The sequence below is a fragment of the Ammodytes marinus genome (genome assembly GCF_949987685.1).
Source record: "Ammodytes marinus genome assembly, chromosome: 8".
In the NCBI taxonomy this organism is placed as follows: Eukaryota; Metazoa; Chordata; class Actinopteri; order Uranoscopiformes; family Ammodytidae; genus Ammodytes; species Ammodytes marinus.
The window spans coordinates 11,755,536-11,899,714 of NC_137212.1; the positions used below are offsets into that span (position 1 = coordinate 11,755,536).

Below are 144,179 nucleotides of genomic sequence, written 5' to 3' on the forward strand. Positions count from 1 at the left end.
GTTCACCTTTAAGCATCAATGAGTCGCATCACAGTACTTTTGCAGAAGATGAAAAGCCAAAAATTATATTTGATGTATTTCCATGTATGACCCCCTTTCTTAGCTATATCATATCAGAAGATACAGCTGCTTTGATACGTTCAAACTGCATTACAAACTATTATCATCTTGGCCCTGTTTCCATATCCGTTTCTTCCAACTGCCTCAAAACCATCTAATCTCATCTAAATTTAAGTCAATCTCAAAGATCCAAAGTTCTCAGTGGGTCTCTTTTAAACCGTTACCATCTGTTGAGGATTCCTCCCCAGGACTCCAGGATTTTCTCTGGACAGTCTTTGGAAACGTCCCCTGTACCACTGGAGATTTCACTGTCGCTATCTGCAGGGAGCACAAAGACACCAAGATATGAACATTGACAGCATACATGGATCAGTCCTGATATATGCAATCGTTGTCTACATGACAATACAGAAAAACCAACACCTTGATGACAAGGCCTCGTCTTCAATGAGGTTGTCAGAAGGCAGTCAAAGACAAAAGGACATGCCGTTTGGTTTTGCAGAGGTTTCTGTAGATTTTTAAATATAAATGTATCTCATGTGTCGGGAAACTTTATCACAGATTTAAAATGTGTTAATATTGACTCCACACATTAAGATGGAGGAAGGAGTTCTTATGCAGTGCCTACACTTTCCGTTAAAGCTATCCTTCTGTCTGACGGCTCTTGAGGCAGACAAGTGCTAATCAGCTCAGCCAACTACTTGTGTTTAGATGAAGAAGCACTAATTATCTGTCTGGTCTGCTCTGCTGCTAGAGAGATGAACTCATCCCCACACAGAGACCCGCCCACTAGAACAAAATCATATACAGTCCACACAGAGATCCACACCGTATGTCCAGCACAGATACTGTGAATACCTGCAGTTCAAAATATTGCACGTGTGTGTCTGTGTATGTTTTAACAGAAACAGGTGTATTATACCATAGTAAAAATGTATACACCTAGGGGAGAGAAAGGATTGGGTGGTTGGATTTACTGACACACACACAGACAGGGGTAAAACACTACACAACTACAAGACATGATATTGTCAATCCAGCTTAGTTTATCTTTCTTGAAAATGTTGATTAGATGGCCGTGAATCCGTGATTTCCTAAACAAATGTGAATATGATAATACGTCTTTTTCTTTTTGCCCTTGTATTTAGGGAGAGCTAAGGCTTACTTGATGAAATGATGTCATGAAATTCTTATGTCCTAAATGTAAGATATACTGCAGGTGTTTCCACTGTTTTCGAGTCCCTTATTAATGCGAGTGAGAATGAAATTGACATGAATATGAAAACACCACTTAAAAGGGTGGCATGGCAATAAAGAGCATGGAATTATGTTTCATTGATTTTTCAAAACAAAACCAAATGCATCATATACTCCCAACTGAAGCCTGCACTTAGGCCTTGGCATTAAATTGCCTCTAGAACAGTGGTTCTCAAAGTGCGGCCCGCGGGCCAATGGCGGCCCGCGGAAGCATATCTGGCGGCCCGCATTGAATTATGAATTATTAAAAAAAAAAAAAAAAAAAAAATTTGAAACGCACAACAGTAAAAACAGTACAGGGGTCGAAACACTTAAATATCCCTCCTAATTGTTTGTATTCATTCCCCACTTATTAAACTTGCGAAGTTCGGCTGGCCTCTGCCTCGTTGCAGACGGCTGGTCAGCCTCCCGCAGTGCAGCAGGCAGTGTAGTGGTCCCAATGTAAGTTGTTAGATAGTGAGCTTGTCAAGCCCAATACGATGCACTTTCTCACCTTCAAGGTGAATTAGATTAGGTCAAGTGTCTAAGGATGGATGCTAACATTATCTGGTTTCTAACTCTTTTGCCTAAAGTTTAGCTAACAAACTAACGTTAGCTAGCTGCTGATAGCCATGGAACTATCTGCCTAGTTGACTGCTGATAGCCCACCCTGTTTATTTCCAATGTATAGTGTCATAATAGTTAACACTGCTGCTGCATCATGAGTAGTGAGTCCTACAAAAAAACACTCCAAAAGGTGATACGTTTTCAATGTGTAGAAAGTTTTGAACAATAAAGTAGAATAAATATTTGAATGCAATACAGAATGCCTCAGTGCCTTGATTTATATTCCATTAGATGTGTGTCAATGGGAGCGAGTTGTCTTTTCCTTAACATTTCCACCATAAATAAATACAGAAGACACAAATTACTGCATAAAAATTAACCAAAATGCACAAAATGAAGTGTTCGAACCTCAAATTTTTCTGGGGGACAACCCCCAGACCCTCGCTTTTAATGTGTGTTCCCCAATGTTGAAATGAGACTTAGCCCTTTATTTATTACTTTAAATGTGTTAATTACACAGTATTGGATGCTGACCAATACATGTAAACCGTAAAGACGCTGGCCATTGAAATTATTTCAGTTTTATAATTTTTTTTCCTTCGGCGGCCAATGTTGGGTTCCTAAATTGGCCCTCAGCTATCAAAAGTTTGAGAACCCCTGCTCTAGAACATGCAGCCACTATGTTTAATGCACTTCTACTCCTATACATCCTTACAGCCTCAGCGGGAGCTTTTCAGGTCTTTATAAATGCTTGATGAGTCCTTAGTTCAGGCCCAGCACAAAGCTGCTGCCTCTGTCCTCAGATTGGCTAATGCCACGTGGCGGGAAAGCGTGAGTCCAATGCCACTGCCAACGTACCAGGAGATAAAAGAAACTGTGAGGAAGAGGGCCATTATGGTTACCTTTTAATCTGAAGAGGGGGTTGCACATTCACTGTAGGATTACTTTCAAATACAATCTCTCTGATGTTGGAGCCCCTTGTGAATTGGTTTGGTTTGTCTACATCTGAGTGAGCAGGAACTCCCTACTAGTGAAATGATCCTTTTTTTTTTTTTTTTTCTTTACTTTTTTTTTATATCCTTTACTACTTCCAGGTCCACTTTCATCTGTTTTGACAGCTGTATACTAAATCAATCAGGCTCTTCTCTTCTTATTATTGTGTGGTAATATGCACTTATAAAGGATAGAGCAAAATGATAGGGATATATGCAGGTGTAAGATCATTCTCTGTAAATGCATATGAAACTGTGAAACACAGTATTTGCGTCTGGGCGCTCAAATTGTTGTATAAAGAAGAAACACAATAAGTACTGATCACAAAGCAGGCTGTGAAAGATAAAGCAAAAAAAAATATATATATATAAACTGTATATATATATACAGTTTATATATATAAATATCAGGTTCAGGGCCATATTCCACATTGCAGTATCCAAGAAGTAAAAAAACATGAATTGAATGCTGCTGTGAGCTTACAGCTGTGGCAGCATCTGCACTTTTTATTTCTGTACACATTGAGACTGACCTCTAGCTTCACGGCCCTGAGTGCCTCCGATTTTCAGCCCTGGGGGAGTAGAGGGCGTTAAAGAAAAGCCCTCTGAATGTCTCCCACGGTGGCATTTGAAAGCCATCAGCTCTGGCCTTGGGAGGCTGACTTGTGACTTTAGGCAACTCGACAGCTTGACATAAAAGAGGCAATTTTTGCCCCCAACTCGGTTTATGTCCTTAAGTGTTTCAAGGAGAATAAAGTGGAAGAAGAAGATTGTTTTTTTTAATGCTAAAAAGTTAGGATTTCAATAAAAATGGAAATGTTTTCCAAAGTAAAGATTTTGTACATTCAGGTCAGTCAGTGAGGTCAGGTCAGTATTTCTCTGTAATGTGTTGAACACCTTCAGAGAAAATTGCAGGCTTTTGTATCCTGTTAAAGTGTCCTGTTGAAATGTGCACCTCCATCCAAACCAACAGCATGAAGCGTGCAGTCTGAATTGTGGCCGTGTCTAATCTGTGACACCTGCACAACCGAGTCAGCGGTCAGGTGGAAATGTCGGCTCCGTTTATATTAGTGGGCTGAAACTGGGTCATGTTTTGGAACCACTGGAGTCTAACGGCCAGTCCTGGTGCTATTAATGTTACGGCTGATTTGCCGCATCCCTTCTGGCATAGCCGCAATTATTGACTTAAAATATCCAATCTGCTTGGTCTCGTCACCTAAACTGCTCATGTTCAAATCGAATGGATTCGGTGTCTTAATCAGAACACTTAGGAAGTGATATCACAAGCAACATGATTTAAATATGTGACTATAATTTAATGGACGGTGGTTTGAGCCAAATGGAATTTTCAGAAATGCACTGATGCAGTGGTCAAACGCTGCATTTGGAATGAGGAAAAAACAACAATGACAACTCTCCATGCTCAGGTCTACTTGACTGAAGAAGCTGTTCGTTTCACCCGTGAAAGGCCTGTGGGGGATAGCAGTTTGACAGCGCAGTGCTACTTTGTTATAAGCTGACAACAAGATTGGGCCAGGCTCCACACAAAACTGCTCATGCTTGACACAGGAGCACAAATACACACATGCATAATCAAATAAATAGCTATCAAAACCCCTGAGATTCTACATCCAGTCATTGTCGTTGTTTATAACGTATTATGGTCTATCTTTCGCACATATATGCTAACACACACACACACACACACACACACACACAAAGACTCGTTCACACAACCTATCCACACTGCTGTTATCACATAGCTAGCCATGCTCACTTACACAGAGCAGACGTAAACACACAAGTACCTGCATTCCTGCCAATGTTGATGCAACTAGATTGCGCATCATCAATATGTGTGTGTATTTGGTGGAATCCTGTCATCTTATAAACAGTTGGCTTGTGAAAGATTAAATGATTTGCATTATTGGCAAGTTTGTACTGTGGTATTTAGTTAATTATTTTGAATACGATTACCTTAAAGCAGCTCCGAGTAACATTTAAATATCTTTTAAACAGCCTCATGTTTCCTCTCATAATCATAAATTACCTTTAACAGCAAACGAGACCATCAGTGCAAAGAAAGACGTTTTTATATAGTTTTTATTACTGCATTTGGTCTGGTCGCACACCCAGTCCAATTTTCGGTTCACGCGTGCATGCTCTATGGTCACATATCCATATTGGTCGCAGATGTCAGTGTGGCTCAGCAACGTGATTTGAGAAGCCTATCCCTCCAGGTGAGGGAAGGGGAGCGGGAGCCTTGTTTGAGACAGTTGTTTGTCGTCATAATGACTGATAACGGGGCTGAACCATCATAGAAAAAAAAGAAAATGCAATGAAGAAAAGCTAAAAAGGGAGAGATAGGCGGGTGGGAGGGCGTTGCCAAGCAACGTATACACGAATCTAGACTGCAGTGTTTACTCCTAAATGAATGAGCGGTAGCCTACTAAAACAAAGTTTACTTTGCCTCACCAGCATCATCAGATGACCATTATTCATCTGAAATAGTCATTATTTACAACAACATAAACACATTACCTCATCGTGATCCATACTAACTGCCGACTCTCGTTCATTCGCTTTCTGTGAGGACACGTAATTTTTCAGCTCCGTGAGAGGTGACACTGCATCAACTCAATGCAATCAGGTGTGTGTAGCACTGACTGGCATTAGTTGACGCTGTGTCACTAACCACTCTCACGGAGCCGAAAAGAGCCTGTGCCCTCACACTTTCAACACACGGACATGCACTATATTGCTTCCTGATCATTTGAATCTTGCACGCCCGGCACGAGCTAGAAAACAGCTTCACGACAGCTGGCGTCGTAAAAATACTACCGCTTTTGTCCAAAGGGGCCGCCAACGTGCCATGTTACTCGTAGTGGCTTTAAAGGGTTAAAAAGGGAAAACCAACCTCCTGAGGAGAATGCAACAGTGAAAAAAAATTATAGAAACATCCGTACCTTCATCAACCTCCTCTTCCTCAGCGGGTGAGGGCAGGGGTCCTTTTCCTTCATTGCTTCTCTCTGCCTCCCTCTGAAGACTCACCACCTCATACATAGCATCGCTCTGACCCATCTTCTCTGGTGCCTGCTGTACACACACACACATATCCACACCCACAATCAGTCTTTTTTCTTTTTATCCCAAGAGGAAATTAATAAATGTATTTGGAAGATTACAATTATGCTTATACACAGTATCAGCAAACCTACAGTTGCAAGTGAAAATGACATGTTGTTATGTTACATTTTGATTGACAGATATCTACAGGGCATTTTTATTATTTTTTTCCTGTTCATTTACATAGGGACAATGCCACACACCACAGCATTTGTAGCCTAGGCTAATTTGCAATCCCAAACTGAGCCTTTAGGAAAAGGCTTTAAGAAAAGGCTCTGCAACAAAACACATGAGATAATATAAACATTTATACATTTAAAATAAAATGCATGTATCAATAAATAGAAATGTGACACTGTCTCTTCGTAGGCATTCACATCAAGGGCTGCTTTTGTAAGGGAGCACACAGTGTGATCGAAATGATAAAACAAAAGTGGCCCCCCTATCAAATTTCAAAAACATTTAACCATTTACTTAAGTTGACATACTACCTTGGCTAGATAATTACTCATGAACAGGGAAGCTTATTTTCTGTAGTAATTTTGACTACCCAACAAGGTATAGAGATTCATAGACACATTGACCCAAACAGCTAGGGTTCAATCAGCACCAGGAGACAATAAGATGCCACAGGAGCTCACAAGGCTCAATTGCAATGATGCACTTTGAACACTGTTACACTCACTGATCCCTTCAGTCACAGGAAAGCTGGGAGTATCATCCAGTGTGAAAGTGTGTGCAGCGTTAAGGAGGACACCAACAATATAATGACAGCCAAAGCGTAGCATCTTTTTTTTTTTTTTTTTTTTGTCCAAGTCCGAAGGCCCAGCCCCAGAGTGAACCCGTGCAGGTATCCTTGGTTCACTATGAGATTGATAGCAAGGGTCAATCTCAACAAGGCAATCAACATGACCACCCTTAGACCTGACATTGATCAACTGACCTGCTATTTGGGACAGAGCTCACTGTCCCATCAGATGACACCAACAGAAAAAAAAGAGCTGCATGTGCAAAGTGAAGGGGCACTGCCATTAGCAGCAGAGAGCCGGCATCAAACCAGCTGAAATGAGATGACCATTCCTTAAGCCTTCCATCTAGCCGAAGCCACAGGGGTGAACGAGGAAAGCTATGCATTTAAAACTATTGATATTCACAGACATTCAACAAGGTCTCACAAGATGAATGCACTTTCTGGGTACGGGAAGAGTTTTGTTTTCTACCATGAAATGTGTTGTGCATTATGTGGTAATCAAATAGACAATGAAATCGTTATTTTCACTCCAGAGTTGGTTAACAGATAAGCCTTAGTGAATACTCAAGCCCATGTTGTTTAGTTTAGATTTAAGTGTTAGTTAAATTGTAAAGTCAAGAGTGTAAACATTGCTTCATACAACTTTGAACTATTCCTTAAATCCATCATAATGGACTAAATACATTCATAAGAGAACAAAGTCACAAGCAAGCTTGACCTTGAGTCTCAAGCTACTGATGTTAATGTCTGGCCTTTTCAATTACTATAGTGCTGTTGCCTCTGTCCTCTACCTGGTAAAATGGATCAATGGTCTGAATTGATTTGCCAACTCGCATAGCATCTAATGACTAACTCTAGTCAGTGGTGAGAGTACAAATTGGCAGAGAATATCAAGCATGGCCTTTTTTTCCCCTAGAGAACATCTTCGAGAAGGCTTAGGTAACGAATGAAATATTAACACTGATGATAAGAGGAAGAAAGAAGATAAAAAAGGGTTACCAACATTGTTTTTTGATGCATAATGAAAGAGCAATTCTCCCTGCTCAGTCAAATGAATACTACTGTACCTCACAAAATAACAGGACTGCCTCAACCCGTCATGATTAAGATCACCCACCAGTGTTTTTCTTTTAGAAAGCTATTCTTAATTGTTGTCGTCGTCTCACACAAGGGTGGTCTTTCTCTAAAGAAAAAACAACAACACTGGTTTGACTTTCTGCAGTTGGTTCCATCAACTCATACATCGTGGCTGATCCTTTAGTTTCTCACCTTGGATGCATTGCATACACAATGGTAACTGGTATGTCGTTGATTTCTTTTTCAGAATCAAAATGCCTTTTCAGCATCAAAAACAATATTCATTTTTCAGCACATTTTCTACCATCCTATTCTTGACTCTGGAGTGGAGGCTAGATATGGTCTTGACTACAACTTGACAGGACTTGGACTTGACACAAATGATCTAGCCTACAGCCCTGGCAGGTTTGTTTCCCCCCCAAAAAAGTAGACTAAATACATTTTCCTCTGAAGCAGATGCAGAAAAAACATTCTGAGAAGTTGGCACGGATAATGACTCCCCGGTACTCCAGCTGGCTAATGATAGTTTGTGGCAAAATAAGACAAGAGGACTAGATATTTGATACGTGTGTGTATCACCTCTGATTGCCATCTTCCGCAAAAACCTCTACACAATATTATCTTTTAATTAGCTCCTAACCACAGCACCAGTCCAACATTCTTCCATTTACAGAGGAGATAACTAGAGAGGCAATCAGGCGGACGAGTCAGACCGCCGCTGTTAATTACCCACATGCCAATAATGAGACAGAGCCTCCCCACACTCCACTGCTCTGCCAGCTCCCCACGGCCTTCTAAAGGAGATCTGCATTTGAACAGGGGAGACGAGGCTTACGGCTTAACTGTATTTCTTTAAGCACCTGCAGCAAGCGGCTGGGTCCTTGTGTCGGTGGGAGGAACCCAAATGTGCTTTTTCCCCTCCACTCTCAGCACTTTTTAAATCAGACAAGTTGTGAGTAGACATTTCAGGGAGTGTTATGTTTGTTGTTACACATTAAAGGTGGATTCAGCAGAAGGCTCGCTGTCAAAATCACTTTTTTTCAAAATCAGTAAACATCTCCTCATGATCCACAACCTGTCCGTACTGTGTGTGAGTGCTGAAAACAATCGGGTGCTTATACACAGCAATAGGCTCTGTAAACAGGTATGTAAACAAAAGAGGCCCATCTTAGCTAGAAATATGCCTGTTTACAGAGTGTAGGCTCTAACACTGGATTTTTTTTTCAGTACACACACAGTACGGACAGGTAGTGGATCGTGAGGAGATATTCACGGATTTTGACAAAAAGTGATTTTGACAACAAGCGTACTCCAGAATTGCTGACACCACCTTTAACAGTAAAACCCAGGAAGGATGCAGTTCATTAATGCCATCAACAAAACCCACCAACAACAGCAGCTGATTACCATAACTCGGCTGCCAGACATCAGCTCACAAGATACATCTTATAACTGCTTAGCACAGATGCCATTAATTTCTTTAGAGACAAGTACAATGTAGACCTGTGCAAAGCTGAGTATTTTAGCATACAGATACAAACATTACACATCCTCACATCCCACATTTAACAATGCGCAGAGATCTGACAGATACGTTGTGCTGTAGGAGGGAAAGGGAGGAACACCTCGAACATCAATGCACCGACTTGACAATGGGAGGCAGGCACAATACAAGAGTGAGAGATGCAAACGATGGAAAGAGAAAAATTGAAGATATTCTTGTGATATTCGGCTTTTTCAATAAACTTGAATAGACTTAATTAACCTTGTGAAGGCAATATGGCTGACACATCTCTGTGAAAAAAGCATCTACTCAGACTCCTACAGTTCATTTAGGAGTCAAAAAAGTAAATACATTTTTAACATACCTTTTATTTTTGACTATCTTTAGTTCGTATCACAGGAAGGGCAGAGGTTGCTTTCACAATAAATGGAATGTTTATGGTGATATCTATATATATGTATGATAGGATAAGAAGTTTTCTGTAAAGTTGATTGAGAAACTCTTTTTGAATAAAAAGGAACAAATGTACAGCTTTTTTTAGCTAACACTGCAAATCCAATACATAGGAAATATAATCAAAATTGTAGAAAGATCCAATGTGACTATTAAATAGTCCTGGCCAGTATTTTGAAATGGCCTTACAAGCCCTAGAGATATCAGAGTGAAAACTCCCATTGTATTAAACAGGATGGCGGGATAAACCCACCTAGAGCCAAATCCAACAACTATTTGGAAACCGTCACCAACAATAACGCCAGTTGGCAATACACTTATGAATCAGCCAAGACACAGAGAAACTTGAAGTGATAGTAAGTAGCAACTGGACTGGACTATTTCAAAGATGATTTCACAATGATCAATCAAGAAATTGAATGTGACAGGATAAATCCCTTGTACTGTATTGTCTCATTTTCAAGGGGATTCAAGGAGCTTTATTTGGGGCGACCGTGGCTCAGGTGGTTAAGCGGGTCGGCCAACGATCCAAGGGTTGGCGGTTCGATCCCCGCCCGGCCACCTGTGTCATGGTTGTTGTGTCCTTGGGCAAGACACTTCACCCACCTTGCCTTGTGTGAATGTGTATGATTGCTGTATGTTTGAGGTGGTGGTCGGAGGGGCCGTTGGCGCTGAATGGCAGCCACGCTTCCGTCAGTCTGCCCCTGGGCAGCTGTGGCTACTATAGTAGTTTACCACCACCGGTATGACTGTGTGTGAACGAATTGAACCAGGAACCCTGTAAAGCGTCTTTGAGTGCCTAGGCAATAAAGCGCTATATAAAACCTATCAATTATTATTATTATTAATTATTATTATTATTATTATTTATTGTTTTTATAGACTGGTGGGTGTTTTCAAACTCTGTATGTTATTCACAGCTTGATATCACATGCATATTGTTTCAGGAGCACAGCTGCTAATCAAATAGGCCATAAGCGTTGACGGAAATCATTCTACAACTGTTCTTATTCTGCCAATGAAATCCAGAAATCGTAAAAAAAAATGGCAAAGAGCCAACCAGGTTACAAAAACAGAAGCCAAAAAACATCAGAGGTGAGTCAAGCAGTTAGACTGTGGTCTAAAGAGAGATTGGAACACTTGAATATAGACATATATAATGCATTGAAAGGAGTGCAGGTTATGTGGGAGTTAAAATATTTGAAGAGCAGATACCTGTCTGAGTTTGAGGTAGAAGTTCTCACTGAAAGTCTTGCGGCTGAAGTACCAGAAGCGTTCGTTTGATGGATATATCCTGACCAGGGTTTCCAGCAGGAAACGAACTGGCTCCACCACCTCAGTGACGACCAGGTCCGCTGCCACTGTCATGTAGACCTGCTTATCTGGAGAGAAAAAAAAAAGCAAAACAATGAAACGTTACTATTGAGGGTTTATGTGGGAGTCCTTTGTTTCTCTAACTAATTGTGTCCTAGGGATTGGAATATATAAGATTTTATCACAAATCACAATAAAAAGAAACACTCAACACTATGTTGATCATGGTTGCTTTTGAATTGCAGTGGGCCCTGCATCTTTCCAGTCAGATCTCACCCAACCTTGTCTGCTCTATCAATCTCCCTGTACTCAACCTCCACCAATGCCCCTTTCCCCTCTCTGATCACAAACTTATACTGTTCACCATCCTCTCCCCCACCCCCTGCCCCCACCCCCTCAGAGAAATCACCTTCCGTAACCTCAAATCCATTGATCCCCACCATCTCTGTGACCTGCTCTCCTCCACCCTCCCCCTGGACTCAGCTCACCTGATGAGCTTACAAACCACCTTAATTCTACCCTGTCTTCCTCCCTCAACACCCTGGCCCCCCTAAAAACCAAAACTGTCTCATTTAATACTTCTTCACCCTGGTTCACACCTGCACTCCGCAAATTGAAACAGACTGGCCGCCAACTCGAACGACTCTCCAAAAAAACCTCACTCACAGTCCACCACCAAGCCTACAAACTCCACCTCACTGCCTACAAAGACGCCCTCACCGCTGCCAAGTCTGCCTACCTCTCCGCCATCTTCTCTGACCCCTGCCAAAACCCCAGAATCCTCTTCTCCACAGTGAGAAACCTCCTCAAACCCCGGACCAGCACCCTCTCCACCTCCACCCCAGATCTATGCAACTCATTCCTCCAGTTTTTCGCTGACAAAATCACCACCATCAACCATTCACTTTTCCCTGTACATGAACCCCCTGCACATTCAATGGCCCCTCCCACTCCCATTTCGCTGGAACTCCCAACCGCTCCTCCCCATTGCCGTCTCTCCCACTTCGACCTGGTTACCTCTCCTGCACTCTCCAAGCTTATAAGCTCCTCCAAACCTACTACCTGCTCCCTTGACCCCCTCCCCACTCCCCTGCTCAAGTCCTGCCTCCCCGTTCTCTGCCCCTACCTCACTAAACTCTTTAACTCTTCACTGTCCCATGGAATTGTCCCCTCTGCTTTCAAATCTGCTGCTGTCACCCCCACCCTCAAGAAACCTGGTGTCGACCCCGCCTCCCTCTGTAACTACCGCCCAATCTCCAACCTCCCCTTCCTCTCCAAAACCCTTGAACGCATAGTCACCAAACAACTCCAATCCCATCTCCATGCCAATAACCTCTTTGAATCCCTCCAATCTGGCTTCCGCCCCCTCCACAGCACAGAAACCGCTCTCCTCAAAGTCTTCAATGACCTCCTCACCTTTGCCGACGCTGGTTCCCTCAACTTCCTCATCCTCCTTGACCTGAGTGCCGCCTTTGATACTGTAAACCACACCATCCTGCTCACCAGACTCAGCAACCTCGGTATTGAAGGTACTGCACTCAGCTGGCTTCATTCATATCTCTCCGACAGATCTCACTTCATCTCCCTCCACAACCACACATCTGCCACAGTCACGTCACACAAGGCATTCCCCAAGGTTCTGTACTCGGCCCCCTCCTATTCATCATTTACCTCCTCCCCCTTGGTCAGTTACTTCGCCATTTCTCAATGGACTTCCACTGTTATGCTGATGACACCCACATTTACCTCAGTAACAAATCCCCCCACAACCCCCCCATCTCCCACATTGAATCCTGCCTGTCTTCACCAACACTATGGATGAAAAATAACTTCCTCAAACTCAACAGCAACACAACTGAACTCCTCCTAATTGGCTCCAAATCCACCCTCAGCAAACTCACAACCTCCCCCCCCCCCCCCCCCCCCACCCCACACACTCACTATCGATGGCACCACGGTCTCCCCCTCCCCCCAGGGAGGGGCGTAATCTTGGCGTAATTTTTGATCCCACCCTCTCCCTTTAACCCCACATCCGCCACACCGTCAAAACCTCCTTCTATCACCTCCGTAATATTGCAAAGATTAGATCCTCCCTCACACCCATCGCTGCTGAAAGACTCATCCATGCCTTCATCTCCTCCCGCCTTGACTATTGCAATTCACTCCTCGCCGGCATCAGCACCACCTCCATCAACAGACTCCAACGTGTCCAGAATGCAGCTACCCGTCTCCTCACTCACACCAACTCGTGGAACCACATCACCCCAGTCCTCAAAAAGCTCCACTGGCTCCCCATTTCATTCCGGATCGAGTCCTGGTCCTCACCTACAAAGCCCTCCACCATCTGGCCCCCCCATATCTCACTGACCTCCTCTCCCCCTATCAATCCCCCTGGGCCCTCAGATCCTCCTCAGCCAGTCTCCTCTCCACCCACACATCAAAACTCTGCAGCCTTGGCGACAGAGCTTTCTCCAGGTCAGCTCCCAGGCTCTGGAACAGCCTCCCCCAACATATCCGTGACTCTGAGTCCCTCACTATCTTCCAGTCCAAACTCAAGACCCATCTCTTCTCCTCCGCCTACCCCTAGTTCACCCACCAACCCAACTCTACATGTTCTTTTTGTTTGTTTATTGTTTTGTTTTTGTAAAGCGCTCTGAGTCATACTTTCATACTATGTAAATAAAATGTATTATTATAATTATTATTATATTAAACCCTACAGCTGTCACCTGGTGGGAACAGCCTGAACTCTAGAGCTTCACATTTGTATCACTCACACAAATCAGTCTGCCGGCATTTCTCCATTGAAAATAATGGTTTCTTGCTAAAAAAAAGACTGTAAAGTGTTCCCACCATTTTAAGAGTTTGAAGAATATTTTGATAATTTTCAGGAAAATATTGTAAAATGCAATTATTTTGGATAGGATAAATATGACAAGAAATGTTCATATTATCATACCATAAAAAGGTTGAATTACAGTGAGATGTACATACGATAACAGTTCTATGTGTTTTGCTGCTTTCAGAGCATTTGAGTCTAACCAGTTTAATAATAATAATAATAATAATAATAATAATATTATTATTATTATTATTAAGTCTTTACAAACCTCTGTTGCTGAAAATGGACAACTTGATTTATGATGGCAACGTTTTTGTCTTAGAACAAACTTGGAGCAAGTTAAAGAATCAAACCTTACAATAAACTATATTATATATCCATAAATGTAACAGATGAAGAGAAATCCCTTCTCATCTAAGTGACTTCTATTGGGAGAAAGCAAAAGCCATTCATCCTGTGGGGACGCCACACCCCCTAGTGGCTAAGGAATTTAATACATTTGTTGAATTCAGTTTTGAGGATGGAAACATTTAAAGGCCTATTTCACCGGTGGGAATATGAAGGTGTATTGAATTCTGAGATCCTATGTAGTATAAATGTGCAAAAAAAATTGAAATTGGTTCATCCTAGCCTGAGAAAAGGCAGAAAGAGTGTTTTATGGTCTCACTGTCTAACCCTACATTTCTCTTTCTGCACATTTATACTACATAGGATCTCAGAATGCAATACACCTTCATATTCCCACCGGTGAAATAGGCCTTTAATGTTGTTAGGTGAAAAAGTTAATCCTGCTATATGAGCCCTAGAATTGGAACTTTAAAAAATTGGTTTCGTAGAACAGCGCAGGTTTTGGTTTATTCAACAAGAAGAAGAAGAGATGGGAGCCCGCTCCTGCTCTCGGACAGTGCAATTATAAAGGAGGGATAAACAAACGGGCTGGAGAACAAATGTCACAGTAGGGAGGTTTAATCAATGTGTTGAAGGACAAAAAAACAACCAGCAATCTTAATGTAGATTGCAATTGAAAATGTCAAGCACACACCTGGTTTAAAGAATGTTTTTATTATTGCCAAGAGAGTGTGTGTGTGAGATTGCGTGTGTGCATGTGTGTGTTAGATTGATTTGACAGATATATTCCATCCACCTTAAAGTAAAACACTCAGAGCCTTCGATTCATGTCTTTTCTCAGGTACATGATGAATCCAATATGCACATCTGAGTCCTTCTGAGTTATGAAGACACATACATTTCAGGCAATCCATAGACGTTCATTGGTATTTTAATTTTGAATACAAAGTCAGTTTTGCTCAGTGAGATACCTTTAATGTTTCTACCCTAAATATGTATGAAAATGTCACCTCTGTGCCATTACTTTTTTTTGGGGGGGGATAACTAGCCTCACCTTTAGGTGTGTCTTCATTCAGTGGCTGGAAGACCGCCATGTTGGGGTTCCATTTTCCTGCGATCACATAGGCCTTCCCATCAGAGCTCTTTCCCATCGACTCCTGTGCAGGTATTAAAGCAGTGCTTATGTACCTTAGTATATAAATAGTAACTTTCAACTTTTGGTAACATTTTCATGTGAAAAATATAAATACAGGTGTTGCATTTTGAAAACAAGCATGAAAGACCAGTGAAGTAGACAGCCAACAGTAAGGGGGCAAAATAAATAATTAACATGCATGGATGTTAACTTTGAATATGCTAATTAAGGTCTAAATGAAAATAAAATAAATACTGGTATGTAATATGAAAATGCATTCTGTACATTACTCCCAACTAACACAAGTCAACGTAAACTTATCTCAGCTAATGTGGGTTCTGCTCACCATGTCTAGTAGATGCATGTCGCTGTTGCAGACTTTTTGCCCTGGACTCAGCAGCATCCCAAAACACCTAGAAGGAAGACAAAGGATGTAAAATATCAGATCAATAATTCCACTGCAGAACTTGAATGCATTCACCAGCAGAGTGAGTCAAATGAGTTGGGAGGGAAATGAAACTTAGACTCAATACATCAAGAGCCTGTATTGTGCATTGGACAATTTTGAAAAAAAGTCATAAATATATCATCTTGATCAGTATAACTGTCTTGATGAAATGTGCAGCTCCAACGACCGTAGCATAGCATGTATAATTGCCTTCAGGGTGATGAAGGCTCTTCCTATCACTGCTGGCTGTGGTTCACAGTCAGGAGCCAGGAGAAAACAGGGTTACAGTCTTATCCTTACACGGATGCCCCTTACACAATAAATGGCAAAAAGAACAAGAGAAAAAGGTTGTTTGGAAGAAAAAAAATCTATTAACAGGCAAACTAGAGTGTTGTTCAAACACATATCTAAATATTTTATAAACACATTCTTGGGTGGCTGGAGCTCGAGTAAGAACAGTTTAGGTCAAGTGTCTTGCAAAGCAACATTTTACCAGTATTTAAAAGCGTGGATCAAAAGACATCTGGCTAAAAGGTTTATTTTATTTTTTTCAGCTGCTCAAGATTAATACAGAACATAATGTACTCCAATACACACACAGCTACTAATGCAAAACCAGATTACAGAGGACTTAAGGGGAAGGAAGGGTAAAGGTTGTCAAACATTGGCAGAACACCTCATAAAAGGATCCGTTCTGAACACAATAGGGTTTCCCATTACACTTCAAATAAAAAGGAGAGGGCAGGTGTCGGTCTCCCTCTGATACCAACAGGAGGTGAGGAAGAGAAAAGGAGAGGGGGGGGTGATGAAGATGACCTAGTTATTTGGTGCAGCAGCATGTTAACATACAAGTGAGAAAGATAGCAGGTGGAAGCATTCCTCTTGTCGGGCATTACTCTCTATCTGGGTGGTTTAAATAATATATATATATATTTTTTTTAAATCTTCCAATTAGTTTCCCTTTAGTAATATTTCCATGCCATTTCAAGCAGTCTGCTGCTTTAATCTGAAAAGTCGCAGTATAAAAGTACCTTAATGTGGTTTATAATAACAAGGTTCTAGATTTGTTAGGCTGTGTGTACCACCCAGCATGTTTAGAGTAGCATTTTTCTTGAGCTCTACAGTATATCATTACCTCCATTAGTTTTACTTCATTTGTCCAGGTAAAACAGAGCAAAGACAATACATTTTTTTTTAAATATAATAAATGCAGTATAGCACCTGTAACACCAAAGCCCAAACCTCAACATACATCTTCCATACGTCATGAGAAGGTCACAAGGACCTTCTCATGACGTATGATTTCAATCCACAGTTATGTTCACCTCTCAATGCCCAGTTCCTTGTTGCACATTTGTTGAACCGAAACGATGACCTTCTTCTGAACGCCCTGCCGTAACTTGAAGTAGAACTTCTCTCTGTCCTTTGGCACTGGACTGCGGTGAGGAAAAAAGGCTGTTATTATTACAGGGGCCTTAGGAACTATGACGTGATTCCATTTGTCGTGTTTCTGTCTTGCTGTACTGTGATACTCTTTGGTGCAGTTTTTAATTAAGCTTGTTTTGTATATTGTTCTCTTTGTGTTAAAAGAGAAGTAAGCAGTAATATTTTTTGTTAATATACGTGTTAAATCACTCTATATTCATACAGCAATCACTTAAACAGTATGTGCAGTTCATAACACAGGTCTCCCAGTCATTCAGCTTTGTAGTTATTGCAAGATACAATTTCGAGTATCCTGCTCGTTTTAAACCAATCAGGAGAAGAGCGCTATAATGAAGCAGGTCTCTGTGCCGGTCGATGACTCGCTGCTCTCCATCGCGGCACTATCCGACGAAGACGGCTGCGCGTTCATGTGGTGATGACGTAGGGACGAGAGAGGGGGCTGTCAACTGCAGTCACTGACAGGAAGTTAGCTAAACGGACCATATCACTTACTTCTCCTTTAACTTCCAGTTAATTTTTTAAGATTTTTAAGAAAAAGATTCAATTATTATGAGGTATGTCTAAAAACTTAAGGATAAAATATGACATGCTTTTCTTCAAGGTCTTCTGAGTATATATATATATAAATATATATATATATATGTTAAGGGCATCTGCTGTGCTTTGAGAAGGGCTATACGGCCAGCTTTTTTTATTTCTCAGGAGAACAGAAAATCCCTCCACAAGTAATTCAATATGTGAAAGCATGTTCACTTCTGAATTCTTGCCTTTGTGTGGACCATGTACGGTACCTGTAGTTGCCCTTCCCATCGTCCTCTTTGATCTCCAGCGTGACAGTAAAGGTGTAGAGGTCGCCGTCGGGCGGACTGGACTGCGCCGCATCCCTGATGTCTGCCGGCCGCGAAGAACGCCGAAAGGCTGTTGAGAAACTGTACAGGACACGACTGACCTGGAGGGAAAGGGAAAAGACAAAACAGAAAAGATATACTGAATACTGACTAGGAAAGAATACTGACAGAAAAGAAGGATGGATTTGAAGGTGGAAAGTGGAACAAAAAATTGTTTTTAAAAAAATTAAATAATTATAATAATAAAATCTATATCAGAAAAGATAATTAAGTTAATAGAATCGATAAACCAAACAGAAAAGAACAGAATGTGGATACAAAAGTATAGTTAATAAAAATAAGAGTAGAATAATAATTGAGAAATAAAACAAAACAACAGCGCCCTCATATGGTTTATCAGTACTGTGGCAAGTCTACAACTTTCTCATTCAGGATACGGATATCAGACATTGTGCCTATGAGAGTTCAGAGGCTGGATTCAACAGGTTAACAAGTTTCAGCGTAACGTGACACGTGAAAACCAGGTTGCAGCTGCAGTTTGTAATATGCAATATGTCTATGTTACTCACAGCCTCTTGAATTTGGCAGGAGAAGACGTGAATCTGGAAGTCCTCAGAGCTCCGGTAACTCTCGGTGAAGGAGAAACAGTCGCTTTCCACTGAACCCTCGGCTCCGCGAGCACAGAACAACACTTTGTAGATGGGAAAGGAGGCGATCTCTGTACCCGAGGCCTGGTCCACAACCCTAAGGAGAGTGTGGAAATGATGCTTTGTTAAACAGTTTATTAAAGATAGGAAATGTTCATTTGTAAAGGCCTTCAAATAAATAAATAAAAAGCTTTTAAGGTGTTTTGTGTTACCATGTCAGATACTGTATTTTACTTTTGGCTGTACCATAATAATCTTCCTCAATAACTTAATATTTGATCAAGCTGCCTTTCCATTAAAAAAAGGTAAAACATCCATGTCACTGCACAAGAGCAGAAATGGAAATATTTTCAGTTTTGTCAATTTCTTTTCAAATCTGAAATCATCCTTCTTATCAAACTTATTTATTTCAAGTCATTTCATATTGAACCCTGGTCTTAATATACACAGTCTCTGTCTTTATTATTAGACTGACCTGACGGAGCCATCTGGTCCGCAGGGAACATGCAGGGTGATGGGGATGGGGATGGCACTCTCAGCCCTCAGGGTGACCATGGCCTGCTGTGCCTCGGCCTCGTTGCGAGGGGCTTTGACCCAGGTGCAGCCCAGGTAGGACAGCTTGTTGAACTGGACACTGTCCTCCTCCAGGACTGTGGGGCTGGACGGTGCTGGACATGTTTCTGGGGACAGAAAAGTATGGATATTATTGTATAATGTTTTCTGAAAACTGAAACTTGTCCCTAAAGTTTGAACCAAGAGGAAAAAAAAAACACTTGCTTCTTTAGCTTTCAACAACGAGACATCCCGTGAGCCTGGAATGCCATCACAAGAGCATGACATTTCATCCCGTAGTTTTAATAAGTGTACATTAAAAGACATAGAGACAAGAAGAAAAAAAAACTCACAAAAAAGGAGCAGTTAAGATACAGAGAGGGTGAGCTAGAAGCACAAAGGACGTGTTGCGGTCTTCTCTGAAATGACCTTTGACCTGCTACTTTCAAACTTTGCAAACAGGAAGCAGAACAATGAGAGCCGCAGCTGGACTTCCACTGCTGACTGGCTCTTATTCTGCACCACACTAACCGTTTCCTCTTAGTTCCCTCTGCAGTGGTGCAGCACAAACCACCGACATCACTCAAGATGTGAATTATTCAAGTAATGAATAAAGACATGCAGTCCTAATGTAAAACTTTGTAATGAATAAAACATTTTTTATAATGATTTGATATTTAATGGTCATCATTATTCTCAGGCACACAACATCTATATTTTGAGTTATTTTAGGTTGTAAAGGAAGTCGGACAGAGGTGAACATCCGTTTACCAACTTTATAAATGTACTTTCCTTTCCCTGTACCAGAATAACCAAACCTGTTAGAGAACATATCAATTATTTCTAGAATGAAATCTAGTTAAAAGCCCAAGTTCTGACACACTTTGTTTTGCAGTTGAACAGCGACAGACTCGATTGTTAATGATATTGTTAATCCCACTTTAGGCTTTGAGAAAGAAAGTCTTGCATTTGCTTCCTCACTCTGAGCTAGTGGTATCGCTAGCTGTTTCATTTCATGTGAAAGTGAACAGGTTTCACCGCAAAAGCACATCACACACCTACATCATATTCACACCTTATCCAAAAATACATACACATGCTTTTCTCTGGACTTTATCCACTCAGACTCTGGGCGAGACAGGTACATTTGTGTTGTGTTTGAATAGCTGAAACGTCTCGTCTTCAAAATGAAAAAATAATTCACATTCCAGACCCGGGGGTCCTAGATATTGTTTTACTTCAAAACTAGAACCAGGACTGAAACCAGAGCCCCCCCAAAGGGACTAGAAATTGTAACTTTGGTAGTGATACTGCCTTGCACCTGCCACTGAGTGCAATATATCTAACACTGCTAGTATGTGGTTTTGGCACTGATGTTTGTTGAACTGTCTGGCCCAACCTGTCCTTGCTGATATACAGAGCAATGTCAGATAATTCAGATACCAGCCGTACTAGCCCGATATGGAAAAACTAGATGTTGTTATATTAATGGCATGCTCAAAGCTACATGTTTCCAGGCACCTTTTATTAAATCATCCAAACCGCTTTGCATCTTATCATTTCCACTCTCTGATGTAAAAAAAAACATAATTTTTCCACTATTGCCTGAGCCTTTAGTTTTGACTGAACTTAACCATTACAGTAAGTATCATATGTGCTGTTGTTAGTTGTCCCACATGGTAAATGATAAGTGATCCAGGGTCACTTAAATATGAACAATACTGTCACAGTCAGTCACACTTGTATGTTGTGATTAAACTCGATATCAATAGAAATTCGGGGCATTTTCAGCCGCCGTGTGTACCATAGCACACAAAAGATTTTTCTAACTGGAAGAACATTTATTAGTACAAGTACAAAACAGTTGATATTTGAATTTGTTGCAAGGTTGAGTAAATAAAATAAAAACAGCTGACTTGCGTAGTGTTACTGCCTGCAAAGTGGACACAATGACTGTAACTGGACATGAAGAGTCTCTACCTGCAGCACAGGGCTCCAGGACTTGGCTCTCTGGGTCCGTGTGCTTTTCCATCTTTTCCACATTGCTCTTCTCCTCCTTCACCTCGTCCTCATCATCATCGTCGTCCAATACGTCCTCCATAGCTTTCTCCAGCTGCTCACTCCCATTCAAAGACATCTGAGGGAGAGAGGGAGAGAAAAAAAGGGGGGAGGGGGGAGGCCAAGGACAACCAAGACCACATACCAGTTAAGATGAAGACAGATAGAAAGGGGTTCCTGTGTTGTAATCATGAAATCCATTGATGATCTCTATAGCAGAGCTCTAGTGGTAGCCAGGGAAAGCTAGATTACCAAATCAAGGAGTATGGGTGTTTTAAGCTGCTTTGTTTGACTTTGTTGCAACTGCAAATCTGATCAGCAGCCTAGAAGTGACTTCACGTTGGATCTGTTGTTGTTGCAAAGGGGGATGGATATAATATGTCACTGTTCCAGTCAGGTATACGTCTGTGCATTGTGTAGTGATCCTGACCTTAAGTCTAGGTTTGCCCCCAGAGCCTTGCGGTGAGCCGGCAGCACCGGGTTGCACCAGAACAAACTCCTCGCTGGTGACGGTGGCCACGGACTCTGTAGAGCTGCTGACTTTTCCCAGTGAGGAGCGGTCATCCATGGCTGGCTGCTTTCACTACAGTCGGCTGGGGAGACCAGGGTTCAAGCTCTCCCCCTTCCCTCTCCTGTCCGCCCAGCTCTCCTGCACAAAACAAATAGAAAGAACTGGATTAGATTACCCAGGTGATTTTCTTGTATTTCACCGAACATTTTTAGGCACAATACTGAACACAAACAAACAAAGAAAAAATGATTTGCTTTAGAGTTCTTTGTATAACAGTACAGATGATGTGATGGGGAAAGTCCATTGGTCAAACTTAACAAGATTACCTAAGTGATTGAAAGTGGTTCCTTCTATGCACAAAGTAAGGGAATCTGTCTTAAGACCTACTAAAATAGGTCACTGTGTTCAGTGTTGTCACTTTGCAAGGCAATGCCAAACTAAAACTCACCCATTCCACACTCAGCCACGGCAAGGGTAGACACTGACCAAACAGCTTCCTGATTTTTTTTTTAAGGGATTTTTTTTAAGGTTGCAAGTCCGGGCCAAACTTATTCTAAGCGCCATATTTGAGTTAATGATAGTGGCTCAGAAATAAGCAAACCACAAATCTGCTGTTGCACGAGTCCTTAAACAGTTTTCTGTCGTTTAGGGGTGTGATGATTGTCTTCAAAATCACCCTGGACTTTGTCAGTTTCCTGAATTAATGAGTTTGATAAACAAAATAATATACCAAAAGCAGTTAATTAAATTAGGTATTGTTTTCAGTTTACCACTAATTGAGGTAGTAAATTAGTGGCTAATGTGTTGTCAACACACATTCTAAGTTAAAGGTGAAGTAAGCGGTTTATTTATGTTAATATACAGTAAGTGTAAAATCGCTCTTTATTCATACATTGATCACTTACATAATGTGCGCGTTTCATAAAGCCGATCTCTCAGTCAGCTGCTTTGCATGTAATCGGCAAATAAACTTATTGTAGTATCCCGAAATGTTTATCCAATCAGAAGAGAGAACGCTACAAACCGACACTCGTCTCACTCATATACACTCCATGGTCTCACTGCCGGTGCACGCCAGAGCAACAGATGGGTGAATGTGTATGCGCCTACAATGGCGGAGCAGGTAAAAATCCTTCCCAATGTCTGTTTTGATGGTTTTTATCATGTTTTATCACACTTGTGGATCTGAGATGATGCTAGATAACTTGCTGCTTGAAGACCGCAGTGCATTAATGTGGTGACGTAGGGACGAGCGAGGGGACTGCTAACTGCAGTAACTGACAGGAAGTTAGCTAAAAGAACCATTCCGCTTACAGCACCTTTAATTGAAAGTTTAATGGATAGATAAATGTGTTATACCCAAAGGCTAATGATATTGTTGAAGCAGAAATAACAATAGAAAGAATTTAGAAAGAAACAAAAATGTTAATTAAATAAAAAATGGGCACTGTCCACATCCACGGATTTTTGGAGTGTTTCTCCCGACACAGAAATGTTTCAATTCAAGTTAAGACAGTGTTAATTGACATCTATTTGACTATTGTGGCTTGTGGGACTGTTTACTAGCACAGCACTTAAAGGCAAGACCTGACAAAGTATGTCTGCATCAGCCTATTGTCTCTACATGTTACATCCTGCTGGCTGCTGCTGGCATCCTGATGGGCTGAACTGCTAAACAACACTAACAACCATCATGTGCACGCAAAGCTAGTTCAAATGTGTCATGAGGCATGATAAACACAAGGTATAAACCGTATAAACCCTATATATTTTCATGTGATGAAAAATATGTCAAATAAAGTGCATGTGCCCATCTTGTTCAACTGAGAAGTAGACTTATCTGGAAAAAGTCATTATCCAAAACAGGTGTTGCAAAAGGGGGAGTGGACTTCTTATCAGTTTTGTAAAGCCAAAGCAGCTTTCTGACACACAAGCATGGCTTTGAGTTATGCTTATGATGATGCTGTAGAGGAGCATTCACACACATACACACGCAGAACTGAAAAAAAACAAATATGTGAAGGGAGGGAGGGAGCATTCATTCACGCAAGTGACAAGTTTACATGCATACAAAAGGCATTGATACACACCGAACCCTGGCAAATTATAGTCCCACACGCATGAGCACACAGCACGTACATAGACATGAATGCGGAAAGCAACAGGGTCATGTGCTCCAATCACACTTATTCAATTAAACAGAGCCGCATGAAGCAGGAAAGAGAACACTCCCACTAATTCACTTATGAAAGTAGCTGTAATGAGGGAAATAAATAACAGGCCATGCTGGGAATTAAGAGCAAAAGCATGCATGTAAGATCTCATGTCTCCTCTTGTGAAAGTCATGACTGGATCTGAAGCATGTGATAAACACACTCTGGCCATACTTAACTGGAAGTAAATTATAATTACTTAACGTTGACGGTGTACGAATAGAACATGACATTATCTGCCTCTACCAAACACACATACACTGGTACAGATAGTTACACAGTGTATAAGAAAAATGTTAACAAAAACAACAACACATGATAACATGTAGTTATACCAGCAAATTAAAAAGACTGCCTGGATCCAAGGCTTTTGAAATATGATGTCGAAATGAACACAATAAATATTGGTAATTGATTTTTTCAATAAAATATTATTTTAATTCCATAAAATCTGTTAATTAGTATTTATCCAGATTCTAACCTTCCTCTTTGACTCTAACAGGAACCGGAGACACCCTCCCAGTCATTACCAGCCTGCTCCCCCAGCACAGCACAAGTTGGCAGTCTTGCTGTGCCCAACTACTGCATGTATGGAAACTGTGAGTGGCCAGTGTTGTAGGCGGCACAGGCTGAACAACATCCACAGTCACTGGACTTACCAGACACATTGCATCATTAAGGGTGTGTTTGTGTTTATATGGCTCAGCTTGCTCTGCCGTTTTGTTCTCGATACAATAGTGTCAAAAGACACACATGATCACTGCAATCCCTGTCACGAGTAGGGCTGTGCTAAAAAAATACATACGCCAATTACCTGCATATTTATTTTCGTGATATCTGCTCCAAAAATGTATATTTTGAAAGGTAAACTCAAGTTTTAAACAGATTGAGAACTACAATCTCAGTCCGGCTCGTTGCCTCGAATTGCCTGGTTTTGTATTTGATTTAAAGTTCTGAATTGAATTGTTTTGACTCAATGAGTCCGCTGATTTATCAAAATAATCTGATCTGATGTATTAGGACAAGCCAGATCGTACACAGCAACTTGAATTGACCTGTTTCTTCAACCAATGCACTTTGCCTGATGATGACCCTTCTAGTTGTAGATATATATGTTTAAAGGTCTGGCTCGTGCCTCATTCTAACTCCGCCTGCTTTGTGAGACCCTGCTGATCTTACAAGGAAGAACACAGCTAACGATGCCCAGTCAGCTGACGAACATACCTGTCATTGCAGCATGGCAAACCAGTTCAATGGGTATCAAAGATAATAAACTCTTGTTTGGGTTAGGCAGGGGCTGATCCCGGGAACACAACTGTGTACAAAGCATCCATCACACATTATGTCGCAAGTAACCTCAGCCAGTCCTAACATGTGAAAACGGTTTGAGCCATGTGACTTTCTCCACACTGTCCATCTGCGATTGAAACCTGCTCTGATGCCTTACACAGTAGCGTCCGTTTAATGTATTACTAAATCACTTCCCTGTTAGGTGCGAGTTATTTTAAGTCAAGTTTTTTTTTCCATATAGTCAAATATAAGGACTCATCTGTTTATGGTAGATTCAAAAGTTTGACTACAACCACACACATTGTACACTGTTTCAACACAAGACTTTGAAAAGGCCGATGCAATGAATGTGATGAATCATTGTGAAATTTAGACCCATTTATTCTTGAAATACTGGTTATTTCACTGGCTGCCTGTGTGATGTTTCCTCTTATTAAAGCATGTAAGTAAGTATCGCTGCCTTCATGACAAAGAAACAAATCTCCTTCAAGACAACCCACAGAAGGCTACTTTGGATTAGTGCAAGACAGTGTCTGAATCCATCACACTGCACATGATTATTCCTGTTTGTTTAAAACAGCCACAATTTACTACTTGTATTTCTCCAAGGCACCATCAATTGCTTTTTCTCATACATCAACCTAGGGCTGCAGCTTATGATTGTTTTAATTTGTCATCAATCAATCTGTTGATTATTTTCTTGATTAATAAATTAATCATTTAGCTGATAAAATTTCCGGGGGAAAAAATCTCTTTCCAGTTTCTCAGATTCTAATGTAATTTCTTCAAAACGCACAATCCAACTGTCAAAGCCCCGAATATGTTCAATTTATGATCAATTATAATATGGATACTCTCAAGATTGCAAGATGCTATAAATTAGCAACTAACTTCCTTGCCTGCCCAACCTGATGTTTTTCAGATGGAAAAAGCCTAGTTTTTGAAACTGCAAAAATGCTTCAAATGAATAACAATACATATACACACTTTTCCTCTCTCCTAACCAGCCATGGTTCAACAAGTGAGATAATGAACTCATGTCTTTGGCTGTGGTAATGGCAATGGCACCCAAACCTCTTCTGTTATTTTCTCACAGGAAACAGCGGAACCCGCAGTGTTGCATTATCTTGTATGAATTTGAAAATTAATGAGTAGATCTTTTGGGGTATAATTGTATAATTTTTTCTAATAAAAACTGTCTCGTGACGTGTCTCAAGTATCTAGACGGTGGAACAAACGCTATGACACCACACCATGACAGCAACCGCAGGGATGTTTATAAGGGAGTTAGTACATCTTTGTAACCACACATCTGTAAGCCTTTTCGGGTCAAATAAAACTAAACCGGTGGAAACCGTGGAATATGTCAAACAAAAGCTCTACTAGCCCTTTCCCAATTACACACCAATACTTTAAAAAGTGTTGTCTGATGGCATCATTGGTTCAATGTTGATAAGATATTCCTTTATTCATCCCACAGCTAGGAAAGGTACATTCGGGATAGCAGCAAAAAAAACAGTGCATGAGAATAAAAGGCATGGTTAAATTAGTAAACAAATACATAGTAAGATAAGTAAAACCTTTTAAATACATGCAAAAGTTCTTAACTAAATGAACCAACAGAACGTCTGATAAAATAGACAAGTAGAACCACAGAAATTAGGCACAGTTAAGTAAATATACTGTGTAGTGGTGGATATTCGGATTTCCTTACAGTTGTCAGTGGGCCTTTGTTGGCCAAAACACGTAATATTGTCCTATTCTGTGGTAGGGTGGATTACTGCTGAATGCATGAAACACATCACAGTCTGACAGCTGCAGCAGCATCTCTAAACAGCTGGTGCACTGACATTTCGCAGGTTAAATGAACTGGCCGAGGTTTTTTGTGTGGACTCTGGTTTCCGAGTGGTCAAGCACACCTAAGCAGCAGACAAGACTCCTTTCACAACAGCTAGCTCTTGCAAACAACAATACACAGAGATAGACATGGAGGCATTGACAAGCAAGGCAGCAATAGCTAGCTACAGCCTTTTCATAACAACATAGCTTTGTCCCGAGCAGACATTTGACGAGGAGCTAGCAGTAAGAACAGGTGAATAAGGGCTGAACAGGGAAGTATGTGTACCAGGCTAAAGCTAAATTATGCTAACGCTAACCAGCTCGAAGTCCAAAACAGTTTTTTGGAGGAGCGACCTCACTCAGCAACCCCGCCCGGTTCGGAGGAAGAAGGAAAAAAATGGCAGAAGAAAGAAAACAACGTTTCCCATCTTACTGCATGTAACCTTGGCACTGAAATTAGCAAAGTTATAGCAAACAACAGCTGTCAACTTACTTGTTTGTAGCGCTGTGGAGTTGCTTGCTAGCTGACTTTAGCTGTCAGAAGAGTTGCCGCGAAGATCGTCTGTGTTTAAAAAGAGGGATCACTCCGGGGATTTAATCCATGATTTATCGGGACGTCTTCCGGTTTGGACTTTCGCGCATGCGCTTTGCTCCTGCATAATTCTCTTGCTAACACACCCCCTAAATCTTTTTTTATTTATTTTTAATCTATATCATCTTTACTATAGCCTACAGGCAAGTTCTTGTTTTATAGTGGCGGTCGGACAAGCGAAAAAAGTCACGCTGGGACATAATATAGGCCTACATTAGACATAATAACATAGGCCTACAATTTAAATTAAATTACATGCCTAATATAGGCGAACAGCATTGATCAATCTTACTCCAGTTTTGCCATATAAGTTTAAATACACGCACACACCTTTAATTATTTATTTCGCCTGTGCCTGTATAAAATGTAGCCTATGTATTATTGTGCATTTAAGTTCTATAAAATAGTGTAATTTTAAATGGACTGGAATTTTAACATGAAGGCTAAGGGAAATGATAATTAAAGTATCAATCTATCTATCAATCAGTGTATCTATCGATTAATCTATCTTTCTATCTATTGCTCCTTCCTTGTTTGATGATCAAATCTGGGTAATATGCATTTTAGAAAAAGCTTTACCCAAAAGGACATTCTCTAAGGAGAATCATTAGATAAATGAACGCTTTGTTCTGAAAATTAACTCCAGCATCTGGCAGTCGTTGTTTGCCTCGTGACAATCATTAGAGATCAAAGTTAATGCTGCCCTCAGAGCTCATGAACAATACAGAAAAGTTAAGTCTATATTTTCTCCTTAAGCAGTGAGTGTGTGTGCGTGTACTGTGCATACGTGCATGCGTGTGTGTGTGTGTGTGCGTGCGTGCGTGCGGTCTTGTCAGTCATCACACAGAGCTGTTTCAAGCAGTTACAAATCTTTAATTGTCAAAAGTTCACACTGTCAAATATTACTGTTTCTGTATTTGTCAGATACAATATCTGTTTTAACCACATTTCTAAAAAGCTTTTTTTCCTATTTTTTCTTCTTTTTTTGTACTGTTTTCAAATATAACTAGTTAAGTAAGTAGTAAAATATATAGTTAATACAATACCTAAATAAATGAATGATGAATACGGATCATGAATCAGTGGTAGTGGACAACAACATGGAGAAACACTGGTTGTATTTCACTCAATCCACCCTTTGCATCTGTTTCTCCAGCTTCCAAACATGTCAAGCTTTAGTGATTAGCCTTTATTTTTGTCAACCCTCCGTACAATTGTTTGCCCTTTAATGTTAAAGGTGGAGTAAGCCATTACAGAGAAAGCTTGTTGATATTTTGAACTGACCACTGATACAAATACACCGCTTCCTTCGTGCTCCTTCGCGCCCTGCCTTGGTCACAGCAGTTGTCACTAACGACCTGTCCAATAGGATTGATGTTACTAAACACTGCCTGCTGGTTGGTAGAGAAGTGTTGACGGGCTCAGTCCGACTCCCTTTGTTTACAACCCGTTTACAGAGCCTGGGCTGTGTATGAACAACAGACAGGTAGAAGACAGTGAGGAGATATTCGTTGATTTTGACAAAAAGTGTTTTGGATCAGGATTGCTGATTCCTCCTTCAAACCGGGAATTCTCTTGTTTTGAGAGTTTACGATTTACGCCTTCACGACAAAGTTATTGAGAAATGAATGAAGTAGCTGCTGAAAGATAGATACATAGAAATCTACTAACATGTGCACTGCTGAAAACAAGTTGGGGAAGGCAATTTAGTCAATGATTTAATGATAACAATAGGCCCGTCAGAAATCTTGCAAAAAATTATCCAACATTTTCGCACCATACAAGTCTGTAAGGTTTCTTGGATTGCTTGTTCCTGCTGTACACAGAAATATAAAGAAGAAAATCACAGGAAATATTACTGTGGGGCAAGCAATGCTTGGTAAGTCTTGAAAATGGGCACTGTGAAACAGTTTTTCATCACATATAGTATCATGTACATCAATGTGTATTCTGACTGCCTCACAAAAAAAAATTAACAAAACATGGTTATTTGCATTTCAAAGACTCAACATGAGAGTAGTACAGGAGTATAGGGCGAGTGTGTAGACAAAATAGCACAAACTAGTAAACCACACTTCATTTAAAATACATCATGTTCAAATCCAAGGGTGCATATCTCTCCGTCAAGAGCACAACGGGTCCAAGAGACACGTTCATTGCTTTCGGTTTATTATTTACAAATCGAAGGTTTTGCATCACTGTCAAGGGGGAAATCAGTTCATATCAAGCTTACCACTGCGTACAGTCTCGGGGGGTCCTGGCTCGTTAAAAGGTTAACACCTTAGTGGAGAAACAGGGGGTTCAGTTTGGGGTCTGGTAACCCAACCAACCAGTGTTAGATGCTTGTAAGTCTATCTACATATTCAGCATCGTAATATCTCACTGGGTGTGCCCCATGCTCACAAGATCCCTCCAGTAGAGTGATATGATGAGAGAAAAAACTGCTGAAAGGAGGTGACTGGAGATGAAGAGCCGCCACAGTGGTTTGCCAAACAGCTTGCATAGAGGGAGCTCCAGTCGTCCGTCCTCTTCCGCCTTTCCTGTGACTAAAGCAGATATCCAGAAAACTGCAGTGGGGACGCTTTTGCCCTTGTATGTTTTTTCAAATATAATTTTTCAATCCCCGTTCTGCTTGTCAAGACGAAATTGCTTCGTGTTTACTACATACTTGATTACACTCCCTTTACATATTTTTGGCAGTCATTAAGGAAGATGTATGTACAGCAAGGACACATAATAAATGATCCAAGATAGCCCTCAGTCAGTTAAGACACAGTAACAGTCAACAGACGGTTTAGACGTTTACAACCAAACCCCTTCACGTGGGAGGATAAAGGGACATTTTCTTAGAGGAAACTTTACAACTACAGTTCTATCTACCAACAGTTACAGGATTACTATCTCAGTGAACATGAAAACCTAGACAATCCTAATTTTTATTCACCCAGAACTCTATATAAATGTGATAGTGTAACATCCACAAACTGTGGGCCTTCATCCAGCAGATCCTCACCAGCGGCTGCAGTAGATGTCATCATTATTTTTCTTTTGTCTTGGTGGTGTCGGTGGTGCTGGTGCGTGTGTAAGTGAAGAGAGGAGTGTCTTTTTCTTTGTGTGAAATGGGTGGTGTCTGGGAGGGTGTTTGGGTTATAGGTCACACCTCAGTGCTGATGGCTCGGGTGTTTGTGTAGAAATCAGGAGGCCGACCTCGCAGGGTTTCCCTCAGCAGGGTGCCTCGGACGGCGGGCAGCGGCATGGCCAGTGCCTGGTTCTCATAGTGTGTGGGCATGTAGGTGATGCGCTCGCCACCGTTCCGCATCTCATCAGTGGTGCGGATGTAGAAGGGCGAGTCATAGGGTGAGCAGGTGGGGCAGTAAGTGCGTTGTTGCCCCCCTTGCGTAGGTTTGGGCGGGTCAGAGGATCCGGGCGGCTCCGGCGCAGACATGGACAGTGGGGTGACGATCGGCCCGTCCAGGCCAGAGACACTGCAGGCGTTACAGGCAAAGTGTTGCTGGGAGATGGAGGTGCTGTCAGACCCATTCTTCTTACAGCAGTAGTACTAAGGGGAAAAGAGAAGACCACATCATGTTTAGCTGAGAAGTGGTGTTACTTCTGTACTTCAGTCTAAAATTCCACAACATTTAATTCATTATTAAGTGTTTTTTCTTTATACTTTCTTAATACAAATCTGCAAATAGGGTGAGTTCATCTTTTCCAATATCATCAATGTTTCTTCAAGGATTTAGTATGTTAAAATGCTGGTTTTTTTGATACAGAAAAAGTGAGACTTTTTAAGATATCGGCAATTCATACATTTTCAAAACAAGACACGCTGCACTGAGAGGATAGAGAATTATTTCTTCAGCTAAGTAGGCGTTGTAATCATAGACTTCAGGGAATTTCCATCAGATTTGAATTAACTATTAAAAGTTTGTCATGCCAGTATCATGATTTTTTTCTTCATATAGTTGATGATAATTTGCCCTTTCACAACAATGTAGATGTATAACTCTACCTCGCTAGCTCATTGTCTCCTGTTGGTTTCTGTGATTATACAATGTGGCAGAGGGATGACTTGCAATAATTAACTTATATTAAGTGGGACTTAAACATCTTTGAAACACACACACACACACACACACACACACTCTTTCTCACACACACACACACACACACACACACACACACACACACACACACATACACAAACAAAAGCGGCATACCTGGAGTCTACAGTAACAGAGCACAGTTATGATACACAGAAGTATCACTGTGGCCAGTATTCCTCCGGTTATGACAACAGTTCCAGCTGTCATCCGACCAGCTCTCCATCAAACTCTTGACACAGGCACAAGAAGTGACATCATTAACAAGAAACTTCCTCTGGACAACAAATATGAATCTTAATCAAATTACAGAAAGGTCAGTAGTATCACAGTAAGCATAGATACAATAAGATGGAGTATACATATTTTTCATGTAAGGATGGTGATGGAGCAAACAAAAAAGGTCAGTATAAAATGATGTGGAGAGAAATAGCTGGAGAACATGCACAGGGTTAATTAATTTTTATAAAATCAGGTATATTGGCAGTTAGTACACCTGAAATGCCCATCATAGTGACATCTGCAACCTACTGAAATATAGGCTACTGCCACCATATGACACCTGAATACTATCCCTGCGTTCCAAATCACATACTGTTTCTTTTTTCAATTCTACATACTACATCCGGCAATAAAAAGAATCTAGTTAGGATGCAGTAGGCAATGGCATACTATTGGGACATACTTTTACTTATTTATTTCATAATAACATTGTGCCTTGATCTTGCCTCTTGCTTTTGTATCCGTCGCATCCCTGTTTGTTTTCATATGGAGGCTCCGTCGACGTCACTTCAGGTGCGCACTGGATTGTGGGTCAGATTCGCCCAAATAGGAGAGTAGGATGCTGTATTCAACACTAAAAATCTCAGACGGATGTAGAAGACATCCGGGTATTTCTAACCATCCTAAATCTGGCCACAAGAATCGGGACATCCGAAATCTTTTTTCTACCATACTAAATAGTATATAGTATGAGTATTGGAACGCAGGAAATGTTTGTAGCTGAAGTGGCCGTATTTATCTTAGCTTATGTTACGTTTTGAAAAACATACATTTCAAACTGAATTTCTATATGATTGTTTATAAATCACATAGCTACTTTTAATTAGAATAAAACAAATAAAAATTAAGTTGTCAAGCAACATGAGTTGGAAAAAACATGGATGTGATTATTGTTGTTAAACTCACGTTCAGCAAAGTTTCTTTCTTAACACCTTAAAGTAGAGAAATAAGACGTTAGTTACAAATTAGATAGCCAGACAGACAGACAGACAGACAGACAGACAGACAGACAGACGTGTATATATAGACAGACAGACAGACAGACAGACAGATAGACAGATAGACAGATAGATAGATAGATAGATAGATAGATAGATAGATAGATAGATAGATAGATAGATAGATAGATAGATAGATAGATAGATAGATAGATAGATAGATAGATAGATAGATAGATAGATAGATAGATAGATAGATAGATAGATAGATAGATAGATAGATAGATAGATAGATAGATAGATAGATAGATAGATAGATAGATAGATAGATAGATAGATAGATGTACCTACATCAGAAGAGTGTTTGAAAGACTGTAAGGGTTAAGAGAAGTCGAATCAGAGGTGAAAGGTGAAAGGTCACACCACTGGATAGCCACACTGCATGAACTTGTCTGAGGAGAGACAAATGAGGGAGGGAAGCAGCAGATGTTAGAAACTGGCAGAAATGGGTGTTACAGTATAGCAGTTGAATTGTTGGGATGTTTATGCAGAAAGACGCTCTACCCCCACCGCTCCTGACCTAATCTCCTGTGAACTCTATCTGTGGCCGGGCCTCGAGGTTGTCTCTATGGACTCGCTCATACCACCTGGCGCCTGAAGACTCCCGTTATTCACGGAACACACATACACACACACGTAGACACATAGCACACATGACCCTGACCACTCAAGCCTTCTTGTCTCCGTCCCCCTCTCCCTCCCTCGTTGCAGAACGGATGCTGCGGGCGGGGCCCCTGCCGGCTGCGTACACCCCCTGGTGCCTGGGCTGTGACACCTACCATCCCATAAACCCCTAACCCGTACCTCTGTGCTTATCACCGTGTTCTATTTGTCTGTGGCGTTATCATGTTGCTTAATATGCCAAGGTGGTTTTTGTACTAATCACACACTTCGCACCCATAAGGAGCGGAGTGTGAGAGTAGCATTTTTTTAACCTGTCTTTCCCTGATGTTCTCTTTATCCTTCCTACTTTAAGGGGCGCAGAGCACGCTAGACGACTCTTCAGTGTATCCCCCCTGTCTCCCATGTTTGGTTACTGTCACTCTATGTCTCTTGGCGGGGCATAACTGTAAACAGATTATCGTTGTTCTGAAACATGTACAATGACATGACAAAATAAATCATCTTGAATCTTGAATCTTGAAAAAACTCTATTAAGAATTTCTCCACAAGGTGGCACCAAGAGTACAGAAACATATCTCTCACAGACAGACACATAGTATTCACACTTTATCATAAGACAAGGATGACAAGAAATGAAAAGGTGCAATAGTAAGGTTAGGAAGTAAAGGAACAATTAAAGAAAATGAAAGGCAAAAAGAGGTGAAAGAAGCCAGACAAGACTCAAGGTAAGAAAGACACAAAATGTACACAGGGAACACAAATGAATGTCGCATTGTATACATATAAATGGTGAAGAAAATATTAGCAACAAATGTGCTTATAGTACAATGCAAATACCAACCAAAAACAACTTAATTTAATACTAAAACAAAGTGACAATTAATTTAATGATTTCTGTCTTACTGTCTACTCAGCTACACTAGTTATCATTAGTAAATAACTGCCCAGTTCTTCTCAAAACTTATTTTTTAGTTTTTGCTTCAAAATAATCTGTGAGGCAGAGCATCGTTGTAGGTCAGATCTCTGCTGGGTCACTGCAGAATCATGCAACTGAGAAATAAAAACTTCAAAGATATTTACTATACACATCAAAGTGTCGGAATCCTAAGATGTGGATATTGTTGAGCATTGTCACTTTAATTCATCCATACCACTGAGGACTTTGTGGCAGAGGAGGTCTCCGTCTCCAACCCCGTCTCTGCTGCAGGAGTGTGTGTGTGTGTGTGTGTGTGTGTGTGTGTGTGTGTGTGTGTGTGCGTGTGTTTCGATGTGAGCAGATTGTCCTGTATGATGTGATGGGCCAGATGCCCTTCCACAGTCAGTCAGTCCTCAATCACTCAAGTGATTGCCGTTGCATACAGTGGAAAGGGCGTCTGGCCGGAATGTCTGTCAACTAAATAAAGTAGTAAACTCGGAATGCTGTACTCATCTTTATTTCAACATTTCCCATTCCTTCCAATGGAAGTTTCTCCCATGTCAATAAATGAAAAAAAATAAATAATCTGGCTTCTACCTTTGCATTACTTTCTGTAGAACAAACGCAGGATTGTGCATTCTCCGAAAGATGGATACAGGGACTATAACTGCAGCAGAAGCAGAAGAGGTTGAGGGGAAGTTAAGTCTGAAAAAAACTACAAGACCAAACTGTATTACACAATGGCTCCTGAGATGTGCACTGACAACTTGAACCAATGTTAAGAGAACCTGAATGAGTTTCTAACTTCAAAAACACACTGAGCTGGAAGAACAATCAAAGTCTCCACTGAGGAGAGGAGAAGAGAAGGAGGCGGTGCTGCTCCCACAGGCGGCCATATGAAGCGCTACACTGGCACCGGGCTCATAAAGCATGTTTCTGTCAGAAAGTACACAGGCTTTCAATTATTTGTGGAGACCAAACGGGATGGCAGCCGACAGGTTCCTCTCAGCGTCATTCATCACGACTTTCTACAGCGCGTGCAATCTCAGACTCGGCACACCAAACTATTTTTCATAATTAATGCCAGCGCCGTGGCTTGTACTGCGTGGAGGAAATGAAAATGGAGCCACCGCTGTCACCACATCATCCTTTATTTCGGATACAAAATTACGCCGCGATTTCCTTTTACTCCCTCTGCTAATACGCCGCTCTGCAAGCGCTTTGAGGCAAACATGTTGGTTACAATTCATTTGAGTTTATTTCGTTTGACAAGCCACCTAGAGCAATTATATATTTGTATCAACACACACACACGCGCGCACACACACACACACAAACACGCACACACACACACACACACACACACACACACACACACACACACACACACACACACACTTACATTCATGCTGACCATGGCCTGAAAGAAAGAAAGCTGGATCAGTTTCCATTGGGTCCAGATTAGAGAGGCCCTCAATCCCCAATGCTGCCTGAAGAGCTCTATATACTGATAAGACTCTCTAATGCACACACACACACACACACACACACACACACACACACACACACACACACACACACACACACACACACACACACACACACACACACACACACACACACACACACACACACACACACACACACACACACACACACACACACTTCACTCAAGCCAACATGTACTAATGCCTCGCCGAATAAATCAGGGCGTCCTAATAAAGCATCCATTAAAGACAGACAGCAGAGTCTTCACAGCACTTAGTAAATGAAACACTGACTATCTTTCCCTAATAAATAACACCACTGAACTTCAAAACTCACCGCAAATGTTTATTTGAGAAATGAGAGTTGAGACAATACAGATAAAGTCTGATTCATTCCAGTACATTTAAGACAGCAGAACTTGTGTCATTGGCAGCAGCTTACAGCATTGCACATACATTATGCATTAGGAAAAAAGGATCTCAGGCCTATAAGGATTTACAGGTATAAAATTAGCTTTTTGGACTGTTTATTTACTTTTTTTCTTTATTTTTGCTTTTGTGACATACAGTTGTCGGTAACACACAGAAAAAGCAACAAGTATGTAGCTCTATTTCCATCACATCTGCAAAGATACATAATGAAAATGAGGTGTGTCTAAGGTGATACCCTATCAATGAGGAAATCATCTTTTTGGTCAGTGAGAGCTGTACTGAATTCTGGGCTCAGTACATTTTAACAATGTTTAGCCAACAGCTGCTATTTTTTATTAAGGCCTAAATCTGCTATAGTGTGAGGCAGAAAATACATATTTTATCCCAACATCGCTGTTCAAGGAACCACAGTGGCACCTGTCTGTCACTCTACACTTCCTTACACTGCATGTACGATGGTGCCATTGTGTGACACACTGCACTACACTGTGTACAAGTTTAAAAATCTGAATTCCTGGGGTTTTCACATTTTGTTAATCAGCCTCTTACATCAGCTTGTTGGAACTGCTTTGTGCCCACTTCCGATATTTCCAATTCCTTTGTCTTTGCTCTGTAGGTTATTTTGTACGTAGGATGGATGAAAATCCTTCACGTGGTATTATTACATTTTCGCCATATGCTGTTTTTGGCAAATCCGAATAATGGGAATATCTCATGAGCTACCTCCCCCGCTTTCTCTGGCTCTCTCTGATGGAGTGTTTTCTCTCTGGAGTCTCGGCCATCAGTCTTCAGGAGCATCTGAAGGACCTTGACTGCCCTGGAGGATTTATACAAGATTGATTCTTTGGATCTTAAATGGCACAGACCAGCAGGCATGCCAGTGTCAGTCTCTTCTTCTCCTCCAAATATACACCATCTGTACTTGCAACACAGATCCAATCCCCAAAATGTTTGTTCACAGCCTTACAAAGCATGTGTTGAGCGAGAAACCAACCCACTCAGTCATTGGTGAAATGTTTGCATTGTCAAATTTGTCTTTTTTATTTCCTCTCGATAACAATTCTGTGACATCATCTGAGGATTTTGCAATAGATGAATTACTAAATCCACTTGACTCAATTGGTCAAACAGACAACAAGGTAAAGGTGTTATCATTATTAAATCCCAAGTTACTATTATATCTCATCTCATCTCAGTGTTATTAAGGAAACGATTTTGGTTGATTGAAAAAAAAATAGGCCTATAATAGAAGAATATTAAAAAGACAAACACTCAGTTGTGGCAGCATTAATGTGAAACCTGAAACAAGGACCAAAGGCAGAAGGGCACTTGGTGAGTGAGTCTGGTGCTTGAAGAGTTCATGTTGATTTCCGATTGAAATAAGGATCCGTCAGTAATGGGCTGCACACTTTCATCCATAGCCCTGTCCGACAACAATGACAGAAATGTGTCATTGGCCTTTGCAAGGTTAATTTAACCAGAGGCCCCAAAAATTGTAATGATGTAAGTGCAAGAGCTAAGATTCAATCTAGCTGTTCTGTCTAGTTTTCATATAATGTACAGAGCTGCATCGGAATGGAAGTGCTCTTGTCCATGTGGTCTTCTGTCCAGTTAAACTCTTTTCTGTTCCTGACAACTTCAGGTGATGGTCTCAGCAGCAGTAGTAATTCAGGTAATAATTAATTCAAAATTGCACCGTGGTATTATTTGGTAAACCACCATTTTGTCATTTAAACTCCACAGCTCAATGGCTGCTTTTGTAAGCGGGGAGAAAACAAGTTGCACATCCAAACGGGATTCATGGTCACAGTTGAAATGTAATTTGTCTAATCCTGTTATCTGGTGTTCCAAAGACTTTCCTCTATCCGTTTCCTCTCTCTGTTGTCTCGGTTGCAGCCCCGTGTAGGCGTCTGTGTGTGGATGTGTGTGTGTGTGTGTGTGTGTGTGTGTGTGTGTGTGTGTGTGTTTGCATGTTGGTTTCTTTGCATGTTGGTTTCTTTGCATGTGTTGGTGAGAAGTGAACACAATTTAGGGTATCGGTTTACAAAGTAGTTTTTTCGGGTAAAATTATAATTATTAACTATTATCCTATTGGCTAAATGTAAATGTACAGTAACATCCAGAAAAAATCACTTTTTGCGTAAACTGATGTCATGCAGTGCATTTTACTAGAAACAATCGCCTGAAAAACATCAAAACATCGGATGGTCTGCTCTACTGTAAAGGAATATACGCTGTCCTTGGTGCTGAAGTGGAGTTACTGGAAGCATAATCTGGATGTTTTTGTCTGTCCTACTGTAACTGTGTCCTGGTTGTTTACTTCAATACATCTACTTAATTGTGGATTGAGCTCTAAGGCACTAATCTTCCTTGTGTGGATTATTGCTTCGGTTGCTTTGGTATTGCTCCTCCTATGAACTTGTGAAAAATCAACTAAAGTATATAGGAGGGGTTTTGGGGAGTGGTACTGTTAATCAGGCGCACAAGACAGCAAACAATATTTTTATTTACATGGCTGAAAAACATGTATACTATTGATCCTCTTCTCTCTATGTAAGGTACATGAATGACAGTTTTAAAATGTTATATTTCTGTTTATTTACTTTACTTTTTAATTCTATGATTATCAATTATCAATTCAATTAAATACTGTATGTTGCGTAGCTTTTTTCTTCCTCCTCAGCTGATACACCTGTTTGACCCTTGCCCATAATGGGAAACAGAATGAAAAGTATATAAGGGGATGTATGATCTATAAACTCGCTCATGGAAGGGAATAACACATCCTGTCTTAAATGTTCATGTCACAATATCGGCTGTTCACCAAAAAAGTGTCAATGGTTTAATTGTAACAAAAGAGGAGCGGCTGAATGCAAGGGAATTCCATAATATTCCATAGATAATTACATAAAAATAGAAATGGTTACATAATGACACAAAGAAAAGAAAAAGAGTTGGAGTGGCAGGTACTCCGGGTCGCACAACACAAGCAACCCTTTCTTCTTTGTGACATTACATGTTAAAATAGATGTTTCTATTTCATTGATGCACTTTGGTACTTTACAGAAAACGAATCCTCCAACCAAATCATGCGCTTTTTGGAGCCAACCAAGGGGCAATTCTAGTCTTTTGGATCATAAAGCAGAAGTAAGTGATATGTACGTTTTAGCTAACTTCCAGTCGGTAAGCAGTGCCCTCCCTCGTCCCTACGTCACCACCACATGAACAAGCAGCCATATTCGTCAGACTGTGACGCGATGGAGAGCAGCGAGTCATCATTTACCGACACAGAGACCCGCCTCTTTATAGCGTCTGTCTCCTGATTGGATCAAACGAGCGGGATACTCAATATTTTATCTGGCAATTACTGCAAAGCTGAACGACCGGGAGACCTGTGTTATGAATTTAGCATACTGTTTGAGTGATTGCTGTATGAATAATATAGAGTGATTTAACGTGTACATTAACAAAAAATATCACTTACTTCTCCTTTAACGTCACTGTGATGAAAATTCACAATTTTATAACTACATGTTTTTGCGGGGCGACCGTGGCTCAGTTGGTAGAGCGGGTTGGCCAATGATCCAAGGGTTGGCGGTTCGATCCCCGCCCGGCCACCTGTGTCATGGTTGTTGTGTCCTTGGGCAAGACACTTCACCCACCTTGCCTGGTGTGAATGTGTATGACTGCTGTATGTTTGAGGTGGTGGTCGGAGGGGCCGTTGGCGCGCAATGGCAGCCACGCTTCCGTCAGTCTGCCCCAGGGCAGCTGTGGCTACTATCGTAGTTTACCACCACCGGTATGACTGTGTGTGAATGAATGGAACCTGGAACCCTGTAAGCGCTTAGAGTCCTTAGGGAATAAAGAGCTATATAAATCCTATCCATTATCATTTGCTTATAATGACAAGTGGACCCCCCCGCCCCTCCAGGTTGCAAACACTTTCATGTGACCTTGGACACATATCATGTACTGAGGGACCTACAGGAGCTCAAACAACCGTTATCCCATCCTCCTTCTTAAGCTGCCACAGCGTATACGGTCCAGTAGGGGGAGATTGATGACACTGGACATTTAAGTTCAATTACTTGATTTTTGCTTGAGGTCATTTGGGAGAAGGAATGCAATGAATGTGAAGAACCACTCCCCAGAATGATCCTCTTGGCCCAATAAAAGTACATGATCGATACAGGCGGTAAAGCCCCCCATCCCAGTGAAGATGGAGAGAGATAGGACGACAGAGAGTTGGAACGCATTTTCATTTTTTTTTCTCCGTCCAATCTGGATCATGTTCCGATGCTGTATACGCTGCTGGCAGATTTATAACCGGTGTACATTATGCCGTTATTCAGCCCTCCAGGCTACTGTACACCAGCCTGCCAGCTCCTGATTCAGCCTTTCAACACACTCCCTGTGACTCCAGATGTGGTGAATACATTTACTCACGTGGCAAGTGAAAGATTCATTATTTATGGCCCATCTGTAATTTTACACACACATCTTGATTCAATTTCCTGCCTTTCCATAAAGGCCTATCACCACTGGGATGGCTATGGGTCCCCCAGCTGACTATATAACAAAAATATAGAATTTGATGGAAAGTTGCTTTGGGACAACTAAAAACACACAACACAGCGTCATTATTTAACATTTCTCAGAGAATCAGCTCAAATCAAATCAGTGACAAAGCTTCTGGTGTCTGGGAGGGCACAAAGTCTGCAACAGAGAGCTAATAAACTCCTACATAAAAGAGATTCTACACGGTTCACTAAATAACTAATGATTACATCTGTTGAGCAGCCTGTCAAAACAACTGACACTGACACTCTAGACTGACTGTGAAAGTACCAAACCCTGCAATAACCAAACTAAAGCTGTTTTGAGAGCCTTTAGGCAAGGCATTGGACTGGTGTAATTGCTGGAGCTGGAGCATACAGTGGGAGATTCTGTTCACAACAGTCAGCTCCCATGTTTGACTGTGTGGATACGAAAGTAGAGAAGGACAGAGTTAGAGATGAGCATGGAGCTCAGTCTACTTCCCACATGCTTAGACATTAAACAGATGTAGCTTTCCATAGCTCATGACTGTCTGTTTTGTTGAAACAGGACCTTTATCTGATATTGATTTGCTTTATATACTTGCAAGAAAAACTAAAGATATTCAAAAAAAATTGTGCTGGTTTGGGTGTAGGCTAAACGTCCTGCCAATACTTTAAATTCTTCCGAATGGGATTGAAAAATGATCTATAAGAACAATTGCTATTGTAAACAACAACCCAAGAGCACAGAGCAGAAACACAATGTGAGAAGGGCACTGTGTGACAGTATCACTTCCAGCTAACACAATTTTGCTGAAGCGCAGCTGGCTGCAACGGTGGAAACAACTTCAATTTGCGTCTCATCAACATGAGGTCCAAGGTCTAAAGTCAAACCTACAGGGACATAAAAGGAAATGTGGATAGTCATTATTTGATTGGTAATAGACATAGTGTATCATAAAACAGTTCACTTCACTCAAAATGCTGCACTTCAAATATATATATATATATATGTATGTATATATATATATATATATGTATATATGTATATATATATATATATATATATATATATATATATATATATTTATATATATATATATATATATATATATATATATATATATATATATATATTTATATATATATATATATATATATATATATATATATATATATATATATATATATATATATATATATATATATATATATATATATATATATATATATATATATATATTTATATATATATTAACTGAACTGATTGGCTATCCCCACTGGTTCTCTATCTCATCATCCCCATCTTGGACACAACCAAGGAAAACACGTGAACAGTCACAGAAGTCACAGAATGAATATGCTGACACACATAGAGCTTGTTCAGTGGATCTTTAAACTCTCTGAAAATCGTGTCTTTGCTGACCTCCAGTTGTTTAACATCTCACCTTGGTGCAATGATATACATATGTACTCTTGAACTCAGTGACATCGACGTTGGATGGTTACACGTGCAACATAGCACATTTCTGACCGCACCTACACCACAACAAGCAGTGACCATGCCATTTTCAACCAGAGATGGCAGCTTTTCAGTTTGAACTTAAATTTCCCTTTAAGATTCTTCACCACAACAACAATCTATACTCGTTCTGCATTTGAGAGAACAGTTGGAACCACTGAGCCACTGACTCGCAGCACTTCAAATTGGAAGGCCTGCATTGATTTTCGAGTTAATTTATGTCCAGTTCAGACAGATTCATGGTGAAGAACTTGAGCAGGAAAAGGACTTGACGTCAAACATGCATAGAGCTCTCTGCGTCTGCCTGCTTTACGAGGTTTGCAGGGGTTTCATTATGGCTGCTCAGCTCCACCTCTGCTCTCCTGCGATATGCCAGCTTTTTCTTTTGCACTTGGCAGCATTGCAGCGTCGCTGAACGCAAACCCAGTGCAGGGCAGTGGGCAGCCGGGGGGAAGCTGTAATTACTGTACCTCCATTCTGCTGGTCAGCACGGCAGTCTCATAAAAGGAAATGAAATGGTCCAGCTTCTATCTTTGAGGGAGTAATGTAGCACGAATATTACATTAGCATACATTCACATGGGACATTTTATCCGTGACAGTTAATAAAGCGAGGGAGCCGCAGCACCAGAATAAGGCATGGCCAGCAGTGAACAAGGCAGGGCTGCTGAGGAGCTAAGGAACAATAGATATCGATAGAGATTCCACGTCTACTGTTCCCATCCTATCCTGAATGATGTTGAGAATGAGGTTTCACTGTAAACATGAAACATGGCCCCCTTGAACAGTCTGTCAACAGAGTCTGTAAAGCTGCAAAGCTTCCAGTCAGGTCTTTGTCATCCTTCAATCCCCACCGAGCCGTTCCCACAACTGTCAAAATGGATAAATTAGAAACAAACCGTCCTGAAAAACCTCACACTCTGACAGCCGCCTTAAAACAAATTGGTGGGTGGCGATTTGAGAGTGCTGCGCATGGCTGTGCAAAAAAAAGAACTGAACCTATGACCTCCAGCTTACAGGACGGTAACTGAATCCACTGTGCCATCCTACTAACAGCCGAGCAGACACAATTAAGGGGACAAACAACAACTCCCCTCTCCCTGCATTAGTAGCTCTCAGCTTATTGTTTTAACACATTATTTTCATATACACTACTGCGACAAGAACCCAGTTGTGTAACTAAAAAGTATTAGTAAATTAGTAAATCTTATGCAGCCAATTTATTTTCTTTTGAGAAAACTAAAAAAACTTGTTACACATGCTAATGTCTCAATTCTTTGTCTCTGACTCAAACAAAGACAGCAACACATATGTTAAGTAAGCAGCTATTCAGTTTGTCACTTGCCATATTTGTTTGAGTCTGGGTCAGCTCAGGACTCAAAGCAATGGTTGAATCAATGGCAAAGTGTTAGCAAGAAGAAGGAAAGGAACAGATAAAAGAGATAATCGAATATCCCGCAGCCTCCTCTTACACCCATTTCATATTGAGAACATTGTTACCTTTGCATACAAAGCAATCTGCCATATCAGCTCCAGGCAATATCCAGATTAAAGGTTCACTTGGTTTTGAATCAACTCTCTTAGAAGTAACCTCTCTGATAAACCGTATGAGGCTTAAATGTATTATGACCGCAGTATGATTATTATCACCACATGAAAGTGTTATTTATTATATATTAACTGATGTTTATAAAAGCATTTCTAAGTATAGGGGGTGACCATTGAATGAGAAAAGAGAGTGGACTGAATGAACACAATCACTTTCCGCTTTAAAAATCTTGACATTACCAGGCTTACAGTTAAATCTCAGCTGTGTTGCATGTTTTATTCATACTGAATGTATATTTTAGCACATATTTCTTTCATATTCACCTCAGCCCACAGGAGTATTTTCTGGAACCCGTGACCTGCGTCCTTTTACCACATTTATTACAATTCACGGAACGTACGTTGCTGATCTTGGGACTGTACCTCACCTCTCTCTTGGTAAAAGAGTCCGAAAAAATGGTGAATTGAAAGTGTAAATGTTTGAACTTAAGCCTCCCGACATGCTTGTGTAAGACGTGCTGCTAAAGGTTCAGTTCTTCATTTCAAAAAAATAAAAATAAAACAGGAGCTGGCAGGCAGTGCTGGCCAAGGGCAAAAATTTCAGAAAAGAGTATTTTGTCAGTATTATGTGCACGTTTATGTGTGTCCGTCGGATAATGTCTGGAGGTGCTTCTATATAGTGTGTATGTCTATATATATATATATGTGTGTGTGTGTGTGTGTGTGTGTGTGTGTGTGTGTGTGTTTGAATGTGTGTGTGTGTGTGTGTGTGTGTGTGTGTGTTTTTGATGAGTCACCACAGACACAGCAGCCAGCAGCAGTAGAGCTACGTTAGCAGATAACAGCGTTTCTGTTCCAGAGGCCTACGGCTCTGCCAACAAGCCTTCCTCTCACCGGCCTCATCCTCACCCAGCCTGGCTGCGCTTCAGAGCCTCCGCCACACATCACCTTACGCAGCACCACAGTGAGGGCCACAAGTTGTAATGGAAGTAACTTAATACAAAACAAGGCCTGCTCATGTGCATTAGCGTGTAGGAGAAGTTACGCGAAGCAATGACATAATGCATTTTTCGTGGGTCAAAGATTTGAACTTTTTTTGGAAACACTTTACAATAAGGTACACAAAAAAGAGTAGTTACTCTTCCAAAAAAGAGTTACTCTTTTCAAAAGAGTAACTACTCTTTTGAAAAGGGTAACAACTCTTTTTTGGAAGGGTAACTACTCTTTTTAAAAGGGTAGAGTAACTACTCTTTTTTGTGTACCTTATTTTTTTAATTAGTTACTATTATATAAATGCCGGCGGGGCTTAGTTCCCTCTCCTGCTAATGCTGCGGTGCAGTTTCGACACAGTTCGCCTCACATTTGAAGTGTGATTACAGCACGAGACTCGCAAGAGTACGACAAGAAATACGGATCAGGCAGCCAGAGAAACCTTGAGGACTTTTTAATAATTCACACACACCACTCGTGAAACACTGAAACACACTCCCAGGGCAGTTTGAGACGCTCCAAACCTACCGCAACCCTGACCCCCATCCCAACAGACACACATACTGTATACTATGTATACCATTACTGTAACTTGAAAACATTCTCTCATGCATGTTGTCCCAGAGGGGCTTAAGTACATTAGTCTGCCTCTAGAAAGAGAGAGAGAGCAAATCTATGCCTTTCTTATACTAAAAGTGTTTTCACTTTGAGGGGCACAACCTAGAGCAGGGTTGCCTCTTATTTTAATTACAGTATGACTAATCACAAACACAGAGCCCACTAACTGTCAGATGTCAATGCCCATCTTGTTTGGACACGATGCAAGATTGTGAGTCACGCTCAACTGCAATATTGAACTACATCTAGAAGACCAGATGACTTCATTTAGACCAGCCTCCCTTGATCTTCAATTAACTTGATACTCAATACATTTCCAGATACTTGAGAATGTTGGAGGAAGACTATTAAACATTTCAAAAACGACTTTTGCACAAAGCTAGGTCCCAGGAATTTTAGCAGCAATGTTTCTAAAGCTAAATTTCATGTAACATCTGAAGGCTGTTAAGGACGTACGTACGTATGATTAACTTATTGCTGTTTTAGGCTGAAATCACAACACCAGCCAGTGAGTTTTGACAGGTTTAGAAATGGTTTCCTCAGTCGAAGCAGAGTCAAATGATAACACTTCCCTAGAACTGAGGCAAAAAATATTGATAAACAGCTGTTAGAAACTGTTTCCCAGCAGTCTGTGTTAATAAATCAGCTTAGACAAACTCTTAACTGTTCCCTAAATGAACTGAAGTCAATCAAATATGTAACTTCCCTGCCAGAGAGCTGACAGCACTGACAAATCAAATGTTGCTAGCAGCTAGTAATAATTTCCCCCACTGTTTTGAAATGTTGGCACAGCACACCATTATACGACGACCTGTGTGTAAAATACATGAGATCTGTTGCTACTATGTTAGCTGTGACAGCGCTGTCTGCAAATTCCTCTGGGAAATCACACCACTTCCTGTTGCATCGCAGCCACTGGAGGTGGAGAAATTAGAAGTGTGTGTTTCCGCATGTGTTTGTGTGTGTGTGTGTGTGTGTGTGTGTGTGTGTGTGTGTGTGTGTGTGTGTGTGTGTGTGTCTGGGGCGGGGTGCAGACAAGGGGGATACAGAAAGGCTTTCTCAACAGTTATATAGTCAAGCTGTATTTTCCAGCTTCCTCTATGAGAAATAGGTCAGAGCGGCACAGCACCTGCTGCTGGGTGTTGACATGGGAGATCAATACACTTCACATATTGCACTTTGGCCGCCATGTGCATATGCAGCTCAGGATGTTTTGTTTATATGTATAACATGAACATGTCTGAGACACAGCTACGCCGCCACATACAGCTGCAAGGCCATTGCAATCAATGAGAGAGGTTTTTGTTGTTTTCTCCTATTGTTAAAATTGCACATTTACAAGACAATAAAACTCAGATTAAGAGAAAATAGATTTTTTTTTCATCTACTGCACAATGTCTTTAAAAAGCACATCCTGCTTACAGGCAAGAAGTAAACGTAAGTAACCAGTAAACAGTACTTGTATAATTGAAACAGCGACAGTGGCAGAAAGACACAGTTTTGGAAATGGACAGCTTGGTGATATGTTGACATTTCATTATTGTAAAGTGGGACAACAGATTTGTCTTCTCCTACTGTCATAGGCTGCATTACAAATTATATGAACTTTTGAACTTTGAGTGTTATAGCCGAGTGAAATTACCAATAAATGCCTTTTACGATGTTCCCATTAATACAAATGTAGCTCTTTTTTTGTCTAACATCGTATATAAGCAATCCTCCATAGAATACTGTCAACTTATCTAGAGGTATTCAGTGAAATATATGACGCACTTTCAACTGGACCATATTCAACAGGAGTGGCCCCAGTGGGGATTAAAAAACCCTTGAACCACAGCAGTCTGAGTGCTTTGGTTAAACTACTGCACTCAGGAACCTCACCTGTGCCCTATTTCTGTTAAAATGCTTCCTGATAATGGAAATAAATATGTGCGCCATATGAAGGTTTTCAACACCTAGCCCTGGCAGTCACTGACTTACTTTGCATCCTTTCAATTAGATTTTTTTTCATGTAACCAAATGCCAGCAGCAGCAGCATCAGGCAACCAGACCAGACTGAACCAGTGTGAAGGAATATCACAGCAGCAGCAAAATGGCAAAAACCCAAGACTCCAGCATCTCCTGCTGAGCTGCTCCACTGTCACTTCCTCTCAACTGGAAGCCTTAAAGGCACAATTCACCACGAATTGAAAGCGAAATGGAAAGGAATAAACAATGTCTATACACTGAGGAACATTTACATTGTCCCTACTGCCATCTGATTCGGGTGGGGGGGGGGCGACCCGTTTACATCAACAAGGATCCGAGTCAGAGAAGTCTCTGCCACCTCTGACATTTGAATCCAGAGCTTGGAGGCAAATTACAGAGCTCATACAATGTGACAGCATATCCATATTTAATTTTTATTTTATGACTGCACTTACCTTATCTGGTTACATGATCCGTTTTTTCAACTCGGGCTAATCCTGTGGAGTTTGAAGGTGAAAAGCCACCAGCATCCTCATCAGCAGCAGCAGGACGGAAGCTGTGCATGGGACTGCGGCGGAACTTCTCTAAGGATGGAGCCGGAGTCCAGAGCGCACAACGCCGCCGGGAAAAGCCTACACACTCCCCACTGTGGGACCAGAACACTAGAGGTCAGAGGGACGGCGACGGACACAGCCACGGCCAGCAGACGCCGACAAGCGGAGCATGGTCACGGTAGGAAACGGGAGCGAACAAACAGGTGAGTGCGAGGACAATTAAATAATCAGGAAGAAGCGTTTTTTACGCGCGTGTAAACCTGTAAAATAAAATAGAAATAAAAAACGCTTTAACCTTAACACACACAGCAGTGGCTTTCTCAGGACCCCAAATAAGACAAGGAAGCTTGAAACCCATAGAAAATTCAAACGGACGCATCCAACAAGTGAGGAACGAGGAGGCGAAGTGACGGAGTCCGCTGCTGGGCGGACTGGTGGGAGGGGGGCGGTGGGAGGAGAGGAGCCGCCCCGCCTCACACTGTCTCCCTGCTCCATGGCAGAGGGACACTACAGAGCTATTTGTGGAAATGTAAGGTAATTCGTGGAGATATTACCATGATATCATATAGCATATAGGCTGCAGAAACCCTTGCCAAGCTCCACTTTAATTTAGATGACAGAAGAGGCCATTATAAGATTGATTTGGCAATGATACTGGGCTATATAAGACCGCAAGTACACTACCACATCATGAAGTAGGCTATAGCCTCTACTCATTACCCATTGTGTAGATTACTGTAGCTTTCAGAAATGGACACATATAACATTTTGGCTACAATAAATGACCTGCATATTAAAAAATATAGGCCTATATAAGGCCATAGCTATATGGACAATAAGACATGATTACATTCCTATAATGATGCCAACCTTAGTGTATTCAGGATATGTTCCCATTAGAGCACAAAGCCGTGTGGCTGTGCCCTGCACACAGTAAATAAATGCTACAGTAAACCATCCCGAACACAGACCACGGAGCTACAGTAATTGATTTGCCCTCAATCACTGGTCCCTTAATCAACTTACTGTTGCAACCAAGTCAACGCAAATATCGACAGAGAGAGAAAGAGAGAGAGAAAGAGGGAGAGAGGGAACGCCTGGTTGACCAGACAGGGTGGGATGTGCTGCACTGCAAAACTGAGACACTCACAGATTCATACCACTGAATCCCAGGAGCAGTCGGGGGTGGTGGAAGTCAGGGAATCTGGTTTTATGGGTTCACACAGCACCCATGCTGCAAAGACTGAAAGTACTGTTGGTAGGACACATTGTAAAAGCAGTGTTCAAAAGCAGTGTAATGAATCTCTTGACTGAAGATGACCTGATGAGCTAAAACGTGCTCCCTTTCCTTAATTAGGATCCCTGGGCCCCCGAGCTTTCCGATGCTTTGTGAAACTTTTGGCTAATAAATAAACCAATGTGGGTTCAGTGGACTTCACTGGGTTCATTAACATACACACTAATGACATAATCTTTACCTCATTAAGGCAGTAGTTCCACTCTTGAAATGGATATAAATGTAAAATATTTTACTATAAAGATGAAATAATGGGAAAACAATTTCAGATGTCGAAAGGCAACATCTTGTACACATGCTCATCCACAGGATAAAGCAGAATTGCTGTCACATAATTTTATCTGCTGTCCAGCCAAGTTCATTGTGTGTTGCTGCAGGACAAGTATATGTAGCCTACGGCAAAGACAGTTTTACTTCAGTAAGTCCTGACTCACAGAAAAACTGTAGGTCTAAGTCAAACCAATTGAGCTGTCAACTGTTCTGCATAGCATGCTTAACACGTTACTGCATCTTATTTCAGTTTGGCCACTATAGCTTCACATTCACGGGCCAAACACATCTGATCATTAGCTCATGAGCATACCCACGGCAAATTGGCAAATGCTCCCAAAGCTTTAAAGCTAATTACGCAAAAGAGTTGGAAAAGAAGGACGTCAAAAACTTCGCCTGAAACAGCAGCTTCTGTTCATGATAGTTCACAATGGAGATAAAGCTGCAGACAGTGCTGCTTGTACAGATCCAAAAACAGACAACCATTGGGTCGGTGAGAAACAGTAGGCCTTGTTATCTTTATAATAAGTCACTGGTGAAAATGTTAAAACAGCTACATATAGGGAAAATGGAAACGTTTTCTGGTTTTGATGTCAAAATGGTACTACCCCAGTAACTCCACTGGTACTGCACTGTACTCTGGTTGTACTGGCCAGCTAAAGAAGACATACAATGAGTTTAAGCTGCAGTGGGACCCAAACTTAAAGGGATCATCTTTAAACTGATGATGATGACTGACGTGCAGTGAACTGTGCAGGTGTAACACTAGATCAGACACCAGACATCAAATTGCTGGCTCGGTCAGTCATCAATGACCTTCTCTCTTTGCATCCTGGTCCAAACTCTTACAGTATTACATGTTAGGTCGGCTGAAGTTGTCTTCTGTTTGGATTAGTGGATCCCAGATTCAAGGGTTAGAGTGTGCAGGCACTGGTTTAAAAAATAATAGTGCTCCAGCAAATGAAAGAATATTTTGTGTCTGACCTCAAGTCATACAAGTTATTAGAAGTTGAAGTAGAAGTGATGGTTTTGTGTGGTGGTTAACAGTGTTGGAACATGTCGGGAAGCAGGCTAATAGTTTGTGATGAGTATTAATGAGCGTGATTTTCATCATTGATCATGATAAGGGCCCCAGTAGATTAGCTAAACATTGGCAATTTCAAATGTTGCAATTGTTCGATCGCTGTGCCAGACAAGCTATCCGTTACAGGTGTAGTCAAGTTCAATACGGAAGACAGAAGCAAAAAAAAACAGGAAATGCCTTTCCATGAAGGAACATGTGAGATTCTTCCCTTTGCAGGGTGACATGTTTTACATGTATGTGTATGTGAAGAAGAAATGGAGGGTAAGCATTATCTTCCAAAACTACATAAAGATCAAATCCAAAGTCCCGCCCTCATTTTTATTGACAGGTGGTTTCCAGGAAAGGCAGCACTAAAACACCATCAAATGAGTACTGGCACTGAAGGTGGAGCCTCTGTACAATCTAATAAAGCAGTAGATCTGGTACTTGTATGCATATGAGATATACATGAACCATTAAGACGGATGGAAGCACATACACACATGTCTGCACACACACCATAGCTTTAACATGACCAGCTGTTTGGGAGTGTAAAGAGGGAGCAGTATCTCTATGGCAACCTTGGGAGTAAGAGGTCACTGTGTGTGTGTGTGTGTGTGTGTGCGTGTGTGTGTGTGTGTGTGTGTGTGTGTGTGTGTGTGTGTGTGTGTGTGTGTGTGTGTGTGTGTGTGTGTGACAACAAAGCTAATGCTATTTCCTATGCTGGGAGGCAGCTCTGACTTGATGCTTATCTGGACTTGCCCATCCCTGGTGCTTTAATGCACTGGCTGTTGTCTCGCTGGTCATGTCCACACTAATGTGAATAGAGATCTCTTTTTTTTCAAGTATTTCCTATCCGAACAGACTTTACAGGATAGCTTTCAAATAGTTTGAGCAGTACATTAAATAAACACAATACATCACAGAACACAGATAAATCTCTTCTCGTGGGCATGTGCAAGTCACGCTTCTAGATGCTAGAGTACAACGTGACATACTGAACGACCTTCTGGTGTGTACGAGGATTGTTTAAGAGGTCTTCTACTCTTATTAAGTATTTTTAGGGAGTACATAATATTCCAGGGTATATGAGCGTGACCATCCTTGAGATCGACTGGGATAGAACACAGTTGCATTGATTGTGAGGAGGACACTCCTGGTTTTAAGTTCAGCTCTAAAGTTGGGTTTGATATATCCATATCCAGAAAACACAGAACACACTAGTGCAATTGAACTTAAAACGTTTTAAGTAAGCAAGGTCTGATTGGTCTTGACCTATGTTTCATATGGATATCAACCAGTTATCAGGGTTAGCTGGTTTGGGTAAGGGTTGAACTATATATAGTACTTTCATTTTCAGTTGTTCAATATCTCTCTAAAACATAACAGAATAAACAAATTAAAAAACTTGTGACATTTGGATTTCCTCTGTACCGACGAAGATAAACATGGGAAGAGGACAAAGGAAAAAGGACAAGAGAAAAGGACAAGGGCATGGGAGAAGAGGGGGTGAGAAAGGTATGAAATAGAAAAAGCAAAGGAGGCGTGAAGAAATGAATAGAGGAGTGGGGGCATGTGGGTGATGATTGATCATGACTAAGAAGTATGCTGCTGGCTGTAAGTGAAGCCATTCATCAGGTGACCTGCTGCTCTGTCCGCTCTTCAGCCGTCGCTGCTTTCTCTAAAGGCAAAGTTTCATCACTTAAGCAAAGACAGAAAACATCGGTTTAAGATCGATAACACGCACCCATTTAACATCAATATCTATCTATGCTAACTCAAGTGCAGATATAAGCAGCTTTTCTAATCACGATAAATGGAGTTCATTCTACAAGATTATTCACCAGCAATCTAGCATAGTCAGGGACTGGCAGTAATACGTGGCACTTTTATAAGTAATGTTTTCCTCCCTTTTGGTGAACTGTTTCCAACCACTGTACTTAAACCTCAGAAATGAAACATTTTCAGTTCTAATATTCTCATTGAGTTGGTGAAAGCAATTCATTAGAGCGTGCTTCCAGTGATAGATTTATTTTCTCTGCTATAATGGGTCGTGGACATGGCTGCAGCACACTAATCAGCAAGGTAGCCAGCCATCCTTTTCCACAAATACATGTCCTCCACCTGTGGTCCCCAGTTGGACATGCTAAGAATAACTTATCAGGGCGGTCTCCATAAAGAATCCTTATCTAATACCCAAACCATGTTAACTGGATTCTTTCAGCACAATGGAGCACTGCAGGTTCAACTCAAAATATCCCTGAGGCTCCTCTTCCTGTAGTTAACTAAGACACCGTGGTTGAACCTATTTTAAATCAAAGTCTTTCAGCGACTTCCCCAAAGTAACGAAAATCGGGGATGGTGGGCTTGACTGATAAATCAAGAGCCCTTCTTTCAGGCTCTTTCTTAAAACAATCTGATACAATGTACTCATGCTCATGCCACACTGAAGTGCCTATGACATATCTAACACTTACTAAAGGAAATCCTCAAATGTGAACAAGAGAAAACAAGAGAGACTCTAAACACTTAAACTTGAGGCAGCAGCTTGCCAACTATAAACAAGCAATCCAAAATGTCCTTGGTGAGTTTCAATATGCAAATGATATCCATATTTACTCAATTTCACATGATATCCACTATTTTCTCCCTGCCACACTCCAGTGATAGCGGTTTGGAACAACAATAAAAACCCTTGATTTCCAATATGGTCGGACAAATCGTCCTCACCAAACCACACATTGGGGAAACAGAATTGGGGAAAAAAAATGACAAACGTGTTTTGCAGGGAGATTTGGGGAAAAATACCCTCCATACAGATCATGGATGTATTAGATACAGATGCCTCAAACAAATAGAAGTGGTCGCTAGAACACAGACAAGGACAGGATGCTTTCCTCCCATAGCTTTGAAAGTGAAGCTGGGTAACTGTGGGCCTAGGAGAAAGGGTACATTGTGTTCACATTGGACAACTGTGCAGGGCACAAAATGCATTGCCGAAGCAGACTATAGTCTATTATGAAGTGCGGCAGGAATTAAGGATGTGCAGGTTGCGGTGGCTTGTGAGCATGTAGAGAGTCAGACTTTCACAAAGAGGGCCCCTTGAGAGATCAGCAATCAGTGTAGCTTTTTGTTTGTGTTTTTGTTTATTTACACCTTAACCAAAACCTTCCCCCCTTACAAGCGTTTGAGCTGTCTAAACTGTTTAATCACAGTGCAGTAGCCATGCATTTATATTGTAGACAGAGGACAGCTTTCAAAAATGTTGTTGAATGTGGAATGAAATCAAGATTATGTAGAACGGCAATCTTTTGTCGCCCTTGCCCCCATCTATTTAGTTTTTCTTTGGTACTAGATGTTGTGTTGAATAATGGTGTGTGTGCCTCAATGGGAACCCTTTATGGAGCAAAAACTGCAGACTGTAGTTTTAGGTAATGCATGTCTAAACTGGTTGCTTCAAGTCCCACTGACTGTTAATGCTATTCAGCTCTGTAAGGCAGAACACTGCTGGTTTGTGAGGCTGTCCATATGAATGGGTTTATGCCTGCTCATCCCAGATATGTTGTTTAGCTGAGAGTCTTTTGTACAAACCCTGTCTGATGCACCAAAGGGACTGACAACGGAGAGAGTAAAAAGGGTTCCAACTACTGATTCACAGCCTCTTCTTAAAGGGCAAACCCTCCTTACAGGAACATTGATACACAGTATATCATTCTATTTTTCTTGTTTGTTTGATGGATATGTTTTCACAGAAAAAACGTTCACTGCCGACTCAGAGAAGGACAGCAAAGAATACAGGAGGAGGAAGGCATGGTGGGGTAAACATGGAGGATAAGAGAGAGAGAGAGGTCTATGGGGGACAAACGATACCCAGTGATGGTGTATATTGTCTCTGTTGTCACTGAGCATGGCAGTTTGATGTATTGCCCTGCTGGACCAAAGACAATTGTGCGAACGCGGACAGCCTGGCATATCTGCATATCGATTACTTGTGGCTGCCATAAATACGGTTTAATGGAACTGTCAGTGTGTGCAATCGCATAATAACTGAGCCCGGAGCTCAGCTGCAGCTGGATGCTGCTGGGAAACAATGTTGGCCACACAATAGGCAAGGTGAAGGTGAAGAACAGCAGGGTGAGTAGCAGATGGTCACGGTGGTTGACTAATGGTAGTTAGTCACATTCATGCACTGCTAATTCATTTTACCATAAGATTTCTATCAGCAGCTACCTCTAGTTCAGACAAAGATGAAAGGTGCCAGCAACATATCCTTCATCCCTCTCTGTACTAGATAAAGGGGGAGATTGTTAGTATGGATGGATCAATCCAGTGTAGCTGTCAAGTTGATCAAGTTGTTCTAAGATAAAGTCCTATTTACTAGCTACACTAAAAAAAGAATTATCCCTACAATCAAAGTTTGGTTGTTTTTTTTGCCCTGCACTGCATGTAATGTCACTCACCACAGACAAATATCTGGTTTACTGTAAAGAAGGACACAGCAACAATTAGCAACAATGTGTAATCATAAGGGAGGACAAGGGTGAGGTGAGAGAATGGGATTCACTATTAGTCCTTGTTGCTTTTCTCTCATCCTTGCTATCAGTCCTTCCTTCTCCTCTGTCCTTCAGCTCTCCTCTGCCCCCCAGGGTCTCTTCAAAGCCACCGTTAAAAATATATGTTTGAATGGAAATCTGAATCATATGGACTTTGGTGAAAGACCTAACATCATAGTAATCATCATACATTCTATTTATTCATGACTAGTGTTGCAATTGAGAAATGATCTTTTTTAAAACCCATTGTTAAAAGTTAAATATAAATGGTTTCCCTTCATTTCAAACATTTCTGTATGGGTTAAGGATGAAAAAAACAAACACTTTGAGAGTATTCAGAAGTTTTGGGAAATGATTTTACTTGTGAAATTATTTCTTTACACACAAAATGAAAAGTATCTTTATATCTCTATTGTGGAGGTCTAATGCATGTAGCAACAGATGAACAGTGACCAGGTTGAATCAGACATAGATATCATGTAACCATCCAAGTTGCTAAGGACAGTTTATGTGAGATGCAAAAATAGAGGGAAAAGTTGTAAAACAATTAATGTCATGCCATTTCAGATCTCCACCAAAGTTTCAAAGTGAACACAGCTTTAATTTCCTCCATTGTTGTCTTGCATCCCAAAATACATAGTCCCTTGCGCAGTCATCAGACCACATCTACACCTAGTCCAATCCAGGTCGCTTTACCGCTAACTATTTGGAGCATTTTAGGGTTCAGTGTCTTGCCCAGGGACACTTCGACATGTGGCGGGGAGACGGGGGATCAAACCAAAGACGCTGCAATCCAGTGGACGACCGCCCATACCCGCTTCGCCACAGCCACCCTTTTAATGCAGAGTTGAGCACTAAGCTGACCATAAGACCATAGTAAAGGTTGATCTTCACCAGAGCTTTACATCAATGCTGAAAGACTCAGTGAGACAATTGGACCAGGAAGATCAATGGGTTAAATTCATTTTACAGGAAGGTGGAAGATTATTATTTATCGGAAAGAAAGATCAAAGTCCAATGAGACAAGTTCATGTGGAGTGTTTGGATGAAGATTAACCGAGACTATAAAATGAAAACAAGAAAATATAGTACAAGCCATAAATGTTCACTATTCATCAACAGTTATTGACCTCTGGCATGTTCAGGAGCACATTTAATGACAGTTCATTCATGTACCCTTATTGTAAAATGTTACCAACGTTGTTTTGACCTATTTCATTATTAAAAATTTAAAAACCTTTTTTGCTGAATTTAAACATTTCTGTACCGTCAAGGGGGATTTTTTTTCTTCTTCAGATAATATTTTTTTTAAAAAGGAAAATTATTTACTTCTGTCGGTATTCGATAGAAAATTAAGGTTAATGAAACCATTTCCGTACACGTGTAAAAGTATTTATATATTTATTGTGAAGGCCTAATGCATGTGAACAGAGCAACATGTGAACAGGTTATAGCAGACATATCATAGCCATAGCAGTTGCTAAGAACAGTTTATGCGAGATGCACAAATAGAGGGATAAGCGTTAGCACAATTAATTTCATTCCATTTCAGATCTTCACCCCAGTTGTGGTGAACACAATCTTCAATTCCCCTAGCGTTATCTGGTTGTGTTGCAGCCCAAAAGACAAAGTCCACTGCACAGCCATCAGACCACATCCATCCTCCTTCCTTCTGGGTGTCACTTAATCCGATCCAGGTGTGTCCCTCATTGTGGTCAAAGTTTTGTATCAGAGATTTGGTGAAATTCTGTTCCTCCAGACTGTGGATTGACACAAGGTTGGCTCTCTGGGACACACAGTACAGTTCTGCATCAGCCCAGGTCAAATGTGTGGAAACGTACTTGTAGCAGCGGCCGTTGAAGCTGTACCAGAACATGGGACAGGATCCACGCAGTAGCTTCACTTGCTGACCATCCGAAGGCAACATGGCCCCCAGAGCCAGACCAAACAAGCAGAGGAACAAGAGCATGTTTGGTGTCAGAGTCTCTGTCTTTAGCCTTCTGAGGACGTGATCTGCTCTGTTGGGTGTTATCGAGGATCTGATAAGAGTTGAAAGGCTGCTTTCTTTTATATGCTTCAGAGAGGGTGTTTACACTGTTGGTGCGATATCATTGGTCAATTGTACTTGGTTCAAATTTTCAGCTGTTTGGCAAAAATTACATTGTCATCCCTTAAAGGATCTAATTGAATGAATGTTAATCTAGTATTCAATGTTTTATTCAATATTTGTGAACAAAAACAGCTTTTGAGAAAAAAATTATTTGAAGAATAACGTGCAGCTTCAAGCTACACATTTTCTGTACAATAAGCAGACTTCTTTAGTCCTTAGAATGAAGTATTTGAATGGCTGACGTAATTATTGGTTTTGAAATATTTGGTGAATCAGCCTGTGTTGCTCAGGCTTTTAATGGTGAGTGCTTTAATGCAGAGTTGAGCACTAAGCTGACCATAAGACCCTAGTTCTAGTAAAAGGTGGGTCTTCTTCACCAGAGATTTACATCAATGTTGAAAGACTCAGTGAGACAATTGGATCCGGAAGATCAATGGGTTAAATTTATTTTACAGGAAGGTGTAAAATGAGTATTTATCGGAATGAAACATCAAAGTCCAATGAGACAAGTTCATGTGGAGTGTTTGGATGAAGATTAACCGAGACTATAAAATGAAAACAAGAAAATATAGTACAAGCCATAAATGTTCACTATTCATCAACAGTTATTGACCTCTGGCATGTTCAGGAGCACTCACGTTTTTATTTTGCATTGTTGCAATGCTTATCAACATTATGATAGAATTAAACATAACACACGTGAACACAAAGGAGAAAGAGAAAGAAACTTCATATATTCAATGACTACTACATGATACAGGCATATGTACTTCTGATATCTATTAATTAGAAATGCTGGGAACCTTTTAATCCAATGTGCCCTATACAACGTTTGAACCAAGTCACTTAGATCACAGGGAAAGTGATTTAATAGAGGTTGCCATTGATCCACAAAGCGGTTGGTTGTTAGAAACTTTTATTTTCTACTTTTCTATTCTTTTACACATGCACAGCTGCTCACACTCAAACCTCCTCAGAAAAAAACCCTATTAGAACACACAATACACTTGCACACATGAATGTCCAGAATCATTCACCAGGCAAAAACAGACATCAAAGTTAACAACAAAATATGCAAAAACTACTTGAAAATGGAGCTACTGAGTGCAGTGGGAAGATGACCTAATTATGCCACTGATAATTTTTCTAAACATTCTGGTCAAGAAAATGATCTAATCAGTGACAACAAAGACAATAATTAACATATAAAGCTGTAGTAATGCGTTCCAGTAACCATAGCTGTCAGATAAATGTAGTTTCCCTCAGGAAATTGTGGATAAATAAAATTAAAAATTAATAAAGAAATAAAGAATAGCAGTTCCTTGAAATTGCACATACCTAATGTAATTTGTCATTCCCCACCACTGCCCTCTAGTGGCCTTATTTAAAGTCTTTGTCTTGCAAACACCTGGATGTCTCTGCAGAATTGAACAACCAACCAAGAGCAGTTCATCAGTGTCAAACTCCTTATTATATTACACATATGTTTCAAGTACTGAGCTGCCCATTCCCAGTTAGTTACACCAGCCTATTCCCCTACAACAACTGTGAGATGAGCCTGCTCTCTACCTGACCGTGCACTGAAGGCTACTTTTAATGAAGTTGTTTTGGCATCAACCATATAGTCACAATGTAGATGTAAATGTCAAAAATAGAAAGGTGGATACGATGATCAATAGCACCTGTCACCAACTCAGCTAACCAGCCAACCATAGCCAGTGAAACAAAAGCAGCCTTCCGTTTGACAGTCTGGTTTTAGGGTCTCGGCTGTAAATCAAAGCCATCAGATCCCCATGCTTCATTCAGCACACTGGTGCTCTGCTGCTGTTGGCTGCTAATTCAGCTGCAACCACATTACTCTCCTCCTTAATAAGGTTTACTGTGCGTCTGCCTTACTAACCTTCACCCTCGACAAACACACACACTAATGGAGCCTGTATCATGCAATGCCTTGCAATGTGTGTGTGCATTTGTAATAGCTTTTTGTTTTTGTATTGGTGTTGAAAAATGTGTGCCATGTGTGATTATGTCCATGCTTGGTAAACACTGCCATTTTATGTCTGCTTTTAAGTCTTTTAAAAACCTAATTGTCCTAACACCAGTAAAGTTGAGGGAGCCCAGCAGGAGGTGGATTAATGAACCAAGGTTCCACATTCTGCTTTAACCTTTCCCAGCACAATTTGGCAAATGAGCTCTAGTTTAAAATTCCAGCCTGTAATTTTCATAAGGAAGCACACTTACTTATCGTTATAACAGGAGATGAGGCTGTACCAAGTTACATGGCTCTTTTGTGTTACATGCTGAGGTTAGCATGCTAACCATGGCTGTATGTTAGAGCTTTAGAGCTTCCAGCCTTATTTCCATACAAAGTGGCCCTCTGAAAATGTGCCTTGGTGTTTCTACGTTGGTTTTGATACATGTCTCTTTTATAATGGTGGTTAAATAGGTTACAGCTTTAAGTCAACAGGATTGTGTGTTGCAATACCACAATTGGCCACTGGGACAAATTGGGAACACAGATGAGTGGCAAAGCGGTATCCAGTTGTTTTCGTATACATGATAACATGTTAACAATGGTTATGCTAATATGCTGAAGTTTGGCATGTGCACTTTGCAAACAGATTTACTATTTTAGTACAGCAGGTTCACTTTTGTTAATCAGCGCCAACTTAATTCATCCCAAGGTGGATGTGAGTGTCTTTATATGAAAATCAATCTACCGTAATGGTTTAAACCAGTGGTTCTCAATTATTTTCTGTCTTGCCCCCCCTAGGAGACAGAATTTTTTTCGCGCCCCCCCTAAATTGAAATACTATTGAGAACCTGCCAATATGTATTTATCTAACCGTACAAAACCACTGTATCAGTTTCTGGCACAAGCATTCTGCATACAATCACCTTATTATCAAATTAGATAACAAATGAGCTGAGATAACTTCAGCAGCAAAAAATAAATAAATCAAAGTTCAGTTTATTAGCTCAATTTGTAACATTTAAACAAGACTGCTCAGTCTGTGTGAATCTCAGGACAGAGAAACAAGAGTAAATGATTCATTGGGGTTTGCATTTCATTCAAAACATTTTTAAACTGTTAACATAGTTAAGGTGGTGTTTTTTTATTATTATAGGCCAACAGGCCTTCTGTGATGCCAATAATTCATTAATGTTATTCTTAGTCTACTTGCTTGATTTCTTTTTAAATAGCCTACAGAGACACATGTGGACATTTATTTACTGCAAATCGCGGCCTTTCGCGCGGCTATGACCATACAGAAGCACACATGCTTGCTAGCACAAAAATATATATATATTTTTTTTGGTCAGTAGGAAATCAAGGCAGCCCGCACCCCCCCTGACAACTCACGGCACCCCCCCAGGGGGGCGCGCCCCACCATTTGAGAAGCACTGATTTAAACATTTCACTCAAAGCCACAAATGTCAACCTCATGTTGGCTCTTTCAGGAAAAGTCAGGGGCTTAACAGCGATCGTTTGTCTTACTGCGTTTTAAACAATTTGCATTGTTTTTCACAAAAATTAACAATGGTAGCTCAACACAGCATCTTCTAATAAAAAAAGAAGGGCTGAGGTGAATTTCAGTACATTTCCAGTGTGCTACATTATTTGTCTTCTGACATGACATATAGCTGTTGAAGCTGTTTGTATGCCTGTCCATAGATGGCTTTAAATAAATGATTTGTTCTAAGACATTTGATCCACTGAAGTGAAGAAAACAATGTTAAGAAACATCTATCACACAAAAACGCTCAACCAAGAATAATACTCAAAATAAAATACTTAAGTTTTCTATCAAATCAAATAAGATTTATTTTGCAAAAACTTTTACATTTTCCATTACTTACATCATTCTGTAATGTTCATTATAACAGCCTTTTGAAGTATTTTAACCTCTATCAAGAACATCAATATTTATAAAAGGAAATTAAACCATTTAAAACACACCAGACATCTCGATGGCTTCTGAGAAAACACTTCACATTAAGAAAAAAAAAATAGCAAAAGGCATTCCCAAGATTATTCATATTTAAAAAAAGGACAGCCATCGGTTTGTTTTTTCATTCAATACTAAACTGTTGTCTGACTTACACCAATATCAAACTAACAGAGCAGAACATACAATATAACTAATCTAGAATAGATTAAAATAACAAGAAAATCAACTTCTTATAAAAATGTTTTGGCCCTTTTTACAAGTATAATAATAAGTATATAATTATAAATATATACAAATCAATTCTAACTGACAAAATTACTTTAACTGGATTCTTAAATCACGTCAAACTGTCTCATCAGTCGTGTAGTTTTTTAGGAATATATTCCTTCCTATGTGTCTTCATTATTCAGGGGATTTGGTTTGGGAACGACCTACCTACCGAGCCCCAAACAGAGGGAACAGGAAGCCAGAGTTTCTCAGGTGGAGTGGAGAGACAGGTAAACCTGGACAACAGAATAAAATACATTCTTAGTGTTAATATCATTATTACTATTATAGGTGTCCTCATCAAAAGCCATAGAATGAAATCCTAATCTGCTAAAACAGTCGTAAATAAATTGGTGCTGAACTGAACATGGCAGCTTGGACTAGCAACACACTGAATTACGGGTCATATGTGCAATGATGTGTTCACCTACTGCAATACAAACTAAAGTGCTTTCAAACAGTGATAGGATCACTTCGCTTTATAAAAAAAATTAACAGACTACACAATTAGTGACAATGAATCCATGACTTGAGCTAAGCGTAGTGATTGCAATCAACAAAGGAGTATAACAATTTTAACACATCCAACATTAATAAATACATTCTAAATCAGCTGGGATTTTTCTTACATAATTGACTGAATATTATTCTTGTGACAACAATTTCCCATTTCCTCCATAAAACCTAATAGGTCTTTTGATTATATTCAAGGCTTAAAATGATTCTTGCGACGCTGACATTTGAGAGTTAGGTCCGATGTGTGCTTGCTTCCACCCGACAGTGATGACAGGGTGTGCAGCAAACCCTGAGTACACCTGAGCATTACAACAGCAAAGTAAGACCTTCAACCACCGGAGGTCAGCAAAGTCAAGATTGTAAGAGGGTGGTAAATAATTTTTTTTTTTAAAGTTTCCACGATATCTCTATTATCAATATCAATAAATAGATTAATCAATAAAACCCTAGAAATGTTCGGTTTCAGTTTTGTTCCATACTCTGCAAAGATTCCACACAATGTTTTCTCTGAGGAGCGGCTCGACAAAAAGCTGACCCTTTTACTTTTTATGAATATGCCGAGCAGACAAACTCAGCTGTATGTGTATCTAGAGGAATACAAAATAATACCGTCACGTGACTAGGGCCAGCTTTTGCATGTGTGAGCAAGTGTAGGTTTTTCTTGTTATTTGAATCAAATTTCTGCAGTGTCAGGTTTCTGAGGGAAGCTAGAAAGGAAGTCTCAGGGCATGCTGGGAGATAGAATACACAATGAGATACATCCACCACTGCAAGCAGCGATGGGAATCAATATTCTGAGAGTGTGTATAAGATAAAACAAGTCTTTGTATATACTATGCACATAAGGACATTTATTTCACAGTGTTATCTTTCTATGGTGGAAACAAGGCATTTTTCTCAACATAACCTACTGTATAGAACACTGGCACAAATGTGTCATGCCACACAAGAAGCGGCGCATTTCTTTTGGTTAATAATGATTACAAACCTTTAAAAAAACTATGTTAGTGCCATTTAACATAGGCTGATAACACTTTCCGTAATATCTTTACACTTAACCAAACTGATGTAGTCACAGTGGAGTCACTTTGAATCTTATTTCTTAGGCCATGACTAATTTGCATTGTGTACTTCTGGCAGAACCAAAGCCGTATGCGTGTATATGTGTATGTACCCTGGCCCAGGTCAGGAGTGAGGAGGCTCAGGGTCCTCAAGATTGGAGATGGCTTGACCAATGAGGGGGCATCAACATTGGTCCACTGCTGCTCATTTTCAGGCGTTGCATAGCAGTAGCTGGAAGGAATGCTGGATGGAGTCTGTGGAGGAGTCACCTTTAGTGTCTGAGAAGAGGGTGAAGTTTTTTCAATGGACAGAAATATTTTTCAAGTGCTATACAAAAGTGTTTTCTTAATACAAAAATTATAAATCAACTATTTTGAGAAACCAAACAACTGTTATCTTCTCACTTTAAGATTAACTTTACAAAGCGCTGGGCTGGGCTTGGTCTGGATCAAATCTGGAGGAGCGAAAGGGCTGGAGTCTGGACTGGATGGGGTGGTAGGTGGCACTTTGTTGTTCAAGGCCCATCCAAATTCACTACAGCTGAAGGACTGGTCATTCAGCAGACCATTGAACCGGTTAGCATCCACTTCCTGAAATAGACAGCAATAAACACAGAATGTTTTTGTGACATTCTCTATTCACTTCCAAAGCCAGTTGACAAAGCACACATAAGTGTTCTGATCAATCTTGACTTCTGCTCACTTTTCAGCTTTCTCCACTAATGCTGCAATACAGTTGCCCAACAAAACAAACCGAACGACATGGTGAACTGCCATAGACAAACTGAAGTTTTGAAAATACATGAAATGAAGGCAGTGGTGTGGATGTGGGCAACTTGAGTCTCAGGTGGTCATACCTGGATGTGTGGGCTGACCTCATCATCGGCAATACACTCCAGGGCGGGCAGCTCTTGTTCTCCAACCTGAGATATCAAGAAACTTATGGTTTCATTCAGATACATATTTCATAAACTAACAGATCTTTAGTTGCATTTACTGCACTGTTGATTAATTGGCTCACAAAACATACAGTATAGTCTGCAATTATACGTTTAAATGCACTGATTTCAGATGATGGCGTTACATATACAGTATGAACATATACAGTAAATGCCTCTCACCTTAGCCTATACGTAGAAGATATTCAGTTATGTATGACCATGTTCAGTCAAATATTGTTTTAATATGCACATACTAATTCAAATATTAGCCTTTAGGGAAAAGCAGCAATATTCATAAATTTGTTATGACATTATTAGTTAAACCTTTATTAAAAATACAAACTGTACAGATAAACAATGAGAGATACCTTTGGGATCTGTCTAGTAACAGTTATAAATGGCTCAAATGTACCCATTAAATGTTCCCATGAAAGCAATTATTCATATCAGTATGTTGCAATGTTGTGATACAAAAACACATAAGTTTGTTTATACTATCCATCCATCCATCCATCCATCTATCTATCTATTTATCTATCAAGGGTTTTTACTGTTGCTTTTATTGTTTTGACAGTGTTGTTCAGTCTAGTTGCAAGTAACTGTGCTTGTAAAATACTTTTTGTATTTTATCCTTTTGCTTGCAACAAATCAATGCAAATAAATTAAAGTAAAGAAAATGCAATCACGCTGTAAAATCTCTGTTCCTTTATGTTCAGTTTAACAACCATCCACTCATTAAAGTAACAGGGACACAATCTTGTAATGCAATATCTATTGAACAGCACACTGATTGCCAATTGTCTAATTTATTGGATAACAAGCTGTGACCTTTCAAACAGTGTGTCTTTACATTAAGTAGCATTGGGTAGCAATCTACCCCCTTTTGCAAGTGGATGTGTGTTTGTTGTGTGTATACCATGTGTGTGTGTGTTTTGTTTTGTTTTGAGGGTGCGTGGTGCTGCAGCACTGTCAGTATGGCTGGCTAAGATAAGAGCTATGGACAGCAGAGAATAAAAGCTTTACAGCGACATTAAAAGAGGACGTGAGAGAGGGAGGCAGAGAAGACGACAAGAGAGCACTCATGGTGTATATAGGAATTGACACAAAAAGCTGCAAATCCACCACAAACCTCCAAGTAACCCTGTACTGACACCAATGTTTGGTTTGGATGTAATGTTTGGTTACTGTAAATTTATAATTTTCTACAGCAGCAGCTAGCTGTGTGTGTCTGGATTACCTTTGGTGAGGCTGACATGGAGCGTTCAGGCCTGGTTTCTAGCATGGGGGAGGAAGGGGTCTCCTCTTCCACCTCTGGCAGGTCAACCATTCCCTCTCCTAGGTACAGACTCACTGGACTGACCTGGACACAACAAAGCTAAGGAAAGAAAAACAACAGATACAAGTTATTAAGAAGTGATTGTATAGAGTATAAATATATTAACTGTAATGTAATATTCTAGTTAAATACCAAGGCCAAATAGTCAAACAGACCTATTGTTAGAACTGAATTGAAAGGTATTAAAGGTGAAGTAAGCGGTTTATTTATGTTAATATAAGTGTTAAATCGCTCTTTATTCATACATTGATCACTTACATAATGTGCGCGTTTCATAAAGCCGATCTCTCAGTCAGCTGCTTTGCATGTAATCGGCAAATAAACTTATTGTAGTATCCCAAAATGTTTATCCAATCAGAAGAGAGAACGCTATAAACCGACACTCGTCTCACTCATATATAGTATATTCACTCCATGGTCTCACTGCCGGTGCACGCCAGAGCAACAGATGGGTGAATGTGCATGCGCCTACAATGGCGGAGCAGGTAAAAATCCTTCCCAATGTCTGTTTTGATGGTTTTTATCATCTTATGGATCCGAGATGATGCTAGATAACTTGCTGCTTGAAGACCGCAGTGCATTAATGTGGTGATGTAGGGACGAGCGAGGGGACTGCTAACTGCAGTAACTGACAGGAAGTTAGCTAAGAGAACCATTCCGCTTACATCACCTTTAATGATACCAACTATTAATTTGTTACTAGTCTTTGTTATCAGGAACATATCTAATGCAATGATTTAGTACAGTGGGTTTAATGTTGTCTTCATACATAGATCCTTGGTGCTGTGGTATATCTTCAACACCTACCAGCCAATCAACAACTGGTATTTCTACTGACTATGGTAAAAATGTATGTGTGTGTGACTCACTGCTGCACTGACTGCAGGGTTGCAGACCATCCCGTGGCCCTCGCCCAGCAGAACAGTGTGGATGTAGATGTCTTTAGCAGTGTGTGTGTCACACAGGTAGAGTTGCAACACATCTCCAGTGTAACAATCCAAAGCACCCACAAGACTGCGATCGGAGCAGAGCTTCTGGAAGGAAAGTGTGGCCTCAGCCGTCCAGCTACCCTGCAAGAGCCAAACAACAACAAACTTATTCATATAACTGAGGTAACAGAATATTTAGTAACATCTGCAGCTTGACACTTTGAATGTATCCATATATGCAAGAGCAAAAATGTGAGCAGCTGCAAGTAGCAAGATGAAACAAGGAAGGGTTTGTAGGCCCCTAAAGGGGAAGTCAAATCAGGCAAATACACCCACTTTATTATGTAGACATTGCTAGTACTAGTTTGGATCCTTTCTTGCTTTCATAACTACCATGATTGTCTGCGACGTAGATTCAACAAGGTCCTTGACAACATTTCTCACATATTTTGGTCTATACTGACCCAGATACAACTTTGGTATTTTGAAGTTAGTGTAGACACTTGAAGAAAGCTCCCATTTGCCCAGTTACTGTACACTTATTATAAAAGGTACAGTATCGGACTCACAGAGGTGGGTTTAATACCAGCCAGTAACGATGGGACCGCTTGTGCTGGAAGAATGGAATAACATGACCTGAAAGACAGAGAGATTAACTGTAGAGAGCACAGACAAACACTAATCAGAACAGAAGCAGTAGTGGTAAAAGCAGTTGTATTGTTTAGCTGCTAGAATGTTTTGAGAGGCCCCTACTTGAGGAACTTGAGGTTGGCGCTCTGTACTACGGTCATGTCGCCAAAGTCGACATAGTACACCTGGACCTGAGTGGGGCTAATGATCTGATGGATCACCACTCGGTAGAACCACATTCCTTTGGGTGACACACAGCAGACTTGACCCCGTCGGACAAACCGCTCAGGGAGTTGGTAGCGCGCCGACACCTCGGGACAGGTGTAACATCGTCTAGTGAAGACAACAGAGGGGAGAAAACAATCAGATTTACAAGACATCATTGCTTATAGAAAAGCATAAATAAGCTTTGAATGCAAGAGGCAAACATCTTGTGACGGTGTTGAAGTGTTTTGTTTTTTAAATCAAACATCTAGAAGTCCCAGCGTCAACTTTACAGTTGATTGACAAGGTTTGGTTTACGCTGTTTTCCAGACAATTCGATATCTATTATTTGAAAAAATATATTTTCATTATTTCCTGGTTGTATCGAAACCTATGTAAAAGGGGTGTGCGTTGAGTATCTTATTCTTACTCAGTGTCTTCAGAAGGAAGTTATATTTTTGGAACATTACATTGTCTTTTCACTTAGCTACCATTAACATGTCCACTACCTCATCATAATCATCATGTCATCCATAGCTTGGGCCTCCTCACTCCCGCTGAAGCGGATGTGGAAATGTCCAGGCGACTTGACTTGTTCCACCAGGACTTCTACCAGCTCTCTGGCAGCATGGCGTGTGGGTGCTTTGAGCCGTTGACTCTGCAGAGCGTCCAGAGGTACAGCAGGGCTGGAATGCACCTGCATGGCAGGGTACAACTCAGACATCTACAGGTGGACACATAAAGGCAAAGTGAGAGGTGTGAGTTATTAAAAAGTAGTGTTGCTCTATATTCAGTATTATAATATATCACTTAATAAGCAGCAACAGTTTTCAGGGTTGTCTTAACTTGTATACAGGAAAAAAAATCTAAAACTCCACTCGGTGTACACTGATAATGGAGCATTTAAATGCAGTGATTTGAAATGGCATCACAAAATGTGATTTTCCGATTATTTGCCCATATTGTTATTTACACCCAGCTCTTAAATATAGTCCCTACAGCCTAATATGCTTAGATTATATAATGAAATTAATTTTGCCCCACCATTTCATTGGTCTTGTTAATGATCACAAGCTCCTCATTCTCGTCCTCTGAAGTCATGTTCTCGTTTCCTTCATGTTTGCATTCCCAAGGAGACTCTCCGCCGCTGAAGTAATAGCTCATATTTGGCAGCTTCACCCCGTTAGCAACCCTCTCAGTCGAGTCTACAAAATAAAATCAAAATAATATTTAATACATTGTATACTATAACTTACTACTTGTAGAATGCCATATTTGAACACACGCAAATACACACCTGACTGTATAATGTCACTGTCGTGTATGTCCATGACTATCCAATGTTGTCCATTTTCATTGCAGGCAGGTTTCAGGTGGAATGTGTCACTCATGGTACTGACAAGCTCGGTGACGCTGACGAAGCCGCTCTGCAGCAGCGGCAACTCCTCACCAAATTGCCTCTGTTATCATTATGGGGAAAGTTTCAGTTTAATGAAATAATTTCTTAAAGCATTTAAAAAAAGTTTTATGTTTAACGTTTGTAACATTCCATAATTTAAATTGGCAAAAAGCTTTCCACTTTTACTGTAAATTAACATCTGTTCAAAATATTGGTTCCATTTACTATTAATAAATCAGTAACGGCCCTGAAAAACCATTATCGGTCGACCCCTAGTTTTTACACTTGAACACTGTGACAGAAGTCCTATTAAATGGCCTAGTGGAGCTATAACTGTAGCCCAGAGTTAACTGTGCATGTAAACATACTGAGTATGAAGGTGAACATGAGTACTACATTACTTTACCTTGTATTCAGCAGGCAGATCGTGCACTGATAATCCACCACTGGTCTGACCTACAACCTGCAGAGATTCATGAAAACACCCATGTATCTTGGTTATCCTCTGTGGCAAATTAAAAGGCTTGTAGTCACTAGTTTCATGACATCATCTCAACTGCTTATAGACTAGCAGCAAGGTCTGACCTTTATTAGGTTATCTTTCAGCTCCTGGCTGATGGTGCCGGCGACTCCATTCTCCAGGATCTGTAAGCGAAGGTCCTCCTCCAGCTGATGTAGACATTTGTACTTAAAGTAAATCATTTTATACAATTTTTTTTTCCTTCTTAATGATACAATTCAGTGATTTAGAAATATTTGCTGTATTTCTGCTGAGGTATGTGTACGTAAAATGAATCCTTACAATCACATTGTTATGCTTAACAAAGTTCCATGTCACCTGAACTAAACTCGAGGTTGTAGATGCAACACATAACTTCTCATGGCAGTTTTCTGAATTGAGCCAAATAATAAAGCTGTGTATTTTGCATCCTGTTTAAGCTGTAAGACTTGGAAATAAAGAATGAATGAATACATCTTCCAATCGTTATTTCCTCGTATCATGTCGCCCTGAGCAACAGGATGCAAGAACTACGTGTTCTGTTTGAAATGAAAACCAACCTTTAGGACACGTTTCTCAAAGAGCCGACCTTCCTGGCAGAGCGCTGGATCGGCTTCCTGGTTCTCCTCAACCTTCTCTGGCTGTTTACTGACAAGTGTTGAGCCTAAGGCAGTCCCAGTAGACGGCTGCGTCACTGAGACTGCTGAGGTAAACCACAAAGGTATAACATTCAGATTACAAAAAGTCTGCAAAATATGAGGAGAAACTGCTCAGTGTTGCTCTTCTGTGCAAATAGTACAACACAATCATTTAGTATATGAAGTTTGAAGAGTGTGTAAGCATGTCATTACGGACATAACGATCAAATTATTAGCAATTTTAAAAAGTCACTCATGAATGCAACCAAAATATAATGGATATGGACTGCTTTTTGGAGACACATTCCAGCAGGTTATGGCCTATGTAAACCCTCATCTCTATTTACACACCTGGGGGTTTTGTTGGTGACTGAGGCCTGTTATCTGGCCCATTGGAGGCAGTTCTAGGCCGTTCTGTCTTTATTGGTCCGGTCCTCGTCGGTAGGCTGGATGGTCTAGGCACCATGTCTTCCTTCAGCGTCAGAACTGAGCCCAGCCTTCCCTGCTGGATAAGGACCAGGTCTGCTGCTGCCTCCAGCATCTCTCCAGTGGAGTAGAATCCATAGTTGTGGACCCGCAGCGGGTGGCCAAAGCAACGCAGGAAGCAAGACTCCAGATCAGACAATCTGATCGGACCCTGGGAGAGCGGCAGCAGGCGTTACTTGAAACAGGACAACATTTGGAAGTAATGGAGCTACATCATTTGGTAAGAAGAAAATAACAATCAGTCGGGCGTCTACTTCTTTGAATTTGTGTTTTTTTTTGTCCCACTTCAAGGGGAAGGAGGGTTGTTAAAGACCTGGGAAGGTCATACCTGGGAAAGCAGTAAGCGCAGCTGCGCCCTCAGCTGGGCCGGGAGAGCCGGAGGAGCACGACCTCTTCTCGGTAGCAACAAGGAGGGGGACATGTGAGAGTAGCGGGGCGAGAAGTGGCTGGCACCTCCTCCCCTGTACACCTTTTTGTTGGGCTTAGACGTACGCTGCTTAGCTACCAGCTCCTGAATGTTGCGGGTGGTCTCGTCGCTAACAGCTGCAATGGCGGACATATAAAAGACAAGAGCATGAAGTATAAGAAGTTGTCCAGGTGCACCAGAGGACTTAGGCATCAAACACAAATGTGCTTCAGTAAATTCTTATTTCTTAATATTGAATTGAAATAATATTTAAAAACAAATGAAAAAAATGACCCTACCCTTAAAGTAAGAGGTGCCATCCGGCCTGAAGTTAATTGACACCACATCTGGCATCTCCCTAACCATATCCAGGATGTTTCTGAAGCCCAGTTGTTTCAGGGGCATGGGATGCCCCAACATGGCCACATAGTCTCTCCTGAGCTGATTGGGTTCCAAGCCCAGCTTAGATGAAATGAGCAAGGAACGAACATCCTTCTTCAGCTTTGCCAAAACTTCTTCCTGATTCATATTGCCTGCTGACATCTATAGAACGCAGCAAAGGGAACAAATGGAGCAACCACGTGGATAGGAGCAACAGAGATTGGGGATGCACGTTTTTTTGTAACAGAAAATAATATGGTCAACACAAGATTCACATTTTAAAATTATTCAACAAATATGAATACAAATAACAAGGGATAAGGGTAGTTGCAGTTATGACGTCAAATGCAACTGATTCGAGCATGTCAATCCATATTTGTATGCCAGTTCATTTTTCAAGTAACCCACATGATGAGCGTTATGCCTTAAAAAGTGGTTGAAATACGCTAACTAAAACTTGCTAATTAATGCTACTTCCGCTCAACACATTAATGCTAGCCTGCAAATTGCAGCATGGAAACCATTAGCGTTAATTAAGTGAAGGTGCCGCTGGTGCAATTTTAACCTTACCTGAGTTCACCAACAATATAGAAACAGGCCAACAGTTTTGTGAAATAATTGCAAACACAGCTTTACCTCAAGCCTTCAATATCTCTGCAACATCCTCCCACGGTTACTGGACCCTTCTTTTCCGATAATATCAACACCTGGTGCTAGCAGCAGAAACACTGCAGTGCACACGTTTTCAAGAAGGAAGTGTAACCAAAAAAAAGAGAGAAGGAAAATAAGAGCGTGTGGGCTGTTGTCTACAGGTAGGCTGGGCCTAACAAATATTCGTCGAATACCGATAAAATACATAAAAACATGAAGAGGTTTCTTTCCAATAGTCCTCAGGCCACGTTAAATTAGCGTGAATGGTCTGGCTGACTAAGTTACCACTTGAGCGTTACCGTCGCAGCGTCGCGTGAAAGAGATCGTAAATGCAGAAGTGGCGATAACGAGCATCAGATGGGAAAAATGCACGAGCCTCGTGTGTACCGCCGTGACCCATTCACTGATCAGTTCAGTAAAATGATGTGAGTTGGACAGACGGTATGGCAAAACAAAGCTTGTCAACCTGTTCAAGCCTCTAGGCTACTGCATAGTTTTTACGATAAGGTTTTTAAAAAACAAAACTGCTCTGTAGGCCTACAGTAACTTTTCCATCAAAATTAACCTAGAGTAGGCTACTATGATAATTAACCTACAATAAATGACCTATTTTTAACAATATTAAGACCTTTAAATACAGTCTGCAAGACTTGAAGTTAACATTACTATAATTTGATTCAAGCGCAATATAAAGGCCTACTAACATATTTAAAATATGGCTTAAGCCTGGACCTAAGACCAGGGGTCAAGTTCCTGACTCCCATTCAGCCAGGGCTTCCATTTTTTGATTCAAGGCCTAGGTTTTGCACATCTGTCTCAGTGCTACCATTGTACACGAGAATATGGGCCACATAATTAATTTGTAGTTAGTTTAATTAGGTAGCATTGGGGAGGATTGTGTGCATCTTTTTGCAATAACAGAGAAACACACAATCAGCTGTTTGGAAAGGCAGAGCCCTGAGTCTGCACATTCCCAGTGAAAACACACTCTGACTCCCTGAGCTCCTCTGACATAGTTTGTCCCAGCAGTAAACTCTGAATGCCAAAATGCAAACCTCTCTGGCTGACATTGGCTTCATCAAGAAATACACTCAATTAAACAAAAGGACCCAGAGACACAGATTAAGGGGGCACAAAGTTTTTTAATGCAATATGTGTGCATGTTTTCTATTTAATATTCTGTGCACTCTAAAAGCATGGTCCATACATGATGGCAAAAAAAAATTAAAAAAAATCCCGACAGCCACTTGCACGCGACTTCACCAGCTTTTAAAAACCAATAATGTCAGGAGTTTGAGTGGGCCATATACAATATAACTGTATACAGGAGATATGTTTCCATGCTGCCTACCAAGATGTTACAACAATTTCGATTTTTATACTTAAACATTGGGGGATAAAGTATTTTGCCCATATTGCAATCTCTGGATGTTTTTATGTTTTTGTTTTGGTCAAAAAAACAAGGTCTTTTTTTGTTTGCTTGGAGATGAAAAGATGTACACGAGAACTTAACTTTATAACTGTATCTTGATCTTTTTTTTTTTTCGAGTTGACTGTTTTGACAACGGATATTGAGTGCACGCTCACAAAAGTTCACTGACCTGAAATGAATAGATACACAGTAAGGGGGTTGTAATGGCACTCCCACACAGCTGTCCTACTCCCACAGTGAGCCTGATTTACCATCTGTGTATCCTGTCTGTTTAGTAGACAGCAGCACCACAACTACAGTTACAGACCTCCAGCCAAAGGCCAGCAAGTCACAACCCTTGTTCTTACTCTGCTTTCTGCAGAGCCTCCATCCAGTATGGACAAGTCCTCCGATGTCCACCCCAGTCAACCTCCGAGATCCAGGACGCCGAGGAATGAGAGGGAGAGAGGGGGGTCTGTGCCTCCCCGAAGTCCCCGACAAAGGACACCGAATCCTGGCCGGGTCGCCAAGGTATCGTCTGTGAGGAAAGAGAGGCTAGAGAAGGACAAGTCGCATGAGACAAATGAAGGGAACATGGAGCGGGATGCAGAAGCGAAGCTGATAACCACTGTGGTGGACATAGACAGTGTGAGAGAGGACCAGGTCAAATATGAGAACCTGGTGCTCCTGGAAGCAGCGGGGCAAGAGGAAGGTAAGTCCAGGCCTGAAGAATGTTATATAGGCTATGCAGTGGATGAAAGATGAACCGTGTCTGTTGTGGATTATTCTTCAGTGTTTCTGAAATAATTGTTCACAGGATAAAGAAATGTGTAATCCTGTTACCTGAAATTTTCTTCATTTTGAATTTCTTGAAGCATACACTATGAACAACAAATGACAGATATTAATATAAATAGTAATGTCAATTCAGAAAAGTGATGGATTATACACATACATTTATGTTGCTGTATTAAACTGCAGTTATTTATATAGTATTTTTCCAGGTTTGGATTTTTTCTTTGATTTTGGATTTCTTCATACTACGTACTGTGGATCTATGCAGGTTTGAAGAACAAGAACCTGGGAGTATTTGAGTGGCTGCTGATGGTCTTCGTCTTGGCTCTGGTTCTCCTCTTCTTCCCTTTGTCCATCTGGATCTGTGTCAAAGTACGAACAACACCACAGACTGAAAGAAACCAAACTCTTTTCAATAATCCATTCAACACAAATTCACAACGGATGCTTTATGGTTCCACTGTTGTTATTGATCAAAAGTATATTGTATAAAAGCTGTCCTATTTGTGTCATTTTTATTGACAGATAGTGAGGGAACACGAGAGAGCTGTGATATTCAGACTGGGTCATCTACTGCGTGGCAGACCCAGAGGACCAGGTTGTCACCGTTTACTGTGATCTTTAATGCAGAGAGAGAGATCTGCACATTTTTCTATCATATAAAAGAAAAAAATTATGTCAGAAATCTTTTTTCAGAGAAAACCCTTCTCCATCCTTTCTGCAGGCCTTATTTTCTACCTACCAGTCCTTGATGTGTGTCACAAGGTCGACATTCGACTGAAAATGTTAAAGGTTCCCCCTCACACGGTACTGAACAATAATTAAGAACAGACATATTCTCACTTTGTTCCATGTATAAAACTTAGATTGAATTTAATTATGATGTAAATGCACTTTGCCTTCCCTAAATGTACAGTTAATCTTTCATAATCAATAAAGAGATCCATTCCTAAACCTTTTAGGATGGTGAGTTAATGAAATGCCCCCTACTGAACTGATTCGCCAAACAGTGAAAGGGGTTTTAATTGCATATTTTTCTCATACGTCTGCGCACCCAGGTGGTGACAAAGGACTTGGCGAGGCCGGAGCTGAGTGCCGTGTGTTATTACCAGATAGAGAACGTGGCTTTGTACAGCTCAGCACTGTCCAGCCTGACCACAGTGCTGCAGGCTCTGGTCCAGGCCGTAGTCAGGGACATTCTGGCCCAGCACACATTTAGCCACGTCCTGCTGCACCGGAGGAGGATCGGAGAGCAGATACAAGCAGCTGTTGACGCCGTCGCTTGCCGCTGGGGCGTCAGGGTGGAGAGAGCGGACATGTAAGGTTCCCTTCAAATCCTCCTGCATTGTTACAAACACTAGTGCACAACAGCAGCTCTGGGAACAAGCTCCTGGACATTGATTCGGAGGGCAGCTCACAGTCTTAATAGCTGAAGGCCAAGATTTGAATTTGTTGATTTAAAAAAAGAAATTACAAATAGGGCAGCAGTGCTTCAGAAAAATGCAAGAAGTGATTTCTCCTGGTAAACAGCGAATAGGAATGTGGAGATTTGTAGCGCACTGCTCTCTTCCTGCTGACCAGGCTTGTGTTTGATTTTCTGTCAGAGGCGAGCTCAGTTTTCCTGTGGAGTTACAGCAGAGTCTGGCTGCCGAGGCTGAGGCTAAGAGACAACACCAGGCCAAAGTAAGTAACTATACCAGATTGTTTTGGAAATACAACAATATAATGTGTTAGATTTCAATGCTGTATATGGCTGATTGATTTTGTTGTTTGTAAAATATGGCCTCTAACTAAAGATTAAACACACACAGAAACTATTTTATTATCAGCTATAACAGTTTGTTAAACGTTTGGAAGCTAGGTAGAAAAAGTAGCTCAACTGTACTTAAGATAACTGATGAGAAAAAAAGAAAAAAAAACTCTAACTGTACAATCAGAACATACAGAACAACTCTTAGTGGTACAAGAGAGAGTAGCCGACAGCTAAGAAAAGCCAGTGGAAATATCTATTCTTTTTATTTGTGCATTCTCAGCACAGCAGTATTTGTAAAGTTAACGTGTTTCTTATATACAGTCAAGTGCGAAAGTTTGTGAACCCCTTGAACATTTTGGAATTTTATTTATTTTTACCATTAATAATTCATTTTTATCAATGCCAGTATTTTTTATATGAAATAACACATGTTTGTTTATCAATTCAACATTTTTCTTTTCCAGAAATCAATTGTTAAAACAGATAAAACAAATTATTTGACGAATGTTGTATGTGCAAAAGTTTGTGAACCCTGAGCTGCATTGCTTAAATCGAGCAGGTTGACACAATCAGGTGGGCCAAATTGGTTGATGAAATAGACCAATGTAATGAGAGATCTTTAGGAAAGAAATTGGGTGGCACTAGATAAAACAGAGATAAAACCAGGTCAGTTTAGGCTCACCAAAGTGAACCCATACAGGTCAGACATGCTAAAAGGGAAACAAATCTCAGAGGATCTCAGGAATAGAGTTGTGATGTTGCACATTTGTCTGAGGACAGTTATAAATTCATAAAAAAAAAATTGAGCTCAATCGGTCCACCGTGAGGCAAATCATCTACAAATGGAGAGCTTTAAGAGTGACTTAACATCTGCCTAGAAGTGGACTTCCTTCAAAAATATCCTCAAGCGCCACAAGAAAAGTGATTTTTCAGGTAAAAGCCAACCCAAACATTACATCTGGAGATTTGCAGACAATTTGAAACCACCATTATTCACTTGGGAGAAGGTTCTCTAGGTGGTAGGCAAAATTGCGTTTTTGCCCAAACATGGCGGTTTTGGTTATGACCAAACAGTTCAATTTTGGACTAATCTGTCCACAGAATAAGACTTCAGGTATCTCCAGGTGCTCTCTGGCAAAGTTGTGACAAGCAGTTTTGTTCTTTTTTGAGAGCAGAGGCTTCTTCAGCAACCATCCCATGAAAGCCATGTTGACTGAGTTTTCTTCTTATTGTGGAACCATGCACATCTGTCCCAGATGCTGCACGAGAGGTCTGCAAATCACTAGATGTAATGTTTGGGTTGGCTTTTAACTGAAAAATCACTTATCTTGTGGCGCTTGTGGATATTTTTGAAGGAAGTCCACTTCTAGGCAGATGTTCAGTCACTCTTAAAGCTCTCCATTTGTAGATGATTTGCCTCACGGTGGACCGATGGAGCTCAAACTTTTTTTTAAATAATTTATAGCTGTCCCCAGACAAATGTGCAGCATCACAACTCTATTCCTGAGATCCTCAGAGATTTGTTTCCCTTTTAGCATGTCTGACCTGTATGGGTTCACTTTGGTGAGCCTAAACTGACCTGGTTTTATCTCTGTTTTATCTAGTGCCACCCAATTTCTTTCCTAAAGATCTCTCATTACATTGGTCTATTTCATCAACCAATTTGGCCCACCTGATTGTGTCAACCTGCTCGATTTAAGCAATGCAGCTCAGGGTTCACAAACTTTTGCACATACAACATTCGTCAAATAATTTGTTTTATCTGTTTTAACAATTGATTTCTGGAAAAGAAAAATGTTGAATTGATAAACAAACATGTGTTATTTCATATAAAAAATACTGGCATTGATAAAAATGAATTATTAATGGTAAAAATAAATAAAATTCCAAAATGTTCAAGGGGTTCACAAACTTTCGCACTTGACTGTATAACAGCAAGTGCTTCTCTCTCCTCCAGGCAAAGGCAGCCGAAGGGGAGAGAGATGCCTGGGAAGGGTTCAGGGCTTCCCTCCGTCTCCTCCAGCCCGCCTTGGTCCTTCCACTCCCCCCGGATCTCCTCAGTGTGAGCCCTGACCTCTCCACCCTACCTCCCCCTCCTCCCCCCGATGTCCAAGGAGAGGGAGGGATGACTCACGGGGATCGAGACACCGATTCGCCAATGATGTGACAGACCTGGTATATTTATGGTTCATGATTAATGTGATCCTGGGTGGTTTACACCGTTGAGTTTTTCCACACTGAACTGGACTTGTCACACAATTTGATTTTAATTTTCACGTCTTGAAAATAAAAAGGTCCGCACAAGTCTAAACTTGTAATGCCCTGAAGTCTGTCTTTATTTATTTTTTTGGAAGGAAACAACATGGGTCTCAAAGACATATCCCAACACAAAGCAAGCCATTAAAAACATTTTAAAATCACTATATTGATTTGTACGCAACAGCCAAGTGGTGTAAATATTGCACAGATAACAGGACAGTTTTTTTTTTAAACTCAATACTTTTCTTGTTTGTCGCGTCACACCACTTTTTCTGTGACAGTGCATGTGTTGTTAATGTGTGCAAGTCGTCCATATTAGCCAGATGGTTTTCCTTTACTGCTTTTATGGGTGTGTGACTGTGATAGCTGATCTTGTTGCAACAAAAAAATACATGAAACATCAAACCCTAAAAGTGCTTTTCAAAATAGATCACCCAAAGTTGTAACACCATCCGATCACATGTCAGATCTTGGTTTCTTGGTCTTTTTAGTGCTGCTTATGGGTTTGGCTTTGGCTTCAGCTGTGGTTTCCTTTGGAGGAGAGGGTGGTGTTACTCGTGGTGGGGAAAATGGTGGTGGTGGTGTTTTCTTTTTCTCTGCAACACAAAAAAATGAATGGAAAACGCTTTCATATTGTTTTTGTTCATGTATCTCCTTATGTCCATGATATATATTTTTTTGTTAAGACTGTACCTTTACTGATTTTAGGCTCCATACTTGTCCGACCCTACAATTGACTCTCCAAGTCTCGTATCTTCTGCAGTGCTGCTTGAAGGTCTTCTTCAGCCACCAGGGCTCGCTGCACAGCACTCTGGACCCGCAGCTCTGAATCACTGAGGAGAAATCAAACCTATGTCAGTTTGTTGTACATACAGTATATATAATCAATAGAGTCCCATCTCCATTTTTGAACATCTAGAACTCTTCTGATGTGGCGATATTCAACAAAGTCATTTCCTCAATGGTTTGATGGTTTCTGATATATCCATTTCCTTGTTGCTCTTCTGATGGGATTTTGCACTTGAGGTGTAAAAGTGTCTTTGTGACTAATTATAAGAAGAAATGCATACGCCTGGATGTTGCAAAAAGATGGTAATTGCTGCTCATTCCATATTTTCCAGTTTTTATTTTAAGAAAACAAGACACAAAAGTTTCAAAGAGTTCATAGCCAGCGAGTGTTTAAAACATTCCACAGAAAATCTTTTAAAGGCTGGACGACCTATGTTGATTTTGTCACAGGGATCCTTTTTTGAAGCATTTGTGAAGAAAGAAAACATTGACGGTTTGGTAAAAAAATAAGGAAAACAATTGTAGAATTGTATACAAGTTGAGGACATGCATGCATATACTGTATATTATCACAGTATTACAAAACTAGATGTGTTCCACCTTACGATAAGAAAGTTAACTTACTGGAGTTCCTTCTGCAGTATTCCGACTGTGGTCAGATCACTAAAAGCTTTCTCGGCTTCATCTGTCTCTGGAGACAAAACCAGCTCCTCAGTCTTGACAGATAGTGGCAAAAACACAGGTGGGTGGTCAGAGAGAGAGAGAGAGAGAGAGAGACAGGCAGTTTGTCCACGTCTTTACACTGTGAAATTTAAAGCAATGACACTAACACTGAAAACATGTTAAATTTAATTTTCTTACCCCGTTCAGATGTACACTGCTCTCTCCAAGCGTTCTTTGTGTAATGTGTCCCTCATAGTCAATGAGCTTCACCACTGGGTTCTCACAAACCGTTAGCTCCCCCTGCTGGACATCAACAACAATGTTCATGTTTCACATTTGAGTCTGGTTAATATACTGTAGTACAGTGAGACAAGCAAAACAAAAGCTATATTCCTTTGATAACACATGTTTGTAAAACTCCCATAAGACTTAATTGAACACCTAAAAACTGTTCTGTGTTCAACACAAATCTCCAAATTCCAAGATACTCCAAATATTTCCTGATCGGAGGATGTAATGAATGAATGCAATGCAGAGAAATACACGTTTTTCATGTTGTATCTCAAACAGAATCGACCATAACTGTCTAATTTCACGTTGCATATTTCTTATATCAATACCTGACAATCCTCTTGTTCTTGTGATTCAAGTCCTTCAGTAGTGCACTGTAGAGAAACATTAGAACCATCAATGCCTCATCATTAATCATCATGATCAACATGTATTTGGTTCAACAATTCTTGAATACCTTGACAACTGCACATTATCATTATAACATATCATTATGCTGTTATTAAACAACAAATGGAAACCAAACTAAGTGTTCAGGAAAATCAAATTCAGTTCGACAAAAAATGCAGATGTCCGACACAATGAGCCCTTAATGGCTCTGGTTCTCAGTGTTTTGCCAAGTGAAACTTTCAAAAAAGGCAGACATTTGTTGAAATAGTAGTGTCTTGATCCGTTGGGTAATTAACAGACTGTCTAACTAGAACACGGAGTGTGTCACTGAACTCGTACTGACCTCACTCTGTTCTGCCTCAGTCTCATCTTTGACCTCACTGTGCGCTGTGGGATCGGCTGACACCTTTTCCAACACCTGTACACACATACACACACACACACACACACACACGCACACGCACACGCACACACACACGTTCATAGTCAATTCATATTACAATCAATAATTCGGTTTAAATGATAAGGTCTACCCATGTTTGTTGTATTAATTAATCTGCCCCTCACCAGTGTTTCCATGCTGTCTGCTGACGAGACAGGGGTATCACTGGTGATAGTTTCGTCGATTTTGACAGAGGTGGGCTCAGACTGTGTGACAGGCAGCTCCGCCGCACAACCTTTCACTCCTGTGAGCAAGATTGTACAGGTGTCCATCCAATCAATGCTCTCCATCTGAGGAAGGACACAACATATCACATACAGCACAGAGGTAGGTTTGCTTAATTTACCAGTCCCTAGTCTGTAACTGCATTATGGCTCCCTCTACTGGAATGTTGTAGTGTTAGTACCATAGATAGTATAATAAAGGTTTGTACACATGAGAGAAAAACTGACAGAAGAGCTGCCTGTGTTCTCAGCTTTGATGGATTAGGTGAGCTCTAAAATGAAATCAAACAACCTTTGAAAATATGGATATGTCTTCATGTATACACCAGATGGTTTAGTGAATTGTCTTTAACATGAAGAAGAACATGGTTTACCTGCAGCTTTTTGCACTCATCCATCTCAATTTCACTCTCAACTTCAAGTGGGTTCTGCAGAATCAGTTCCTCCTGAATCAGCTTGAAAGACCTGTAGTGAAAAATAGAAGAATAATTAACCTAGAGAAAATCCTGCTCTTATGGCCCCCCTCACCAGAGATCTTGTTTCAAAGTTACTTTAAGTCTTAAATGAACCAAACTAACTTTAGCCATTATTTCATTTCTGTATGTTGTCAGTTTTTTTTTAGTGATAAGAGAACACTATGATCTGTATCAAAATTCAGTTCAGTGCTTGTGTAAGATAACGTTTTCTTATTATACTATACACTCATTGTTAGTTACTCATTATCTGCGGCAGTTTGAAAAAAAAAAAAAAACTGGTAAGAACTTTTAAAAACCTGGTGATGTAATTTGAAAAACAGTGCAGTCTCTCAGCCAGCGTCTTCGCATCTGCCTCCAGTGTCTGTGGTGAGATGTTAATAATGTAGTTGTGTTCCTCTTCTTGGTTATTGTCCTCCTCGTCTTGGTTCTTGTCCTCCTCGTCTTGGTTCTGGTCCTCGCTATGGTCAGGTACCATGAGGATCAACAGATCCAGCATCCAGCGTGTCAGAGCCATGTGAATACAGCTGACCTGGTTGAAGAGGAAAGACTCAAAAGTCAAGACAGCACCTTATAAAACATCACAGCAAATCTTTGGAACGTTAAAAAAAGGCAACTTCAATGATTTTTCCCCCCTCCAAAAAAATATTCCTCGAGAGTGAATTAATAATATAAACAGCCCTCCTTGGTACTCACCTCCTCACTGAGTTTGTGTTTCTCAATATCAGTGAAGTTGGACAGGCTGGTAATGAACTCATGCACTTTGTCTGACACCTTTGCCAACTCTGTACTGTTTGAAGAATAAACAAACACACACAACATAAATAAATAAAGACTTACAGGGGAGTATTTCAATTGCAGTATTAAAGAACATGCATACACAGTATGTCAGTACACCAGCTACAACTAGGGCAAGTCTTGCTGTGTTGATCTTAGATGTTCCCACAATAGTTCACAGATCGCATGAGAAGCAAGAGTATGCATATTAAAAAAAGCAGATGATGCACAAACGCATACAGCTTTCTTGAAATAGAGAACATTAAATGTTTGTTTTTTTTATTTCTCAATCTCCTACAAAATCCTAAATTCCTGTTTTTTTATTTTATCAATTGTTTTAACCAATTGCTTTGAGTAAGATTCATATACATTTAAATACTGTGTGTGTGTGTAAATGTAATTCAGGGCAACTTTAAAAACCGCTGTATAAAAAACACATACTAAAAGTCAGGCATGTTTTTGTCCTTGTTGTCCTCAGTGTGAATCCTCGAGACACTCTGGAAAGCTTCTTGAGCCAAACTCTGCCATTTGTGCAGTGCCTTCTCCAGCTTCAGCCAAACAGAGGTAGACAGCGGTTCAGGTCGCTTAATCACTGTGCTAAGCTTGGAGACCCAGGACTCCATTAAGCTGAGCAGTGACAGGATCTGTCCTTGAATCCCTGAAACAGCATGTCTGGAATGAGTTTGAACACTTTGGTCTATATCTTAAGGGTTACTAGTAGAGAGAAAAAAAGAATAAAAAAGAGACAGGTGTATGAAGATTCAGTGACAATAGGATGTGTGTGTGTGTGTGTGTGTGTGTGTGTGTGTGTGTGTGTGTGTGTGTGTGTGTGTGTGTGTGTGTGTGTGTGTGTGTGTGTGTAAGGTACCACACTGTGACACTCACCAAGGTCCTGATTTTGCCACTGTCAGCAGTTCTGCTTGTTTATAGATATACAATATATATACTACAGTCAAGTAAAAGACTAAAGCAGTGCCAAGTGACAGTGTATACTTCCCTCACGTCTCTGTATGGCTTTAGCTCATTTTGAAATACTTCAATAAAATTATTAGGGCTGTCAAACGATTACAATTTTTAAGGATAGCTGTGGATTAATCGCCATTAGAAATATGCCCGAATAAGTCAAATTTTTCTCTTTTTATTGTTGTCGGAACGGAAAGATGAATGACAGTTTTAATTAGTGTGAATGCTGGAGCATTCTAATTAAAACTTTATTATACATTTTTTTATTTTCAATTCTTCTGTATGTTTTTTGGACTTTTCTTACTCCTTCGAACCTTCAGCTGTTTCAACCATTCCACCATCAAAATGTACAGCTTTTCAAGGACATTTTGGGTCAGCTTTTTTCGACGTTTTAAACCAGCTTTTTAACAAATAATTTTAACATTGAAACGGATGGGAGCAACCTTCAAATCCTCTACAACCTTGGCACACTGTAACTCCTTCAAGTCTTCAGCTATTTAAACCATTCAACAGTCAAAATGTTCAGCTCCTTCAGCAGATTATTATATCATTTTGACAGCCCTAAAAATAAAACAAAATTTCATCCGTGTCGGCCCTCACCGCTCTCTCCATTGACTGTCCTGTCCAGCTGTTTGAAGAGTTCAGATAGGACCTGGTCCAGCTCGCTCATGGCCAGCTGGCCTGCAGGGGGTTCCCCATCAGGAGAAGGATGTTTTCTGTACAGCTCAATGCTCATAGTCAGCCATCTTTCCTGGAGATCGCCCAGTGCCTGCTGCCTGAAGAGCAGCTTCTCGCATTGATAGCGCTCACACTGGAGGGCCAAGGTCTCCATAGAAACAAAACAGAGGAATTTAGGACAACGAAGGAAACTTAATGTATGACAACACACATGATGTATGAGCCCAAATGACAACATTTACTGTAGATAGAAGGAGGTACTCTAGCTGTCTTACATTTAACCACTGCTTCATATCAACACACATCTTTTTCAATGAGGCTTTCTCACATGTTGGGTCAGGAGACCTTGAAATAGAGAAAAAGCATTATTAGCAGAATACACACACAGTCTTAATAAATGTGCTAAATTAGGTTACCAGGGATTCATTCAAAATGATATTTATGTTAACTTTAAATGATGGTGCTATAATAATTAAGGATAATAAAACATAACATAATCTCCTTTCTTATGTTACTTTGTCCGTACTGGCTCTGTGTGTTGCAGAAGGCGAGCCACGTGGTGATGCCTTGCTGGATGGCACTGATATGTTCACACAGCGCATGCTCAGTGTTCTTCAGCTGGGACAGGAAAGCAGTCAGCTGCTCTCTCCAGTATTCACTGAGCTCCACGATGGTATTCAGGTCCACTGTGTCCTACAGCAGGATAGTCAAAGTGTAATTGGACCACCAGGGATATGTATCTGTGTTTTGGCAATGGCCCATGAGTGTACTATAGGATCTGTTAGAACTGTTAGTACCTTTGAAGAAACGTAAAGGTTGCAGTGCTCTGCTGTCTTGGACCAGCTCTGCTCGCAGACATGCAGCCGACTGATCAGCTGCAGCTTCTTCACATTGATCACCTGAAAATCACAGAAAAGCATACTGAACTTGTTTGGATCAATTTCAGTTAATTTTGTTTTTAGTGAACAATCTTTGAGTAGAGATTGTATCCAAACCTGAAATGTAAAACACAATATCATATTGGGACATCTTCCCCATTGATAAATGTGGTGGGAACAGCAAACACTTTGTCAAACTATCTGCTTTAAAATTTAACTTTCTTAGTTTGGCTACAACAAAGCGGGTAATAGCTATTCATATACAAAACCAGTTAGTGTCAGATAATCTATAATCTGTTCAGCACAGCCTTATACACACACAAGCCAGTTGAAAGAAAAACGACATCATGGTTGACAGACCTTGAGGGCGAGGCAGAAGGTGATCTGGCTCCAGTAGTCTCTGTCATCTGTCATCTGGAGCAGCTGAGCCTCAAGCCGACCCTTCTGCAGCTCATACAGCTCGTGGTAACCCTGGACCACACTGTGGGAAACACCTGGTCACTTTTTGTACTTTAGCAGTAAGTGCTTATGGAGCTGCTACTGCTCTCAGTCTCAGGACAGTCAAATCAACCAGATAAATAAGTTTCATAATGTTCAAACTGGTGAGTTTTGGAATGAATCAACCTGATGGAAATATGACTGACTGAATGAACAGTTGTTCAGTTCAACCCTATAAGAGACTGACTCTGCGTCGGAGTGCGTCTCTTCGATCGCCCCCGCCAGCTGCTGATGAGCGTTCTCTGCCTGCTGGGAAACAAAGGTGTCATGGTCTCTGATCCTGGACAGTTCCCTGTGAAGAGAACGCACACCCATAAACACACAGAAATGAACACACACACACACACACACACACACACACACACACACACACACACACACACACACACACACACACACACACACACACACACACACACACACACACACACACACACACACACACACACACACACACACACACACACACACACACACACACACACACACACACACACACACACACACACACACACACACACACACACAACATTCCTCATATTCACACATTAGGAATGAAGGCTATCAATTTTTGCATTTCTTGCATTTCTTATTTCCTCATAGAACAGAATGAACACGTTCCAGTCATTTCACTCATGGTGAGCCAGCAGAAGCCTGACATCCGACCTACAGTACGCACATGCTGAGCTGCTGGATGGATGCCTTGATGCGGTGGATCTCCTCTGTGAGCCGGCGGTCCAGAGCCCGCTGCGCCACTGTCTCAGTGTGCAGTCCCTTCAGACGGCGGGGGATTCGCTCCAGCAGGGACACGTAGCGCTGTCTGCACACACACAAACACAAGAGCTGCTTGGGAAAAAGGCTTACTGGATTCATTGGTGAGACATTTTTTTTTGTTTTAAATTTATTTAAGTGATGCAACACGGGACAAGACAGGTGAAAGACATGACATAAGGTGGAGGACATGACAATTTGTGTCTTCACATTTAAGACAGCACATAAACAAGCAGGAAGTCCAGGTACATTTTCACATTGTTCTGGTGTGTGTGTGTGTGTGTGTGTGTGTGTCAACATGTCAAATTTCTCCCAAACTCTCCAGTGATAATCTCAGTCTCAGTCTTACTTACATCCATATTTCAAATATCTGGTTTTAACTTGTTTCCAGCCTCATGGTTCATGAAATTCCACTGTTATGTACGACTGGTGAGGTTTTTACCATTTAGGTGCTGTCCCAAGGTGATTGCTCACCTGAGTTTGGCAAGCAGCTGTCCCCTCTCGGCACAGGTCACGCTGACCTGCCTGATCAGTTCATGGAAAACTATGTTGTATATGTTCTGCTCAACTTGCACCAGCTCCAGTAGACCCTCCATCTGCAACACATTTCACTGCACTGTTTCCAATATGCATAGGGGCCTATACTGCAGAATCTGAGAGCACATTATTATTTTTTTCTTTCTACATCTCTAAATATGGTTATGAAAAGGTTTTGCAAATTTTGGTCCCATTTTTTGATTTAAAAAAGGTACCACTATATATCATCCTCAGCGTACTTTCTGCTTGTCCCTCTGTCATACCTGGGAGAGATCAGTCAGCTCCTCAGTCTGCTGATCCACTCCAGCCTTCAGCAGCATGTCCTCCATCAGCCTCGTCAGCTGGACAACTTCAAGTCGACCAGTGGGCCTCCTGGACACACAGAACACACACACATACATTACACATTATATAAGGTTTTTTTTAATTGTACCATTACTTCATTTAGACAGCAAAATCTCCCAGTGGAGATTACTCTTTACTAAAAATGTTTGTATAAATTAGATTCATTTCTATGTTTTTTTAACTCACAGTGAAGGGAAGACCCGAAGCTTCTGCTCATCATCCTGCAGCTGCACTGTGAACGCACTAAAGGAAGAGAAGCAACGTGAGAATTGACAGCAGAACAAAATCCCACCTAAGACGATCATAGTACAAGGGTGTCACAGTTAACACGGATGAAACAGTGGATGAACATAAAGTAGCAGACTCACTCCTCGTAGAACTCAAGGCTCCGCAGCCCTTTGTTTTTCACGATATGATATTCTTCAGGGATGAGACTGTCTGAGATGCTCAAGTCCTGAAAGACAGAGTGGTTGTGCCTATCACCTCACACAATACACAATATTGTTAAGAAAACTTAGACGCTTTCTACTATTGAATATGAAAAATCGGATTTGTATTTCTCTCTCTCGGGCAGTTATGTTCCTTAATGTAAATGCCCTCTACAAAAACTTAAAGGAGGACTCGTCACCCTTCATACAGCAGAGCAAGAGGCAACTGTTTGGCTAAAGGACTTTGCATTCGCTAAATAAAATAAATACGTAAATGTAGGTAACTGTTGAATGATGTTTAAATGTTTAAACAAAGGCATGTTTCGAACTTTCAAAACAGATATTCAAATAACTATCACAGTGATCTCTAAGTACAAACATACTTTCGACTGAATAACAAATCACTTTGGTTTTTGAGCTGAGATATTATGTGATTATTAATGTTTACATAAAGGCTCTCTTATATTTGCCATAAAGGGTTGAAAGGCCAAGAAATCACAGACAGCTGAGGAAGCTTACCTGTTTGTCTCCAATGCCACTTCTGTCATTCACCGGTGGGAGGGGTTCTGTCTTCTTCGGGGTAACCATGGCGTCACACAAGAAGGAAATATCCCTGTATGAGTACCGTCCACCCAGGGAAAAAAGAAAAAGCAAAAAAAAGACACATTGCGTCACGTCACCTCATCTGCAGATTGTAGAAACCAACCAACATAAACGTATCTAACCCAGTAAGCATAATATGCAAGAAAAAAAAAAAAAAAAAAGGATGTATTTGGAGAAACTTCGTATTCCCAGCATTGCTAATGTTGATGGAATGTTTGTCTAGCTGACCTTCCAGCTCCAGTCACGGACGTGGGCTGCTCCAGAAAGTATTTGTATTTCTTGCGTCCGAGCGGGTGATGCCACACTGCATCGGGCCGTCTCATTCCACAGCCCTGTACACACAGAGTCACCTTAAGAACACTGGTTTGAACTCAATTCAGCCACATAGAAAAAATAATAATAACACTCTCCAACAGGTATATGGGACTTGAATATACCTTGCAGTGGCGATGGTGAGCAGTTTGCCCCAGTGTACTCCTGTTGCAGACTGTGGAGGTGAGGCTGACCAGCAGTTCATCAGGGATGACCTGGTTGTCGGCAGGAGGAGGCTGCATCTTTCTGCTCTCCGTTGGGAGTTGAAAATTCAGCTCCGCCACTGAAATATGACCAAAGCTCATTCAAACCAGTAAAACCTAATGACAGACTGTATCCTTGGTATGAGGGGATTGTATAGATCTAATAATAAATAAGCTATTGAACAATTTAGTTTATATATATATTTTTTTTTACTGTTTATTTATTTTTTCATAAGATTTTCCAAAGTTGTAACTTCCATCTACTGGTGTGTTCATTCAGGAAATATGATATGCATTTGTATTTGAAACCGATAGCTATGTGACTGTATAGGCTACTCTGTAATCATCACATAAATGTGTGAATGTGAATTTTAATGTGATGCTATTCACATTCATCATTAATTGTGTGGCTCGATGTTGGTTTTTGTAGAGGCTACAGTGTGAAATTTTTTTCCCCCATAAAAACACTCAAAAGCACCTTATGAAAGCAACTAACTCCATAATCCAAACATTTTTTAAAGCTGTCAACAGGTTTAGACATTTTAAATGCCTAAAATTCTGTTTATTTGGTTAACGACTTTTTAAGCACCTGTATCAAAAAAGCAACAGCAACAAGTTGGTGGCTGCAATTCAATCAAACTAGGTCCTACTCGCTATGAAGTGATAGGCCCATTTGCAGTGGCAGTTTGAGTAATGTTGTGTTTCACCTTCTGACTCCCCTGCTGACTGACTGCACTCACCTCTGGTTTCCTCCGGCCTCGATGAACCAGGCGCTGAACTGGCTGTAATGGACGCAGACATCCCGCAGTCACGGTCGAGGTGTTACAATGAGGTTTTGTAAATACAATTCCCAAACTTTGACGGAGTCATGTGGGCGACAAGCTCATTTCATTTGTAAAAAATGAAGAGGCGAGGCAGAAGGTCAGCTGCGGGCCGTCTCTTCAACTCTCCTCGGAGCCGCAACTTCCTGGTCGCGTTGCCCTGGCAACGTGTATCAACAAAAATAGCCTACTTTTACTTGATTTCAGTAGCCTATCCTAGCTCATCAGCTCAAGAAAAGGAGCACAAATTTAAGCAGACAAATGTATAAATGAAAATGAATATAGGTATATTGTATTAACAAGAACTAGGCTTTTATTTTATTTGCTTCTTTTATTCGCTTTTAAATGTTTTATAATATGTTTTATGTATTCTAATCTTGCCCCTGTAAAGCACTTTGAGTGGCCTTGTGTCTGAATTGTGCTAAATAAACTTGCCTTGCCTAGGTAAAAAAAAATCTATTGGATACGTTTTAGCTTTTAAATTAGCCTTTGTGTTCTTATTTCCCTGATATCTTTATCACATAGCCTAGGCAAATCGTTTTAATTTTAATATAGGCCTAGCTTACTTACCCCCCCCCCCCCCCACCCCCATGACTTAATGCTTAAACCAAACATTCAAAAGTTTAAATATCTAACCGATATATTTGTTCGTACTGCAACAAGCTTTTAAAGCTATTTGTAAAAAAATAATGATATGCTAGCCTAATTGTGGACACTAGCCTATAGCCTATCAACTCAATTGCTTTTCTAAAAATGCTAAGCCTAGCCTACAATCCTCTGTCTTTGCAGTGTGACGCTGTAACTTCCTCCAATGTAACATGCAACACCTGTCACCATGTAGCCATGCTACGTGCGTGTAGCCTCTTTTGTTTTTTTCTTTTCGTCCCATCTCCCCCCCTGCATTTTATGTGTGATGATGGGGGCTCTTGGTGATGCTCTCCAGTAGGAGGAGAAGTGCTCATCAAGTGGGTCTGGAGTTGACAACAGATGAGCATACAGACAGACGCATAAGCAGAGAGATCCGTGTTATGACAAGACTTACAACACAACGAGCAGGATGAGTTCCCTGCACGATTATGGATTTCATTCGTGATCATCATTTTGAATATCTTGCATGCACAATTCTCATCACATCACTGTTTGTGATCGATGGTAAGTGACCGCTCTTTTCCCGTGGCTCTGAGTTGAGTTGAAGTTATTGTTTACCATGAATGTCTGTGTAGCTGTTAGCTATATCATCATCACCATACAGTTCTGTATTCAGGCTTTAATGGTAATCGCCTATGTCACTTAAGGAAAGACTTGCTGGGCTTTTTGCAGTTGACCCTCAACACAACTGGATTGAGTAGCCTAGATGTTACATCCCATCTTTACTTTACCCTATGCAGTTTCAAAACATTTGTGTAACCCTTTTCTTGCTAAAGTTTCCTTAAACATTGAAATTAAGTCAAAGCGTACACCAGTTTCTCTGGTTTGAATTTGAATCTAGTAGCCTATTTGGCTTGCATTTTCAACCAGCCCATGCTAGGAATATCAATTAAGACTGTGAGCTGACATCATTGCCTATGGTGATCTCTTGTACACATTTTCAAAGGACTGAAAGATTAGAAAAAGATATCTAACAATAGGGGCATGGTGGTGACCCATGGTTTGGCGGGTATTGGAAGGGGGGATGGGTGTAAGTCATTGGACAAAAGGGGTAGGCAATATGTGTCTGTGGCTGTACAAAACAGGCATGACATGTCTTCTTATCACCGCTGAAACAAACACACAGATAAACCAGCTACATGCATCATGCGTCCAGAGGGCGGAGGAGATGTTTGGTGTCCCACATGTGCCATTGGAGGGCCTCCAGATAGGACCAAACAAAGACCCTTAGAATTTGCATTTGAAAAACGCCTTACATGCTGAGTGGGAGGGGAAGTGTGGATGGCTGGAGCTGTGTTTGAAATAGGCAACAGACCTGGCTCTGAATCCTCTGGACTCTTACACAGGGGAATATAGCCTATACTGAAAGACCAGCGATTTCAGTTAAGAGCAAATCACAACACAACCAACAACCCCTGTCATGGGTTCCTAAAGAATCCATGTACGATCATTGGCTATATTTATTTCCATACGCTTTTCACTCTTATACAGGTTTGTCTCTGTGTTTTTGTAGACATTTATAGTACACAGTGCTGCGAATTTAATGGCTGGTCTTTGTTGTAATGAGAGCAGATATAGGCATACAGTCAGAGCGTCACTACTTACACCATTGATCTCCATTGCAACCCCACGGGACACTTTTTTCAAGCCTAGACGTTTGTAAGCTCCTCCTGTAGAAACCTGCCCACGTCTGTGAAACTGATTGACCTCCACCAATGGCAGGAGTTGGGTGCCCAAGTTGAAGAAGATGGAGCAGCCAGTGTAATTGCACTCTTCTCTGTCTTTATAGTTGGCCTGATTGCCCTCTTCAGGCTTGATTTCAGTGGGCGATTATCATCTGGGAATAATTTTATTGGAATATCTCTGTTCAAATCAACGTTGCTACATTTGTGCCCCCTAAGCTTTATAAAGATGTTGCACCCATCAAAAGATACTCAAATACACTTTCAAGTATTGCCACATCCATCCAATATCCATGTAATTATTTCAAGTCTTTTGGAAAATGTGGAGTAGCCTGATTATCGCATAATAGAAGCAATACTTTCGAGCTGAAGCCTCTTATTCAAAGGCACCGTGTCTCTGTGTCCCCTTTATGCACATTCCACGGATCACGGGGATCATTGCTTCTGAGACGGTTTTCTAATAATTCATTTTACATTATGAACAAATTGGAAGTCTGTATTTGATCTACATGTACTTACTTACTTACTTACTTACTTACTTACTTACTTACTTACTTACTTACTTACTTACTTATGCCTCTTCTTCCCCCATGGGAAATAAGGCCGATACAATGTGTCTCCATTTGTTTCTGTCTTTGGCAACATGTTGTGCCTCGCCCCAGGTAAGGTTCATTTCAGCCAGCTCAGCTGTAATTGTTCTCCTCCAAGTGGTTTTTGGCCTTCCACGCGTTCTCTTTCCTGTTGGTGTCCATCTCAAGGCAACCTTGGGGATGCGCTGACTGTCCATTCTTAGAACATGTCCAAGCCATTTCAGACGTCGACGTTTGATGTCGTCCACCACACTGTTTGATCTAAATGTATTCAGTCTTTATATTGACAGGGGCTCACACTGAGACTAGGGTCGCTCTCTTCTTTTGCATTTGTATGATCTCAGCATATAAATATGATACAAATAATGTTTACTTAAATACCTTTAAACTAAATGAAACCAGATTAAAAGCTGGGTAAAAACGTTCTAATGTGGATTGTACTAGAGATAAAAGATATAATTTGCATTAAAGTGTATATCCATGGAATACAATATGCAAATGAAGTATCTGTTTATTTTAAAACCAGATTACATTAATTACATAAATGTATGTATGAAAAAAGTAAATGTTTTGCAATGATGGTTGTTTTTTTCAATACTTTATGCCTGGGGTAATAATAATGTTTAAGGGCGACATGTCATACACTGTTGAACATTATTGCTTTTTCTTTTTGCTATTGGGGGGTATCGTGTGATCCTCTTATTAGTATGTAAAGCATGTGTTGCCTATGAGGCCTAACCCTAACCCCATAGCAGTGGCAGTGCGTTAATGTCCCACTGATTAAACACACCACCAAGTGTAAAGGAGTAAATGCTATGAATTCTTGGTCGGATGCAGTCACCATGGAAATAAATTGAATGCACAAAACAAACACTGGAATTGGTAACCATGGCAGCCAGCCCTGACTCCTCGAGAGACCCTTAAATTACAAGTCCTCATGACAACTGCTAGACTGACGGTTTTTATCAAAGTCTAATAGAGATTGAAGAGCTTCATGCCAAACGTGATCAAACTAAAACAGCAAACGAGAGGATTCCTGCTCCGTTGAATCCTATTGTGACATACTAATATTTTATAGAAGTTATTTTTACATTTGTGCAATACCAAATGTAATGCAGTAAAGTGCATTTTCTCATTAGTCACTAGTCGTAAGAAACTAGTTTCTTCCTCCGAGATTAAAATCAAAATCAGTTTTGCAAATTGCAAATATGTTTTTTTGTCAGGACGAAGGAAGATGCTGGTTTTGTTTATCTGTAGAGCCTTAAGAACAATGATATTCTGTAACATCTAGCCTATATTTTTGAAATGTGATCTGTTCCTATAGGTGCATTGCCTGAGAGGCCACCTTCAACAGTGGACCAGTGCTCTCCCAACCCGTGCCAAAACCGGGCGATATGCAGAATCCGCGGGGACGGCTACTCTTGCTTCTGCGTGCCGGGGTTCCAGGGCGCTCGCTGTCAGATTGACGTGAATGAGTGTCTCTCACAGCCCTGCAGGAACAGAGGCACCTGTGTAGACAGAGTGGGCAGGTTCTCCTGTCTGTGTTCTCCAGGGTTCACTGGTGAGTGGAAAGAACAGTGCCGGGTCAACCCAAAGAGATTCTGAAATAACAACCTCACAATATACCCAAAGTAAAAGAAAGCTGCTTTGTGCTAAGATTCATAGGCTATGGGATCTATCAGGGGATTCCTAGTTGAACATGGTCACACATGTTCCCCCATCCATGGTTTTTTGTGTCATTTTCATGTACTCCATTTAGCCATGTTAGCTGTTGGCATGGTCTGTCACTCAAAGCCTCAACCCACTACAACTAATATAGCCTAATGATTCACTCAATCCCTTATTAGGACACGATCTCACACCTTTATTGTTGAATAAAGGTTTTTGATCTGCATCGTGTGGTTCTTGTTTTTATTTATTGGCTTTTATGTTTCAAATCTCACAAAATCTCTCTAAATTAATACAAAATAATTTAAACCCAGATGAACCAAGCTGCTGAAAGGAGACTCTGAGCACTACATCAGTCAAAAAAGGTTCAGCGACTAAAGAATCGCCTACTCCAATTTTCCTATTGTTCACTGTATTTAGGATATCTTCTTGGTTGTCTTCATTCATGTTAAACTTTCAATTCATCATCTCTCCCCCACGTTGTTGTCTGCATGATAGCCTACTCTGCAGTTCAATATTTTAAGATATCTATTTGATAAAATCCTTTGTTTTTAGAATTGCAAACACCTGCACATTGCTGTGAGAATGCAGCCCCCCAAAAAAGGATCACAGCCAGTACTACATGAAAGCCTTGTTCATTTGTTGCCCCCTGCCCTCGGTGTGTATAGCAGGCTCACTCGCCCCTCTGACATCTTTGCTGCTTTGATGTTCACAGGGGCCACTTGCGAGGTCCAGATTGATGAGTGTCAATCACAGCCATGTCTCAATGGCGGCAGTTGCCACGACTACGGCGGTGGCTTCACTTGCACCTGCCCGTCCGGTTTCCAAGGACACCGGTGCGAAATCAACATCGACGAGTGCCAAGAGCAGCCATGCCAAAATGGGGCTGTGTGCATTGACGGGGTGAACGAGTGAGTAGCCTAGTGCACCTTATGCCGCTGAAAAGAAAGAATTGCAGCTGTAGCCAAGTTTATAAATAAATAAATAAAAATGTTTTGTGTAGTATGATAGAAATGACTAACATATTTCATTTTTACATCCGACTAAGAAAACACAGACTTGAAAAATCTGGTAAATCATCTCATTCATGTGATTTCTGAATCCTTAATTGTCTCAGCTACAGCTGTGACTGCTCTCTCACAGCCTACACTGGCAAACGCTGTGGAACCCCACTACCGCCTTGCCAATCTCAACCCTGCTTCAACAGCGCCATCTGTCAGGACAACCAGGGGAGCTACAAGTGTGAATGCTGGCCAGGTACAGGAAGCACCTTCTTGCTCAGGAAACAGGGCAAATAATGTGTAGTTTCAGGTACATCAATCAGGGAAGAATTGACCTAAACAAAATGATATAGGGTGGGAGAAAGGAAGCTAGAATTCTGACTCTTATTCTCTATCTGAATCTCAGTCAGATAGAGAGTTTAGTTTTAGTTAGACATGTTTACCGTCATTTACACCAGCCTGCTTCCTCATTCCAGGGTTTGAGGGGCGTCAGTGTGAGGTGGACATGCATGAGTGTGGCAGCAGCCCCTGCATGCATGGAGGCCGCTGTATTGAGAGGTCATGGCAGGCACTCTATGGCAGCGAGCCTCTGCTGCCCCAACGCTATGACCAGCAGCGTGCTGCGGGCTACATCTGCAGCTGTCCTCCAGGAACAACAGGTCAATTCTTCTGATTAACCAACTGAAAATCTTTATGTCTATAATCACTGCCAATGACAAAGCTATGCATTGTACAGTCTACAGGGAACTATGTTGTTTATTTAAAATTGTGTTGTATGACAACATGACTGTTACAGTACAATGAGATGTCTGATAAGATAAATATGCAGTTTGTGATTGGAGCAACAACAGTGTGAAACCATTCATTTAAATGGGAACATTTCACAACATATATTTTAAAAATAATGTGGTTTACACATAACATTCATGTACTGTACATTTATAGTATTTTACAGCAAGAATTAAAGGTTCACACAAATCTCAAATCCCCATATCTTTAATAGTGTCTTGTCAAGCAGATAAAGTAGTTTGAGTTGAGTAACTCTGAACAGTTATATAGCAGACAGACTTTTTGTCAACAGTTTTTATTATTTCCAAATTAATGTCACAAAAAATTAAAAGTGGGATGATGTTTAACCAGACATTAAGTGCAGAGAACCCACTGCACTGTGAGGTTGGATGAGCAAAACTAAAAGTGGCCCAGAGATGGCGCAATAAACAAACTAAAAATCTTGGGTGTGGTATTTCCTAATGTTAGCACCCCCAAGTGGTAGAATAAAAAATAAATAAAGAGAAAACTACACAAATGAGCTTTAATTTGAGTCTTATTTTGAGGCTGATGGTAAACTGGCACTTACAATAATAAATTGATTAAATGAGAAGTTAAGTATTTGTTCTTGCGGGTAATATAATGAAATGAAAATGTACACCATGCAGAGAAACTTTACATTGGCTGTTACATCGAATTATACTTTCCAGCTGCAAAAGAAGAGAACTCTAGTTTTCCTGTTTACACAAGACTTGATCTGGCATTGCACTGTACATAGCAATGTGAGCTGTTTCCCTGCTAAGAGTTGTGTTCTAAAAATTGACCTGCTGCCATGGGCGCAGTGTGACTGACTCAGTAAGGTGACCAAATAGCATTAGTTTAATCCCCAGGATCTAGCTTTGCCGGTCTCCTGACTAGAGCCACTCAGCCCTATGTTGTTGTAGAGAAATAGCAAGACAAGGAGCATACATCCACTGGGATGGCCTCTACACACACACTCTAATATGGTGCAGTTAGACAAGTTTGGGGCTATCCTGGGGGAAAAAGTGACGGCATGATGTGGACACCGGCACCATGGATTTGGGGGATTTTGGTGCTTGGAACAGGTAACAACAGAGGATGTTTTTTTGTTTAAATAAATTGTTAGTATAGGTATTACATGATAGGTATTTACTTTCTGTGTTATTTTATCTTTTCTTCCTACCAATATAGAACGAACAAATACTTTATAGTAATGCTAGTGTTATTATAATATGTTCTACAATGTACTCTGTTGAACAATATAGTGTGTATAGCCATTGTATTTATAATGAATATAAAACCTGATCTGTAGCATAATCACCAATACAAACAAAAAGACAACGCATCTTAAGGGAGTAATTCATGGACAAGTAAAACTTGGGTCAACTGGTATCTGGTAAATTAAGTAGTTTGCACTATTTCCAAGGCACCATAGAAAAAAAAACAAAAAAACAGGAGCCATGATATACGATGTAAGACCAGGCGTCGAGGGAAATGGGAGGAAAACACTCGGCACATGTTTTACGCGCTTGCCAACATTATGTAACTTGTTGTCCGCATAATAACCCAGTACAAGTGTATGCAGCAGGTAAATATGTTGAATTGGTACAAGTCTACAAGATTTTTTTTGGAGCCTTTGTCTTTTCTACAGGTAATGTGACTTCTATGTATTCTTCTGCGAACAGGTTCCCTCTGCCAGGAGGTGATAAACCAGTGTGACCCCAGTCCCTGCCTGAATGGCGGCAGGTGTGAGAGCAACGTTGAAGGCTACACTTGCGACTGCCTCACGCAGAAACAGGACGGCTTTCTCTATGGAGGCGTGAACTGTTCTATGACGCTAGTGGGCTGTGAGGGACATGAATGCCAGAACCAAGGCTCCTGCTCTCCTTTCCTGCAGGACGAGACTCACGGATACACCTGTTCCTGCTCTCCTGGCTACACCGGACCCCTCTGTGAGACCCCCACCACCTTCTCCTTTGAGCGCCGGGGCTACCTGCTGCTACAGAGCCCCCTGGTGGATGTTGAGGCTTCCCGCAACATCACCCTCAGTTTTAAGACTGTTCTGCCCAGAGCGGTGTTGTTCCAACGGAACAGCATGGGGCTGCTGCTGAGCCTGGAGCTGGATGAAGGGCGGCTTGGGCTCACACTGAGGAAGGAGGCCTCTGCTAGGGAGGAAGCAGAAATCCAGAGCCACGTCCTGGAGCTTCCACACAATGTCACAGACGGCGAGTGGCATTCTGTAGAGGCCGTGCTGGGAAACTGGGTGCTAAGTCTGAGACTCTTGGATGACGGCGGACGCTGTGAGAGCCAGTCGTGTCACAAGGTGGCCCCGGTCCAAAGCAGCCTGACCCTGGCTTTACTTCCTCAAAACACTTTCATTGGAGGAGTGCTTCAGGACTCAAATGGCCCGAGTGAGGGCTCTCATCTTCCAGCATTCATTGGCTGCATGCAGGATGTGTTTGTGGACGGGCAGCTGGTCGTTCCAGAGGAGTGGCTGAGTGACTCTGCTGTTAATGTGTCCCCCGGCTGCAGCCACAGGGACCGCTGCCTGGACCTGCCCTGCCAAAACAGAGGACAGTGCGTCAACCTGTGGCAGAGCTACCAGTGCAGATGTCCAAGACCTTATGAGGGGCACGATTGCGAGGAGGGTATGTTTACTTCTGTGAAATAATAGACTTCTAATCCTTGTTGTCAAAATCGCCTTTTGTCCAAATCAGTAAAAAAAACACACCTCACGATCAGCTACCTGTTCGTACTGTGTGTGTGCTTAAAAAAAATGGTGTTACTACAAAATCTATGCTGTGTATATCGGTTAGTAAACAAAGGGGGCCCACCTTAGCTAGCAACATGCTTGTTTACAGAGACTAGGCTGTGTACTAACACTGGATTTATTTTCTTAGCACAGAAACAGTATGGACAGTAAGTGGATCCCACCTTTTAATGACAGCAAAATTATGTATAATTTGTGAGAATTTCTTTTAACTGTCCTACTCCCACCAGAATGGGTTTTCTTGGACACCATAAGCAGATATGAGACTTTACAGTCTTTTAACTTCAAGCCAACCTGATTAATTAAGATTGTGTAAAGGGTAATTCTCACAAATTTTTGTTAGTGGGTAATTAGATAACATCCTGATTTGTAATAGAAGATGAATGGGTAGAGATGAGCCAAATCAAATGCCACAAAGCCTGTTATTTGAAGCACTGGATTAAGGATGTACAGGATCTATTTTGGAGAAACACACAACAGGCTAAGAAATGTCTCAGCATTCAGTAGATTGTTGATTTAAAATGAACAATACATCAGAGAATGATAAGTAGAACGGAAAAAGGGGGGAACAGTTAGATTGTGTCACTTGTGTTGCTCCTGAAACTATTGAAGAGTTTAGTTTTTTTCCAGCCAGGATATCTATAGCCTCTTGAGTCTATCAAAGCAGATTACTGATCCCAGTGTCTGATGGGATATTGGCTCACACATCAACTCTCCTTCTCACAAATGCACTCCTAAAACATCCACACGGATACACATCTAAGCTTTCGTAAGGTTTTCATATGCCCTGTCAGCTGTCACACACTCAATGTCCCGTCTGCTCTAGCTTTGTGTGTTGTCGATGTCCTGCCTGCCTAATAAGGTGTGTAGCCCACAGTGGAAAGTGCTGACATCGGACACACAATATGAGGGCTGGTGGCTGCTTGCATTTTCTCTTTCTGTGACCGTTCTCCTTGGGACATCAACTTAAACTGCTTAGATGTCTTTTCCTCTTGATAGTTACTTCTGCAAATCTATCATAATGCTCATTTAATCGTGAATATTTAGTTTCAATACTCAGCACAGGTGAGAAAGAAAGATTCATTTTACATCACTGTGTCTGGAGATAAAAACTGAATAAATAGTATTAAAGATGGAGTCAGCGACTCTGGAGAACGCTTGTTGTCAAAATCACTTTTTGTCAAACTAAAGCTACACAGAAACATTCACTGATTTTGAAAGCAAGCATTCTCCAGAATCACTGAATCCGCCTCAACTTTTGTGCTTAAACTACCAAAAATAGGACTGCAACCAAATTCCATACATGAATTTAGACTCCAGAAAAGACCTTGAGATGTTTTCTTGATGTTGACACCCAGCCAACTCACCTTTTTTCTAATTATTTGACCTTTAACAGAACACGTGACCGCGCGGTTTGGGAACGAGGACTCTCAGAGTTATGCAGCGTTCACTGTCACCGACCATTCGGGACATAACCTCTCCATCTCCCTCTTCGTGCGCACACGCAAACAGAATGGACTCCTGCTGGCACTCGCCAACAGCAGCGACCAGTACCTTCACATGTGGCTGGAGGACGGCAAGGTCACCGTTCAGCTCACTAACCTCGAGAGCCTGAAGGCAGATAGTGCCATCAACGACGGGGAAGTCCACTTTGTGAGGGTAGAGATGGGGAGAGATCGTATGGCGCTGTATTTAGCAGCTGAGAAACAGGGCGATGTGGAAGTCCGCACAGTCAGCTTCCAAGAAGGAGATACTGTGTATGTGGGAGGTCTGTTGGAGAGTAGGTCCACCTCAGTGTTTGGTGGATATTTTAAAGGCTGCATCCAGGACCTGAGGATCAACGACAAGAGGCTGCAGTTCTTTGGGTTGGACACCTCAGTGAGATCTTACCCTCTGGAGCTCATGGAAAATGTGACTGCCGGATGCTCAGGGGACAACGCCTGCAGTGTGAGTAAAAACGTTTCTTTAGTTAATATTTGTCAACCTCTTCTTCTATCCAGCCTTTATCATGGTTGACATTGTAAATGGATATAAACTTACATTATCTAACATTTGGTGTAATTAAGCCCCTGTATCAATTTCTCTCACCCTCAGAGGAACCCTTGTCTAAACGGTGGGATGTGCTACTCCACATGGGATGACTTCACCTGCACCTGCCCTTTCAGGACAGCAGGGCGGCGCTGTGAAGAGGTCAGGTGGTGCGAGCTGTCACCTTGTCCCTCAGACTCAGAATGCAGGATGCTGAACCAGGGATATGAATGTAAGTGGCGTCCAAGGTTTCCATAGTAAGAAGCAGAAGTGAGGCGCTAGATCTTTTCAGACAAGTCCAGGTTGTTTCTCAAGTTGAAACCATGTCAGTCTTAGTGGAGTCACATATTTGAAGAGGCAAATTGAAGGTGTTAAGGGCACGTTGAGAACAACATTTTGTTAACATATGTATTTATTCTCTCTTTGTTTGTCGTGGCACCAGTGCATAATTCAGACACTAAAAGGTTTCAAGCCTCAACTGAAGTCTTTAGCGGTTCCAACGGTATATCACCTGGTAGTGAAGAAACTATCCGATTATTTTGTAACTTGTTAGCGTGTAATACAATTACCATTCTTTAAAGGCTGAAAGTGTTGTTAGATTAGTAGCCGCCTTTGGCTAGGGTTGGGGATCATGCATTTAAATGACTTAATCACATATGAAATAAGTCAAATGCAAATGTTTAACCCTTGGACTTGCGGCACATGTATGACTTTGTTTTTGGACCTGGTCATTATTGGCCACTTCCATAGGTAACTGAGAGTTACAACATTACATACTGGCCTCAATCTGCTCAAACAGTTTATCCTTTTTTTGCTGGGATTAGTGATGATTTGCCGTGTTGTCCGTCTGTCCTGTTTGCCAACCCCTGTTCAGGGATTAACTCATTGAGGATACCTGCTCCTTAAGGGTATTTCCAATAACTTACCTCAGGTAGTTACCTAAAAAGATTGTTATCATACAGGTAAATGTCATGCCTGTTGCTTTGTGTAACCATTTATTAAGAAGGCAGTGCTGTTGTTTAACACCACCGTTGTATTGTCATGCTGAACACCAGTACATAATCAAAGAATAGAAGCCAACCGACAACGGAGTTTCAATGATGTAAAAAAAAGCGAGTTTGTCAAAGTGTACAGATATTTTCTTTTATCTCCTAGGTTACTCCAATGCAACCTTCCTCAATGACAGCACAGTGTTGTCCTACAGGGGAAACGGTCAAATATCCCGCAATTTGACCAACCTTTCCCTGAGCCTACGCACACGGAAGCGTAACGCAGCTATATTCCACGCAGAGAAGGGCTCAGCTTTCGCCACGCTCTCTGTTCAGGATGGTTTCCTTGTCTGGAGCACCACTGAAGAAGACGGAGAGGAGGAGCAGGAGGGGGAGACAGAGGCAGAGCAGGGAGTGTCTACGCTCAGTCTCCGCAGCAGGACGGATGTTAGTGATGGCGAGTGGCACAGTGTCCACCTGTTCATGGCAGCGCCGTGGGCACTGGCCTCCCGCTGGACTCTAGTGCTGGATGAAGAGATAGAGGAAGCCAGCACTTCCAGGAGCAAAGGGGGGAGCCTGGACTTCCTCAGGCAGGAGGTGGACGTCTTCTTAGGTGGCCTGGCCCCTGGTGCTGGTTGGTCCTTGGCCGGGTGCCTGGGCACAGTGGAGCTGGGTGGCATTGCCCTGCCTTACTTCAGCTCCTCTCATGTCAACCTCCCACGCCTGCAGCCGGAGCAGTTCAGGCAGACGTCGGTGAACTGGCCTCTGGTTGGCTGCGGCGGGGCCAGCGTGTGTGAGCCCAATCCCTGTCTGAACGGCGGGGAGTGCGAGGACCTCTTCAACGCCTACAACTGCAGCTGCGCCGCGGGCTGGGCCGGCCATCGCTGCGACTTCTTCACCGACACCTGCGCCTCTGGCCCCTGCGTTCACGGCAACTGCAGCGTGGTGGGGCCCACCTACCAGTGCACCTGTGAGTTCGGCTACGCAGGCGTGGACTGCGACGAGGAGGTGGACGTGTGTGAAAAGCACCTGTGTGCCCACGGAGGCACCTGTCTGCACGGGCCAGACAGGTACGCCTGCCTCTGCCCCGAGAACTACACCGGGTCCCTCTGCAAGTAAGTACAGGAGTTTGTTGGATTTAAAAAAAAGAGAAGAAAAGTTGGATGATAGAAATGACAAAAAGAGTGCATAGTCATTACTTTGGTGTGTACAAAATGGTTTGTGTGAAATATACAGCAGCAGCAGAAAAGGAATCAACCACAATATATAAAAGTGTAATGCTCTGAAGATGACTTTGCCCTTTACTATGAATGGTTATTGGGAGCATAAAGGTGGAGTCAGCGATTCTTTAGTAGGCCTAAGCTTGTTTTTGAAATCAGTGAATATCTCCTCAGGATCCGCTACCTACTGTGTGTAAGCTTAGGCTGCATAACCTTCTGGTGTTCATACACAGCCTAGACTCTGTAAACTGGTATGTAAACAAAGGGCTTGGACTGACCACTAGCACCAATGCTATTGATAAAGGCTAAGCTACTGATCGGCTTATACTTTGATAAGTATTTGGCTTTTACACCTTTTTAAATGTTGACCGGCTTATTGTCACACTCATTACAGTAGGCTATTACTAAATACACATTTTACCTGTATTTTCATATTGATAAATCTTAGACTATATCAATAGCATTGTTGCTAGCTATGGTGTGTCTGTCCAAGCCACTTTGTTTACATACCTGTTTTTACAGAGCCTATGCTGTGTATTAACACCAGATTCTTTTTTCAGCACTCACACAGTACGGTCAGGTAGCTGATCGGGAAGAGATATTCACTGATTTTGACAACAAGCTTTCTCTACAATGGCTGACTCCACCTTTAAGTAGTTAATTAACCCAACATATATAAAAATAAATGCTCCAGAATGCACAACCAAGGGGACCACACCACCACACACACACAATCTTTCCCTGTGCAAATGTCTCCACATTTCTGCCTCTGCTCAGCAGTTCAACCAGGCCTGCAGCGGGGCGTCTCAGATGCTGCATTTCTATTCTAGTGTCAGCCAGAAAAAGGCCTCAGTCTGCTGTGGTGTCTTCACTACACAGGGCTCTCTGGTTCAGCGCCAGTTTCTTTCCCCCTGTCATCTAGCGTTTGCCTCGGAGAACCAGCGGGGGGAACGCCTCCAACCATTTATCCTGTAAACACACAGCCTCTTGCCGCTTTTTGCACAAGGAAAAACAAAAACCTTTGCAAGTGTCTCGCGAAGCAAGACACCACACACACTGCACATTTCCCTTTACTGGGAACATCTACGCTGCAAAGTTTTCATCAAAAATGACTTCTTCTTTTTTTTTGCTTGTGTCTCTTGTTTGTGTCTCTCTCTTCCCCCTTTTCCCCCATCTTTCTTTCTGTTCCTCTCCAGTGAACGCATTGAAGAAATTCCGTGGTACATTATTGTCAAAAAACCGTAAGTTGCTTCCTTTTCTCTTCCTGTTTTCTCAGGTGCTCGCTATTTTCTTCCTGTTAGATAGTTGTCTCAAATGTCATGTACGACGTCGCCTGCTCTTTTGTTCTGTTGTTCAATGACGGCGTGCAGCAAAATGCCAAGCAAAGCTAATATTAACACTCCCCGTGACATTGTTTGTCTTAAAGTGAGGTACAAACTGTTTCAAATGAGTGACAGCTTTAGTTCAAAATTATACCTTGCTATCTAAATCAAAACTTCCCCCCTTCCTAAAATAAAAAGCCTGCATTTTGTATCCATTGAGGGATGAATTGGAAATTGCCAGGAGAAACAAAACATTTTGGAACAGAGCGTCTGTGCTCCGGGCAAACACAAGGTTAAAGAGGCCAAAGAGAAATGCTTGGCTTTTTCATTCCTCTACGTATGACTTGACGTTCTGCTGCTGAGTAGTTGCCAGAGGTCTTTAATCTTATTATCCAGTTCCCCTCCTAAGCCTCTTTGTCTCTCCCGTGGAGATCAGCGGGAAGCCGAACAATACAGCTCCCGCCTGACTGATTCTCCTGCTTCTGCATCCGGCAGAAGTGAACGATACTACAGCTTTACGTAAAACACAACATATACATTGTATGTATGTAGGTAACCCTTTTACATGTCTGACTGTCCTCTAGCCGACAGCCTAAGCTGCCTGTTTCCGTGTGCGGCGATGACACCAGAAACTACACCTGCTTCAATGGAGGCAACTGCACTGACCGAGAGCTGTCCTGTGAATGTCCGCCTGGCTTCATGGGACACAGGTGGGAAAGAAAAAGACACAATATAATTAAATAAAATCTCTTGAATATGGGGTCACCTATTCTTTTTTCAACATTAAAATGAGTCTCCGGTGTGACTACAGACTCCCAAAGTATGAGAACAAACAACCCTCTCTTTTTCTCAGATTTCTCACTCCTTATGATGTCATTATAGGATAATAATAATAACCTTACTAATAATATAAGCCACACCCCTTTACCAACCAACTTAGCACTACCTCCACCTGTGATAAGCACACCCCCAGATCTAACTAGCATTGAGATACAAACTTAGATTCAGGGCCAATCAGAGCAGACTGGGCTTTTTGGAAGGCGGGGCTTAAAGAGACAGGAGCTAAAGTGGAGTGTTTCAGACGTAGTCTGAAAAGGGGAGATTTAAGCTGCATTCCAATAGTAGTTGCACTTCCCCTCGTTCATTTACCCTCAGCCCCTGGTATGACGTAACAGCATACGTTGCACGGAGGGAACTGGGAGCGTGGAGGGAGACTGGTCGGGGGAGGAGCGGAGGATTTAAATGGAACCCACTTGCCCTTGTAGTCGCAATGGACCGTCAGTTACATAGGTAGTTCTGAATGCAAATAATACAGAATTATAACATTCTGATAAGGTAGCCTATGTTGCAGAAAGCCATTTCCATGGCATAACAAACATTGAATTTCGACACGGTAACTCAGATTATCAAGATATTGTTACTTACACATGTAAATGGTTTGCTCTGACATATTTTCTTATTTATGTTAGTTTCAACCAAAAACATTTGTTTTAAATAGTCCTATAATTGGCAGCCATCGGTGTTAGCAGCAATGTGTAAACTGCAATACATTCACTGGATTGTTCCTATGGAAATAGGATAGCCTAATTGAGGCGTTTTGGAATATATTTATATATATATATATATATATATTTGTCCTGCGGGTGGCTGCGATGTCCCTAAAAGCATACAGTCTACCGGAAAATAAAAGGAGACGAAGAAGAAGACGAACTGCAATGCACTGTGGGTGATATCCACCTCGGAGTGACCATGGATGTTCACTTGATCACTCAGCCCTCAGAGGGTCTATATCACGAAGTTCACTTCAGTTTCCAGACAATTGGAACGACACTTAAGATGGCGGCGGGGATTCCCCCGAGGGCAAGTGCCTAGGGCAAGTGAACGAGGGCATGTTGAACGGGTATTGGAACGCAGGGTTAGAAATGGCACTGTGATGAATAGTTATTTTTTTGGAAACTACACCATGAAAATAGTTTCTAGTAGAAACTCAAATTACAATTTTAGACTAGATATCAAATGGATCCAGAGCACCCTAAGATACAAATAAGCCATCCTCCTCCTCCTCCTCCTCCTCCTCCTCCTCCTCCTTCTCCTCCTCCTCCTCCTCCTCCTCATCCTCCTCCTATATTTTGTTGAATTATGGACTTAACAAAGGCTGTTTATGTGAATCTATTCAGATCTTGGATTCTTTTAAAGCCTTGTCTGTGTATTCCGTGTCCACAGGTGCGAGCAGGAAGTGGACGAGTGCAGGTCCAACCCCTGTCATAACGGAGGCTACTGCCGCAACCTCATCAACAGGTTCATCTGCGTGTGCGAAATGAGCTTCGCCGGAGACACGTGCCAGACGGACGTAAGCGACATTTACTTTTACGTGGCCGTGCTGCTGTGGCAAAACCTCTTCCAACTGCTCTCCTACCTCATCCTCAGGCTGGACGATGAGCCAGAAATAGACTGGGGAGACAACGAATGAGTGTGTGTGTGTGTGTGTGTGTGTGTTGTTTGAGAGAGTGGGGTTTGTCTATGGGTGTTTCATCATGGGAATGACCAGTGGTTTCCCACACAAAGCACAGGGCAGCAGTTGTTTATGAGGGCTGGCTGCACACATGAGGGGCTTTCTCTAGTTCGACGCCAGGTTGCCGCTACCACAGAGATGTTTCTGTGCCTTAAAACAATACCGTGGTGATCAGAAGCACCTTATTTTATTTGTAAAGTTATTTATATTGCTCATTTTACTTTACTCATTTAAGTAGCAGCGTAGATCACAGATGCAATATTTTCATAAAAATAACACAGACAAAATACAGTTTAGGGCTGTAAGTAGATACATTTTCCTAATTGGGTTAGTCCATTGATTATTGTCTCTATTTAATCTAGAATATCTGACAAACTGCTGAGAAATATCCACAGCAAATTCTCAGGGCCCAGATTCACACATTCAGACGGATAGGCCAAAAACTATTGTTAATATATTTTCTGCTGATTTAATGAATTGCTTTATCACATAAACATTCCAGCACAAAGCTGTGTGGGATGGTTACTGTGGTGTAAAGGGAAGCAAGGTCTCCATTTAATAAATCCTTTTTTGAAGAACATTTTAACATATATATAATATAATATGTTATTTATAATGTTTCTGATTGAGGGTATTGCCTGTGCTGGGATTTGGGAGCTCCAGACAGATGCATGTGGGAACAATCAAAAACACTGTTGTACTTTCAAAGGCACCTAGAGGGCCCAGAACACGACAACATGTCTTCCTTTCTTTCTCTGTGTGCGTTCAGAGCACTGTGCTGACTGACTGACTGACTGCTGTGTTGTTTTGTACCAAAGAATATGTTTTGTTTTATTTTTGTCTCTAAACCTTTCTAAGCGAGGCAAAGCTATTTCAAGACCATCATTCTCTGCAGCCTGCTTGAGAAAAATTCACTACGCTGTCGTGGTCAACAAGACTCCATATCACTGAACTCTTCTGCTCATCATGGACTTGATTGTGTTTTTGTCCCGTCTTTTAGTCTTGCTGTTCTGACCATCTCATGCTGGACCATCCATGTGTGACCAGGTTCTTGCTTTGCTTGTCTGTCTCTCTTTCTTTCATCATATTCTGTCCTAATGTCCTGTCTCTCTGTTTCTGTCATTGTTGTTGTCTAATTAAAAAAATAAAATCGTATCAACCTTTTGTCTGTCTTCTGTCCCCTTTTCATTTTTCTCAACTATGTTTCTTTTTCACCACACCTTTGGTTTTTTTCCATTTTCAATTTCTTTCTTCCATTTTTCTCCTCTAGAAAAACCTCAGTTAACAGTTGTCTGCAAATCGTTTCATTTCATTGTTTTTTTATTTTATCTGTGTGTGTTTGGGAGCAAAGCAACGGACAGAGCAAAAGTCAGATGGTTAACGTGACAACACACATGGAGACTTAATCTCTTAACAAGATGTAGTGTGAGTAGATCCCAGAATAACCCAAGTTCATACACACGCATAGTCACACACACACACACACGCACGCACACGCACAAAGAGAAAAGGCACATTGCGACAGTATTTGGACACCTCTTTTACCATACATTTGTCTGTGCAATTGGTCAGAGGCAATTATTTAAAAAGAAAATTGGGCTCCTACCTGTTTTAACACAACAACGTCCTTGTGCACAGAGGAAGCTTAAAGAAAACGTCATTCTGAGTCTGTTGTGGAAGAGGTTGACAGGCTTTCACAGATCCCTGACCTCAAACCCCAGGCCTGATGGCGTAACATCAGAGCCAAACCTTTACAAAAGCTCTTGCAGGAGAATGGGAGAAAATCCATTCAGCCATGTTCCTATATCCTGTTGAGAAGCTCTCAGAGCAGGAGGAAATACTATCACAGAAGATCAATTCCAATGGTTTTGATTGAAAAGTTCAAGAATCACACATGTAATCGTGTAACTGTAAACTGTCCACATACTTTTGACAAAGTCGTAAACATGCAGTCGCACTCCTCTCCTCCATTTTCCATTTTTCAGGATCTGTGTGTACATGTGTATATGTGTGTGTGTGTGTTAGTGTGTCCTTTGCAAGCACCGATAGCCCTAATGGTGAGGGGAGGAGGGGAGGAAATGGGAAGCAGTTTTTCACTGTCTGCACTGATGTGGCCATCCTCTGAGAGCGGGAGCAGAAGAGAGAGGGAATGTGCTTCGCCAGCGAAAAAAAGCAGCATCTGTCGCTGAAGTGCAGTTTCAGCAGAGAGCTGGTGGCATGCACAGAAGTTCGGTCTGCTTCACAGAAACGTATGAGGGCAGCTTATCTGGCAGGCACACACACACACACACACACACACACACACACACACACACACACACACACACACACACACACACACACACACTCATGGAGCAGGTTGATAGTGCTGACAGAAGGGAAGCATTGCTGCTGCTGTGTGTGTGTGTGTGTGTGTGTGTGTGTGTGTGTGTGTGTGTGTGTGTGTGTGTGTGTGTGTGTGTGTGTGTGCGTGTGTGTGTGTGTGTGTGTGAGAGAAGCTGCTCTGCCGATGCTTTAGGGTGGCCCTGCCGTGTGCCTTGGAGACTGGTTAGTTAGACATCTCCGTGTCTGCGCGTGTGGCAGTCGGTGACTGATGGCGGGTCCTGGCTGCAGGCCGCTCCGGCTCGCTTGTGTCACACTGGCTATGACAGCCCGCTGTGCTGCAGTGACAGGTAAGCACTTTCTAGGAGTCAACAAAGCGAGGGGGAAAGAAAGTGTAATGTCTGCAGCGTTGTCGAGTGGGAGCGCATAAGTTATTTTTTCGCCTCAGGATATGGAGGGTGGTGTTTTTGTATTAGAATATTGTTTCCATGTTGATTGCTCAGTGTAAAGTTGGCTGACTTCCCTTTCATACAGCCTTGTGTTAACTGACACGTTCAGTAAAGTGGCTTTAGTTATGAAGATGGAATTTTAAGTTTTATGGAGCGATACTAAACAGCTGTTGTGCTGATGGTAACCTTGCAGCAGTGCAGAGTGTCACCACTATCACACCAACCAGGACTACTGACGTAAGTGCATCTGCTGCTGGAGTGATGACTGTTAGCAATCATTCACCTGCTGCACTGGGAGATTTGATTCACATTGATTCACTGGGAGTCAGAAATGATTGGTGTGCTTGCATGCAGAGTAAATGTTGTGCTGCTGGCTGGTAGTCAAGCTCCTTGTGTTTGAGGGTGTTTTGTGAAGATCAGAGGGCCAAGGCGCTGTAAGTTCCAATGAATCAGCCATTAAAGTTGGAGTCAGTGATCACTTTTTGTTTAAAATCAGTCAATATCTCTTCAAGATCCGCTACCTGTCAGTACTTTGTATGCGCTGAAAATAAATCTGGTGTTAATGAACAGCCTAGGCTCTGTAAACTGGTATGTAAACTAAGGATATGTAAACAAAGGGGGGGGGGGGACCATAGCTTGCAACATGCCAGTTTACAGAGCAAGGCCTGTGTGAATAACACTGGATTTTCTTTCAGCACACAACCACTACGGAAGGTAACTGATTGTGAGCAGATATTCACTGATTTAGACTTAAAAGTGATTTTGACGACAGGCGCATTCTCCAGAATCGCTGACTCCACCTTTAAAATGCCTTAAGACAATTTGTGTAGCCCAAAGCAGTCTTCCTTCCTGCTGGAAACAAATTCAGTGTGTCTCTGTGAGCTATTTCTGGTGTGTTTCTGGTGGTGTTTGTGCTAAAGGGATCATCAGGCAGCATCTTGCCTGTGTGTTTGTGTTTGTGTTTGTGTGTGTGCTCCTCCACAGACGGAGCATGCTCCATACAGCTCGCGTGTGGCTGCCGTGCTGGCACCGTGTCTGGTTGGCTTGGCGATAGTGCTGGCGCTGGGGCTGGCGTTGGCCGTGGCCAAACTGCGAGAGAGGCGGCAGACGGAGGGAGGTTTGGGGCCGCGGCAACTCGAGGCCTCTGGTTGTCGCAACCCACCTGCCGAGCTGGGGAACACATCCATCAGCACTTTGGCAGCGCGTGTGGAGCGCCTGGTGTAGTGAGACAAGGAGAAGAAGTGTGTATGTGTGTGTGTGTGTGTGTGTGTGTGTGTGTGTGTGTGTGTGTGTGTGTGTGTGTGTGTGTGTGTGTGTGTGTGTGTGTGTGTGTGTGTGTGTGAGTGAGGGGGAAACAGTGTGAGATAGAGAGAGATAGAGAGAGAGTCATAAATAGACAATGTGTTCTGTGCAGCAGCTTGAACCACTTTAACATGTGACATTTCCAGTAAGCCCCTCATCTCTGATTGTGTCCCTCTTCCCTCCCTCCCTCCCTCCCTCCTCCAGTTGATCTCTGAGGGTTTGACCTCTGACCTCTTGCTGTCCATCAGTCTGGTGTCGGTGGTGCTGCTGCTGCTTCTCATCCTGGCCTCTGCTGCTCTGGTGGTGGCGTTGAATCGCCGCGCCACCCACGGCACCTACAGTCCCAGCCGGCAGGAGAAGGATGGCTCCCGAGTGGAGATGTGGAGCATCACCCAGCCGCCGCCCATGGAGAGACTCATATGAGGGATGCAGGACGGTGTTTACGTGCAGGACTGTGGTTACGTGCAGGACTGTGGTTACGTGCAGGACGGTGTTTACGTGCAGGGCTATTGCAGCGATGAAAATGACAAGTGTATAACTTACTCAAGTCGGGATAAAACCTCATTAAAGCTGGAGTCAGCAATTTTTGGAGAACATTTTCTTAAATTTTATATTTTTTTGTCAAATTCAGTGAATATATCCATCGTATCTGCTACCTGTCTGTACTGTGTTTGCGCTGGAAAAAAAGATCCAGTGTTAATACAAAGCCTAGGTCTAGATCCTGAGGAGATATACAGTACACAGATTTGGACAAAAAAAAAACATTTTCCAGAATAGCTGACTCCACCTTTTAAGTAAAGAGATTGCTGAACCTATGCTGCATGTAAACACGGTCCACGCCTTACCTCCATTTTAAATTACAGCTGTCTCGCCTCATTTGCATATGCACATACTGGAAGACTGTAGGAGAGCTTGTGACACCATATTTGTGTAATCGCATATCCCAGCTACTCATCCATCTTCCTGCAATGTTTTGCACCTGGCTCCACCATGCAGTGGCCCATCCGTCTAAACGAAACAGATTTCAGTTCAGAAAGTATCCAGCCCGTCACATCTTGGTGTCTGAAATCCATATTTGTGTAAGGGTTGGTGTGCCAGCAAGCACGCTAAGGAAAATCTAGTCAGAATTTAATGTACGCAAATGCATTGCCCTCACCTAGAAACAGGCAGAACGTGCCTCATTTGAAGGAAGGCTTAAGGCTAGCAGTAGTCTAGGTTTATGCTTGAACAATTCTCATTAAAAGATAACAAAAAAAACGACAATGAGTAAGTTCCACTCTCATCAAGACAGAATTATTTCAAAATGGGTCACAAATGGGTAACACTTTACAATAAGGTACACAAAATTGTAGTAGCTACGACATACCTACTACATAGATATGTGTTACCTACTACATAGTTTTTTTTTGTGCTACCTATGTGTTAGGTAGCACATAGGTTTTTTTTTTGTGCTACCTATGTGTTAGGTAGCACATAGGGTTTTTTTGTGCTACCTATGTGTTAGGTAGCACATAGGTTTTTTTTGTGCTACCTATGTGATAGGTAGCACATAGGGTTTTTTTTTATTGTGCTACCTAACACATAGGTAGCACAAAAAAAAAACCTATGTAGTAGGTAACACAAAAAAAAACCTATGTAGTAGTTAACACAAAAAAAACCCTATGTGCTACCTAACACATAGGTAGCACAAAAAAACCCTATGTGCTACCTAACACATAGGTAGCACAAAAAAAAAACCTATGTGCTACCTAACACATAGGTAGCACAAAAAAAAACCCTATGTGCTACCTAACACATAGGTGGCACAAAAAAAAACCCTATGTGCTACCTAACACATAGGTAGCACAAAAAAAACCCTATGTGCTACCTAACACATAGGTAGCACAAAAAAAAACCCTATGTGCTACCTAACACATAGGTAGCACAAAAAAAACCTATGTAGTAGGTAACACAATAAAAAAAGCCCTATGTGCTACCTAACACATAGGGTTTTTTTTTGTGCTACCTAACACATAGGTAGCACACAAAAAAAAACCTATGTAGTAGGTAACACAATAAAAAAAAACCCTATGTGCTACCTAACACATAGGGTTTTTTTTGTGCTACCTAACACATAGGTAGCACAAAAAAAAAACCTATGTAGTAGGTAACACAAAAAAAAAAAAAACCCTATGTGCTACCTAACACATAGGTAGCACAAAAAAAAACCTATGTAGTAGGTAACACATATCTATGTAGTAGGTATGTAGTAGCTACTACAATTTTGTGTACCTTATTGTAAAGTGTTACCCACAAATGTATTGATTATTTGTTTAAAGACACAGTAAATTCTTAGCTAGGCACTGTTTTATTTTTGCAACTATTTCTCAAACAGGATTAAATAATGCATTTGTTGGGGACTATGTTCAGAAGTGAAGTAATACACATACTGTGTTTTATAGTGAGTGTTTATTGCCACATGACAGTGTTGTACTTAGAATATAGGCTACTACAGCACCCTGCACCAGTGTAACGCTGTAGCTAATTTTTTAGCAGAAAAAAAGGAACTCTTTGGTGAGAACAAGCTACAATAGATCCAGCTTTGGCTACACAGACAACACTTGAATGTTGCATCAATTCATTGTCAGGATTGTATCTTTTGTTGACAATAAGAAAACATATATATCACCAGACTTGTAATTTAATTTGATAAAATTGTGAAATAGTGATTTTGCCTCAGTGTGAAACCCACTGAGGCAAATGGCTATCTGTGATATTGGGCTATATAAATAAAAAAATTATTTGATTTGAATTGATTTTGAATCATACAATCCATGTTTATTTATTAGGACAATGCATGTCTTATTCTGTTGTGTGTTGTGTATTGGATGCTGCCAGTGTTTTTTTTTTCAGAAAGAATCAGTCAAAAGTAGCACTGGTTGAGAATAGTTTCTTATTTTCTTCTAGGCCGAGCTACATGATGAACCATCTGTAGTATAATTTAAAGTGTATATACGGTTATGATGATTATGTGCATTCTTTTTTTTTAAACTGTAAATTATTTTCTACCTTTAATTGTTGGCAACTGTGCACAGAACATGTACTTGTTAATTAAAGTGAAATTATTTGTCTCAATGCATTTATTTTATATTAACAAAATATTTGAATTCTAGTGTAGTGGATGATTACCATTTGTGTTTGCAGAATGATTAAGTTAATGCACTGAACACACACACACACACACACACACACACACACACACACACACACACACACACACACACACACACACACACACACACACACACACACACACACACACACACACACACACACACACACACACACACACACACACACACACACACACACACACACACACACACACACACACACACACACACACACACACACACACAAATAAAACAGCCCCCTCTTACATTATTTCTCAGCTTATATTGCGCTTCTAATGTTAGAATGTTGTTATACTGTATATATTTAAAACAAATTAAATAGAAGCATATGCATGAAACAGTATAATTTATTTGCAGTTCACAGTGCATACATTGTGTGCAGTTGTACCAAGTTACTCATGAAAAGCACATTAGATTGACCTCAATTGTTTTTAAGACAGTTGTTTTCTCTGCAATGAGAACATGCAAGTGTGCAGAATCAGAAAATGGCATATCGAGAGTTAATCATTATTACAATACATCCCCCAAACAAAACTGAAAAAAATTAGTTGTTTGCTGTAACTTTTCAAAGGTTTTCACTACACCGAAAATATATATATATATTTTTAGGGCTAGTACGGATAAAGGGAATAATATCTCTGTAAAGATGAACCCGTGTTCTCCCTCAACAGTACCTCAGTACTACAAGATGCTACATAATCTGTCGCCTCCCACTCACTCCAAAATTTGTAATGTCAGGACAATTATACTTATTATTATGATCATAATTTTGTATTACTTTACACTCTATTGTAAGCAGAGTAGCATGTACCATTCAGTTCTCACAAACCTGCAGACATTGAAATGCAAACCCCCTCACTGTTATTTGATCGTTGTACAACACAAATGTAAACTGGACCAGAATTACTAAAGCTTTTCATAGTCATCCTCCCGAGGAGCAGCTGACCTTCTTTACCACAATCCTCTCAGGTTAGTTTTACAGTAGCCACTGGCCAGTAACTAAAGTCGAAATGTTGTCTTCTAATGCAAGGCAGATGACATTCAACTCTACAATACCCAACGCAAGGCAGAACAAGTGTGCTGTTCGAGAGCCATGTTTCCATGCTTCTCGATTTTTGATGTAAGTGCTAAATACTGAAATAATAAATCAATACCGACAGAATACAGCACAATCTGTAAAACTAAAAGGAAACAAAATCATATTTAAGAACACATACAGGTTCATACATACATGCAGATAAAACAACAAGCTTTGTACCTTGTACAGGCAAGCCTCAGTCTCTGCTTATCAATCCCATTCTGAGCATGAATGGCTACATGGGACATTTCTTAATATTCTCTGTCTTTTTTTTCCAAAAATAAAATGTAAAACATTCAAATAGTGGGTGTCGTTCTTTTACTACACCTATCATATATTTTCCATGTAAAATAAAAATCAAGCCAGCAAAAATACACATCTATTCCGTTGAAAATATTTTTTTTTTCATCAATAAGAAATCAACTAGAGAAACTCCTCTGAGAAATGTATGTTTTTTTAAACACAGTAAGCTCAGGATGAGCGTTCAAGGTGTTAAAAAAAGAAAGAGAAAACAAAAAGGAGAAAAAAGAGCACAAACTATACAAGCAGTCACCTATTGGTACAATCAAAGAAAATATTCTAATTTACAAAAAAGAAAATACCCAGAGAAATTCAGATCCAAAGATCTTCTCTTAAATACAGGCAGGGGGAATTCCCACCGACCACCGCAGTAAAGAAAAACACTGAGCCACTCCAGCTGGACTGCAGCTGAAACTCCAAAAACAAAGCGGCTATTAAAACTAACGCTGGTACCCTAGTTCATTTCAGGTCAGTTTCTAAAGACTAAACCAGCTTTTGGGTCTGTTTATCATATAAATATCAAAATGTTCCTAAGTGTGATTTAAGGTGGCCTGAAAACATTGCATAAACCTCCTTTCTATAATACTGTACCTTGTTCTGATTATACTGGGTGTTACTCTTACTGTAAGGCACACCATACACCCTACACATTCTGTCATCAACACACAGAGACACACCTCAGCTCACGCACTGTTAAATAGACTTAAGAATAGATATTTATTTATTTAGGGACACATGAAGCTAACTCCAACTAGCAACTTGCTAAATTGTGAGGATTTTTCAAGTAGAATCGTGCATTTTAAGGTAATTATGATCAATAATAACTGATCTTTTTATCTCAAATATTTGCATAGTAAATATGTTTTTTAAGTGTTTACAATGAATAAAAGACTAGAGCAGATTGTTCTGGAGTTTGTTTTTTCTCCTTCTCCTTTTTGGAATTATTAGGACCGATTCGTGGTCTTTTAGAAGCACGCCAAATACTTTATGAGGGAATCGTTAACGCAGGGCAGCACTCAGAAAGCCAAGGAATAGCTGCTATTAAACTGCCACACCGACTGGCGTCTGGCATAAATCATAAGAACAACGGACCATAAATGTAATAATCCCAACACAAGCGCATGAAAAAGCTTTCTTCTTTTCCTCTGGATTTGTAGCGGCACAGGGAATGATGGGAACCCACAATCTTTGAACGCTGCATTTTCTCTCCACAGGAGAGCCTCTATTAGAAATACTTTTCTGCACACATGACATCCATGTAGCTTCCCTCTTGGGAGAGCCATATTGCTTCATTACAGTACAATCATCAACCACTGAACTAAGACAGTGTGTGACTCTTATCTAGAAGGACAGAGATAGATTGCATGTTCTGCCGTGGGCAAAGCAAGTTATACTGTCTGGCGATATTAAATGGTTTTCTTAATATGAACGGACCAAAGCTAAAAACTTCAAATATGTATTGATCCTACCAAGAGGTAATTTGTGGCTGAAATGGTCCTTTTTGAGCTTTTTTATTTTATTTTTATTTTTTTTAGGTAAAACTATACGTGAAAACCATTTGTAATGTTTTCAGTAGGATAGAATGGGCTTGGGGACGAATGCAAGCAAAGGTGTCACGCTTTGTTTAGTGGTATTTGTTGCAATTTAGAAAACATATCACCAGCCCTATGCTTTTAAACTTCACATTTCCCACATCCACTCCAAACCATAATAAGTGGGCAACAACGGGCAGCCACCTTTAAGGTCCAGCGTGAAAAATAAGATGTTCTGAAAGGACTAAAAGGCAGAAGATGAATTGGGAAAGACAACATGAGGGGGAGAGTGATCATGGTGGAAAGAAGGAACAAAAATGGTAAAGACATGGAGAGAGAGAGAGAGAGAGAGAGAGAGAGAGCGAGAGAGAGAGAGAGAGAGAGAGAGAGAGAGAGAGAGAGAGAGAGGAAGGTACCTACATGTATATCCTGGAATTCAATTCAAAAACAGCAGCGTAAAGCACATCATAAATATATTAACTGTTCTATCAATACAGTGCTGTTAAAGTACTACCAGCTGTTTGCATTCAGATCTGAGAGATTACAAAGTACCAGTTGTGGTATCTTTAGATTAAGTTACCATATATATATAAAAAAAATCACATGTCCATTTAAGGCATGGTGATAGAAAGCCTGTATATCACACAGTGTATTCTTTTTCAGGGCTTGCAGTGGACTTAGCATCTGGAAACTCCTGCCACACTTTGTTGTTCTGCTCAAACTATTTTAGTACCAGGTGGTTAAGACTGTTAACCTACAAGTGCAAATCTGGTTTGATAATGTGAAATGGTTGGAACACTGAGTGAAAGACTGACCTAATGTTGTGTTCAGGAGAACTCATCCCTTTGTTAATCCTCACAAAGTACTGAGCCTTTTCTAAATAAATAGTAACACGATGGAAAGACTCCTCTAGTGCCGTGACGGCTACTTTCTTTTCTACCCAAAATGTAATTCATGGGTCGTCTTATAGTTGTTGAACTGTAAAATATATAGCAAGATGTGTAAAAAATATGTTTTGTGTAATAATGTGGTTGATTACAGCCGGAGATTCTATATGTAATCCTTCGCATGATCTCAACATTTGTTTTGGGATTGAGTTGACAAAGTTGTATTTTCTTAAGTGAAAATGATCAAAAGCACTCTTTCTATGTTGCCACTGTCAAAGTCCACGGGATAATTCACTTGTATTGAGAAAAAAAAACTTCAGAAACTCCTGACTTGTCACTTTAGCGGTGTCCAATTCATTGAGAGGGAAAACAGCCGTCGTGCATTGAACGTGAGGAACTGCCACGGAAGTAAGATTAATTGAACTCGTTTCCATTTCATATCAATGTTTTTCAAGGGTTTATCCAAGTTGAAAGGTTTTGAAATTCTTCGTTGTTTCAAGACACAGAGGTTCATTTTTATGAAAATGCTTAAGACGAGTTTAAGTCCATTGGAAACGGGCTGAAATATTCTTACTACACTTGCAGATATTTTCACACAGGAAATACATTTTTCTTGCTCTATTTTAACACAGAAATGTCTTTTAAAGATGAAGAGTTATGCAGTGCACTCTTTTATCTCCCTCCGTTTGTGTCATTTTTCCTGAAAGCTGTAGCATTAAATGTGAGACTGTGGCTAAACTGAAATAGAATGAATTACAGAGTAGATTTCAGTAGAAGCTATGGCATTTTTTCTAGAGACACTCAAGTCTCCAACAACGTCCCCTACAACTTGTCTGTGGCTTTGCTGTGGACCTGCTGGTGACTGTTGTTGTTGCTGCAGTGGACCTGTGACAGCTGCATGCTGGTGTGGAGGACTGAGCCCAGGCAACACATGGAGTCAATCTCTTCCAGGAGGCCTTGCTCCTGCACCGCCCCCGAGCCTTTGCCCTGACCCAGGCACAGCCCCAGCCCCAGAAGCCCCTCCTTGGACACCTCTTTCTCCCAGGGGACCTGCACGACTGACTGGCTCTTCCCGGTGGGGCTGCCCTGGCCCTCGCGCCGGCCCTTGCTGCCCTGCCTCTGGAGGGCCTTCTCCTGGTAGTGCCTCACCGTCTCCTTGGAGAGCACCTTGCGCCTCAGAATGCTGGTGGAGGAAGTAGTAGTCGTCTGGCTGTGGGCCTGAGGGGGCTCCGTGCTCTGGGCTTGGGGGTCGGAGATGGCCCTAGAGCGGACGGCGGTGACGGGAGAACAGTCTGGGTGGGAGAGGGGCGCCGGAGAGCTGTGGGTGTGAGGCAGAACGGGAGAGGGCGGCGCGGGAGGGACTCTACGTGGCAGTGAGGGCGAGTAGGACAAACGCTGGTCTCCTGGTGGTCTTCCCGGAGGTACGGGCCGAGGGTCAGAGTTGGCTCGCTGGTGGGGATGAGACCCGGACGTGTCGGCCTCTGCGGCTGGAGTGGTTGCTGTGGCAGGTTTCTTTGCCCCCTTGAGGCTACTCTTGTTGGGCTGCCTGCGCGGGGACGGGGGCAGGTGTTTACCGTGCAGCGCGCTGTCATCCTGGCCCATGTTCCAGCCGCCCTGATCCCCACCACCACCACCACAGCAGCTCTCCTCGGCAGGTTTGGATTCGCTGGAAGGCGCGGGCTTGCTCTGAAACAGAGGGAAAACAGGAAACACAATTAAACCCAATAAGAAATAAGACCTAGTTGTCGTCACATTTATTTTGTTTTGTTTCATAAATTCTTCTTCACGTAGTATGTCTATTGTTAATATGTAATATGTATACAACTGACAGAAATTAAAAATAATAATAATGGATGGTATAAGATTGATAAGATACTGAGGGACTTAAGAAAAAATAAACATTTAATGTAAAAAGGCTTGGTGTAATAAGCAAATGCTTCAACCTGACCCTATTCGGTCAGTATTACGTATCAACAAGTTAAGAAGACACTGTATGAATGAATGAAAAAAAAAAAGCTTTATGTGATGTTGTTGTGTTCTATGTGATTGAAATAAACTAAACTAAAACAAATCTGCCTTCATGAAGTCTGTGGGTGAAAACAGTAAATTCCTTTGCCAGGGAAAAGTCTGTCAAGAGTTACCTGAATACCTGCTTTCTTTTTGTATTGTTATAGTGCTTCTCTAAAGTACTCCCATTCTAAATGAAAGCAATGCCCCTTCATCATTATGAAGTCAGAAAGGCTAGTGACACGGTGCAAACTAAGCTCTTAGTTTCTGTGAGATGGACTAAACACCTCACCAGATTCATCAGTTAAATTGGATACCTGTCCCATTGATGGAACGGAATGGAAAATGGAAGTGACATTAATCACTTCACATCAAAGGACCCAATTCTTAGATACTTCTAAATGAAAGAAGATGCCGATTTCATTATTGTCTATCTGGACCCCCGTGGATCCTTAATCCTCATCATGTTTTCTTCTCATTGCGGACACGGTTCTAATCTCACTAACACCAACTCTTTCTGTTACACATCTCTGCCCCTCGAGCTACTGAAAAAAAAAATCCCCCAAACTGTGATGACAGTCCTCCTCCTCCTCCATCTCTCTTGCGTACCGGTGCCTTGTAGTCTAAATGGTCCATGGACCTGAAGAAGTCCAGGCTCTTGGCAGTGATGAGTTTGCCTTGCTCCAGTGTGGAGGTGTTCAGAGAGTCCAGGATTTCCTCCAGCAGGTTCATCTGGCCCGAGTGCGAGGAATCCATTTCCAAATCCAGCGAGTAGGAGTCGTCACTGTCCCCGATGTATGAAGGGACGTCGCCACTGTCCTCCGAAGATATCCTGAGGGATTGGAGGAGAAAGAGACAGAGGCAGGCAGAGTTAAGAAATAGTTTCATGCCATTTTATAATAAAAGATAGCAGCATTACATTGCCGGTTGGGAAACGATATTTAAATGTACATTCTAAAAATAAATGTGAATATCATGGAAAAGTCCATTCAAAAAGTGAAACTTTTCAATATATTCTATAGATTCATTACGCACAAGTGAAATATGTCAGATCTTTCTTTTGTTTCGATGTTTTGATGATTACAGCTTACAGCTCATTAAAAATAAAAATATCCGGTATCTCAAAATATTACATAAAACCAACCATAAAAAGGATTTGTTATACAGGAGTGTGGACCATCTGAAAATAATGTTTATTATAGAAGCATTGCACTTTTGATTGATATTCTATATTTTTTTAGATGCACCTGTATATTGTGTATCATTGTTAATATCACTGCGAATAAGTCAACAATTACACTCTGAACCCATTTCTTAGTAGTAACAGTGTATGACCAAAAATGATATGTGTTTTTAATGCTGTAACTAAATACATCCACTTGGGGGCAGTATAATCATGGGGGAAAAATAGATTGAATCTGCTTGGGATAAAATAACTTTCAGAAAGATATCACCTTTCATAAAATTAAGCAAGGGTTCTACTATCTCATATAGATAGTCAAAACAACATGAAAATGTCTTCAGCGACTTAATGTTGTTGAGGTAATAGGTGATGGAAAAAAAGAAGCACTTACTTGCTGGCGGTGTCCAGTTCATCATCATCGAGCCCGTAGCCAAGATCTCGAGGGCCCATGCTCATGGGAGACTTGTTGAATCTCTGCTGTTAATGAGAACAACACAGCAAGTGGATGTAGTTAGATAGAAAGTATAACGTGATATAACCGATATAACAAGTCGACCCAGAGGGGTGCAGGGGGGGTGGGGGGTCTCAGCTCAAAGATACAAGGCTCCTGATAAAGCTAAATGGAAGCTGATCGGGAAGAGATGCAGGTCTGTGCCTGGTGGGTCCCCATACGGCAGGAGCACTAGCTTGTTTTAATGAGCCTTTGCCCCTTAGGGTTGAGACTAAATGTGTCAAATTTGGGTCCAGGCCCAGAGATAAAAACTCTTTAAGATCCCCTGCAGTGTTTTATCAAACTCAGCATTATATGCTAGAAGGTTACTGTACGCACCGTAAGTTGAGCCCCACATCGCTACATTTATCAATTGCATTATGACACCAGTGCATGTGATCGTATTTGTCATTGCAGTGAGTGTTGAGTGATCAGTGTGTACTGTAGTTGTCTTACAAAGTGGGTTTAATAAGCCACCTGTGTGCCATATTTAATGGGCGGGTTAAAGAAGAGGCAGAAGCTTCACAGAGCAGGGCAGGACTCTCCCCATGGGAGCCCAAATCTGCCCCAGGCCACTTATTAACATGCCTTCCACTACAACGCACATGTTCCTCTCTTGCTGCATGTGCATGTTCGCTTATGTTACACTATGTAACATTATCTCACTTCGTAATTCACACTCTTTGCATTTTGCCCCTTTCACATATCGCTTGACACCTCTGACACCAGTTTCTTTACAAAATGTGTGCACACAAACCCAGTTAACATGCTAGCACAGCTTACGTTCAGTTTGCATTAGCATTAGGGGGCTCATAAAGGTTCTTCCTTGTTTTGTTTCAGGTTCTATTTTTTTACACCGGCTTGGCTCCACCTTTTTTTGATTTAGCAGCATTTCTTCTCTCCAAACAAACTTCTGCCACATTATCAAAGCCATACACTGAGGTTCTTTACAACCCGGAAAACAAGCAGAACACAGAGGGTGTGTTTAGAGAGTAAAGACAGTAGTGTTTGTGTGATTGTGTCATAGTTGTGGTGAAAGGGGGACAATCAGAGACACAAAGGCAAAGAATAGTAAAAAACATGTCTGAAGAAAGGCGGAAAAAAGAAACAACCTAAAGACTAGAGCAAAAGAAGGAAGGAGGAAGGGAAGGAATGAAAAATCGAAGGAAGGAAATATTGAGAGGTGAGGAAAGAATCCCCAAAGCAGCAAATAATTATGATAATGGTGTGTGTGTGTGTGTGTGTGTGTGTGTGTGTGTGTGTGTGTGTGTGTGTGTTAGGGGAGTGGGGGGCAGTATTGGAACCGTGAACCAAGCCGGTCTTGATTAGCCGACGCAATGCTAGCCAGACAGGCGGAATGTAACGTGTGGCTGGCCTGGCCTCATTTAGGGCCTGTGTTTTCGGCCAGGGAAGACATACACACGCTGAAACATACACACTCAGTCACATACTACTACAAAAAAAACACAAAGAGTTAAAGTGCCATTTTCTCCATAAAAGTCAGAGGAGGAGATGTGTGCAGTAGCCACTTAAGCCTCTCAGCCATCGGACTAAACACGAACACATGTGGTGGCACTGCTGATTGGCCTGAGCCGCTCCCCTTCCATGGTAGCTCGGAGCTATAATGAAAGAGATTTCAGAGGGGGCTCGGGCCTGGGATCCCTAAACAGCCCTTTAATGGATTCCTGTGTCAGGGCAGTAAATCTGGGGCCGGGGCCGATGTGCCAGCCAGCCAGCCAAAGCAAGGCCAGCAGAGCGGAGATGCACCTGTGTGAGACACTTTGGGGGTGAGGGGTTTGGGACAGAAACACAAGTCACACGTGCGCGAAAACACACACACATACGCTGCATGTTCACGGTGCGCACCAGTTATTAAGACTGCCTTTGTGCAGAAGGGGGCTGTGTTGGAGGAAGCAGGGCCCCTCTCCGCGTCTAGGTGTTTATTAAAGCAAGGTGAACCCAAACACAAGCAGACACAGGTCATGAAGCCTGGCCCTCTGATCTCGGTTACAGCTCCGGTGCCGTCTACAAAAGGAAGTTCCACAGGGAGCAGTAAATGGATTGTACCTCACTTCACGGCTTTATCAATTTGTCATTCCCTCTCTTCACTGCGACCCTTTTAGTGAAGTCGTCAAGATTAGACTATTTACAACGACGAGCACTTTTTTACGACAGAAGAGTGGCTTCATCACACTTTTAAATGGCTGACATAGTTCATCCATTTTTACTGCTAAGTGAGATACAAAACTAGGGTTTTGTAAAGCTACTTGAACCCAGTATTAGTGCTCCTCAAAGCTGTCAAACTCAACTACAGCAGCAGTTAAATCCAAGATCCAAAATTAGACGTGCAGTGCGTCTATGAAAAAGTGAAAAAAAATAAAACTAAAACAACAAAAATGTAAAAGAGACTCTTCGAAATGTAGACATTGGCAGTGAGATATTCAGTGTACAAAGAGGTCCCATGTTGAAGCGGTGACAGCTCTGCCACCGTCCCATACCTCCGCAGGCCTGACAGGACGGGCGGAGAGCATGATAGAGCAGAACAACAGATTATCATACTGCTCCTTCATTAGCTGTCGGCTAATGGGAATCTGATAGGTGAAAATGAAAAAGAGATTCTCACTCCGCGCCTTCCTGTCCCCTGTTCTCTCCCTCCATCAGTCTGGTGTCAGTGACAGATGTCACGGTGTGTGGTGTCTGTATGTGTGTGTGTGTGTGTGTGTGTGGCTCTCGCTTCCCTTCCTCTACGCCACTAGTGAGACTGCACACAACGCAGAGAGCCAAAAAGCCGGGAGGTGACACAGCACAGCGAAATAATAAACTGTGTTTGGGTTATTTCTGTAAGACTCCTCAGCAGCTTAGTCTAGTATTTTGTGAGCGGGAGAAAATCTGTGTGTCCCTTATTGTAAAGGATTAGATCTGCATTCCTCCTACAAAGAGAACTCACTCAACTGACCAAACTTACTATGAGGGAAATGTTTTGAAATTATTTTTGGGTTGTTTTGTCATTTCATCTTTTCTTTGATCCGAGTTGAGAGAAGTAAAAAAATCCCAATAACCTCCCGTGTATCTTTAGGAAAATAGAAAGCAACGCATACACTCCTGTGTTTTAGTACAGCTCACAAGCTTCCACAATAGATAGTGGGCAAATGAGGGTAGCATTGTAAACATGACTTTCTTAACATTGTATATAAATGAACGCAGGGCTTTCATATGCAATAACTAAAAAAGATAGGAAATATATCCAAGGAGCCACAAAAAAACATCAGATTCAGATTTGATAGAACCAATAGCGTTTCATTTCTTTGCTTATGAAGGGAAAATAGTCATCACCATCCATTTTAGTAGCTGCATTTGGAGAAACAAACTTTTCCCCTTCTCTTGCCTTTCTTCCCTGCATGACCGGTTATGCGGAACGACTATGCCAGGGCCAAATGCTAGTGGACTTTAATAGCCAGTCTTACATTATACATTTCATATGGTATTTCAGAGCGGGCACTGATCTCACAGCTTGGCAGTGTATGTAAAGAGATGCCGGTAAAATGCAAACAAACCTTGGGGAGAGGCAGAGCCTTTGCAGAAGTACGGCCAAGTCTGTGTCTGCCTGTTTAAGAGCTGCTCACTCGAAAGGGGGGGAGAAAGAAAAAATAACTACGTTTGAGGCTAAATCCATTGCTCGTCTTTCCAACTGGCTGTTGCTGAAAGCTCATTTCCCCTTTGCTTAAGACAGGAGCCATATAAAGGACGGAAAATGTGCATTCTGCTCATTCTGTTAGACAAAACTTAACCCATCCAGTGAAATCACCAAGTGTCTCTTTCTGTGAATGGGCGCGGTGCAGTACTGCGAAGATGCCAGGAGATGGCACTTTGGTTTCAGCGAGGAAGCTGGTTGGTCTCTGAAGTGGGGACTACAAATGCATACCAATAATCACGTATGCACACGCGCGCGCGCGCGCGCACACACACACACACACACACACACACACACACACACACACACACACACACACACACACACACACACACACACACACACACACACACACACACACACACACACACACACACACACACACACACACACACACACACACACACACACACACACACACACACACACACACACACACACACACACACACACACACACACACACACACACACACACACACACACACTGTACTTAACGTTTGTTGATGAATCCTTACTATACATCCATCAATATTCATCATCTATAATAATCTTACCCTAATTATTATGAGCACATTTTATCTATTTTCCAAAAAAATTACATTAAAAATGTCATTATGTTTTATAACACACAGGCACTGAATGATATCAAATCTAAAGATGGTTATAGTTATTAGGCCTTCAGTTTACCCAGAAACTAGTATTGCGTTGCATATTCCTCATATAACATTTTAAATCATGCACTGAACATGATGCACACACACTGTCTATGTAATGCTGTAAGAGCAATACTTCATGTTCAAGTGAGTCTGAATCAAAAATACATGATTGTATAAACATGTTAAGTCTTTGTTTGATACAAATGATAGTCTTTCATCATCATATCATGACCACATGAATGTACATTTTCCCTCGTTATAACACAGACACTTCACAAGTCATGTGTGCAGTGGACATATGTGTCCACTAGCCATGACCACTTGAGCTGTCTCCCACCGATGGAGCATACAAACACATCCACCAATGCCCACGCGCGCGCACACACACAGACAAACACACACACACACACTGAGGTAATATCGTGACTTTGTTCTTGTTTAACATCTTTGTTAGCTCTTCCTCTGTCCCATCCATGCTGTGTGTTGTCTTTGGGCTGGTATCTCTCCAGCCTCATACCAGGTGAAGAGTCCAGAGCCTGGGGCTGAGCCCGGCCACAAGCCTGCTGGCTGTCACTGTCCATTACACTGTCCTAGCCTCTACTCTCCTCTGCTCTCTTAACAGCTGTCATTCTGTTGTCTCCAACCTGAGGCAAACTGCTCAGTGCATGAATGTCCATGTACATGCTGTACATACACTCAAATACATGCTCTGGTTGAAAAAGGGCTGAGGTACTTTTCTGTTTTTTGTGGATGCTTACAGCACAATACCACATAAAACAGGTACACCTACACGCACACACACATACATAGACAAAATCTTTAAGAGAATCTCCTAAATTAGTCATGGCCCTCGCACACAAAACCATAGGAGCAGAAAGTCAGCTTGTTTTTGTTTTGTTTTATCAAAAGGAAAGGATTACTCCTAAAGAAAATGTAATCAAGAAGCTCACCAACAACACAATCTACCAATATCGGCAGATACGGCTGCCATTTATATACGCAAATGACAGTATTTCTACTTTAGTGCATGTGCTGGCTGATTAAATAGAAAATACTTTTCATAACTCTGATCATTTCTTTTCTATGATTAATTTAAAAAAAGAGCGGCTACAAGACCATTCATTTCATTTCAAGGACAGACACAGAAGGGGTTTGTATATTTATATATATTGTAATAAATTATCATGTGTTTTTTCCTTCACACAGGCGGATGGAATGTCTTTCATCAGATCACATTTTTGGAGTGTGGGATGACAAGGAGTTTCTGAATTTGTAGAAGCAGTAGAATGAGCATTTGTCGGGCACTAGGTCACAGGACGTGTGGAAAAGACACAGGGAGGAGGTTTTGAAGTATAAATACTTTAACTAAGGACACAATGTAATAAATCCTTTGGTGCATTGGGATTTAAAAGGAGAATAGTTATAAATAAAATATCTTATGTCTTAAGTGAAAGAAGGGAGGTAACTTTCCTTCAACTTAGGTATGCATAGTGTTCAATAAACAGGAGCATTGCACTAACTGTAACATACATTACATGCCAGTGTATTAGATAAACCTATATACTGTGTGAGGGCACACGCAGTAAGGGAGGTATGAGGGGAAAAAGCCAAACCCTTTTTTTCATTTGACTTAACCTTTATTTAACCAGGCTAGTCCCACTGAGAGCAATTTCTCGTGCAAGCAACACCTGGCCAAGACAGTTGTGGGCAGAACACAGTATCAAGATTCTATAGGAAGAAGAAGAAAAAAAAGATATGTAGAAAGGCGAAAGACGGAAAATTAAGAGAAAGCAGGAACAATCGTGGGTTTTCCTCCAACGTGCTTTTGCACCGAAACAAAAATTTATATATGGTGCGTTTTAAAGAGCCACGGGAAGTGCAGATTGAGGCAACTTAAGAAAAATCCATGAGGAAGCCAAAAGGAGCCTTTCCATTTTAGCTTCCATTCTGTTTAATGTTGCTTTAATATGTCTATAGAGACACACACCAAGCCTCTATGACTATCCTGAAAAAACAACACAACACTGAACCCACAATGTAAAGTACCATTTCCTTATAAATGTTTTGGAAGAGCTTCAATCTTCGGGGGGGTTACTGCACACTGACAGGCCATAAATTATCAAGCCTTTCTTGGCTTCTCAATTTTCAGTCTTAGTCTCAGTTGACAAAATAAAAATCCGTCAGACTGCAACTCTCTTCCTTGGTTTTGTGTCTTTAATGTGCAGGGGGTCCGGGTAATATAAAAAGTACGCCTGCGTTGTGAACTATAAGTTATGTTAAGAAAGGCTATGGAAAAAGAAAAAAAAGGAAGAATGGAAAGAAGAACATTGTGTATGGCTGAAATGAAGGTAATGGACAACATATAAACACATACAAAAAATAGTGCTGTGGGACATGCTACCCTGTGTCCTGTGTGTCCCTCCTCCAGTGATCTCTAGGGACCCGTTACTGGGGCAATGAACAGGCCTCGGTGGCAGGGACAGAGGTGTGAGCGGGTGTGTATATCCTGAATATGTGAATGTGTGTGTTTGTGGGTGTGCGTGCACATCAATTGTATGTTAACTGTTAATGTGTGTGTGTGTGTGTTGGGGTTGGCCCGTTCTTTGTTTGTATGTGTGTGTGTGTGTGTGTGTGTGTGTGTGTGTGTGTGTGTGTGTGTGTGTGTGTGTGTGTGTGTGTGTGCGCGCGTGTTATGTGTGTCTATATTGTGGTGGTGGGGTGGGGGGGGGGGGGGTTGTCCGAGGAGGCCTTTAGAAAAAGCTCTAATTGCCGTTCCTCTCCTCTCCGCGGCCGTCACACCTTCCACTGCGCTAAGACTTTCCAGCCTCATCACATACACAGGAAACACAATGCTAATTAGAGACAGCACAACCTCTCCTAATGACACTCTTACACGACTGCGACCAAAATGTCAGTGTGTGCATGCAGGCATGTTTTCTTTTGTGTGTGTGTGTGTGTGTGTGTGTGTGTGTGGTTGTGTGCGTGCGTGTGGTTGTGTGCGTGCGTGTGTTTTAAAGACAGATTTAGGAAACCACTGAGTTGTTTTTCTGTTTTGCAAAAAGAGGAAGAAAAAGCTCCAGCTGGGAATACAGAGGTATAGATATAAGGTGTGAGATATAACCCTGAGGCTGTATGCTTATGAAATACAAATCATACTATACAGAAGTGTGCGATTTTAAAAACATGAAACTTAACTTCCTACACAAATAAAAATGATATCTTCACATTTTCAATCAAACGACACTAAAGCGTTGTATAATCTCCTAACATTTAGAACTCTTGTGATACATTTATTGACGAATGTGTGTTTCTGTGAGCGTGTATGTATACGCTTGCACATTGTATGCCAGTTCTGCACACAACACAGAAAAAAGTGTGCTATCCACTTATGGTGAACACAAGCAAATTCTTCAGAGGAAATGCTGACCAGCAGTTGAGTTGCTTCTACTGTCCGTGCTGTTCGGAGAAAAAAAAACTACTGAATGTACAACATGAATGCGTTGAAAGAAGAAAAAAATGCTTATCATTATATCTGGCACCGTGACAAACTACTGTACTTCCGAGTTGTTACAAGGGAGAGGAGGGCCGGGGGAAGTAGGCAGAAAGAGATAAAGAGAAAGAAAGAAAGAGAGAGACAGAAAGGGATGGAAAATAAAAAGAAAGAGAAAGATGTGTGGAAGAAGAGAGAGAAAATTTAGAACAAAGAAGTGGATGGAGAGAATACTGACGTGGAAGACTGCATCCATGTCGGTCAAGTGAAAACTGAGTTCTGGTAGGACATCTAGTTAACTCCTTTACTGATGTGCATCTGTGTGTGTGTGTGTGTGTGTGTGTGTGTGTGTGTGTGTGCGTGTGTGTGTGTGTGCGTGCATTTGTTTGTTTCATACCCGTCTCATCTTCTGCAGTCTCCTTGGAGACAGGCTCTTGGTGCTGGTTGGAGACCCTGCACAGACAGTCATCCCTTCTTCCTCCTCTTCCTGAGAAAAAAAAACATTGAGAGTGAATCTCTGATGGTTTGTTTAAAGTTAACCAAGTGTATGTGTTAGTTGGAGAACAATGTCCATTTGTATTCATGTGAAAGAACCAAACCACAACACATTAAATGTATCGCTCCTGTAAGGTACAAACAAAAGAATGAAAGAGAACACCGAACAAAAGCAATGATGCTTTTTGTTCCTTTGTGCATCTAAAGCCTGAAGTCACATTGGTGCATTTGGGGACATATTTCTCTATTATGATGAACAAGGTTACGTTTTATCAGAGTAATCCCACATACACCTTCCAGTTAATGAAAATTCTTGGTAGCATACCAAATACGCAGCTGAAAATAGTCCCCAAAAAATGCATTTTTTACTTGTGTTTTAGTTGCGTTGCAGATAAACGTACAGTTCCTAGCTACTTTTGGCTACAAAAATTATCAACATGACGTGTACAGTATTTGTAACCTTTTCAAAGATTTTAAATCATCAGTAGGAATGACTAAGTTTTTGACATCTCTAAGACAACCAATATATTCAAGGAACACCACCACTGATGAGTTCAATTTTAATATGTTTTTGTGTTCTACTTGTGTAGACAGACATCTGGCCGGAAGCAAAAAATAAACCGTAGATAAATGGCGCGCATGAGAGAGTAGAGTTGATTCATTTGTGTATTTGAGAAGTCATTTATGAGTGCGCATGAAATCTGTTTAACTCCAAAAGCACATGGATTTCAACACCTCCTTTTGCATCTACTGGATGTGTGTGTGTGTGTGTGTGTGTGTGTGTGTGTGTGTGTGTGTGTGTGTGTGTGTGTGTGTGTGTGTGTGAACACATGGCAGAACAGTGCTCAGTCTCTCTTGTTCATCATCAGTGCCCTCTTTCCTCAGTTACCCACTGACAAGTCAAATTGCTATTGCCTTATCACATCCATCAGGCTTATGGAAACATACACCTCGTTACATTAGCTTTGAGGAAATCACAGACCCACTGATGAAATATGCAGACAATAAAAGAGAAAGAGGGGCCGGGGCTCGGCTGACATGACAGGCCATAGCCAGAGGGGCGTTGGTTAAAAATGTACGGCCCTGAACAAAGCGCTAAGCAGGCTTCAGCAGTCATTAAAGGCCTCTGCGTCAGTATCACACTCTCCATGTAAAGCAGCCTTCCTGTCTGTTTCTATGAGGGGGGGCCTGGGTATATCTGTGCGCCTCAGAACAGAATCATGTGTACAAGTGTGTTTGTGTGTGTGTGTATGCCTCCTTCTGAGAGTGTGTGTGTGTGTGTGTGTGTGTGTGTGTGTGTCAGAGAGGTGTGAAGGTCCGTGCTGCTCACCCTTGCTTTAAGCCTGCCCTTAAAGTCCCGGATGCCCCTCTTGGCGTGACTCTTAGCCTAGGAGGGAAAACAACACACACACGCACGCGAACACACACACACACACACACACACACACACACACACACACACACACACACACACACACACACACACACACACACACACACACACACACACACACACACACACACACACACACACACACACACACACACACACACACACACACACACACACACACACACACACACACACACACACACACAGCCAATCAAAATGTGTTGCATTAACATTCTGCTCTGGTTTCATGTAAAAATCAAGAAATGCTTTGATCCCTGTAGCAAAAACACAGAGACAAAAGGCTGGATAAGAGCGCCTTGCACACTAACAAGAGGAGATAACATGAAAGGGCACCCTGACCACCTATTGTACAGCACATAACAGACACAGTCACAAACAACGCTCCCATTCCCACCACTGCGACCTCAAAAAAAGAATAATTTTAACATTAATTTCTTTTTTACGTAAGCAGTAGGAATAATTTTCCCCAATACAACGCTCTAACCACTACACCATTAGTGCCCCCATATTAGGTCTATTTCAAATGGATCTTCAGCACTTGGTGTTTCAAGTTATGCACTTATTGAGGGAAAAAAGTGCATTAAGATACATAAATGTGACTGCGTACCTTTGTCACAGCAGTGTTGAAGAGTGCTCCTCCTCTCTGCAATTAAGAGAAACATTATGAATCCTTCACAACAGCATTCCAAACATTCTGAATGGTTCTTTTTTATATTAAATAATCCACACACACAGGGCTAGGCAACAATGTTCAACATTCAACTTTCGAATTTCAACACGAGTGATTCAGAGTGAGCAGGAACTAAAATCTAGCTGATTGATTGAGGTGTTTGTGTCTCAAGCGTAACAAATGACAACCATTCATTGTTTGGAACAATCAGTTTGAATATTTTATAGGGGATTTGAATGACTTTTTGTCATCGTGGGATGCATCTTTATCGTGATGATTCTATGCCAGAGTGGTCACACAGGACTCATTCTCAGTATCCAACACAATCAAAGCTCCCACTTGCTGCTGTAAATAGTATTGTAATACAACTTCAGGGTTGGAATGGTGACACCACACCAGGCAAAGTGTCATATCACTGTCTAACAATAAACGGCATGTTCCATTCAGGATGGTTTGATTTAGCAGCAGCCTCAAAGCGATGGAAGGGACTGTGTGCGTGATTGATTTTTTACTTTCCGCAGACTGACATTGTGGCACCAAATATCTCTCTGTGTTTTCTTTTCTCTCTCTTTTTTTTGGCGTCTCGCTCCTCTTCTCCGTTTGGTGATACACAAAAGCGCAGGCTAAACGGCTAAAAAGCATAAATGGCAGCCGGCGTTTTAGAAGTCGGCAGAGGGAGAGGAGGAGAGGGGCCGAGGTGAAGGCCCCTCTTATAGATTCCTGTCAGTCAGGAAGTGTGAACTTTAACAAACCTTTGAAGAGCACTCTAGAGAACTAATTCAGCCTTAGCTGACGGCGTGGTGGGGAGAGAGAGAGAGAGAGATACTCAGTGAAAGAGAGAGAGAGAGAGAGAGAGAGAGAGAGGTAGACGGGGGGGCCTGTGACAGAGATGAGAGAGAGAGAGAGAGAGAGAGAGAGAGAGAGGGAGAGAGAGAGAGAAGGATTCAGAGAAATAGATAAGGGAAGAAAAGGAAAGGAGGAAAAGAGACAGGAGATGAAGGAAGAGGGAGAGATCTGTGTTCTTGGGTCGGTTCAGCGAAGTAACGCCTGTGTTTTGCTGCCAGATCAACATGTCATGTCGGAGGACGTCTTGTCACGTCAAATCACTTCTGTCTCCCCATTCCATCCCCACCCCATCCCTGTCTGTCTGTCTGTCTGTCTGACTGACTGTCTGTCTGTCTGTCTCCCACTGTCCTGCTGCACGCGCCGCTTCACACACCAAACTGCACTGACGCCGGATCTGTACATTCAGGCAGTGTCAATCACACTTTCAATTAAATATAATTCCGGGAATAAAATGAGCGAAACATAAAAAAAAGAAAAAAAGAAAAAGAAACACAAAGAGCCACAGATGAAAGCGTTTAAGGTATGATATGCAGGACAGTCTGTGAATATACCTTCACAGTGTGCATCCATTGCTGGTAAGACCTTGAATTACCTGGAGGGATGTACAAAAACACAGGAGATATGAATTAATCATGTTTGCACTCCATAGAATTGTATTAATATTGCAAAGCAAAGGTAACTATGTATATAACGCTGTCACACAGCCTCATATTAGCTACACGTACTCACACCTTACTGAGCATTTTAAATCGTAGACAAACCCATTTCTACACTGAACAGGAAAAACCTCCCTTTTCTATAATCCATAATACATACATAAAATATTTACTGTTGAATGTAAAAAATTGTATTAGTAACTATGTAAGTAATTTATATAAACGCAGAACAGACGAATATTGTAAAGTGGAAATTCTACAGATCACAGTGTGTCACAGTCAGAATTGATAAGCCTAATAAAATGATGGATATTGATCTGCAACAACTGGATCTAAACCTATGATTTAAAAAATTAAAAAGAATTTGTCTGAGTGCTTCTGAGGGATCTGAAAACCTCTGATGTATTGTGTGTGCACAGTCACCACATGCAGTTATGCTCTAGCCTGCCAAAGCTTTATTGATTACTCTCGTCAATCTTCCTTTGCCACATTCATCTCCATTTACAAGTAACCTTTGTTTCGGCTCCAATAAATATTTTTGTGACGATATGGATGCAAAATAAAAAAAAAATCATCATGACGGGGTTGAATTTGTGGTTGTTTTTTTGTTCAGATTTGAGAATGCGTCACTTTTAGGCATAATTATAAGACGCTGTCATCATTTTACATCAAAATCTTTAATTTTTATATATTTTTGTCAGTAAAAAATATATTTCTCTTGGTTGACCCATTTGCTATACATTACCCCTTACACAACTAAACTATGTTATTCCAAGGACAGTACAGTTCATTACTGCATTGGTACTTAAAGGACCTCAGGCGTGTTCATGAGCAACAGCATTCAAACATGACTCAACAATAAGAAGTCAAGGACAATTTTTTTTTAAATATAAGTGTTATGAAATGTGTACAATATGGGCAATGTATATTAACCTCATCTTTTAAACACTAAATCATAGTTTGAGGAATTTTTCCACATTCAATTGTTTAGGAGTTTTTAAAAGAAAGATACATCAATTATATTAAGCACAATACCTTTTGCCTTTTGCATGAATTATGGAAAAATTAATCTAATGTGGCTAATTGATAGACGGGTCTCAGCACTACTCACTTCCACAGAAGCCCCCCTCTGTGATCTCTTCTTCAAAAACGTCGGAGAAGCCGCGGCCTGCGTTCAATTTGGCCAGCCGTCCGTCGATGAACTACAACCATAAATTACAACAGGCTTATTAAAGTAGGTAAAAGGGGGGAGGGGTGGTTTTGGTTATACACACACACACACACACACACACACACACACACACACTTAAACAGACACACAAACACACACACACACAGATTCAAACACTCACGTCACAGTGGGGTGTTATTAATCCAGCCTGACAGAAACTACATCTCAAGATTAGGTGGGTTGCAGGTAATAAGGAGTTTGGTAATGCGGAGCAGGTGAGGGATTAGGGGGCGGCAGACTACGTGTTGCACACTGTCTGAGACATGAGGAAGTTTCATTTCCGCCCTTTGTATCATGGAGCGCATAAAACTTCATCTCATAAACATAGCCTAATAGCCGAGACAGCTACACATTTCATGAGAGCAGGAAAAAAAAGTGTTACGGAAGGGCAATGGATCACACACATACGTCAACACACACATACACACGCACACATACATGCAAACACACACACACACACACCTCGACTTTTGTGATTAAAACAATAAAACACAAACATAACAGCATTGTTTAGACATTGAAGCATTAGAAAAACCTTTTGAGTATTTACAAGTAAAAAAGGAAAACAGAAAAGGATGTCAATATTAGTTTTACACACATTTCTCATCAATTTGGTGACTCGTCTGAGCAGTTTCCAGGACGAGTTTTGTGACTGACTGTTGTACAGTTTTTGTAAGGAAAAATAAAAACAATCAATAAAGACAGACAATAAAAAACACATTAAGAAGATATTGTGTGAATATAGATCACTCAGTCCCACACATGAGCTAAATCCAACCACACTGACTGACACGTTGTTGATTGTGTCCCATGGCTTCTAATATCAACAAATCTCTACATGGAAATAATACCTTCCAGTAAAATCCTTCTACTCTTCCTGGTGTAAAAACTAACTTATGTACAGTATGTATTTGTGAATGTGTGTGTGTTTTTTATGTGCAACATAAAACTAATCTACCTTTTTCTACCTTTCAACCTCTTTTGACTTAATCTGTGTCAAGGTAGGAGGGGAAAAGCAGCTCACAACCAGTAATAGTTTCATTCAAAATAATTAGTATATCGAAAGTGTTTTGATTTCATACTAAAATGCATTTTGACTGATAATTCACCAATTAACAAATCAACACCTCCTACCTTTCAAGCACTTTTTTGTTCATCATTTATTCACAAGCACAACTAATGCTACATTGTTGTTGTACTTGATAACAACATCCTGTGAGATGATATTCTAACTGGAAGAGAGCCCGCTCCCACCTCTTCAAATGTGTCCAACATGTAACAACAATGTAGGTTGTTTTTAGGGTGCATGTCCTCGGGGACAGTCTGCTAACTAGCGACCGACACGGCCAGCCGCTCCTCTGGTCAGAAGAGCTGGAAACTCATCATTAGATCATTTTAATGAGAGGTGAGATTTCAGGTTCCAACCGCTGCTCCTGCTACTTGGCTGGCCCAATTAGTGCACATAATCAACCCAAATCATCACCTAGCCAAAGCCACCACTTATCTCCCCCCTACCATCGCCCTGCACACACACCCCGGTAAGATTACCTTGTGCAGTGTGGGCCTTAATTAGACATTACTCAACAATGGCAGACTGTGATCACCACACTACTCTCAAAAACACACAGGCAAACCAACACTTAAACAAACACTTGCTCACGCACAGGCGGGCGAGCACATGTGCACCTATACAGTCACATGAACACAACACAGCAGCGAGCAGCGTCCTTGTTTTCTTTTTTTAGAGAGATACAATGCAAACATTTTATTTTTTTGTATTATCTGAGATATTCTGAGAATTAGAACTGAGAATAATTTCACATTGGGACCGAAAAAAGCCTAAACGTTTTATTTAAACTTTTTTTTTCTATTTTACTATTTGTTGATACAAGCATATGAAAAAATTATTTACACCATAAACATTAAAATATTTTTTCCCAAATAGTTTTTTACCAGACTGCAAGTAAGAAAGAGAGAGAGAGAGAGAGAGAGAGAGAGAGAGAGAGAGAGAGAGAGAATTATTCCATCTGGCTATATCGACACACTGACTCACTCACCGAGTCGACAAATTGGTCTAGATGTATTCAAGTCCAAAATTCCCAGTGCAAATCAGAGATTAAAGGTGCTGTAAGTGGAATGGTTCTTTTAGCTAACTTCCTGTCAGTTACTGCAGTTAGCAGTCCCCTCGCTCGTCCCTACGTCACCACATTAATGCACTGCGTGCGGTAAGCAGCGAGTTATCTAGCATCATCTCAGATCCATAAGTGTGATAAAACATGATAAAAACCATCAAAACAGACATTGGGAAGGATTTGTACCTGCTCCGACATTGTAGGCGCATACACATTCACCCATCTGTTGCTCTGGCGTGCACCGGCAGTGGGAGCATGAGTGAGACGGTGTCGGCTTGTAGCGTTCTCTCTTGTGATTGGATAAACATTTTGGGACCCTCCAATAAGTTTATTTGCTGATTACATGCAGAGCAGCTGACTGAGAGATCGGCTTTATGAAACGCGCACATTATGTAAGTGATCACTGTATGAATAAAGAGCGATTTAACACTTATGTTAACATAAATAAACCGCTTAAACCCTTTAAGATTCTATGGGGGTTAATATAATAAGATTTTTGTCAAAAACTTTGTTTACCTGGGCAACCTGGGTCTTATTTATGAAATTCTAGCCCGTAAACTATGGATGCTGTGGAATATGTCGCTTATGGGTTTCCACGTTTTTTTTGTATTTACAGCTTGCCACCATCTTTGCTGGTTAATAAGCTTTGAAATGTGGCCAAGCGGTAGGAGGCTGTAGAGCAAGTGGCAACCACTATTACTGCTTAATAGACTGAGACACATGTCTGTCAAATTAGGCAAAGCAAAACATACATCTTTCTTTATACGCCTCAATATCAACTAACCAATTACAACCACTGAGAGACACACATCAGAAGACTTTGAATGACCTATCAAGAATCCAACATCTTGGTAGAAAAACTGATTTTGTCTTTTAAAAAGGTGCAGTCAGCGAGTCTGGAGTAGGCTTGTTGTCAAAATCTTTTTTTGATAAAATGAGGGGATTTTTCCTCATGACCCACTGTCTATCTGAAACCAACTCTCTACAGTAAAACAGGGTTCGGAGGCAGCATCTAGCAATGATTAACAATAGTGCATCTTACCAGTTGCTCACACTGGCCATAAAGATGAACCCTAGTTTCATCCATCATTCCGATTGGTTTTAAGGTTGGTTTTCCAGTAATGGCTGTCAAATGGAGTCTTGGTTGTGCAAGGCCAATAAATTTCAAAGCTAATGCATTCTTATGCCCCGAGAATGACGGATGATTATTGATTGACGGGACGCACATCGTCTACAAAGGCTCCTGGCAGTAGATCATCACAGCACAAAGTCGAACAGACTCAATACAATTGTGTAAAGCTTAGTTATGTCAATAAGAGGAAGAGACTACATTGGACGAGTTTCTGCGTAGCACAATCATACACACACACGCATGACAGCGGAGTGGTTGTGGGCTTGTGAGTGTGTAGGAGCCGAGGACGGTTGATAGGAAGCAGGTCAACGTAGACAGGCTTTCCCCACGCATTCTTTGAGAGGACTTCTCCCACTTGTTCTGTTCTGAACACAGGGTGGGCTAGTGAGAGAGCCCAAGGGAAAAAATGTCCAGCAACTGAACCGTCGTGTGTAAGAAGGTGAAACTTTGACATTTATAGAAGTGGATTTTTTTTAAATATTTATTTTAGGGTCGGCTGAATGTCTATATTTCATAGAGGCAAAAGAGAAAAGGATGTTTGCCGTGACTCAAACGCACTCTGTGAGATCTGTGTGGACCTTTTATATACTATCTATGGTGTGGACTAGAATTGTTACATTTACTTACATTTTAATGATTTATTAGGTGTGCGCCAAAACAACTTATGGCAAGTGATACAGTAATTCAATGGTTACAATAATACATTTTAACAGGGTTAGAGAAAGTTACGATGGCCTTTGATGTCATGTGATGGTGGCAAACAATAGTTTCTTTGTCCAACTAGGCCATTCAGCTCCTAAAGTATTAATAATGTTTTGAATTAATTTACATGCTGTTCCCCTTATAAAACTGGAATTTATTTGTGGTTGATTGTGAGGAAGGAGAGGTGCTTTACGAGGAATGAAAACAAAATCCCATGTCGAAAAGCAATTTCCTGCTGAGATTGTGACACCTCAAACTCAGGTAACACCTCAACATTATGCACGTGTGCTTCACCACGTGTGTAATGTGTGCTGTGGTCCACCAATTCCAATAATGTGGTTTGAATTTGACTCAAGTTTGACCTAGTGTAGTTGACAAGGCTGACAGTGACCAATCCCACACTTTGGCCATTGTGTGACATTAAATTAATTATATATATACATATGATTGAATACATGGTATGAGACAGTATAGTCCTGCAATTATGACTGGTTATATGGTGTTTGAGCAACCCAAATTGGATTGTTTACACTCCCCAAGATTGATATGGCAGCTACTGCATGACACCATGTGGTTGCCCTCTGTCAACTATCCCATTGGGAAATAAAGCACTTTGTGCTAAATTTAACTGCATGTGAAAATGCAAAATAATGAACTTAAAAAAAATGGTAAACACTATCATTACAATATCTGTAGATATTGTAATATCAGCAATGCACAATTTGAGGATTTTAATTATTTTTCTATTTTATTTATGACAATACATAGCAGTCAAAGTTTATCACGTGGCTAAATGTGATGTACGTTGTTTTTAATTAGGGGGAGGACAGCAGCCCTGCTTACAGGACTATAAATAATGTGCAATATACTGACAATAAAGATTATATATTGCATCATAGGTGCATAAAATGCTAAAAATATAATAACAGTAAAAACAACCATTAACTTAACAAGGAGCAGAAGTTCTGGTGGGAAAAAAACCACCAACATCTCCAGTCCCAGTACGCGTGCTTGGTTGTATATAAAATGTAATGTGTGCATGCGTGTGGCCAGGCAAGTTCAGTATTGTTTGCGTGTAGATGTGGGTCATGGCCAGAGCAGAGCTCAGGGAGGACCGCTGGCCTCTCTCACTTTAGTTGGAAAGAGGAGTGGAGGAGATAAGCTCACCCCATCCCCCGTGCTGCAAGAGAAGGAGGAGGATGCGGCGGAGATAAGGGCCTGATTCCCAATGCTACCGCTGAGGCAGGAGCCAGCCGGGAGGATGCTTTGAACTGTGGCTCGCTATCTGCTCTGCCTGGGAAAATTATAGACGGGGCAGAGTGTCCAGAGAAACAAAAGGCTGATTGAGGGGCCGCGGAGCTGCAACTCTCGGGGGTAAATCACACTACTATCGCGGGTCAGAGAGCACAAAGAAAAATTCAAGGGGTGAGAGGAAATTTTCTTCGGAGCCAGAGGTGTCTCTCAGCTCGACTAGGGCTCAGTTAAGTTTAGTGCTGCTGAGGGGAGGGGGGACATATTAAGAATACATGAGTGATTTTTTAAGGGAGACTCATGTAACACACATGAATAAAGGATATCTGCGCACACACAAGCACGCTCGCACACACACACACACAGACACAGACACAGACACACACAGACACACACACACACACACACACACACACACAACCACAGTGGAGTTGACAAGACTATAACTACAAGTTGTGGATATACCATATATATTTTCTGAGAACAAAGTTAAAATTCCGAGCACATTTTTGCATTAACAGGCTTGGGCGTAGAGTACTTGTCAAAGACAGAACAAAACCTTGATATGGTTTTGTACAGTAAACAGCCCTGATTTATCACAGCTTTGTTTGTGCACAAGGCATAATTGAGAGATAGACCACAGTAAACACTTATTTTAGGGTCAATAACCGTCTATAATCCCAGGCCTCTGTCTTCTTCTATCTCTCCTCGCTCTGTGAAACTACACTGTCAAGATACTAAATGCTAACTTAACCCCGCTGAGTGCAAGCAGTGCCGACAGGAAACTTTTATCCACCCTTCAAATAAAAGAATTTGCACAAAAAAATAAACGTCTCAAAAATAAACACACTATAGTATCACCATATAAGCACTGGTATACAGGATAGAGATGTTAATCTTTCCATGTGCCCATATACATGATAGCAAATTTAAATGTATCTAGGGATGAATATTCATGAAGTTAAATATCATGTCTAGATTTAAGCATTTTCTAGGCTTAGGTCAATTTTACACAATATAGTATGCTCAAAATAAGTAGTCAATGCTGTTTAAAAGTAGTTTTGACAAACACAATTACACATAAAAAAAACTGATGCACACGCACACACAACACACCAACACAAACACCAAACCACACACACACACACAGCATTCTGTACCTGTTTAAAGAGCTGCAGGTTGACGGCCATGGACAGGAAGTTCTTCATGGTGCTGGAGCGATGGTTCACAAAGCTCTCTTCACAGAAAGTGATGGGCTCCCCCTGAGGAGTCCACAGAGAGACCTTATGAGCAAAATATTAAAGTAAACAATTAATACAAAATCTTTTTTGTCTCACTTTTCTTTGTACCAATCTGTTTTGCACCACTTAGTCATTTCTGAACTAAGTTCAGAAATGACTTCTATCATGTATTTTATCATTAGGACCTGTAAAAAGTATTCTCTAACCAAGGAGCATTTCAGAATTCTTCATTAGTTAGCTAAGTGGGCCTGAACATTGAAAATGAGTTGAAAAGAGAGATAGGAAAGAAAGAGAAAGAAAGGGAAAGGAAGGGGAAGGAGGAGGAAGAGTATTCGGGGTGGGGGGGGGGGGGGGAAACAAACAGAAAACAGTCCCCTTGGCAGAGCACACACAATGTCCCCTGGACCAGAAGACAGTGTCCCAGTAAATTCCCTGGTAATCCTATAGGAACACATTGTCACATTATTACCATTTCTTACATCATGTCTTTTGGCCTGTGAGCTATAGACACGAAAGGATGACAACAGAAGCACTGCAGGCCAATCACACGCAGCCCCACGGTCATTTCCAGATCATGTTTTCTCATAATTAACATAATTCTCACATATTTCAATGATGCTCTAAATTCTTCTGGTGTGAAACAATGCGCTTTGTCTGTTGGAGGCTGTGAGCACAGCGTGGCGCATAAAAACAACTTAACAACACCGGGGACTAACCCCAATTTTTATTTTTTTTCTCGAGGATGGGCGGATGATACCAGTGGCCCAAATTACATCACAGGAATACTGCTCTACTTACATCACCAAAAGTTTTTAAGGCGTATTCTCTCGTAAAGTTGAAGCCCAGTTGAAAGTAGCTTGTTGTAGTTTAATCAGCTTTTTGTGGCCTCCATCTGGATGCTACAGCCTCAGACCATACTGTAGCAAACAAAACTGAATAACATGCCGGGGCTTACGACCGTTGGTGAATTAATGTCCAAAGTGGAACAGTTGGACTGGGTCTATGTGCACATCAGTATCCGACAAAATCCTTTCGGGTCTTTTCAATGCTGTTGAAATCTTCCAACTTTACTCCTTTTAAAAGATACAAGGAAGAAAAAGCGATTTTTTTTCTGTTCCAAGACTGTCACAACTTCCAGTTTAAGCGTAATAAAGTTTGTCTCAACTGTGCCTCAGTCGTTTGCTTAAGGGAAGGGTCATTTTTTACAGCAAACGCAGTGTGATAAGGGAGCGGTATTAGCAGCAGTTAACTTCCACGGCTGCTATAATCAGTGCTGCCATTGTAATTCATGCGTGTCATATTAAAGTTAATACACACATATGAAGCACATGCAATCTAGCGCCAAATGGTGTTCTTTAAATATTTTTCATTTTTTATTAAGGACTTCATTATTGTTTAACACACTTGGACCATCTTGTGGGCAGGAAACTTTTCTTGTCACAGAGTTTATAAGAAACTGGAAAGGACAGAAGCCTTTACTTTAAAGACATGGAAGGAATTTATAAAAATATATACAAGTGTGTGAATTTCTTTCATGGTTTTTTGAGTTTATCTTCTGTATATTTCATGTTGGACTGACTTCGCCCTGTGAAATGTAGTTAATAAATGATTCAAACTTCAAACTTTTTAACATGGGTGATACAGGTGTTTAAATGTGTTTTCCTTCAATAAATTAAATGATCATTTAAACATCAAAGTGCATTACATGGAGTGCCTTGGTAGCCGAGTGGTTACTTTAGCATTCCACATAATGGCAACATTGACGGTTCAAATCCAGTTGGTGACATTTGATGCATGATATTCCCCCCTTCTCTCACCAAGTTTCCTATCTGCCTCTCACCTTTCCTTCTATTAAATAATGCATTACAAAAAAAAAATAATGATAAAAAAAAAGTCATCTTGTGGCACATGTGTTTGAAGTCCCAGAACAAGTAGGCACTTCTGTGTGGATGAATATCTGATTTTGAAGAAACCCAAGTCACAAAAAAGAAACTATGAATAACATAAAAACATTCAGATAAGTTTGTAAGGCAGTTTTCTTTGTTAGTCTGGGCAGTTAAATTGATAAGTAAAAACCAAACCGAGCTGCACCTGTATTGAAACATATCCTTGAATACAGAGCGCTCTTTTCAAGGTTTGAAAAAGATATTTCAAAATTACCCTTTTCCTAAGAAACACATAGCACTCCATTTCTTGTGAAGGATGTGTGCAATGTGTAAGATTGTGTGCCTTAAATAGTCTTGACTATTTCTAAACATGTGATAGCACCCCTAACTTCCCCTACCCTAAGAGTTCTCACACCTGGTTGGACCGCACAGTGGAGTACGCACATCCACCTACCCGACCTGGCCTCATCAATGGTTGTGAGACTGAGAATGAATTTGAATTGCTATTTCAGGTTGTTTTTCGCTAGTAACGTGTGCTGCTTCTGAGCTGGTGAGAAGCACCTGGGGAGCTTCAACTCGAGGTGAAATCGGTGACCTAAGGACTGCCGTTGGAATCAACTGATTGCTTTTCCACTCATTATCATTTTCCAGTATCGTTTCATTTACATCTCAGCAAGACTCCCACCAAGCATCCACACCCTTCCTTCTGTCGAGGCATATGGGCCCGTGAAGCACAGAGCTCGGTAGTTTTTTTTTTCTTTCCGTTTTTACAGAGTTTGTTTCCCCACAAATATCAGAACAAGGGGAGAATCATTGTATCCTCATGAAGGCAGATGTGCAGTGTGTGTGCATGTATGTTAACTCCATGGGTTTTACACAGATCCTGTCGAAAGGAAAAGACGGTGTGAGCGTGAGTGAACTGAGAAACGACCGCATGTTGTGCTCACACACAATGCTGTTTAAAAGAAGTTTTGATTTCACACGCACGCGCACACACAAACAGCGATTGTGTGTCAGAGGGGAGGCAGTTTGTTCATATACTGTCTGTATACAGAGAGAAGAGAGACAGCATCAATAATGTAGCATCTTGACTCCGGGAGTCCACAAAGTCCAATTAATCTCAAAGCCAAAGGAACAAAGGCTTTGCTATTTGACAAACAGGACATGCTGTAGTTTGCTGTGCTCCGACTCAGACTTGATAAGCAGAGAAGATCCAGAAAAATAACGGTTAGGGGGGGCTTAGTAAAGGAGAGTAAAACACCAAAGGTGGCTAAAAGGGATCTTCAAAGGGAACGTCATGACTCTTTTCAGCTCTTCTGACATTTCACTGCCTCAGACAGGCCCACCTCAGCTCTGTAGCTGAAAGCACACCTTTTACCCTCAGTCAAAACTGCCCCAGTCTAACCAGACTCCAGTG

The 144,179-nt window shown here is 41.2% G+C and overlaps 7 protein-coding genes across 8 annotated transcripts in view; 1 reads left to right on the top strand and 6 right to left on the bottom strand.

Moving 5' to 3' along the window:
- rabgap1l (RAB GTPase activating protein 1-like) overlaps nucleotides 1-27,814 on the bottom strand; it is a 104,035-nt gene extending 76,221 nt beyond the window's left edge. The window contains exons 1-12 of the mRNA XM_080032223.1: nucleotides 27,751-27,814; nucleotides 21,835-22,053; nucleotides 21,327-21,483; nucleotides 19,270-19,474; nucleotides 18,717-18,891; nucleotides 18,091-18,248; nucleotides 17,179-17,289; nucleotides 15,752-15,818; nucleotides 15,325-15,427; nucleotides 10,982-11,148; nucleotides 5,822-5,951; nucleotides 285-378 (exon numbers count right to left, since the gene is read on the bottom strand). Of these exons, the coding sequence (XP_079888349.1) occupies nucleotides 285-378; nucleotides 5,822-5,951; nucleotides 10,982-11,148; nucleotides 15,325-15,427; nucleotides 15,752-15,818; nucleotides 17,179-17,289; nucleotides 18,091-18,248; nucleotides 18,717-18,891; nucleotides 19,270-19,474; nucleotides 21,327-21,483; nucleotides 21,835-21,972 (1,505 nt within the window). The 5' untranslated portion in view covers nucleotides 21,973-22,053; nucleotides 27,751-27,814. The remainder of the gene's footprint in view (nucleotides 1-284; nucleotides 379-5,821; nucleotides 5,952-10,981; nucleotides 11,149-15,324; nucleotides 15,428-15,751; nucleotides 15,819-17,178; nucleotides 17,290-18,090; nucleotides 18,249-18,716; nucleotides 18,892-19,269; nucleotides 19,475-21,326; nucleotides 21,484-21,834; nucleotides 22,054-27,750) is intronic.
- A 3,189-nt stretch (nucleotides 27,815-31,003) lies between these two features.
- On the bottom strand, nucleotides 31,004-32,165 carry fam163ab (family with sequence similarity 163 member Ab; the record flags this gene model as incomplete). Its single annotated transcript, XM_080033168.1, has 2 exons — nucleotides 31,004-31,408; nucleotides 32,073-32,165. 2 exons carry the CDS (start codon nucleotides 32,163-32,165, stop codon nucleotides 31,004-31,006), a joined length of 498 nt encoding a protein of 165 aa, XP_079889294.1.
- Nucleotides 32,166-57,094: 24,929 nt separating this feature from the next.
- LOC307254002 (ladderlectin-like) lies at nucleotides 57,095-57,583 on the bottom strand (the record flags this gene model as incomplete). The annotated part of the gene is made up of 1 exon (XM_080032224.1): nucleotides 57,095-57,583. One exon carries the CDS (start codon nucleotides 57,581-57,583, stop codon nucleotides 57,095-57,097), a length of 489 nt encoding a protein of 162 aa, XP_079888350.1.
- A 4,529-nt stretch (nucleotides 57,584-62,112) lies between these two features.
- On the bottom strand, nucleotides 62,113-71,532 carry tdrd5 (tudor domain containing 5; the record flags this gene model as incomplete). Its single annotated transcript, XM_080032225.1, has 17 exons — nucleotides 62,113-62,180; nucleotides 63,635-63,800; nucleotides 63,927-64,112; nucleotides 64,379-64,444; nucleotides 65,700-65,837; nucleotides 66,668-66,868; nucleotides 67,297-67,363; nucleotides 67,481-67,690; nucleotides 68,071-68,285; nucleotides 68,606-68,766; nucleotides 68,859-69,021; nucleotides 69,367-69,423; nucleotides 69,546-69,629; nucleotides 70,020-70,162; nucleotides 70,449-70,734; nucleotides 70,912-71,126; nucleotides 71,289-71,532. The coding sequence occupies 17 exons, from the start codon at nucleotides 71,530-71,532 to the stop codon at nucleotides 62,113-62,115; spliced, it is 2,670 nt and encodes an 889-aa protein (XP_079888351.1).
- Nucleotides 71,533-73,857: 2,325 nt separating this feature from the next.
- On the bottom strand, nucleotides 73,858-89,305 carry axdnd1 (axonemal dynein light chain domain containing 1; the record flags this gene model as incomplete). Its single annotated transcript, XM_080032226.1, is given in 27 exon segments — nucleotides 73,858-73,987; nucleotides 74,513-74,635; nucleotides 75,371-75,515; nucleotides 78,933-78,966; nucleotides 78,970-79,072; nucleotides 79,653-79,744; nucleotides 79,890-79,991; nucleotides 80,940-81,104; nucleotides 81,413-81,503; nucleotides 81,811-82,043; nucleotides 82,208-82,301; nucleotides 82,730-82,946; nucleotides 83,852-84,077; nucleotides 84,205-84,274; nucleotides 84,456-84,622; nucleotides 84,727-84,828; nucleotides 85,168-85,288; nucleotides 85,493-85,597; nucleotides 85,985-86,125; nucleotides 86,551-86,672; nucleotides 86,877-86,985; nucleotides 87,145-87,201; nucleotides 87,327-87,412; nucleotides 87,906-87,999; nucleotides 88,218-88,321; nucleotides 88,427-88,584; nucleotides 89,245-89,305. Coding segments are annotated over 27 exon segments (3,252 nt in total).
- Nucleotides 89,306-90,401: 1,096 nt separating this feature from the next.
- crb1 (crumbs cell polarity complex component 1) lies at nucleotides 90,402-110,539 on the top strand (the record flags this gene model as incomplete). The annotated part of the gene is made up of 13 exons (XM_080032697.1): nucleotides 90,402-90,477; nucleotides 93,570-93,806; nucleotides 94,629-94,824; nucleotides 95,031-95,170; nucleotides 95,391-95,573; nucleotides 97,389-98,351; nucleotides 99,870-100,420; nucleotides 100,568-100,733; nucleotides 101,657-102,605; nucleotides 103,907-103,951; nucleotides 104,617-104,742; nucleotides 106,256-106,382; nucleotides 110,300-110,539. The coding sequence occupies 13 exons, from the start codon at nucleotides 90,402-90,404 to the stop codon at nucleotides 110,537-110,539; spliced, it is 3,999 nt and encodes a 1,332-aa protein (XP_079888823.1).
- Nucleotides 110,540-114,119: 3,580 nt separating this feature from the next.
- Nucleotides 114,120-144,179, bottom strand: part of dennd1b (DENN/MADD domain containing 1B) — a 101,182-nt gene continuing 71,122 nt past the window's right edge. The window contains exons 15-23 of one of the 2 annotated variants that reach the window (XM_080032741.1): nucleotides 140,796-140,897; nucleotides 134,299-134,389; nucleotides 133,083-133,123; nucleotides 131,623-131,658; nucleotides 130,932-130,988; nucleotides 129,504-129,593; nucleotides 121,169-121,254; nucleotides 120,204-120,426; nucleotides 114,120-119,273 (exon numbers count right to left, since the gene is read on the bottom strand). In XM_080032741.1, coding sequence (XP_079888867.1) covers nucleotides 118,410-119,273; nucleotides 120,204-120,426; nucleotides 121,169-121,254; nucleotides 129,504-129,593; nucleotides 130,932-130,988; nucleotides 131,623-131,658; nucleotides 133,083-133,123; nucleotides 134,299-134,389; nucleotides 140,796-140,897 — 1,590 coding nt within the window. In that variant the 3' untranslated portion in view covers nucleotides 114,120-118,409. Of the gene's footprint in view, nucleotides 119,274-120,203; nucleotides 120,427-121,168; nucleotides 121,255-129,503; nucleotides 129,594-130,931; nucleotides 130,989-131,622; nucleotides 131,659-133,082; nucleotides 133,124-134,298; nucleotides 134,390-140,795; nucleotides 140,919-144,179 lie in introns of both variants that reach the window. The other variant, XM_080032740.1, reaches the window with a different exon arrangement.